This window comes from Arachis stenosperma, chromosome 4 (assembly GCF_014773155.1).
Source record: "Arachis stenosperma cultivar V10309 chromosome 4, arast.V10309.gnm1.PFL2, whole genome shotgun sequence".
Taxonomy (NCBI): Eukaryota; Viridiplantae; Streptophyta; class Magnoliopsida; order Fabales; family Fabaceae; genus Arachis; species Arachis stenosperma.
In genome coordinates, this window is record NC_080380.1 from 132,563,640 (window position 1) to 132,707,818 (window position 144,179).

The 144,179-nt window shown below is 32.2% G+C and overlaps 7 protein-coding genes across 13 annotated transcripts; 3 read left to right on the forward strand and 4 right to left on the reverse strand.

The window, feature by feature from the left end:
* The first annotated feature begins 2,857 nt into the window (after window positions 1-2,857).
* On the forward strand, window positions 2,858-9,892 carry LOC130973735 (calcium-dependent lipid-binding protein-like). Its single transcript, XM_057898381.1, has 12 exons — window positions 2,858-2,934; window positions 3,082-3,214; window positions 4,044-4,145; window positions 4,247-4,297; window positions 4,743-4,863; window positions 5,143-5,261; window positions 5,340-5,438; window positions 7,172-7,252; window positions 7,340-7,425; window positions 7,544-7,769; window positions 8,596-8,757; window positions 9,197-9,892. The coding sequence occupies exons 2-12, from the start codon at window positions 3,110-3,112 to the stop codon at window positions 9,653-9,655; spliced, it is 1,611 nt and encodes a 536-aa protein (XP_057754364.1). The 5' UTR covers window positions 2,858-2,934; window positions 3,082-3,109; the 3' UTR covers window positions 9,656-9,892.
* Window positions 9,893-10,684: 792 nt separating this feature from the next.
* On the forward strand, window positions 10,685-33,127 carry LOC130974044 (uncharacterized). 5 transcript variants are annotated; one of them, XR_009084387.1, is made up of 15 exons: window positions 10,685-10,879; window positions 12,357-12,672; window positions 12,910-15,889; window positions 16,142-16,408; window positions 16,578-17,252; window positions 17,444-18,265; window positions 19,671-20,405; window positions 21,538-22,416; window positions 23,885-24,691; window positions 25,886-26,845; window positions 28,556-29,533; window positions 30,551-31,287; window positions 31,453-31,513; window positions 32,225-32,270; window positions 32,682-33,127. XR_009084387.1 is itself a non-coding variant. In XM_057898776.1 (14 exons), exons 3-13 carry the CDS (start codon window positions 12,941-12,943, stop codon window positions 31,472-31,474), a joined length of 9,831 nt encoding a protein of 3,276 aa, XP_057754759.1. In that variant the 5' UTR covers window positions 10,685-10,879; window positions 12,357-12,672; window positions 12,910-12,940; the 3' UTR covers window positions 31,475-31,513; window positions 32,682-33,127. The 5 variants fall into 5 exon arrangements, 4 of the variants coding, with proteins under 4 accessions (XP_057754759.1, XP_057754761.1, XP_057754762.1 ...); XM_057898776.1 differs by lacking the exon at window positions 32,225-32,270; XM_057898778.1 differs by lacking the exon at window positions 32,225-32,270 and having other exon boundaries at window positions 32,686-33,127.
* Window positions 33,128-41,630: 8,503 nt separating this feature from the next.
* LOC130976369 (gibberellin 20 oxidase 1-D-like) lies at window positions 41,631-43,757 on the reverse strand. The gene is made up of 3 exons (XM_057901217.1): window positions 43,109-43,757; window positions 42,392-42,713; window positions 41,631-42,097 (listed from the first exon to the last, which is right to left on the reverse strand). The coding sequence occupies exons 1-3, from the start codon at window positions 43,660-43,662 to the stop codon at window positions 41,834-41,836; spliced, it is 1,140 nt and encodes a 379-aa protein (XP_057757200.1). The 5' UTR covers window positions 43,663-43,757; the 3' UTR covers window positions 41,631-41,833.
* A 14,052-nt stretch (window positions 43,758-57,809) lies between these two features.
* LOC130976224 (polygalacturonate 4-alpha-galacturonosyltransferase-like) lies at window positions 57,810-62,963 on the reverse strand. Of its 2 annotated transcripts, none has more exons than XM_057901024.1 (10): window positions 62,743-62,963; window positions 61,340-61,374; window positions 61,170-61,229; window positions 60,939-61,064; window positions 60,783-60,816; window positions 60,656-60,702; window positions 59,971-60,305; window positions 59,509-59,866; window positions 58,739-59,320; window positions 57,810-58,456 (listed from the first exon to the last, which is right to left on the reverse strand). In XM_057901024.1, the coding sequence occupies exons 1-10, from the start codon at window positions 62,864-62,866 to the stop codon at window positions 58,181-58,183; spliced, it is 1,977 nt and encodes a 658-aa protein (XP_057757007.1). In that variant the 5' UTR covers window positions 62,867-62,963; the 3' UTR covers window positions 57,810-58,180. The 2 variants fall into 2 exon arrangements, with proteins under 2 accessions (XP_057757007.1, XP_057757006.1); XM_057901023.1 differs by having other exon boundaries at window positions 60,783-60,846.
* Window positions 62,964-95,940: 32,977 nt separating this feature from the next.
* Window positions 95,941-101,665, forward strand: LOC130977063 (probable fructokinase-7). Its single transcript, XM_057902062.1, has 7 exons — window positions 95,941-96,063; window positions 96,471-96,736; window positions 96,902-97,114; window positions 97,321-97,518; window positions 99,333-99,473; window positions 100,594-100,710; window positions 101,444-101,665. The coding sequence occupies exons 1-7, from the start codon at window positions 95,961-95,963 to the stop codon at window positions 101,570-101,572; spliced, it is 1,167 nt and encodes a 388-aa protein (XP_057758045.1). The 5' UTR covers window positions 95,941-95,960; the 3' UTR covers window positions 101,573-101,665.
* A 1,164-nt stretch (window positions 101,666-102,829) lies between these two features.
* Window positions 102,830-111,163, reverse strand: LOC130976921 (MADS-box protein SOC1-like). Of its 2 annotated transcripts, none has more exons than XM_057901873.1 (9): window positions 110,786-111,163; window positions 110,303-110,399; window positions 109,822-110,020; window positions 105,506-105,587; window positions 104,635-104,696; window positions 104,415-104,514; window positions 104,118-104,159; window positions 103,416-103,457; window positions 102,830-103,216 (listed from the first exon to the last, which is right to left on the reverse strand). In XM_057901873.1, the coding sequence occupies exons 3-9, from the start codon at window positions 110,001-110,003 to the stop codon at window positions 103,088-103,090; spliced, it is 639 nt and encodes a 212-aa protein (XP_057757856.1). In that variant the 5' UTR covers window positions 110,004-110,020; window positions 110,303-110,399; window positions 110,786-111,163; the 3' UTR covers window positions 102,830-103,087. The 2 variants fall into 2 exon arrangements, with proteins under 2 accessions (XP_057757856.1, XP_057757857.1); XM_057901874.1 differs by having other exon boundaries at window positions 110,612-111,163.
* A 16,733-nt stretch (window positions 111,164-127,896) lies between these two features.
* LOC130975567 (26S proteasome non-ATPase regulatory subunit 11 homolog) lies at window positions 127,897-128,882 on the reverse strand. Its single transcript, XM_057900339.1, has 4 exons — window positions 128,866-128,882; window positions 128,659-128,734; window positions 128,390-128,412; window positions 127,897-128,293 (listed from the first exon to the last, which is right to left on the reverse strand). Exons 1-4 carry the CDS (start codon window positions 128,880-128,882, stop codon window positions 127,897-127,899), a joined length of 513 nt encoding a protein of 170 aa, XP_057756322.1.
* Window positions 128,883-144,179: the final 15,297 nt, after the last annotated feature.

The following is a 144,179-nucleotide window of genomic DNA, read 5'->3' on the forward strand; positions in this document are numbered from 1 at the left end:
AAATTGTGTTAAGATCGAATTCAAATATCATAGTAACAGAAAAGAGAATTACAATTGGTTGTAAATTTCTTTGACCCACCGCACCCGAAATTAGACTCATAGAGCTTCAATTACGAGACCAAGTAGGATGTCTACATTTGTCCACAAATGTAACACCCTCCAATCCAAAATTCATTTCTCTGCCTCTCCAAGAATTGATGCATCAAGCTTCTTGATTGTGCTTCCAATTGCTTTAGCCGCAATAGTAACTCCGTCTTCTCCAAGTAAATATCTTATTCTCAATGATGCCCTTTCACATCCAACACAATTGCCCAAATATGAATTGAGAACTTGAAAATCCAACCTTATTATGCCACCAGTGATGAACTCAAAATTGTGATTTTTTTTATTGAGCTCGGCACCCTTTGCAATTACTTCAACTACCTCCAATGTTAATGCGGTGAATTAGTGAATTAGTGGTTAAAAAAAAATTAAAATTAATGTCAATTAAAGCATATTATTATTATTAGTCTTTTTTGCAATAGTATTATGAAAATCAAATTATAAAAAATATCATTAGTATGTTATATAGTTGCATCCTAATAATTAATAATATTATTATGATTAATATATGAGAGTTGTATAATTTGTGATATGTTATGTGATATGTAAGTGAGATAAAAATTCAATAAAATAGATTATATAAATGAAGTCAAATATAGAAATTTTTTACTTATAATGGCTGAATTATTTTGATTCTCAAATACTTTTTGAAAGGAAGATGGTGGCAGCACAAGACCATGGTGAAGTGTGAGATTGATCAATCATAGCCATGGTCCCGTATGTGCTAGCCTACTTGGTTGAACTTTTTATTTTTTATATTGATTGATAATGGTATTTTTTTGAATTATAGATTATTGGGGTGTTATTTTTAAATGTAGTATTAATTAATTTGAGATGTTAAGATTTTTCTTACTCTTTTAACTAAAGGTTTTTTATCTCTCAAAATTATAAACTCTAAATAATTTATAAGTGTATATTTCTTAGTCTTTGAACTAAGGCTATTTTTTTAGGTGTGAAAGTAAAAGTAGTGATATATCTAAACATTGTAATTTGTAGTGTTTTTTTAAATTGTAAAAGATATACAAATCGGAGAGTCTGATTTCTTTACATCAAATTTTTAAATTTTTTTTAATACAAATTGAACGATCTGATTTCTGTACATCTAATAAATCAGATAGTCTGATTTCTACATCTCTAATTAAATGGGTCCACATTTGAGAATAACAACCCAACAGTCTACATTTTGAAAAAATACTATTGTAACTCCAATATAAAAAATAAAAAGTTCTTGAACTAACTCTTAAAATTGAGTTAGATTTATTTAATTTTAATAGTTTTTCGTTTAAATTTAATATTCTCTTTTTTTTTTGACAATTTAATATTCTCTTAACAGAAAAGAAAGAAAGGATGTTTTTACTAGTATTGGAAAAAGCATGAACTAATGTGAGTAGAATCAATTCTCTCAAAAAGTTAGAAATGATTTTTCCAAACAAAAGGTGTATACAGCCAAACATTTGCATATTTCGACAACCACCAGTCCACCACGCATGCGTTTTTCCTTCCAAAGACAATTCTTTTTGAGTTTTCTTCCAGGCAGCATATTTTTGCCAAATGTGCATTACTGCATTATATTGTGTGCCCTTTGAAAATTGTTAACTATTTTAAGGATCTAATTTTCATACACGATTAAAAAAAAACACTTTAGACAAACTTAATTATATATTGTTGTATTAATAAAAGTAATTATTTTTTAAATTTATAATTAAAAATATCATTTAAATATATGAATCTAATTAAAAATTATTATATCGAAATTAAACTCTTATTTTAATTCACAAAACTCAAAAATAGGAAATAGAACATATATGATTTTTTTTTGGTGATTTAGAACATATATGATTGTAAGTCAATGAATATATTGATGTATATTTTCTATTGGTAAAAGAATATTTGTAATTATATCGTGTTAGTATACTTGAATAGCTCTTTTTGGCAGAAGTAGAATCACCGAAAAAAAATAGAAATATAATTATGAAGTCATAATCATATTTTATCATATTTACAAAAATTTAAAATTTATTTAAACCTATTGAAAATACGAAAATATTTCCAGTAAAATATATCATCAAAACGTTCTGTTTATGAATTCATAGCTAATGTAATAAGAATAAAACATCGCGTTAAATTTACAACAATAATAAATATTATTATTTTTTATTGACTAATAATAATTTGTATCTATATTTATAAACGTTTTATACAAAAAATATATAATTTACACTTATATTTATTATTTTTATGTACATAAATTAATACAATTTATATTCATGTTTTTTAAAATTTATACACAAATTAATAAAATTTATTAGTTAAAAATAATTAAATATTTATGTTGGTTAAATAATGATTAAAAATACTAAAAATTGTTGACCCAAATAATTTCTCTTAAATTTATATTAATGTACATCAAAAATATAATTTTTAGGATAAATTACACTCATGTTTTTAAAATTGGATGAAACTGTATTTTAATAACCAATAAGAACATAGGAAAATAAGTAATTTTCCATAGAGGATAATTATTTAGCTTGATTTAATACGTTATTGTATTTTCTATGGTTATAACACATAGAAATTAAATTTTAGCAAGGAAGAAGAAAATAAAAAAGTACATATATAATAAGAAAATGGATTCCCACAAGAGGGAAGAGAGAGAAAGAGAGGGTCCCATAACTTGTAACAGAAAATCATAGCTTGTTTCGTTTCAGTTGCACTCTTGCACGGTTAGCTTCGTCCATTCATAAATCATAATAATATCATCACTCCAATTTGAAGGTTACATCTTCGCACGTTCAATTCAACCCTTTCTGATCCCTCTTCTCACATTTAACGGTAAGTTTCCAATTCCTTTGATCAATGTGTTTGTAGTGATTTGCGCGTTCATTTCGTTGAATATATGTTTTCTTTATTAATTATTATTTCTATTTTTGGTTTTTATATTTTTTGTTTATTTAATTTTATTCGTTTATGTTGAAGAAGGATTTGGTGTTATTTGGAATCTGGGAAAATGGGTTTGATTTCTGGGATGTTTCTTGGGATGGTATTCGGCATAGCATTGATGGCAGGGTGGCATCGCATGATGAGATACCGAAGCGCCAAAAGGACTGCAAAGGTGTCATCATTTCGTTATTTTAATCTTTTCTTCTTTCTTTTTGGATTTAATAATCTTTAGAACCCAATAATGTTCTTGTGCTGTTTATATTAAAAATTGTTGTTGATCAGTGTTTTAGAGATGGTGTTGAAGCTAGGAAAGTTGATGAATTTGAGATATGTTTAGCTTAGTGAGTTTCGAATATGTAAAAGAAAGAAAAGACTTGGAGATCATTCATAATAAAGGATGTTATATATAATAATGTAGACTATATGTTATGACTTTTGAATTATTGCTTCTGGAAAAATGGAAAATTATATGCAGAAATAATATATGTTATCATTTTTACAGCTCATAGGAAATTGGTTAATAATTTAAAGTTGTTCTTGTTATTAAGCAATCGGAATGATAATGAAGTGTAAGGAGATACTTCACTAATTTATAGATATGGATTCGATTAACCAACCTGGATTGTTCCAGTGGTTAGCTTGCTCGTCACTTAAACAAGTGTTGGGTGTACGAATATCACTTGTATATTCGGCAACTCATTTGGTCATTAACCTGCCTATTTGGGAGCTATTGTGAAACCAAAAAAACAAAGATATGGATTTGATTTCCTCTGATAAATTGAAGGCAGAAAGCTGACAGATTTCAAGCTTAGCAGTTCATTTATCTGATTGTCATAAGACTCTTAATTGTAATTTTACAGCTTTTTTAGGAACTTCAACTTTACTCGGGGTAATGGAGTATGTCTTGATTTAACTGCAGAATGAAAAAGGGGAGGCTTGGGGACTGAGAATGCTGTGTTTTAATCTGTTGATATCACTTGAAATCATTTATGTTACTGCAGGCAGTTGATGTTAAACTCCTTGGATCCCTAAACAGAGATGATGTGAAGAGACTTTGTGGTGATAACTTTCCTGAATGGATATCTTTTCCTGTATATGAGCAGGTTGGATTCTCATCACTTGTTGAAATTGTGATTACTACATTTATGTTTCTTGTTGCATATGCATTGCTCTGTATGATGCTTCCCTTCATTGATTCTTACAGGTGAAATGGCTAAACAAGCAGTTGTCTAAACTTTGGCCATTTGTCGCAGATGTGAGTATGCTTGCATGCACTTTATTTGTTTCCATCATGATCTGCAATAGTTTGTATATACTTTATTTGTTCATTTTACAGAATACATTTTAATTTTTTAGTTTATAATCAAATATTAAGTTTAATTTATGATATAACATTATATAGCTTCTCACTTGTTTCTTGAGTTTAAATGAGAAAAAGAGCATATTGAATGAATCTTGTCTATGGTGATAGACCAAGACATGGCTTTGGTTTGTCCGTAATCTTGATTTAACTCTTAAAATCTTTTGATATTACGATTTTGAATGAAGCAATCGATTGTACCAAATTTCTACCAGGTCGGACAATTTTATAATTTAGATTTTATTACGATTTCATAATTTATTCGTTCAATTTATATAAAATCTTGATTTTCTCCCCCTTGCTGATAGTTGTGCTTGATTTGAATTATATTTTCGTTTAGGCAGCATCAATGGTCATAAGAGAATCTGTTGAACCAATATTGGAACAGTATAGACCGCCGGGTATTAGTTCATTGAAGTTCAGTAAATTGTCCCTTGGAAGTGTCGCTCCAAAGATTGAAGGTATCTACTAACAAAATTTTGAAACCTTTTGAAGCAGGTTATGTAAGATTTTTTATGTCTCTCTTTGTTATTTAATGAGATTTCATTTCTTTTTTATCCGTTATCCAACCAATTTAATCTGCCATCACTTGGCAACATCCATTAAAATCTAAAACCGTGCAAAAATTAGGAGATTCAATTTATATGCAATCCTTGTGTTATCTACCTTTGTTAATTTCCCTGTTGGGTCAATTTTGTATATCAAGAATTAATGCATGAATAGTTTCTTGATCCATGCAGGTATTCGTGTTCAGCGTCTCAAGAAAGGCCAAATAACAATGGACATCGATTTCCGTTGGGGTGGTGATCCCAATATTGTTTTGGCTGTTGATGCAACAATTGCGTCCATCCCTATTCAGGTTAAACTTAGCAGTATTTTATATTGAATTTCTTCTTGATTTATGAAATATTCAGAATACTGAGTTTTATTGCTTCAGTTGAAGGATCTCCAAGTTTTCACCGTTATCCGGGTCATATTCCAACTTTGTGAAGACATGCCATGCATTTCTGCTGTTGTTGTTGCTCTACTTGCTGAGGTAAAAAGCCAAACAAATCTTGATAATTGATCACCTAGTGGGAAAAAAACCTAGATGTTTGTGGTTTAGTAGTTTGACTAATTTATCATAGTGCGATCAAGGTAATCAAACTTAAAAATCCAGTTAAATTTCATAAGTTACTTGGATTGTAAAACTTGACTCATGATGCCTTTTTCTTTTTCTAGTTACTGACTCACAATATATAACACAGACCCGATGAATTCTATATAACCACTTCTAAGTGGCTAAGATTCGAATCCATGCACTCTTCAGCAAGGCATACATAGATACCAGTAGAATAAGCTTAGCAGTGCACTACTGCTGCGTTTGGTTTGTGTATCTCGAGACATAGACACTAAAATATAGACAAAATAGGATAGAATTTTTAATTTGTATTTTTTTTTTTTTTTTATCGATTGCAACGGGTAAGACTCAGACTCAAATCGAAACCTTTAGGCGGAGAAGGAAAGACCATACCATTTGAACTATAGTTGGTTAGCTTTCTGACTAAGTTAACTTGGGATGCTGTAAAAAACAGAGGCCCTTTCTTTGTCTCTGAGCCTAATCCTCCGTTGACAATCTCCTGCTTCCACTGCTTCTTGGACCAATTGTTCCACTGCTGCCTCCCAGTCCACTGGTTTCCGAATTTGAGCCAGAATTTGAGCTTGTGATGGATCGGGTCCCTTGGGTGTTGGTTCCTCCTCCGGGTCGGGTTTCCCCTCCTTGGAATATCCCTGCCTGGCGCCAGGCGTCGTTGCGGTGCTCTATGGCCACCGCGCGATCCATCAGTTCTTGGAGGCTCTCAAAGTCAGAAACAGCCATCTCCGCCCGAATCTCCTTCTTCAGCCCACTCAAGAAGATACACATTAGCGTCTCATGCCCAAGATTCTTCTGCGTCCACACCTCTAGTTCGAACTCGCGCCGATACTCCGCCACCGTGTTTGTCTGTTTCAATTCCAGAAGCGGTCCCATTGGATTCGCTGCCGCGCCGGGATGAAACCTCTTCAGTAGGTCTTGCTTGAACCTATCCCAGGACAAGAGTGGAGTCTGCTGCTCCCACCACTCTAACCATGTGAGGGCCTCGCCACCGATACCCAGGGTTGCGTAGTTCAGTTTTTCTTCGGATGCGATCTGTTTCAATCGGAAGTAGCTTTCGATTCTCACCAACCATCCACGTACGTCTTCTCCATCAAAATGCGGAAGCTCCACTCTGCGGTTCACCTCTACCCGTGCCGCCCGTGTCTCCGCCGCTCCAGCGTTAGAGTGGTGCCTCTCTCTGCCACTTAGCTCCTCCAGCATCTTCATGATCAACTCCATGTTTCTAGTCTGTTCTTCCATCTGACGCTCCAATCTATCCATTCTAGCTTCCATGGTGGCAATAACAGAAACAGAAAAAGGATATAACAATGAATCCAGTCTAATTCCTCACTCAATTCCCACCTCTTATATTCTCTCTCCAAATCATGTGAGATCACACCTCTGCACCCCTAGGCTCACGCCCCTCATCCTCTGTGCCAGGTGGACAGTTAGTTTGTTACGTGAATATTCCTATTGTTGTTTTTTTCCCCTTTTTACCCTCATCTCTAATTCTTCTGCTATAGTGAAAGAGCAGTGGGGAAATTAGAATTAGAAGCTTCTATGATCTTAGGGTCAGGGTGTGTTATAGTCTTACAGATGCTAATATTGATCTTTTAGCCTTGCAATTTCTGACTGTTCCATTAATGTTTATTCAGCCGAAGCCTAGAATTGATTACATTCTGAAGGCTGTTGGTGGAAGTTTGACAGCACTGCCTGGAGTTTCAGATATGATTGATGTTAGTTCTATCCATTTCATGAAAGTTTCCCTTTTTCCCTTTTGAGTTATATATAATACATTAACCTTTTTACTGAACATTTCACAGGATACTGTGAACTCAATTGTTACTGATATGCTACAATGGCCTCATAGGATTGTTGTTCCACTTGGCGGTGTACCTGTTGATACAAGGTAATATGAACATCATAGAACTTTTTATTCTGTTTGTTGTATTTCTTATTCTTTTTGGGAAATGTGAATCCTCAAGTATGTTATTATCACACTATTGGAGCATCTTTGTTGTTTGCAGTGAACTGGAGCTTAAACCCTGTGGAAGGGTTACAGTAACGGTGGTTCAAGCAAATGATTTAAAGAACATGGAAATGATTGGGAAATCTGATCCTTATGTAGCTCTGCATATTCGACCAATATTTAAGGTTAAAACCAAGGTTGTTGATAACAACCTGAATCCTGTTTGGGATGAGAAATTTGACCTGATTGCAGAAGACCTGGAGACTCAGTCCATCATTTTTGAGGTTTTACGCCATTATACTTTGCCTTCATTTGTGTTAGATGTTTTCCTTCTTGGTCTGTTCAAGTGCTTTGATTTGACTAGCAGTCTACTTTTCAAACACACCATTCATAATATTATCACTTAATTGTGATGAATAGGATTTAGTTTATGCAATGCTTTTTGTTAAAGAGCAGACAATTTTTCCCACAAGTATTGGACAACTATGAATAACCATCAAATATTGAGGACCTAATTGTATATTTTTTGAAATTAGTCAGTGTGTAAAGTAAGCAAATTAGTGGTTAAAATCTCCCTTGGATCATTAAGTAGGGTCCACCAAAAAAAAAGGATCTTAATTCAAGTGTGGTTAAACTTGCTTTCTTACTCTCTCACTTTACACATTATCTAACATTAGAGTATCAAAATCCTCAACTATAATTGTGGTGTGTGGACAACCATAATTTGAATTGTGATTATTTCACAATAAATTATGCAAACTTTGTTCAACATTTAGTTTGTAATAATTATTTATTTTAAGAATTAGTTAAGTGCTCCCCCAAGATAAAAAATATTGAACAAATGCAAGCTGATCTAAATATCTATTGACGGTACTACTTCAAGATTATATGAATTCTATATTTCTCCTACTTATAAAATTTGTTGCTCCAACATTGACACTAGTGTTATTTCTACACACTGGTACATATGAGAATATTTTCTTGCTGAAATAGGCTTATAGCAGCTTTCTTATCCAATGAAGTCTTAAAATAACAGAGTATTCATTTGTATTTACTCGGCTAGACATTTTAATAATTCAATCTTCCATCTTTCTCCCTCTTTGCAAATAGGTTTTCGATGAAGACATTGGGCAAGATAAGCGATTAGGAGTAGCCAAATTTCCACTTAGTGAATTGGAGGAAGAAACTGAAAAGGAGCAGGAGTTGAGGTTGCTAGCGTCACTTGATACGAAGGTTAAAGACAAGAAGGATCGAGGAACCTTGACAGTAAAGGTATAAATTGATCGTATCTTGTTTCTTTTTTGGCATTGTAATCATTGCAAAATCACAAGTGCTATTTGGAAAACTATTAAAAGTTTCTTAAACTGAACAAATTTTAGTTGGTAACTGGTACAAATAATTTGTAATTTCTTCAAAGTAGGAAGAAAAATAAATTTGAGAGAGAGAATGAGTAGGAATAGAACTTTAATTCTTCTCAAAAACAACTTGTTGGACTACTTTTGTTGGTCTAATTGTACACAATTTTGGGGCTGGTCCCTTGCTTTTTGTTACATGTTGTTATTTGGTCATGTTCACTAATTCACTTCACCTAATGGAATAAAGCTTTGTTGCTGTTATTATTTGGTCATGCTATCTTTGACATATTTTAGCTCCTTTCTCTATTTTGTTCTCTTTACGTGTGGTTAAGTTACAATGACATTGAAATTTTCAGGTCTTTTATCATCATTTTAACAAGGAAGAGCAATTGGCTGCATTAGAAGAAGAGAAAAAGGCAATAGAAGAAATGCAGAAACGTAGAGATGAGGGAGTTGTAGGGACTACAAAGCAGACATTAGATAGAGCAGCATCAGTAGCTGGAACCGGTGTTGGAATGGTTGGTAGTGGCGTCGCCACTGGCGTTGGAGTTGTCGGCAGTGGCGTCAGTGCTGGAGCAGGGCTTGTCGGCATTGGAGGTGGCAGTGGATCCGGACAAGGCAGCGGTGCTAGTCCCGGCAGCAGCGGCTCTGGCATTGCTGGTGGTTTCATTGGCAATGTTGGTAGTGGACTAAGCAAGGCAGGAAAGTTTGTAGGCAGAACATTTGCAGGGCCAAGTGGAAGAAAAAGTGGTTCAACTACGCCTATCAGCAATTATGAGGAGAGTGGGGGTGGTGCAAAGCCTAGGCCTGTGTGATTCTTGCATGGACACTTCATGAGTAATGAAATTCATCTTGGAACTCTAGTAGAGCTTTGACAATAGATAGATTTACTTACATTGCTTGTTCTTTTTCATATATACATATAAAATCTGAATGGAAATATATATAGTTTGTTAACAGATAGCAAAAATGTTCATTTAGTCTGTATTTTTTGTATGATCTTTCTCTGTATTTTTTGTTTAGCATGAATTTGTAATAAAATTTAACAATTTGTAAAAAAAATTCCACTTATTTACCGAAATCAAAGTTATTCCAAACGAATCAATTATACAGATTTTTTGTTGTAGAATTTGACATTTTGTTGTCTGACAAAATATTATGGCTATTCAACGTTGTATTGTTGCATATGATCTTTTTAATAACATTCCTAATAATTTTGGAAAGAAAAATAATAGATAGTGTTATCTTTTTAACTATTTTCCGAAAAAAATTAATCTTTTATATAAATTTAATTTTAATACACTTTAAATGTAAAACAAATTTATATGTGCATCTAATCACGTAACACTATATCGTAAAAGGACAGATGTAATTACACGACTATATTATATTATTAATGCATCAAAATTAAACTCTACATGTATATTCAATTTTTTTATTTATTTAAAATTAGTAAAATAATTAAAAATAAATTAAGACACTGACAATTATTTTTTTAAAAAAAAGTTTAATTAATATGTGCCCTAAAATTACTATATTTAAAAAGTTTTAAATGTTTTTGTTAATGAATGCACAACAATTGCATTGAAAATCAAACTTTCCACAATTTCTATAATAAATTTCTTCATTAGTAACTTTAGCTAAACCCTTTGGAAAATTATGTTTCACACTCCAGACAATGAGTAAGTGATAACACGTCTGAAAGCAATTTATTAGAGACTCGTCTTTATATAATAAAGGCACGTTTTACATGAAAAGTTATAGTGGATATAAAGGTTCTTCCCACTAATTGTAATAATGAAACTCCTTTTCATATAAAGCAAAGACTGTGCTTAATAGTTAATAGTCAATAGTCAACACTTATTAATTGCAATTTGCAATAATGACACTCCCTTTTCATATCAATAGTCAATAATAATTGGAACACTATGCACAGCAATTCATCTCAAGTCTCATTATCGTCACAGTCACCGTACTTCGCTGTTGAGTCCTGACGCCGCCGCTTCTGCTTCCGGTGTCTTGCTTGATCTCTAATCTGAGTACGATTTCTCTCTGTTTTCTCAGCTCAGAAGAAAGTTTTTTTTTTCTTCTTTCGTTTTATTTTTACTTTATTCTTAATGATTTCTATATGTGGTTGCAACTTGCAAGAGGTTTTACTCTTTTACTGATTCTGTCCTTTCGTTTTGAATTTCAAAATGTGACGTTCTGTTTGTCCTGCAAAGAAACAAAGAAAGGATTTCAAAGGAAAAAAAGAGTACCTAGGGTATACTATGTAGTGTTTGAAAAAGTATAGTAACTAAAAAGCAGTGAACATTGGTCAATTTTGTTTTCTTTATTGTAAAGTTATTTTTATTAACTTTTATTTTTGGAGAATTTAAGATATAGAATCTAAGAATTGGGGTTTAGAGTTCAAAATTTAGGATTTAGAATTTAGAATAAAAAAAATTGGTTAATGTTCATAATGTTTATGGTATATGTTGAGTTACCAAGAAGCAAGAAAATTTAAGTTTAATGTTTGTTTGGATTAATTTATTTAAAAAATGTAAAAGTTATTTTCCATTTGAATGTAATTTTTTTAATTTAAATTTGGATGAATTAAAAGATTTTATTTTACTTTTGAATATCTTTTCTATTTTATAAAGTGATCCTTTCTAGAATGAAAATTCTAACTTTTTTAAAAGTGATTTTTTTTCTACTTTTACTACAAATATTTTCCCATACATATATATATATATATATGTATGCTATGTGTACACCAAAATTAGCCATCAGCCACCAGTATAAAATACATACTAGAATACAAATATACGTTAAAAATAAATTAAACCACACATGTATTTATACACAAATACACTGGTGGCTGATTTTAGTGTACAAATAGCATCTTTGATATATATATATATATATATATATTATATATATATATATATATATATATATATATATATATCAGAAATCTAAGGAGATTTTTAACAAAATAATTGCATCCACACAAATTCTAAGTAAATGTTTTATCAGACGGACTAACTAGATTAATAGATTTACAGTACAACTTTAAATACTAACTTGATTAGTTTTGAAACTTAGGGACCAGTTGATTATCAAGTGAAAACAAAACCATTTGTTGTACTTGTTTACATATTAAAAGTGTTGGAAACATAAAAGTTTAAAACTTACATAAATATTAGTTATTACATTATAGTTTTATTGATATTTATTTTTTTCCAATTTTTATATGTACCAAAATATACAATAAAGATTTTGAAATAAATAAAAATTATAAAAAAACACACAAATTTTAAAGAACAAAATCTTTGTTATGTTTACAAAATTTGATACAAATTATCTTCACAATAGGTGATTGTAATTCAATAGTTGGATTGATAAAATTAACTTTTATACGGCTTAACTTTGCCGAAGATGATATATGTGTGGTGTTATTTGATCCTAACTCAAGAATATATTGTGAAATGTTTATTTGCTTTTTGATTGGGTTAAAAATAATGTATGATTCAGTACTTAATCAGCCTGAAGCACTATGGGAGACTCCAAACAGACTATATATATGCTTATATGCTTCAAAGTCAAGTAAGGTTACTGTTTTTCTGAGATCTGAATATCGTATCATGGGCTGAAAAGGAAGTGAAGAAACACAGGATTGCCTTTGCACCGACGGTCGAGGTTGAATATCATGATACTACAACTTCTGTGGTTTTTGGAGTCTGCTCAGTCAATTAAAATATCTCAATGTTCTAGTATTACAATTCTCAAGGCACTGCATTTCTACCGGGCACCATGATATCTTCATAGAAAGGCTTAAGAATGATTGCAGGTACTTTTAGTAGTTGTGCCTGCATGGTTTGTTATGTCAGCTCCAAAAGGATAAGTTGCTTTGTTGGCATTGCATAATTCATAAATTGTGATCAACTAACTTTAGCATGTTCTTTTTAACTACCTTTTGAACATATCTGTTGGTTTGGTGCTTATTATTTTTCTATTCCTTGTCAAGTTATTCTGTTCATGCTTATATTCTACTTAATTTTCTTTGTTTTTTCCCCTTCAAACTTAGGGAAAGGTTATAATCAAAATTAAGAGGAAGTATGGAGTTTGTAGCTCTTGCTGTTGATAAAACTTTGGGTTTTGTGGCCCAACCAGTTTTTCGGCAGCTGGGTTACATTTTCTTTTACAACTCTAATGTCAAGAATCTAGTTCAAGGAGTTGAGGAACTTGAAGCTGAAAGGATAGCAGTGCAACATCAAGTTGATGAAGCTTTAAGGAAGGGGGATGAAATTGAACAGAGAGTTGAAAATTGGTTAAAACAAGCAAGTGATATCATCTCTAAAACAGAGGAGTTTCAACAAGATGGAGGACATAAAGGGACGCGCTCTTGGTTGTTTCCAAATAGCATGCGGTTAAGGTATCGGCTGGGCAAACAGGCAAAGAAGATGAAAACGGATGTTGATGGACTATTACCAAAAGCTGACTTCAATGGAGCTTCTTATAGGCTGGGACCAAGGTCCATGGATGCTGCTTTATCCAATATTGGTTATGAAAGTTTCAAATCAAGGGATGAAACCATGAAAAGTGTAAAGGCAGCACTTGAAGACCCAACTGTCAGAATGATTGGAATCTATGGACCAGGAGGTGTTGGTAAGACTACTTTAGTCAAAGAAGTTGCTAAGCAGGCTATGGATGAAAATTTGTTCTATCCGGTGATTCTCACAAGTGTAACAAGGAATCCAGACCCCAAGAAAATTCAGGGAGAAATTGCTGACATGTTGGGGTTGAGACTGGAAGAAGAGAGTGAGATTGGGAGAGCAGATCGTATACGGCAGAGGTTGAAGAGAGAGAAGAAGAACACCCTTGTAATACTAGATGATCTTTGGGAAGGAGTCGACTTGAATAGGTTAGGAATTCCATTTGATGATGATGGTTTCAGCCAGATGACTATCAAAGACATACCAGACTTTGACAATAGCATGATGAAGAACGAAAAGGCTACTGGTGAATACAAAGGGTGCAAAATTTTGCTAACTTCCAGAAGCAAAGAAGTATTGTCTACTCAAATGGATGTGAAGAAAAATACAATTTTCTCTGTGGGTATTTTGGACAAAAAGGAAGCCGAGAAGTTGTTTAAGAAGGTAGCTGGAGTACAAGGAAAGAATCCCAAATTTGAACGTTTAACTACTGAAATTGTAAGGAAGTGCGGAGGGTTACCCATGGCAATTGTTGCTGTTGCAAGAGCGCTGACAAGCATGGGCTACTTGGACTGGAACAATGCAATGGACCAACTGAAAAGGCAAGAATTTATGGGACTGCAGAATCCTATGGAATTTTCCGTGAAGTTAAGTTATGATCATTTGGGAAGTGAGAACCTTAAGTCTGTTTTCTTGCTTTGTGCTCAAATGGGTGATCGTGCATTAATTATGGACTTGATGAAGTACTGCATTGGCTTGGGTATATTTCAGGGGGTCCATACAATTAGAGAAGCTCGAAATAGAACAGATACATTACTCCAGAAGCTAAAAGACTCAAGTTTGTTGTTGGATACTGATTCCAATGATCATTTCAATATGCATGATATGATTCGCGATGTTGCCCTGTCAATAGCATCCAAGGAGCAAAATGTATTTTTTCTGAGAAATGGAAAAATAGATGAATGGCCTGACATGGATGAACTTCAAAGGTATACGGCTATTTCCATACACAATAGTGAAATCATTGATGAGCTTCCAGAAGATATAAATTGTCCTCTGCTTAAAGTCTTTCATATTGATAGTGATGATCCGTCATTGAGAATACCGGACAAGATTTTTGAGGGAATGAAAAATCTCAGAATATTGATTTTGACTGGCGTTCATCTACCACACTTACCAAATTCAATTAAATGCCTGAAGAATCTTAAAATGCTTTGTTTGGAGAGGTGCCAACTAGGTGAGAACTTATCCATCATTGGAGAGTTGAAAAAACTACGAATTCTAAGCTTTTCGGGGTCAGAAATTCAGAACTTACCAAATGAGTTAGGCAATTTGGGTAAGTTACAATTCTTTGACATCAGTAATTGCACCAAACTCAAGGGCATTCCTCCTAATATCATATCAAGGCAGAGTAGTTTGGAAGAGTTGTATATGAGAAATAGCTTGTCTCAGTGGGAAACTGAAGGACAAACAAGCCAAACTCAAAGTGCTATCCTTGGTGAATTAAGGCATATGCATCAATTAACAACTCTTGACATATGCATCTCTAATGCTGAACTTTTGCCAACGAATCTATTTTTTGACAAGTTGATAAATTACAAGATTGTGATTGGAGACTCCAATATGCTTTCTCTTGGAGATTTCAAGATGCCCCATAAGTATGAAGTGTCAAGAACTTTGGCATTACAGTTGAAAGAACCTACTGATATTCACTCTCAAAAAGGGATTAAAATGTTGTTCAAAAGAGTTGAAAATCTGCTGTTGTCAGATATTTATGGTGTTCAGAATATTTTTGATGAGTTGAATTTGGATGGATTTCCAGAGTTGAAACATTTGTCCATTGTAAGAAACTCTGAGATTGAGCACATCATCATTGAGTCAATAGACTTCTCACATCCACATAATGCATTTCCCAAGTTGGAGTCTTTGTGTCTCTACGAATTGAACAAGATGGAGAAATTATGCTCTGCTAAGCTTACAACTAACTGCTTTAGCAATTTGAAATCCATCAAAATTAGTTGTTGTGGACAACTGAAAAGTCTCTTTGCCTTCTGTATGGTTCAGTCTCTTACTAAACTTGAAGCAATTGACGTTGCTGAATGCTGTTCTTTGGAGGAGATAGTTGGTGGGGGAACAGATGAAAGTAATGACAACTCTGTGAAAGTTAATAGGCTGAAGTTACCTGCGCTGCGCTCTTTGACACTACGCTCATTGCCAAGGTTAACTGGTTTCTTGACCAATGATAACATCTATTCTGAACCACAGTTGGTAGAGGAGCAAGTGTCAGATGGTGGTTTCAATGAAATTACTGTGGTAGAGGAATCGGCTTCCCATTATCTCTTAAATGATCAGGTATGCTCACATCTTTTGGTTATACTTTTCATTTCAATTTATTTTGCCTTTGAAATAATCTTGATCGTGTCTATGTAGGGGAAAATAATATGCTTATCACAAGTTATTTGACATAAGGATTTAGGTTTTGAAAAGTTTGTCCCAAGATCCTGTTTCATGTATTGCTTTTTAGATTGTAGTTAACTTAATGATTGCTAAAAATAATATCATATGGTTGAGAGAGAGAAATTGATTGTTTGTAACTGTACACAGGTGGCAATTCCCAACTTAGAAAGTTTGGAATTATTGTCAATCAACATCCACAAGATATGGAGTGAGCAGTCTCCGTCCCTGCCTTTGACTCATTTCTGCTTTCAGAAATTGATAAAACTGAATGTGAAAGATTGTAATAGAATGGCATATTTATTTACATACTCCATGGCTACAAGCCTGCCAAACCTCAAAGCCCTTTCTGCAAGTGGATGCAAGAGGATGCAGGAAATATTTATCTATGACAATTCTAACAAGGATGAAACAAAGGTGTGAACCTAATGCTTTATGGCTGAAATTTATCCTTGATCTATGAAACAGAAGATAGTGATGTTTAGTTACTAACTCTGTTTTCTGTGCACTTTTGCTTCTATAACTAAATACCTTCCCCTTCTGTGGGTTTCAATTTTAGTACCTAATTGTTATTGTTTGACCACAGCAGATTAGCATCTTTCCTAAATTGGAGGAAATCCAATTTAGCAGCATGGAGAGGTTGACAAAGATATGGCCCTCCAGAGTCACTTCAAAATCCTTTGGTAGTCTAACTACTGTGGTTATTGAAAAGTGTAAAAATCTTGTCACAGTTTTTCCTGGTCACACTGTGGGAAGATTTCAGAAGCTAATCAGCTTGAAGGTTTTTGATTGTGAGTCTGTGAAAGAGATATTTGACATTCAAAATAGCACTCCACAAGGACTTTCTGGGTATGAAACTTATCTCCAGTTCTTTTATATCAAAGAGCTTCCCAGTCTGAAGATTTTGTGGAACAAAGATCCTGAAGGAATTCTTTCCATTAAAAATCTACAAATACTGGAGGTGTATGGATGCCGCAACTTAAAATATCTCTTCCCATTTTCTGTGGCCAAAGATCTTGATAAACTTCAATGCCTCACTGTATTAAATTGCAATGAAATGGAAGAAATTATTCCCATGGGAAAAAAATCTACTGCAAGTAGTACCCTTAAGCTTCCTCAATTATCCTTTTTGCAATTGCAACAACTACCAAAACTGAAGAATTTCTTTGGGGGCGGAGCTATTGGGTTACCAGAATTGAAACAGCTTGCAGTGTGCTATTGTGAAAATCTAGAAGCACAACCAATATTTGGAGATGAAAAGGTAATCTAGAAGCACACCCACTATTGGGTTATATTTAAATTTTGTTTTAAAAGAAAGTTACTGTTCAGGTAAATTGGAATGTATGTTATATTCTTCTTATATCCATGGCAATTGTTTGATTAACTTCACAAAAATTAATACAGTGCAAAATGTGACTTATTGTTCAATCCATTTTCTTTTTTCTTTTTCAGGTCATCTCCAAGCTAGAGATGTTAACAATGACAATGACCCAGAAGGGATCAGAGTGGCTAAACCAGTGGATAAGCAAATGTCGAATGAACAGTTTAAAGGATCTTCGCTTGGCACTATTGCAGAATATTAAGATTCTGTACGAATTTCTCCACAAAATTCCTAACCTTGAAGACTTGACTTTGTACAGTTGTCAGTTCAAGGAAGTGTTGCCTCATGGAAGCCTTGCAGCACCTAAAAAAATAGGGACTGTAGTACAGGTTAAGGGTTTGGTACTGTGGGATTTGCCTGATCTTCAGAAAATTGGCTTTGAAAGAGATCCAGTTTTTCAGATGATAGAGCGATTAAGGGTACATCGCTGTCCCCGTTTGATTGATATAGTGCCTGCATCAGTATCTTTCACATACTTAACGCTTCTGGAAGTGAGTGAGTGTAACAGCTTAATAAACTTAATGGCATTCTCTACAGCAAAAAGCTTGTTTCAACTCACAACAATGAAGATTATTAAATGCAACAAGATGGAGGAAATTGTAAGAAAAGACGGAACTGAAGAAGAAACAGAAGATGTTGTGTTCAGCAAATTGATGACTCTGGAAATTGCATCTCTTGAAAAACTCAAAAGTTTTTGCTGCTCTAGAAATTGTTCCTTTAAGTTTCCGTCACTGGAAAAATTAATACTAAGAGAGTGTCCATCAATGAAAGTCTTCTCTGCGGGAGCAACAAGCACACCAAAACTACTGAAAGTACAGGTTGCAGAAGAGAAAGAAAAATGGCGCTGGATTGGTGATTTAAATGGAACCATAGGAAATATTTTTACAGAGGCGGTAATTAATCTTTTTCATCACATTCTTATTATTTGTTGTTCTGGGCTTTCCAACTAAGAAAATTTATTTTAGGTAAATGAAAGATATCAAGATTTAAGACTTGACAGCGAAATTTTAGAAATGTTACAAGGGCTTTAATGCTGTTGATGAACATGACATACATTGGTTGCTTATCATATATTCTCTATCAAATTGCCGATTCTTTAGTTATAGAGTTAATTACATCAATCACTCCCTATGTCATATATAAGCATTCATGTATTTTTACCTAATAACTTAAGCTTTTATGAGAGGTGATTTCATTAGATGATATCAAAATTTCTATGACCAAAATGGTCGAGAGTTCAATCCTTGTTATCTCATTCTAAAAAAGCCTCTTGTGTCGGGGGTGTGTTATAGAATAATTTATGTGTCTTCACCTAACAATTTAAGTTTTTAGGAGAGATGGTTTAATGACACCCTAAAGGTTCACCACATTTCCCTAACAACCTAGCATCACTTAATTCCCTTCTCTTATATGTGTTTTTGAAAGTTTCAAATTTACGCATGACATAGTGTCCTTTACCCACTTAAGAACCCTAACATCCCAGCACCCAGAAAAATTAGCAAATCAAACCAATGTAACCTGAACGCAAACCACGTTTCCTTGGCATGTTGCCATTAGAAATTTAAAATCCACAATGCACCTTGTCCACCAAGAAATAAGAGGAAGGTCAAATGCAACATTGTGTATGGGATATGACATATGAGAACTTTCAAATTGGATCATAGGAAAGCTATCTAGGTCTCCAAAGTATTATCCTTTTGACTTTGTCTTTCAAATAGGATCAACTGACAATGAAGAACAACTTTATTTACATTCCTTCATAAAACATAGTGCAGGAGATGAATCAAACTATTCAAGTGTTTCCAGGGTAGCACGAACATGAAACCCTTTTATGTGCAAATAAGAAATCCATTTGATATATTCTCGTTTGCTCCACAACGATGTTTGAATATGCATGGTAGTTTTATGATATTTAGGCAGATTTATTGGATGTGGGAAGCCGAGCAACAAATAGTTAAGGTCGAAATATTTATTTTATGCATTTTTTAATTTTTCTAATGTTTAAAATTTAATGTTCAAGGAGGTTATTGTAATATAATTAAAAGAAAATTAAGGGAGTTAAGTGTTGATTTGAAATCTATGAGATTCCAAGGGAGTATCACTGCACTTTAGCGGAGGTGTTGATGTAATTTTCCCTTAAATAATATAAGAATAGAATTATCTGATCTTCCATGTTTTGTAGCTTTTAAATAATCATGTTAAGCAAGTAGTATTAAGTAATAGCTTTGGTTTCTGCCAAGCAAGCATTCGTACCATTTAATTTCATACAATAATTGTTTTGCATGTATTTTCACGCAGTTTGCCACTGGAGTAGAGCATTTGAAACTCAGTGATCAGTCTATGCTGGAAGAGATATGGAAGGGTCAAGTAACAGTTCCAAACAAGTGGTTCAACAATTTGAAGTCTTTGGTCATCAAGAAATGCAAATTTTTGTCGATCGTAATACCTTCTAATTTACTTCCCTTCCTAAGTAAACTGGAGGAGTTGGAAGTGCAAGACTGTAATTCTGTCAAAGTAATATATGACATGAAAGATGTAACTGAAGAAACAAGAAGCATGAAAAATATGGGACAAGTCTTGCCTTGTCCATTCCCTTTGAAGAAGTTTATTCTAAAGGAGCTTCCAAATTTGGAGCACGTGTGGAACAGGGATCCTCAAGGAATTGTTAGCCTTAAAAATTTGCAGGATGTGCATGTTGAAAGATGTAAAAGTCTTAGAAGTATATTTCCAGAATCTGTTGCCAAAGACCTGGCGCAACTTGAAAACATTGTTGTAAGATACTGTGAGGAGATGGTGGAAATGATTGCCAGAGATGGTGAATCGTCCTCAGAAGCAACTAAAGAGTTTGTGTTTCCTTCTTTGTCCTCATTGATTCTATGGCAATTGCCAAAGCTCAAGTGGTTTCCTAGGGAGCTTAAGATAAAGTTTCCTCAGTTGAAAAGTTTAGATGTTCATCACTGTTTATTGACATCTGCATTGGAAATCTATCAAACAGCATGCCTGGAGGATCATGCCTCTACATCAGTTGCAAAGGTTCCATCATTTAACAAGTTTGTTTTAAATAGCATCTGAACTATTCCCCTAAATGCAAAATGGAAAAATAAAAAAAGAAAAAAAATGGAGAGAGACTAACATCCCATTGTAGTATGTGCCATTGATTACTATACCTAAATTTCATTTTAATTATTCTTTGTATTTTGTTTAGATAAAGTCATTAATTTTATTAGTTATTCAAATAGGACATGGTAAATGTACTGATTAAATTTTGCAGTAGCTCTTTCAGATTGCCTGGTATTGATTGACCTGCATAGATAATGAATATACTATATGGTGAACTGTGGGTAAAAGTGTTTTAGTGTTATTATCTAAATATGTATTGCTATTGTCATTGTCATATCATTACCATTATCATAGTAAGACTATGTATTGCTATTGCCATTGTCATATCATTACCATTATCATAGTAAGACTTGTTAGATATATAATTATTCATGTACCTCTACCTACTAGCTTAAGTTTTTGGGATAAGAATTTCAGCCTAAGTACACCAAAATTATTCATGTACCTTTACCTACTAGCTTAAGTTTTTGGATTATAATTTCAGCATAAGTTACACCGCTTAACTTGCACAGCTCCACAGAAATTTGCCTCTTTTCTACTAGTCTGTTAGATATATAACTATTCATGTATCTCTACCTAATAGCTTAAGTTTTTGGGATACGTAGTTTTATGATAAGACTTAATAAAAATTCTCCTATTTCTAAATAAGAGGAATATATAAATGCCTTTATTATCATGAAAATTGAAAGTGCACTTAATGTTCTTTGTTATTTAGATATTAGGTAGACATTTTAGGAAGACATATGATTGCTTTTCTAAATATGCAGTGATATATGATTGAATGGTTATTTGGTGAAGGATCAAACGTTCTTCTCGGAATCATTACTTTAATTTTGGTTCAAATGTCATGGTGTGCTGTTGTGTTTTATTTTGTCATTGTAAGATGCTAGAATACAATCTTCCTTATAAAATGAATCTTAACTCACTGTGCTTATGAAAGAATATATTTTAAGGAGTACCACAATTCATTTACTAAAAACCTGAATTCTTTAATCATGTTCAGGTGTTCAATTTCATTGTCTTATATGTCTTTTTCCTCTCCTAGGTTTTTCCCAACTTCGAGAGACTTTCACTCAATAAAGAGGAAACCATGATGATCTGCCATGGACGACAGCTTGAGGTGAACCTCCTACAGAAATTGAAATGCCTTATTTTGCAGTGTTTTCATAGTCGGTGTAGCATGTTTCCTTATGGATTCCTTCAAAAATTTCCCCACATAGAAGAAGTTGAAGTGCGTTGTTGTTACTTCAAGAAGATATTCTCCATGGATAGACCAGACATGAATTACGGAGGAGTTCCCTCAAAGCTGAAGCAGTTAAAGCTGAACACTATGCCCGAGCTCAATTCCATTGGGTTCGAACACTCTTTGGCAGACTCAATTCTCAAAAATCTTGAGAAATTGGAAGTATCTGGTTGTCCTCGTTTAGTAAACTTGACTCCATCCACTGTGTTTTTCTCCAAACTGGCAGAATTGACTGTCTCTCAATGTCATGAACTGGACTACTTATTGACATATTCTACAGCCAAAAGTATGCATATGCTTGAGAAGATTTCTATAAGCCATTGTCAGTCCCTAAAAGTGGTTGTAGCTAGAGAGATTGATGAATTAGATGAGAATGAGCATCATGAGATAATTTTTGAGAAGCTCAAAGCATTGTACCTTGACTCATTGACAAACCTTGCATGTTTCTATGATGGCATTTCCTCTTTGAACTTCCCATTGTTGGAACAAGTGTCTGTATTTGAATGCCCTATGATGGAAAGTTTCTGTCAAGGTAATGCAGTATCACCAAACTTGTCAGGTGTCAAATTTCATGGGCATATGAGTAAGCTTAAGTTGTTTGGAGTTGAATATGAGGACCATGCAGATAGCCACTGGGGAACTGATCTCAAAACTATTATTTCAGAGGCATTTAAGGAAACGGTATGTATTTTATTATTTTTTGTTGCCTTGGGAATAAGGAAGTGGCCATAGCATTTTTTATCTTACAATTCTATATTCGGGATGATTGGAAAGTAGGATTCTGTTAGGACTTGTGTATTATGGGGTGTCCAAAGTCCTACATTAGGTAACATTACATTGTATTTAAGGAGAGTAGTTCTTTTCCCTTAATAGCTAACTTTTAAGGTGTAGTTCCTACTTTCCTTAAGTACTTAACAATGGTATCAAAGTTTGGTTGTCAGCGCCTTGGAAGGCCTACCTAATTATCTATAGCTTGGATTAAGGTGTATAGTGTATACTGATAGCCAAAGTGGCTACCGTTAGGTTAGTGTTTATATAGTGAAACCAGGGGCGGTGTATAAAACTTTATTAGCATGTGGACTTAATATAATAGTTGGTATACAACTTTATCATACTGCACCCTAATAATTACCTTCAAAAAAAGGTGACATAAAATGTTAGTGTAAAATGCGTTAGGGTAAAGTATTCACTGTTTCCAATTTATCTCCTTGTTAAGCTTTATGGTTACTCAATGGAAATAATAAAGTAACTAACTAGACAGAAGAGAGAAAGGTAATATAGTTGTCAATGAGTTATAGTTCAAATGGCATAGTCTCCCCATACTCACCTAAGAGGTTACGAGTTCGAATTTTCCTACCTTTGGTTAAAAAAAAAAGAGCACCTTCTCAATTATTCTTCATAAATGCACCACCTAAACTATTGAACACTATCTAATAACAATATATATCAAGATATTTCAGCTATCTCAATAACTTGATAGCATATATTTTGTCGTTGTACCTATGATTTTTAAAACAGCTCTAATTGTTAAAGTTCTTCGCTTAAGCCAATTATATGCAATAAAGCTTCTTCTTTGACTCAAATTAATTATATTATGTAATAAATTAAAAAAGTAATATTTATCTGAAATGTTCTGTAAAATATGTAAAATTGTGATAAATGTGAAATGGATGTAAATAAACCGACCAATAGTTGTGACGGTATTGATTTTGATTCGGAAGATTTTTTTTTTTTTTTATATTACTTTGCTTCTTTACCATCTTATTGTGTTGAAGGGGAGCCTTGGAGCAACGGTTGAGTTGTCTCCATGTGACCTTATGTGACCTTAAGGTCACAGGTAAAAAACCACTGATGTAATTATCTGGTTAGGCTGCGTACATTACAACACCCTTCGGGTGTGGTCCTTCCCCGGACCCTGTGTTCACGGTAGATGCTTGTGAACCGGGCTGCTATTTTATTTCTTTGTGTTGTTTTCTGGTTCTCTGTTTTTTGCTCTCCTCACTCCCCTTTTGGGTTATAGTAAGTGTTACCTATCAGAGAAATATATAAACAGAACAATCGTAAAATATGTTAATAAAAGATATTAATGCTAGGCATGCCTAGAAATCATGTCCTTCAATTTGATGTGTATCTTATTTTGCAAGTACAGGCTGCAGAGTTTCTATCTCATGTAAACCATTTGAAACTGGGAGATCATTCTGAGCTAAAACTAAAAGATATATGGTTTGGTGTAGTTCAAGTCCCGGATACATGCTTCAACAATTTGAAGTCTTTGATTTTGGAAAATTGTCGCTTTATATCAAATGTAATACCTTCCAATTTACTGTCTTTTCTAAGCTCCTTGGAGGAGCTGGAAGTAAGAAATTGCGAATTGGTGAATGTAATATTTGATGTGAAAGATATTACAGGAGATAAAAGTAATATGAATATTGGTCAAGCTGCTCCCCTCCAACTAGCCCTAAAGAAATTGAAATTAGAAAATTTACCAAATCTGATGCATGTATGGAGTAAAGATCCTCATGGGCTTTTCAGGCTTCCTGCACTACAAGTAATGCATGTCAATGGATGTAGTAGCATTAAAAGTTTGTTTCCAGTATCAGTTGCTCAAGATCTATTGAATCTTGAAATTATTGATGTAAGCTACTGCGGGTCCCTAGAGGAACTTTTTCAACCAGATATAGGAGCTGAAGAAGGCATAACTATAAAGTTTCTCTTCCCATGTCTGACCGTACTGATACTAGGTAACTTGCAAAATTTCAAGTACATCTACCCAGGAAAATATGAGGTGGAATTTCACATGCTGAAAAGTTTAAAAGTTTACCTTTGTAAAAAGTTCACTCCTATATTTCGAATTGACCATCAGAAGCATCCGGATTATGAACACCATCAAAATCATCCAGATGGTGAATTTCAAGAATTTCAAGATAATCAACAAGCCCTTCTCTCGATTGAACAGGTACTATGTTTTTCTATGACTTCATACTATGTTACTGGTCCTTTTAGGAATGCTATGTGGGTAATAGAAATAATTGGCATGCTTCAATATTGTAGATGCCAGTAAGACAATCCTTTTAGACAACTTAGCTTGGCATAGTACTATCTTTAACATGTTTTAGATCAAATTTTAATCCTCTAAATTTTGGATGATTCATGGACATTTAGTCATCAAGCAGTGATTTCGATTATCTCTGAACATCAATGCAGTTTTAATAGAACGTTGCTTTTATGCTGCTTCTATCCATCCATTTCTATGATGTAAAAGCTTACACCAATGCTGTCACACAATGAGTAGTTGACATTTTGCAATCTTATAGTTTTGCTATATCAGCATTGTTGTATACGTGTCAATCTTCTGTTCACATTACCATCCAAGCTTGCTTTCAATCATTCACTCTCTGAGTTCATTCTCTAACATCTCTTGCGTGTTTTCAGGTTGCCCCAATATTTGTATTTTATTTATTTCTAGGTCGCAACTATTGTTCATCTCTTTTCTATTTTATATACTTTTTTTTTCCTCTGCAACATTATGCATTTTGTAGATGTAAAAATAGAAGAAATCATGAGCATAATGACAGCAGAGAGCATATGATACATTCCTATTGTTATTATTGCAGGATTTTAAAATATTGTTATTAGGGACTATGGTATTATGGGGTATCCAAAGTCCCACATTGGATAGTATGGGAAAAGGGCTACCTATAGGCTGAATTAAGGTGAATACCAAATTTTGATAACCGATAGCTTGAATTCCATCAAATCTGTATAGTCTTTCTCTAAGAGTGCCTTGAAGCAGTGTCTTCTTGACACCTGACATTTCACATTTCAAATATAAGGCCAGAATTCAAAGAAATTATCTAATGCCAATTTGGCTACACTTACTAGAGTCTTAGAGATTGTGGGTACATTTAGTAGATTTTGCAGAGTTGCAGAGTTAGGGGGGAGGATCCTGCATACAGAACTTAGTAAATTATTAGATAAATTATTGCAGTTCTTTTTAAGTTAGCTACAACTGTATTTACAAGTGTTCTTGATCCCTGTCAATCTATGTTGCCATTGCCATTATTGCATACACTTTTGCTCTATTTTTATATTGTGGAAATGGGCTCAGGATATCTGTGTGAGATATCTCACTTTTTCTTTTGCATATTAGGTTGCTGCCAGCTTGGAGCAACTGTCGCTCAATACAGAAGATATTGTGATGATTGACCAGAGTATATCTCAGTTTGACCTCCTTAATAAATTGAAAGCTCTGGAACTGCAATGCTTTGAATATGAATCTACTTTTCCATTTGGGTTGCTTCAAAAGTTACCCAACACTGAAAAGCTACAAGTGAGTCATAGTTCCTTCAAGATGATATTCCCCCCTGAAGCAGGTCCTTGGCTGTCTTCTTGTATTGATGATACATCCTATAACCATGAGGATCACTCTAACTTCCTCTCATTCACTGATCAAATACGTTATGTGTTAGCGGCTCTACAACACACCGGGATCCGTCCTATTGATAATGAGCATGATGCAAAAGCATTAGTTCCAAAGCTGAAAGAGTTATATCTGAATGCTTTGCCTGAGCTCAGAGCGATAGGATTGGAGAACACCTGGGTGGACGTCCTTTCTAGAGGCCTTAAGACCTTGGAAATATGCAGATGTCCGTCTTTAGTAAACTTGGCTCCATCCACTGTGCTTTTCTCCAGCCTGACAAATTTGACTGTAAAAGAATGTGGTGGATTGCAATATTTATTCACATTGTCAACAGCAAAAAGCATGCATCTACTTGAGAATATGTGCATATGCCAATGTGAGTCAATGACAGAGATAGTGGACAAAGAGGAGGATGAATCAGATCTTCAAGTTGACATAACTCTCGGGCGGCTCAACACGTTGTACCTTGACTCGTTGGAAAACCTTGTAAGCTTTTATGCAGGCAATTCTATTTTGAAATTCCCATCCTTGGAACAAGTTTCTGTGTTCGAATGTCCCAAAATGAAAGTGTTCTGCCAAAGTGGCGTGGATACTCCAAAGTTGATGGGAGTTGAATTTAGCAACCACATGGATGAACCATGTTGGTTTGGTGATCTTAACATCACGACATGGAAGCAATCTGAACAAATGGTGGGTTTTCTCTATTCATTTTTCTCCTTCCATTTTATAAGTTAGACATAAATCCCTCCATCTGCTTCAAATTGTTAGGTTGAGAATGTATTTGAATACATTTTGTATGCAAGTACATTGTTAAAGATAGCTATAAGTGCATGAAAGGGGAAAAATTATAAAGGAATTTTTTCTATTGAAAATAGGCATGTGCCAATTGAATTTGTGGCACTTGAATAACATGGAAAAGTCTATTGTGAAGGCTAGGAAAAATTGTAAGTTGCATTGATGTAGATATAGTACATATAACAAAAAATTTTCATACTAATCCAGCATTAATTTTTACTACATGAAAATATTTTGATTTTAAATTTAAATATTTTTCAAAGAAACCAAAATCACAGCTATATAGACCGCATACTTATTATATATTATTCATTTTCCTAAAGTGAATAGTTTTCCTTATCTAATTACCACTTTTCAATTATGATTGAATTTTTCATACTCTTTCTAGCTATATATATACATTTCTAAGTGAATATTTCTTATGTACGCCTCATGACACAAGCTGGATCCATGTTGAGTTATGTTAGGCCTGCGACAACCTATATAAAACTTTGTTGCATCCTAATACGTGGCCATGACACAATGATGTCTTTGGATCCATGTAGGGCTGCGTTAGGTTTGCAACGGCTAACGTAAAACTTTGTCGCATCTCGATGCATGGACACAATGTAATGATGTCTTGATCCATGTAGCCGACTCCGCCTAGCTGGAAAAGGCTTTGTTAAGAAGATCATATTGTTTACAAGAGAAATTTTGCTTGTATTCTTTAAGGTTAACGGTCAAATTAGTCCTTGAAAGATGGGTCATTTTCCAAATTCGCCTTTGAAAAATTTTATCAATCAAATTAGTTCTTCAAATATTACAAATTAATCATTTTTGTCCTTCTACCGCTCAATTAATAGTTTTCGTCAACAATTGATGATATTGAACATTAATTGACAACTTACATAATACTTAGCATGTCCAATTGGACACTGAACAAATATTTTATGAAAATCTATCAATTCAGTCCATTTTTCCAATAATATAAACCCCAATCATAATATAACCTAATGACAATAAATTGATAGATTCTCATTAATATATTTGTTCAGCATCTAATTGGATATGTTAGGTGTCATGTATGATGTGAGTCAATGTCCCGTATCATCAACGATTGATGAAAACTATAAATGAGTAACTGAAGGACAAAAATAGTTAATTTATATTCTTTGAACTTAAATCCATCTAATTTTACCTATATCTATGACAAAAACTTATGTGGTTTAAGATATTGTTGCATTAAGAATAAATTGGAGTGTTTCATTGTCTCAATTTTCATACATCATGTAGTTACATTCTTGCAATCTCACAATTGGAATTTTATGAACCAAACACTAGCCTTGTTGAAGCAAGGAAAGACAAGAATATTTGATAAGTAATGCAATGTGTACACTTATTCAATTTGATATATGAATTTAATTTTCATCATGCATTGTTAGGGAAACGCAGAGGCCTTATTATATATTTTGACATCAATCAAAATGTTTGGCTTAATTATATTGTATATTACTTTAAAAATCGTACAGATAGAAGCATGTAACTGGATGACGGTGGAAAACTATTTTACATCGATTACTTATCAAACTTAACCTCTTGATATGTTTTATTGTCTTCCTTATACAGATTACAAAGTTTGCATGTGAAGTACAACATTTGGAGCTTAGTGAACACCCTGAACTACAAATGTTTTGGAACAATGTAGTTTCTGTTCCGGACACATGCTTTGAAAATTTGGAATCATTGGTTGTGGAGAGCTGTGAATGGTCTTCAACTGCAATACCTTCTAATATACATTCTTTGCTGAGCAGCTTGAAAGAATTACAAGTGGGAAACTGTAATTGTGTGAATGCAATATTTGATGGAAGAGATATAAGGGGTGACAGAAGGATGAAAGATTTGGAACCAGCCTTGTTCCTGTCAAGAATGATATTGAATCAGCTACCAAACCTGGAGCATATCTGGAATACAGGGCTTCAAGGAGTTGCTGGACAACAACAATCTGAAGAAGTATATATAGATGGATGTGACAAGCTTAGAAGTCTGTTTCCAGCATCAATTGAAAAATATCTAATGAAGCTTGAAAAACTTGATGTGAAACGCTGTCTGAGGTTAGAGGAAATTGTTGGGAGAGACAAAGTAAGCACAGGAGCAATAATGGAGTGTATATTACCGGCAGTATCTTTCTCAAGTCTAAAAGAACTGTGCTTATCTGATTGTCCTAGACTGATATATGTATTCTCATCCTCAACAGCTAAAAGTTTGGTGCAACTTGAGAAGATGCATATAAACAAGTGTAAATCAATAAAAGAAATTGTGGCCAAGGAAGTAAATGATGCAATTCAACGTCAGATAATCTTTGGGCAGCTCAAAGTGTTGTCTCTAAATTCTTTGCCAAGCCTAGCAAGCTTTTATGAAGGGAATTCCACATTGAAATTCCCTGAACTAGTTGAGGCAATCATTTACGAATGCCCCAAAATGAAGATTTTCTCTCCAGGGTTAGAGACACCAAAGTTGGAGGCCATCCAAATTTCTCCACAGGCATCAGACAAGAGGTGGGAGCATGATCTTAACCATACAATAAAGGCGTTCATTGCATGGAAGGTACTATCACTCTTCTTTCATAGATATTTTAGTGCTGGACGTGTGAAATTATTTGATTTCAAGATCTGTCATGCTGCCCCGGATACCTTCATTGAGATAGATAATTGAATATGAATCCCAGCCATCTGAAACAAAGTGAAGAAGACGCATGATTAAGCAGCTAGGAGATTAGTTTGTAATTCACTGATTAGTTTATAAACATTGTCTTTGGGATTCGAATTCTGACACATAGATGTTTGGAAAGGAGTGAAACACTATCATCAACAAAGAAACAAAATAATGAAAACCAAATTAGGCTCAATAGCACAAGGCCCTAAATAACTGAGTGAACAAGAGGGAAAGGGGATCCAATTCAGTTATTGACTCTATATGACAGTTTTCTCTAAAATGTTTAGTAGGCTAAGAAAACTCACAACCGAAAACAAAAAGAGAACCCTAAATTTGGATACAATTTCAAAAACCCTTGAGGATATCCATGCTGTCAATAATGTTAAACCAGAATGATAGAAGTAGAACAAGCAATCTATTCTGACTCTTAACCTGTTAACTCTAGGATATATAGTCCATTAGATTCTTGACCCCACTAATCGCATTTGTATTCCCAAGATCATGAAACAATCAACTAAGGGGAATCAATGTGAACTGCAATTCAAGGTGGTAAGGAGATCAAATGCAATTAGAATAGGAGCTAACATACAGAACAAACTGGTGTTAAAATTTAACTTTTCATTTTAAGAAACAGTGTGTTTTGTGTGTTGAGATTATTGTGAGATTTGATGAGATTCCCTCATACATTTGTTATAGATATGGAGATATCAATTAGGAAGATTCTTTCCTTTTATTAGAGAGTGAATTATGCAGAGTATTTGCTATTTCGTATATATATCTAAAGACCATAGGCTGAGGAGATTTTCCTCAAGCATTCACACAAAACCACACTTTTAATTGTTAGGGACTTGAATGATAGTCTCTATCATACTAAGGTCAATACTCATATTTACTCTTGTTTGCATCTAGGTTACGAAGTTTGCATGTGAAGTACAGTTTTTGAAACTCATTGATCACCCTGAACTTGAAGATATATTTTGTGGGGTAGCTCTAGCGCCATTCGAGTCATACTTCAGCAATTTGAAAATTTTGGTGGTGGAGGGGTGTGAATTTTTATCAAGTGTGATACACTTTAAGTTATTTCCTTTCCTAAATAACTTGGAAGAGTTGCAAGTACGACACTGTGATTCTGTCAAGGAAATTTTCGATGTGGAAGGTTTAATGAATAATGTGGTACCATCTGCATCCCAAAGCTTTCCACGGATCAAGAAATTGACTTTAGAAAATCTACCAGATCTGCAGCATATTTTGAGAATCACAGATCATCAAGGAATTTTCACATTTCCTGATTTGGAGAAAGTGGAAGTTAGGGAATGTAAAAGCCTTATCAGTTTGTTTCCAGCAAAAATAGCCAAAGGTCTTGTGAAACTTGAAATGCTTCATGTAATACACTGTGCAGGGCTAGTAGAAATTGCTGCCAAGGATGAGGCAGCCACAGAAGCGGAAAATGAGTTGTTTGAATTTCCCAATTTGAAATGGGTCATATTATTGGAACTACCTGAGCTCAGGCACTTTTACCCTGGGCCACACAATAAAGAATGCCCTAAGCTTAAAGAATTAGATGTGTCTTGTTGTCGTAATCCGAAGATCTTTTCCACAGCTCAAGACTTCGGTGAGAACTATCAGCTCTTTTCTTGGGCCAAAAGGTATGTATGATTCAAAAGCTTCATATAGTTTCTCGTTATTTGGATCACTAGACATATAAAAATGAAAAGACGTTAAAAAATTCATGTCCTTATTTTGTGAGAAGTTACTCATGTGACTTATATCTGATTGCCCTTCTTTTCTTTTGTCTTTGTTTTGCATATTAGGTTAATAGCCTGGGTTAAATGAGTTGTTAGACACATAATCATCAGATGTAGAGAATTTCAGGTGAGCATATCGCACTAGTCTCCGACTCCTTTTGCGTGTGTTTGTCCTTTTTCTGTTTAGTGTTAAATATTTCTCCATATGGGTTGCAATCTGTAAGTATTGTTTCACTAGGATCAGATAACTTTACAGTATCTTAACATAAACCATATTTATATTCAAACCATAAATTCAAATATACAAGATGCAATAAATTGTTGGCAAAATAGTAACAAGCTAATATATTTTTGGTTTGTTGAGCATATGAAATTTAAACCAATCACATTATTTGTACATCAAAAATTGATAACATTTGCAGCAATAACACAAGTGCTTAATTATATATCTGTAAATGGCTACTCATGCATAAAATACTGGGACTTGTGATTCAGCCAAGGCCATATCTAGCCGTTTATCCAAGATCATGTATAATAATATATCATCAGTAATCATTTGTTTCAACTCAAATTTTGAACTTGGTGTGAATCTATTTAGCCATTTTGTTTTCTATAGATTTTAGGTTTATTGCGTGTTAGAAATAGTGGATATTATTGTTCTGTAGGAAGTATTGGTAGTTGTAGTTCATTAAATGTAAGCGGTTATGCTGTAATTAATTCTAAACCCATCCTTCTTGTATGTATAACCTAGTAAGTGTAATGAACAAAAAATAAGCTATAGTAATATCTAGGTCTCTACTCAATTCTCTGTTTGTTACTTTAACTGCATGATTTTAAGGGACTTCTCCAATGCTGGTTTTGCAATTGTGAAGATTAGTATAAGGGTAAGACCTTCTGTGATTGGCTTTGCATCCTTCATGAATTATATGTTGCTGTAACATATTGACTTTCCTATCGGTGCTTGATTGGTTTGAGTGAATAGATACTTGTTTTCCTTATAAGCAAGATCTCAAATTCAAGCCAAGTGTTGTAGATTAAAATAAATAAAACAAAAAGAAAAAGAAAAATTATGTAAACCCTACAAGAAGTTAAATAATAAAAGCCAGTTTGGTTTGTATTTTTATCTTCAGTATTTTCTGTTTTCAGGATTTCCATGAAAAAAAAAAGAGTAAAATCAATAAAATCTTATTTATATTTTCACTTTTAGCTGAGATTGAAGCATACAAGAAATTAACTAATTGTAGAGTTTTCCATGGCATGAGAAATACCATTCTTGACCTTGTCTTTGTTTTCAGGCAGATCATCATCCTGTAGCAGTTATTGGGAGGTATCACAATGTGCTAGCTGTGCTTGAATATCAGTTGTGGCTATATCTGTACCCTCCTTGATAATAATTAGGCATTTCTACATTGTTGAGATAGAAATGTCACTTGTAATGTGTTACTTTATTGTATTTAATCCATGTGTGAGATATATAATATTGTATAATATTTTGTTAAGAGATTGTAAGTGGAAGTCTCAAGTAGTTTAACCTTCATGTGGGGTTGTCTACAATGCATGCATGGCTATGTTTGTAGGCAAAGTATTTGATGAGGTTCCCAAAGAGAATCTCATTGATGACATTGAGATATTATATTGCTTAGATGCCCTCACTCCATACTTTGCCAAATTACAAATAGGTTGCAGTCATGTATAATGTTGGTCATTAAACATTAATCTCAATAAATTTTCTTCTTTCTCATATCCTTCCTTTCTCCTCACTTTATCATCTTGATTAATGGTGGCAATTGAACCATATTATTAACCAAACAAATCATAGTTGAACTACATGTAGCTGGAGAAACTATTGTACACAGACTTTTCTGTATATTATAGGAACTAGGCATGTTTAAGATCTGATCCGACTCAGACCCACGGTATATTTTGCCAAGTTTAGAGTTGTCATTTCTATCCATTGTTATTTTCGAGTCAGGTTCGAGTTATACTTTGGGTCATCTGATCCGGTACGAAGTTTTTTACAATAAAAATATAAATTTTAGAATGAAATTAGTAATATTATATTATACTTTTATATTTTAATTAATATTTTTATATTATGTCATATTATTTTTGTTTTAAAATAACTTATTTTGAAATCAATATGATATAATATTTGTTAAATTTAATTTTTAAAAATAAAATTTTATTACTTTAATATATAAAATTTATAAATTTGTATATACTAATTTTACATCAGATCAATTCGGTTTAACTTAATTTATTTTGGGTCATTTTTTGAGTCGGATCAAAATAGACTTGGTGGCCTTTTAGGGTAGAGTCCAGGTCTACTTAAATCTGATCTGACTCGGTTCATAAACACCTCTAACAGGCGCTAAGAGGTTTTGTGTTCAAGTTTTAGAAATATATATATATATATATATATATATATATATATATATATATATATATATATATATATATATTGTGACTAGACAAGAAAGAAAAGAAAACAAAGGAACAAAAGGGAGAGGAAGGCCCCTAAAAACAGCAGCTAAGTCCTTTATAAGTAAGATGCGAAACTCATCCCAAGACTTCAACAACTCAGTTTGGGAGATATTATTCATTGCTGCAAATTTTGCCACATAGCATTCGCAACATGGTTGGCTGATCTCTGAATTACCTTGACATCAGCTCTCCAATTCTAAGTCAAAATATCATGAATTTTAGAAACCAAATCATGATCAGCACTTTGAATGTTAGTAAAACGGTCTTTGACTAGGAGAAAAGCTTTCAAACAGTCTGTCTCACAAGAAACCTGTTTGTACCCTACCTCCCAAGCCAAAAGTAATCCCCTCCAAATAGCAAAAAGCTCATAACGAAGAACCATTCTTAGCGGCAGAACCCCAATACAACCACCTTGCCAGGCACCATTCGAGTTTCTGATAATACAGCCAAAGCCAGCACAATCGCCATAAATACTAGCATCACTGTTAATCTTAAACATCCCCCCAGGAGGAGGAGACCAAGATGAGCTTGGGCAAGATAAACACCGTTAAGCTTAGTGAATAAAGATTTTAATTTCTTATCAAATGCTGATATTAATGATAGCACTTTATTGAAAGGCCAAGAATTCATAGGATTAAAAACATCATGATTCCTGTCTCTCCAAATCCACCAAAGACCAGAGAAAAAAAGAGTAGTATTGATATTTTTCCATTCAGATATCCATTGTTTAAAGGATGAACAGTGAACATCATTAAGCTGTAAAGTTTGCCAAATTGCACTAACTTTTGGATAATCACGCAAACAATGAAGGACAGTTTCTGGAGCTAGAGAGCAACGTGGGCATAAATCAGAAGAAGAAAGTCCACGATGATGTCTAAAAGCAGCAGTTGGAGGAGCATTATGGAGGCAAAGCCAACAAAAAATTTAAAAATTTAAATTTCTCAGGTATCTAGGTTCTCCAAAGCCAGAGCCACTCTTCAGTTTCTTCCCAATCATATTTGTGCTTGCAAAGCCATAAGTAATCACTACTAGAAGAGTAAATTTTTGAATTTGATGCATCCCATCTCTAACCTGTTATGTCCCCAGATTCCACATCAAGATTGTAAGAATTTATATTTAGAGACAAAACATCAAGTATAGTAGTGTAAATTCCATTGAAATTCCAACAATCATCTCTCCAAAGATCACCAATAGCAAGGTCAGTGTTCTGCAATGTGGACATATGGCAACTCATTTGCAACGGCACCTTCTCTTCTCCAAGAATCAAACCAAAAGGAACTATTTAAAGAACCAATACACTAAGAAAAACCCTCTTTCAGAACTTGATAAGCCTTCACCATACTTGTCCAAACATAGGAAGCATTCTTATAGAAGGACAAACCTCTGCTCTTATATTTCATAGCAAGCATTTGAACCGAAAGTTTCTCTGGACACTGAAAAAACTGCCAGACAAGTTTGCCTAACAGTGCTATAGTGGCGCAAGCAGGGTCTCTAATCCCAAGTCTACCAAACTTCTTCGGGGTGACCACTGTCCTCCAATTGACAAGACTCATATACCTTCCTTCAACCTGGCCCTTCCAAAGAAATCGGCGCATTAACAAAGATATCTTATTAGTTACATGGATAGGTAAGAACGAAACCTGCATTTGGTAAACTGGTAAAGAGGCCACAACTGAATTAATCAAACAGAGCCGCCTGGCCCTATTCAAGAGACGCCCTTTCCAATTAAGAAGCGACTCTTTATTTTATCCACGATACTATTAAAGAAAGCTTTGGACACCCTCGAGTAATTAATATTGACACTGAGATACTTTCTAAGATCCTGGGTGAATCTGATGGCAGAAACTCCGATAAACATCTCTTTCCTTTGATTAGAAACATTTTTGGAATAAAGAGCTTTGGATTTATATATATATATATATATATATATATATATATATATATATATATATATATGATGAAGGATTTTTTTAAAAAAAAAATGTACCCTAAATTCTTTTCAATGTCCACTATATACGGAAGATAATAGATAACCTTTACTGAATTTATCTATTTATCTATTCTTAATATATAAAATTAGATGGATAAGTTTAGCTATATTATTTTTAAGACATATTTTTCCTTCTACTAATGTCATGTCAGCCAAAATAATTAAAATCGCGACTCTACTCGTAGAATCGCACGATTCTGCGATTTTGTTTCTCCCTATCGTCTCGTCTATGCTTCTCGTCTTCCAGGAAGCAGCTCCGTGCTGAATCGCCGAGGAAACACGCTCAAACGCTGGAATCGCGAGTTTCCGGCGAGGTTGCGTTCTAGTTTCAAAAAGGCTCCAGAAGCGGTTTTCTTGGCCCAAATTGCAACCAATTCAAACCCTAGAGCCCAATCTAAAGTGAGGAAGGTAAATGTCCCTACAAATTCTTCTTGAACGGTTTACCCTAGAAATTTTCCTCAATCTATGACTATCTTTTCAGTTTTCACCTCATTCAATTTATCACTTTCTCTCCCTCTAAACTCTGAACTCCCTTTGAATTCTGAAATCAGCAAATCGGAGAAGAAAAGTTGTGCTACCGTGACCCCTAAGGCTTGTTGCGGTGCTCCTGTGAGTGTATCTCTGCCTTTCTGGCTCTTTCTGACTGCAACTGTGACTGCATTGGAAGGTTGCTGACTTAGTGTTGCTGATGCTCTGTGTCATTGACTGCCGGTTTTCATGGTTGGTTGTTGCTATCTACTGCGCTCTTCGCCTCCCCTGTTTAGTGATTTTAGGTAAGCCTTAAATCTAGTTCGCCTCCCCTGTTCAGTGATTGTTCATTTTAGTGGTTTGTGTTCACAAGTCACAACAAAGTTGTTCTTCACTTCTTTGCAGGTTGAATTTTTTTTGTTGAATTTTATTTAGCTGAAAACTTGAATTGTTAATTTATTATTGTGGCATTGGACATAGTTTGCTCACTATGACTACAACAGAAAGGAACAATTTCAGCCAAAAATTTTGCACTTTCCTTGGTTGTAGTTGCTGATATCAATTATATAAACAAACTGTTGAATAGGGTGGAGGAAATGAACGATGATTCGTATCTCAAAAACATAAAAATCACATTTCAAGAGTTTGAAGCCTTTGCAGAATTGCGCAAGCAGTTGGAATTCTTCTCCCTAGCCATATTCAGCTATGGGAAAATTAGTGGAGAGTTGACAAAATCTGATTTTCAGAGAGCAGCATCACAAGTATGTGGCATCACTATTACAGATGTAGTTGCTGACATAATTTTTCATGTCTTTTATGCTAACCGGGATGAAAACTTGAGTGCTGATGAGTTTATTAAAGTTATACAAAGAAGAGAAAGCAGTGCAGCACGTGAAGGCATGGGGAGTTTGTTATCTTGCTTTTGGAACTGTGCAATAAAGCATTCATCAACTAAGCTTCAAAGTTGATGATGAATTAATCTAATTAAGCATTGCAATGAACTCAACCATATGAAGCAACACAGGATGAAGATTCATCATTCATTACCTTAGCAAGGAAAACTTGCCATAAACACTATCATCATCACATGATTTTGCTGTGTACTCAGAGATGTATAGTGTTCAATTTTCATTTTTTATCCAAGATCTTTTCCTTTCTGAAAATTTGTATGATCATTTTTGTACATACTGATAAACCAGCTATTATTAAATATTATTGCTTCTAAAAAAAATCAAAAACTAAATACTTATGCTAGAAAGTGAAGGGATACTCTGTAAAGAATGATTGAAAATTTTATATTATGGTGTAATACACAAGGTAATTAGTTATTCATTGCAGTAGTTTAGTTGTGAATAAAATTTATAAATTTTATATTTTATGTCCTATAAATCTGTGAGTTGTGAATTTGTGTTTTAATTTGTGATTGAGCTTTGTTATGAATTGTGACTTTTGACTTGTAAATTTGTGTTATCAAATTTTTTATAATTTCTAATTTTATATTTTACGAGTCACGTTTACGTTCCGTCTTATGATTCAACGACTTACGATTTTGAACTAACTTTTCGAGTCGAGGTAAAAACTACGAGTTCACTACCTTATTGTCAGCAATATTGCTTACTTTGCAAAATTTTAGAATCAACATTTAATTTTTGTCAAATCAATTATTATTTCTAAATCAGCAATATATATATATATATATATATATATATATATATATATACAAAAAAAAACTAAAAAACACCAATAATTAGAAATTAATAGTGTCTAATCAAATTTGTAACCTACAAAGACATTGAATCCATATTCCAATATTTATTATATCTTACTGTTATAAACAATACAAGAAGTTTATAACCCAATAATTAATTTTTATAAATAACTCATTAAATGTAACAAACACCCATATTACAAATATCATAATAATATTATTAATCATAATAAATTTTACGTTACAAATATTTAAATTTCATACTATTTGACCTACTTATATAAGTCTCTTATATAACTTCCTTCAAATAACATAACATCAAATTTAGCACCAAAAAAAAATTATTTCCAAAATACATAACATCTCAAACTTACTCAAGCATCATTCTTTGAACAATATCACCAAACAAACAGACAATTTGTTTATCAAAGTTTGCATGGTTCGTCTATGGAAAACATTAACACCTACAAATGAAGAGGAGCCTCTTTACTTAGAAACGATTATATTAGATAAAAAGGAAACAACTACATTTGTAGCACATATAATCAAACACCACAATTTTCAATAATAAGGTAACTCTATATATTTTTTATAATCCCATCTATCAAATTCTTAGTTACTAATCCAATACTTATTTCATATCAAAGTGGAGTTAAACCCCAAAATGGTCCCTAAGATTGGCGTCGTGCACTAAAATCGTCCCTGAGATTTCAATTGCATCAATTACGTCCTTGAAATTGATAAAAGTGCACCATATTAGTCCCTGACCTATTTTCCATTAACGACGTGATGGCATGGCTTGATGGCGTGGACTGTGTTACGGACTCACACGGTCCAGCCCGATTATCCGGCGGGTCGGGAACACTGCCTCCGACCCAAGCCCGAACCATCTTCCATGATAGGAAAATCCAGCAGGTCGGTCGTTCGCGTCCGACCCGAAGTACGCGCGACTTGCCACTACGCGGGTCAAGTCACCACACCTAACAAACCGGTCGGGTTGGTATCCTCGGGGCAGCACCCGAAGCCCGGAACGACCTGCTCCTCCCACGTGGACTAGGACAGTTCACAGAAGCTTTTTGGACAGTGGGCTAGGTCATTTATGGGCCCACCCAACACGGTATATAAGGGGAGAGGTGACCTCTCCCCCCAAAGTACGTAACACATTACCTAATTTGGCTATCACCTCGTACGGACACTGACTTGATCGTCGGAGTGTCCTTGCAGGTGGCCACCTCCCTTCGTCCACACCACCTCCGGCGTCACCAACTTTCAACCCACATTTCGCCCCCCGCTCCGAGTCTATCCGAGGCCTCACCCTCTCATCCTCTTCTCGTGACCCGACATGCCGAGCACCCGTTATTCCCAGGTTATGAACAGACTGTATGTGACACGTGTCACTTCATGATTTGGCCACGTGTAATAATATGATGATATGGTGACCAGTGACACGTGGCATGATGATGTGGATGGTTGTGCCACGTGTCACAATGTTATTTGGTCACATCCATTTGTGCCACGTGTCGCAGTAGTATTCATCCACATGTCATTCATTATGTCATCATTGTAGATGCAGTAAATTAGTCCCTCACTTTATATTAAGTGACTCATTTTAGTCCCTAAAATTGAATGTCGTGCACCAAACTAGTCCCTTCACCATTTTTTCTCATTTTTTTAAATTTAAAATTTTCAATATCTTGGATGCACTAATTTCAATTCTATTTTTTCATATATCATTTAAATACAAGTGCTTTTATAAAAAATTTTAAAATTTTAGTTTTAATTATATAATTTTTTTAATAATTTAACATTGGTAAATTTGTAATATATAAGTATGTTATTATAAAAAAATTATATAATTGATTAGACACATTTTTTTTATAAAAAAATATGTGTTTTTAACAAAAACTTAATAATTAAAATAAACATTTTTTTCTTATTAAATACACGTTTTTGTTAGGTTTAAATGAGCTAGATTGAAAGCACTTCAAGCACTGTCACTACCATCTCCGACCTCTACAGTCTAGACGAAAGAGGTCAAAGATGGTAATGAGGGAAGCTTGAAATGCCTTCACATCAACTCCAAGACGGCGGTTAGGGGTATCCGCAAGAGAAAAAATATTTTATAAAAGCACTGAAAGAGGTCGGAGATAGTAGTGAAGGTGTCTGAAATGCCTTCACGTCAACTCCAAGTCGGCGGTTAGGGTATTCGCAAGAGAAAAAATATTTTATAAAAGCACTTTTATTTAATAATATATGAAAAAATAGAATTGAAATTAATGCATTCAAAAATATTGATAGTTTTGAATTTATAGAAAAAAATGAGAAAAAACTGGTGAAGTGACTAATTTAGTGCACGACATTCAATTTTAGGGACTAAAATGAGTCACTTAATGCAAAGTGAGGGACTAATTTGGTGAATCTACAATGATGATATATTGGACGACACGTGGACGAATATTATTGTGACACGTGGCACAAACAGACACGTGGCCAAATAACATTGTGACACGTGGCACAACCATCCACGTCAGTATGCCACGTGTCACTGGTCACTGCATCATCATACTATTACATGTGGCCAAATCATGAAGTGATATGTGTCACCTACAGTCCACGTCATCAAGCCATGTCATCACGTCATTAATGGAAAATGGGTCAGGGACTAATATGGTGCACTTTTTTCAATCTCAGGGATGTAATTGGTGCAATTGAAATCTCAGGGACGATTTTAGTGCACGACGCCAATCTTAGGGACAAAAACTGCTTCAAATCTAATGACACTCCAAAAAAATTTGTGCAACCTCACACTTATATTTGAAGTCAAAATAAATGATTTTAATCTCAAAGAAGATTTTTAATAAAACAATTTTACCAAGACATCATTTTTGTTTCTAATTTAAATTATTCATTGATTATAGAAACCAACTTTGCCAACACTAATATCATCAAGCGAAAATCACATACCCATTATGAGATTAAGGAGAAAGAAAATCATACAAATTCAAGATACGTCTTCGGAAGAAGAACATATATGTAAAGATGGAACAAATAACACAATAAAAAGTGCATACAACTCAACAATTCATAAAGAACATGTCTTCATAAGAACATACGACAAAAAGAAAAAAACAACTCTAACAACAACCAATAAAAAAAAGGAGGACGAATGCCACATAAAAAAGACTAAGTCCATCAACTAAAACAAATGCAAAAAATCAAACTACCAAATAAAAATATCACTTTCTACAACTCCAACATCCAAATCTTTTGTAATACAAATTATTTTAAATAAAACACCTTTTAAATTTAACTTTAATTTTTTCACATATTTAATTTAATTCTATAAAACATAGCAATTTTTAATATTTATTATATACTATTATTAATTTACGGCTCGCGTATCGCGTCCGTCTCATTCTGAGTCTCATTCTAGTTATAGTTTAATTATATCTCATTTTCATCCCCTCTCGCTCCCACATTGTCTTCAATTCACCTCTTATTTGATGCCTTTTCAAACTCAATAAGATTAACGTTTCAAAACCCCAAGTGAGGAATACTATATTTCTCAAGAGCCAAATGTAATTTAATTTTATAATAAAAATCATACTTACATACATGCATAACAAAAGACAAAAAGAACGGTGAGGACTATTAACAATGACTTAAGTAGTGACAATATGAATTCAAAGCATGCACAAAAGTATAATAAAACTATACGTCACTACACTAAAAACAGCTGAAGTAACATTTGGCCTCTATATTTTGGTGTTTCTGCTATCTTTTGGGGGATACCTTAGTTACTTCTTTGTTTCTTGTAGCCACATTGAGAAAGCATCAAGGGTTTTTGTGTCAGCCCTGTAATGTCTCTGTGTAAATTCAAGAAGACTTGCCCATGTAAAATCTGGATACAGCTTTGGATTTTCCTTGTTAACAAGATCTTTTGGTGAAGTTACCACTTTGTCCATTCTTGGACATAGAAAGAAAGCAAGTGATTTCCTCACAAGTTTTCTGTTTACAACTGCTCGGTGCATGCAACTCTTGTAAAGTCCATTTGTTAGAGCCTGAAACCAAAGATTGAGAAAACCACAAATATTATGTCAAGTTTATCAAACAATCTTACTAATATTCTATGTAAATAATTTCCAATTTTAGAACTTCTGGACTTATTGAACATACCTTACTTATTTTTCTCTTTTACAATTTAAAATCTTATTATCAGAAGTTCTACTAAAATTTGTCTGTTTTAACATAAGTGTTACTTCATTTTTGGACCCAAATTCAAGACTATATATCTAGAGACCTTTCTAATACATGCATCAATTCGCAACTAAAAAGTTACAAAATATGATACGTACCATAAATGTGTCACCAATGTTAACAACAAAGGTGTCTTGTTTAGGGTTAACTGAGTACCATTTTTCATCCACAAACACTTGTAGGCCTTCAACTTGATCTTGGTGGAGAATAGTTAGTGAGGTAGGGTCACAATGGGGTCCAGTTCCAAGAGCTAAATCAGGTCTTTGGCATGGTGGATAGTAATTTAATCTCATCACAGAGTCATTCCCTTCAAAGAAATCTCTGAAGTACTTGCTTCCAACACGTAAACTCATTCCAAGAATCTCCATGATCCATAAAGAAAGATTGTTCATGGCTTCACAATAATCTTGGTAAACAACCCTTAAAAAAGGTATGAAACACAAATGAGTAGTCATTTATTAGAACAAAAGAAAACCATGTTTTTTGATAATCAAGAACAGGTCACTAGCCGATTCAGTTTAAAAACCAATTGTTAGTAAATCGGTCAAAACTAGTAAACTAGTTGAATCAATCTCTTCCCCCTTTTTTTTTTCTCTACAGAGAATGTTGTTTAAAAGATTAATTTATAAAAATATATTTTTATATCTCGTTCAACAGATTAATATACCTTTGAACCTCTAACTTCTTCTGTTCAATAATCGATACGAGTTTTGAAAACTTAGGATAATATTAAACATAAAAAAAATTAATGAGCAAACTTTTGAGCTTTGATTCAAAGAATTCTTCGTTATGATTAAAAAAAGAAATTCGCTTACCCAAATTGTCTAAAATCTTCTCCCATAACACTAAGGAAATATTCCTCAACAGTTTTCTTGGATGGATCAGAGGCAGAGTAACGGAAAGAAAGTGTTTCCTTCCAAGGAAGCTTGGAAGGGAACCTTTCAGTGAAGCTACTAGCATAACCACAATATTCTCCAATTTTTCTCTGAGCTCTTTGCTTCTGAGGTAGCTTCAAGCCGAAGAAATCGTCCATGAGCTCATGTGCTCGAGCTATTAGCTTCGCATTGACTCCATGGTTGGCCACAAGAAAGAATCCATGCTTCTTGCATGCCTCATTCACTTGCAAACAAGCGTCCAACACGGCTTCCATGTCGCCGGAGAGAAATGCCTTCAGATCAATGGTTGGAACTTGGAATTCTGGTGGCCTTGTTAGACATGGCTTCTCATGTTCAGGCCAAATGAATTGAGATGGAATGTTGGGTTGGAATTGCATGAAAGATGCATCAAAAATCAAATTTTGCACTTTTTTTTCATTCTCTATTTGATTTTGAGGAGAAAAAAGAACTGCGGAAAGAGGATGAATTTGCATTCTTAGAAATGAAGAATTAAACAAAGTGTTTTCGTTCTCTAGAACCTTTTTTTGTTACAAGCGATTAAAAGTGGCAAATTTTGAAACTTTAGAAGAGTAGTTTTGGTTTGGTAGTTGAGGGAGTGAATTTGTGTTTCTTACTTATAGTAGTTTGGTTTCTGTTATTGAAAGAAAAAAAATTGAGCAAGGTACTTAAATAAAATGATTAGAAACCAAAATTATTAGATTACAATTTTTTGAAATTGCATACTTATTTACAATTTTTCTTTATCTAATGTAAGTCGTTATCGGGAGTAGCGGTTTTGAGTTGAATGTAATCTGTTGGAGTGGGAAGCGGATTATGTAGAAAAGCGTGCTGGCCAAAACTGTTAGAAGATGTAGCGATTTTTGAATGATCTGTGTCATGTATAAATCGCTACTGTCTATAGCAGTTTATGAACAAATATGCAATTGCTGTAAAGGTGCTGTGGTTTATGTGAAGGATGGCTATAAAACCGCGATAGCTAGTAGCAGATCCTTCATTTGATGTGAAAAGAAAATTTGGTTAGAGAGAGGAAATTCTTGAGAGAGGGAGGAGGAGACTGGATTTGAATTTGGCTTCTTTGGAGCATGCATATTCAAGTGAAACCAAAGCGGACGAAGACCACTTGTACCAACTCAACGGCGTTGTCCACGTTGTCGGAGACATCAATGAAGAGGTTAGTTTGTTTTCTTTTTAGTATTAGAGTTTAGAATATAAAATCTAATATTTAGAGTATAGGAATTAGAATATAGAATTTAAGATTTATAGTTTAGTATTTAAAACTTAAGATTTAAATTTAAAAGTTTAAAAAAATTCAAAATTTAGACTTAAAATTTAAAAAATGGCACATTTTGTTACTTGTTCTAAAGTACATTAGTTCTATTTTTGTATGTAAATAGTAGTACTTATTTTTCAACTTTATTAAAAATTAAACTCAAAAAAGATTTAACATACAAATTTAAGAGAACTAAACTAAATATTTAGTTAATGTATATATTAGAATTATCAGTAATTTATTAATTAGGTTTTAATATGTTAGAATTTTTATGTTTGTTATTCTCAATTCTAAAAGATTGGATAGATAATAGCTAGTAGTTATTTCACTAGATTAGGATATATTTAGTAATAATTTATGGTTTAGGCTTATAAGTATTAAAATTTAATTACAGTGTGGTTATTTTTATCACATGATGCAGTTAAATAAGTGTATTTACAGCATTCGAAGACAATAGAATATGCTTATGCATAAAAGGATCATATCTTATTTGGAAGCGGGCTAGCTTGTACCAGTTGGCTAGATTGAACAGTTGTTGGTTCTGGTTGAATGAGCCTATAATCAACGCATTCATTGATAGGTGGCGTCCTAATACGCATACCTTTCATATGCCATTCAAAGAGTGCATCATCACACTGCAAGATGTGGCATATCAGTTAGGATTTTCTGTCAATGGAAAGATTGTCAATAGATGCCTCACTGACTTCAAAAATTTTATAGAAGATGGCAGACTAGCTTGGGAGTAGTTTCAAGAGTTATTTGGCAAGCTGCTACCACCGAATAAGGTCAAGTAGATGACAGTCCACTTCACATGATTCCACGAGAGGTTTAGGGTGCTACTAGCCGATGTGAATGAGCATACTGTTCGCATATGCGCGCGTGCCTGTATCATGATGCTGCTATCCACTCAACTGTTAGGTGACAAGAGTACGAATCGGGTTCATATTCGATGGTTGCTATTTGTGGCAAATCTTGATGAAATGGGCAATGATAGCTGGGATTCAACCGCATTGGCATGCATGTGTCGGGTGGCCTTTTCAGTCCTCATAACATTAAACCAATAGTCAAATTTTGCCTCAATCTTCGTATAAGCAGCATTCACAACTAGCCGTTTTGCATCCTGACCTTTGAAATTGAGGGAGAAATTAGCGGCGACATGACGAATGCAAAATGCTTCATATGCCTGAGGAGGTAGTCAACTACTATCCAGTGCTTCTAGTGCAGCCTTGATACCATTGTGTCTGTCAGAGATCACCAAAATACCTTCTTGTAGAGTCACATATTGTCACAGGTTGGTCATGAAAAAAGACCAGGACTCTGCATTTTCTCCTTCCACAAGTGCAAACGCAATGGACAAGATATTCGAGTTTTCATCTTGCGCAATAGCAAGAAGTAAAGTAACTCCATACTTGCCATATAAGTGAGTACCGTCAATGCTGACCAGTGACTTGCAATGTCAAAATGTCTCAATACAACGAGAAAATGACCAAAATAGACGATTATAGTACACAGTAGATTCATCAACCTAATCACCAACTCTAACCAGAGAAGTCGTCAATAGCGCAAAATTTCCCCCATGGTAGACTGCACACCAAGGATCCAACGGGACAACTCGCTATAGGACTCTTCCCAATCTCCATAGATCTGTGTTATTGCATTCTATTTTGCCATCCATACATTCCTGTAACTATGCCTGAATCCATAGGTTGCTTTAGTAGCTTGCTACAACACCTTTATTGTAACCGTAGCATCGGTTCTAACCAACAAAAAAATCATTGCAAAAATAACATGATAATCAAGCTGTCAGTGATCGTTTGAAATCGATGTAGCTAAGCAAATGTGAGGTCCATTGTACCATCTAACCTCCCGGGTACTCTTTTGTTGCCGAAGTGTGATGTGAATCAACCATGTACAATATTTACCGAACTCCTTGCATCTCCCATGGCACTTAACTGACTCTATCACCTTGTACTCAATTCCACGATGGATGCTATAATTCTTTACACTCAACACAGCTTCCTCCTTACTTTGAAAAGATTGGCCAATTTGAAATTCTGTAGCAGCATTTTCCTCATGCAATCCTTCACCCCCAAAGGTAGGATCTACGTCTGGCTGTTGGCCGATGGCTTCTAAGTTCAAGGTTGAGAAATGTGGAGGATATTGCTGTGTATTGGAACTCGATGGGCCATGATGTGTAGATGGATTACTTCGAGTATCCTCATCAACAATCCCCAACAATGTCAACAGGCTCTTCGTTCGAATCATCCTCTCGCATTGAATTTTCAACTTGATTCAGTCCACCATCACCTGCAAAATCAGGAATCAGACGGGGTGAACTAGCCATCCCAACGGCAACAGATGGAGGATCAACCAACAAACAAGCAGGTACAACCACATGCATTGAGGTCGAAGCACCCCCCAACATAGTTGAATGAGGATTCGTCGGATCCTATCACAAATGTATCATACTTCACACCAATTGATGCAATAGTAATATGGATCTTGTAAAATAACTTCTTCACTCACTTTGTCCCACACACCCTAACTTTTGCAATACTGAAAATGACACTCTACTTTAATACAAATGCCATCCACGGGTATATATATATAGAGGTTCCAGGCATACATAATTCACTACAGGGTGCAAGGGTTTAGAGCATAACATATTTCTTCATAAATCGTTATAGACAGTAGCGGTTTATGCATAGTACGAATCACTCAAAAACTACTACACCCTCTAGCGATTTCTAGTCAGAACGCTTTCTTACGTAATCCATTACACATTCTAGGAGATTACATGCAACTTAAAATCGCTACATCTTATAGCGATATATATAAGAAAGTTGCAAACATGTATGTTATTTTAAAAAGTTGTAATCTGGTAATTTTAGTTTTTAATTATTTTATTTTTATAACTTGTCCAAAAAACTTATCATAATTTGAGCATTATCGTTTTTTTCCTTATATAAATTCTTCGCTAAATTTACTAATCTGTCACACATCTAAATTTTATTTAAAGATTTATCTTTAATCAATAAATTATTGTATATACAAAAAATATTTAAATTTATGATATTTATTTAAGTAAAAAATAAACCAATTATGGAGTCAATCTAAATTATTCTCAGTTTTTCAAATTTTATCAATAGAATTTGGATAATGATGATTGTAAATTAAAAAGAAAAGCAAGTGGTGTAATGGAGTTTAGAGAAAAGCCAAGATGATTCATTGGGGAAGTCGAGGAACAGATATGAGCATCTTAATCATTCGAATTATTGATGTATAGTTTGGTTCAATTTCTATCTCTATCAATCCTCGTGTGTTTATATTGTGTCTTCTATCTTTTTATAGATACGTATCATCATGGCACTATTCATATAAGCATATCATATGGGATAAAGATTCCCGAATAAAATAATAGTTTTATTTTTTTATTGAGGAGATCTAAAATAAGACTACGAATACAAATATGCAATGTGCAGCATAGGTGTATATATGTAACTATAATGTGCTGAAGTAATAACGCCTTTGATACATATTTAAATTATGTATTAAGCCATTTCATTATACATTGAATTTGAACCATTAATAAAATTTTAATATATGATGCACTAGTTTTTACACGTACATCACAGTATTGTCCTTAATAATAGTATGACATATTATTCGGATATTTTTAAATAAATAAAATAAATATTTTATTTACAGATATAAGCAAAGTTATTTAGAGTGTTTTTATTGATTTCTATAACATGTCTTATCTCATTTACAGTGTAAACGAAATAAGTATGTGCATATCTTGTTTACACTAAAAACAAGATAAGATACGTCAGTAAGTACACGTATCACGTTTGTATACGTGATCTGACGCGTGACTTATTTCGTTACGGTGTAAACGAGATATGTATGCACTTATCTCATTTACACACGTAGCGTCTATATAAGTAACTCGTTCACAGCACCTGTAGTGTCACTATTATACCATTAACCTTCATTTCTCTCTTTGTCGCACGTTTTGTTGATATTCTTGAGATACTTGGATGTTATGGCGTGCGCAAATGCACGGCACGATGATATCAACTACCTGAATTCTATTTGGCACATCGTGGGAGCAATTGACTTCCAAGTCAGTGTTATTGTTTTTATCTTTTAAATAAATAAGCATATGCGTTTATAGTGAAGGGTACTTTGATAGATTTGGTGTTGTTACACATGAATAGAATAGATTATGTTTTGGTAATATAAAATAAGTTAGTTGACAAGTTATTAATATTTGTTAGGTGTCGAATGTATTTTTAATAAATATTAATTTACTAATTAATTTAGTTTAATTTATTCATTAACTGCGCTTATTACGTTATCTTATTTCTTTAAGTCGAATTTTATACTTTTAATTTTAATTTTGAATATATTAGAGAACTTAGTTTAAAATCCAAAATTTTACAAGTGAAAAAGATTTGTTATTAAAAGGTTTTATTTTTTAACAAATGCCTCGCCTACCACTTAGACGGGCGAGCCACACTCTTGCACCATCGGATGCCATTGTCCTTTACTTGAATGAGGTTGGGTTTGGCGACACGGTGCAGCACAGAGACTTCGTATTTAACAACTCCTTGATCACTGCATTCGTGAAGTGATGGTGTTTGGAGACCCACACTTTTCACCTGTCATGGGATGAGTACACCATCATCCTACAGGACGTTACGTACCACCTAGGGTCATGCACACACGGAGAGGCAATAGGTGGGTGCTTGCATGACTTCTAAATTTGGTACTAACGCCCAACATGGGAGTACGTAAAGAAGCTCATAGGTGTCAGGCCTCCTCATGCTCAGCAACAGGGTGCCCAGAGGAAGAAGTCGTTTAGTATCAAGATGACATGAATTTGGGACCGAGTCAGGCACATGCCAGCAGTGCAGATGCAGCCACCCTCTGTCAGTACATGAGGTGTTACATCTTCTTGCTGATCAGGGGTTACCTAATGACGGACAAGTCAAACAATCAGGTGCATATCAAATGGTTGCCACTTTTGGATGACTTCGCTAAGTGTCGCGGTCTGTCTTGGAGATCCATAGTATTTGCATGGACGTACCACTCCTTATGCCATGCAGCACATTGAGATACGACTGACATAGCTGGATGCACTTTGTTTCTGGTCTTATAGATATACCATAGGTTTTCTCAGTGGTGTCCACTTGAGAGACAGATTATGAGATTTTCCCTAACAGTGAGGTAACTATTTTCATTTACGATTTTTATCTTTTGTATTTATGCAATTAAACTTTGTATTGCATGGAGTGAGACAATTTGATTGTTGCATATGTAAATAGCTTGATAGGCATGTCCCAGCAGAGTAGGGACCAATATGAATAGAAAATCCTCCGATGGTGTACGTCATTAGATCGATTGCAATTGCATGAGGTACGCGCATTTGTTTTATTTAGTTGTCGACAAACGTTTAGTTCTCCTACGTTATGAATTTGTGACCAACCCTAAACTCCACACCATTGTCTGTGTTATAATCGTCTGCACCCATATTGGGAATAGAGATACCTCATGCATCGTGTCCAAATCCAGTGTATGATAGTGGATGGGTACAGCTGATAACTCTAGAATTGATTGCGGAGCAGGCAAAAGGTATCGAACTGATCTACCAACCGGAGCCTCTGGTACAAACTCATCCTCGTCATCATTCTCAGATGAACCACTTTTGTTGTTATCGGCAACATACTCTTCATCAGACTTCTTACCATTCACGTCTATGTCTACCGCTAGTCTAGAATAGTGTAGGGATGGTGGTGCAAGAGGTGGATCATCTTGGACGTAGGGGTGGCAACGGGACGGGTAGGGGCGGGTTTTTGCTCTACCCGACCCGCCCCGTCGTACAACAACCCGCATAGAATCCGCCCCACTTCTACCTGCAAATAGTAAAACGTTGAACCCTAACCCGCCCCTGCGGGTACCCGCCCCGCCCCTATAATTATTAAAATCCAATAAATAAAACTAAATTTCAAAATTTATATAACCATCATTACATACATAACATAAATTAAAGTAAAAATTTAAATATGATACATTATTATTAATCATTTACTAATTATTTTACATATATATTATACATATTATATATTAAAATTATATATATTATATATATAGCGAGGCGGGTATTACCCAAACCCGACCCCGCCCCGCCCCTCCCAAGAACCCGTCCCGGTGCGGAGCGGGTAATTACCCGCCCCGAGCGGGTAGGGGGTGGGTATCCGCAGGTTTGGGTGGTATTGCCATCCTTATCTGGACGAAACTTGGGCTGCCGGAACTACCACCACCATCATAAACCTCCGCAAAAAGCTCATCACTTGTTCAGCCATGATTCTCACGTGAACATCAGACATGAGGAGCACATGCTCATCGCCATCGAATCAGAACAGACAAAACCGAAATACATCATTTTCTATCGGTGCTAGTATCTTGTACCTAACTCTTCCAACCTCTTTTCTCTCATTACCACCGAAGTGCATCAATATCAGACTCTTTAACTCAGACAAAGAATCTGCTCTCCAAGTGCGCATCAGACTAGAATTCTCATACTCAAATATAACTCCAATGTCATTGTTTCACATGTGACAGTTGAGATACAATGTTACCACAAAAAAACTACTACCACTCGATATTTCTATTAAATTTATTGAAAGAAATGGATGAAAAGAAGGATTGAGATGTTTGTGGAAAATATCAATAGTTTGTAGATCTTTTTATAGCGGATTTACAGTTAAAATGAAATAAGTATGTGCATATCTTGTTCACAAGGTAAATAAAATACGTAGAGGTCGCTCTTTCCTATGTCTCACATGTAAAAACGTAATATGTGTACTTGCTTACGTGTCCTATCTCTCGTTTATAGTGTAAACCAAATATGCACATACTTATTTCGGTTACACTATAAATGAGATAAGACATGTTGCACAAATCGATAAAAATATTTTAAACAATCTATATTTATAAATAAAATTTATAAAAAAATCCATATTATTCATGTGTGCATGTAATATTCTAATTGTTGCTAACTATAGGGATGCAAAAAGTACTTAGAATAAAACAAAATAATCCAGCAGAAAATAAAAATACAAAAGCAAGGATAACACGTAACCAAACAAAACACAATCCACAAGCCACAAGGTATGCAATTATCATCAATTATGCATGCACATTATGGAAAATGAATATTAAATTAAAAAGTTAGAGAAGGAAAGGCTCTTATTAACCCATGGATATTCCTCTTACTAGCCAATTAATTAATACAACTTTTATTCGGCAAGAATTCCGTGAGTACTAATATACTCAAGTGTGAACACAAAAATATCAAATAACATGTATTTCTATGCCAGGGTTGCCAAATATATAATTTAATATTTTTTTAATTATTTTAGTAATATAGATCATATATTATTTCATTCTAAAGATAATATAAGTATTTTTATTCTAATGAAAACAAGCAAATCAAGTAGAAGATTACAAATGAAGACAACAGCAAATATCATTGAAGAAAAGGAGAAAAAATAATCTCTTGGGTTCAAATCAAGTAATAAATCGTACAAAAACAATAAATAAATAAATTTCTTCTCTATTAACTTGTCAAAAGAAAGAATTTTGCTCTTATTAGAGCATAAAAGAATAATCTCTTACTTTTCATAATTTAATTATGTTTCATTCTCTATAACATCATCACATCAATATATACCATATGAATATTATTCATGAACTGATCCAATAATTCTTGTTAAAGTAACTAATGATGATGAGTTTAAGCCTAACATGCACATACATAATTCATGTGCTAGATAGATTTTCATGTCTAGTACCTGGACCAAATCCAATCAAAAAATAATAATGAAATAAAATAAAAACATGCCTTTCTTTCCCTATTTCTTTTAATTCCATAAATATTAAGAAACATATTCCGGCCATTTGGGGTTGTAGGATTAGGTTTTTTTTTTTTTTCCTCTTTACAGTGTGTATGCCATTATATTCAACCTTATGCTTGAGCTCCACTGCACCCATTGAATTCAGACTTTGTTTTGTTCGTAAGTGGCCACTGTTATTAGCTAAGATGTGATCCATGAAAAGACGGTCTATGCAAATATTGCGCTTTATGCCTTACAGCCTTTATAGATACTATACCGAAACAGATATATAGAGACAGAAAATCATATTTAGCATATAATGAGACGTCAAGAGTTATTAAACTAATATATTTTAGTTTTATATATTTTTCAACAGAAAAGAGACAAATAATAATAACAATACGTACAACTTGTCTTATCATTTTTTTATTGTTCTTATTAATTTTTAGAGAAAATTACACTTTTCTTCCCTACGAGATACTAAAATGACACTTCCCTTCCCTCTATTTTATAAATATACATTCTTCTCCTTTCTAACTTTTAAAAAACCTCCTCTTTAATCTATTTTAAATATTTTTGTGTTAACTAATGTTAATTTTATCCATTTTTAAAAAAAAAATATTTTTTTAAAAAATACCCATTAATAAAAATTTTATTTTTTATCATTAAATTTTGCTTACCAAAATATTTTTTAATAAATTATTTTTTTATTGATTAAATTGTATTTTTTTAAAATTTAATAATTATATAATTTTTTTCTAAAATACCTTTCAATAATTTTTTAATTATTAAATTATAATTTTACGAAAATTTTCGTTAACAATTTTTTTTATATTTTACTATTAATTTTTTGATATTTATATATATTATTTTAACATTAAATAAAAAATTTTAGTAAGATTATTTTTCAATATCAACATATATTAATTGTTATATATATTAACAGTGGTAAAATTTTTAAATTTAATATTAAAATAATATATATTGATATCAAAAATTAATAGTAAAATATAAAAATAATTGTTAACAAAAATTTTAGTAAATTTACAATTTAATAATTAAAATTTTATTGAAGGGTAGGTATCTTAGAAAAAAATAATTATTAATTTTTTTAAAAGTATTTTAATAAAGATACAATTTAATCAATAAAAAAATAATTTATTAAAAGAGTATTTTGGTAAGCAAAATTTAATGATAAAAAATAAAATATTTATTAATGGGTATTTTTTCAAAAAATAATTTATTTTTTCTTAAAAATGGATAAAGTTAATATTAGTTAACACAAAAAATTTAAAATGGATTAAAGAGAAGTTTTTTAAAAGTTAGAAGAGAGGAGAATGTACATTTATAAAATAGAGGAGAAGGGAGTGTCATTTTAGCATCTCGCAGAGGAGGAGAGTGAAATTTTCTCTAATTTTTATAATTATATTTTTATTATTATATTTTTTAAAATTTGTATGTGGAAAAGAATAAAAACAAATTAATTTTTTACAATTTATTCTTTCTTGTATTTAGTTTATAATTTATCATAAAACAAAATATTTAAAATACTCATTTTATATTTTTATTCTTTATCTTACTTTTAATGTCCTGTTTTATTATATTCTTAGAATTAAACAAACCCTAAGTCTTAATGCTAAGAGGTCAAACTTAAAATCAGCCATAAAAAAGATATAATAAGACTTATATTTCATGGTTATATATGATATTATTTTTTATGTTATTTTGTATACTCAAATTTTTTTAACGATTAGATAGAATATAAGATAAATTTATTTCATACTAAATTGAATAATAAATAAATATATATTAACTCGATATATAAAATAAAATGAGTATTAAATATCAAAAACAAAAAAGCAAAAAACAAAATTAAAAAATAGTTTATTAAAAGTAAGAAAATAAGATTATATAAAAGTTAGTTAAAAACTCCACTGATATTGGATTAGTGCATGCATCACACAATTTTAAATTAAAAAAATCATTAAAAAACTCAGAGAGAGAGAGAAATAGAGAACTAAAGCAAGTTTTTTTTTTTTTTTTCATACTCCGATGCATCACATAACTTTATATAGTTATATTAATGTTTGATGTCTATAAGATGTGTATATTAGATGAATCTAAAAAAATGAAAAGCATGGCCATTCGTCTAGTGGAAAAGCACAAAACTAAGCCATAGATTAAGCATTGGATCCAACATACACACCATGATGATCATTGGTGGAACAACTAGCACCAACTTTTCTTTCTGAGATATTGACAATAAGGACAAAAATATTTAGCTACACGTGTTTTAAAGATACATGCTAAAATTATTAATTAAAAAATTATATAAAAAATTATATAAAATTTAATTTTTTAAACAATTATGTATTCAAAAGACCTCTCAATCATTAACACAAACATAAAAAAAAGTAAATGAATAAATTTCAAATTATTATTTTAAAAGTTTAATTAATAATTCAGTAAAATTTTAATAAACTTTTACAATTTAAAATTTATAATTGTTAATTTTTTTTAAATGTTTTTATGGTTACGGATCTAAGTTTTATTTAATGAATTCGAATCTCGCTTAAGCAAACTAGTGAAAACTAATTTAAATTGGTTTATAATTTTTTTACTAGATAAAAATTTTCAATAGATTTTACTAACCGTTTTGTTGAAAGAAGAAACAATTTATTTAATGGATAAAATATATTTTTTGTTCATAAAGTCTAGTAAAAATTTTAAAAATACTTCTAAATTTTATTTTGTTTTAGTTTTGTCCAAAAAATTGTCAATTTGCATTAAATATTTTTTTTACAGCTAATTTTTCAAAAAATTTTGAACCAATTCAATAATAATTGCATAAGAATAACCTTCAAACAAATTAAACATAGTTGTCATGCATTATTGTTGAATTAGTCTTAAATTTTCTAAAAATTTAGCTATTGAAGATATACTTGATGCAAATCGAAAACTTTTAAAACAAAATTGAAACAAAATAAAACTTAAAGTATATTTTTAAAAATTTTGTCAAATTTCAGGAATAAAAAATATACTTTATCCTAATATTTCCTTTTGTATTTGATGTAAAATAAAATTTAAAATATTTTAGAGAGAATATTCTAAAATTTTTTATTCTTTTTCTTGAAGATAACTACTATAAAGTAGGGATAGCAAGCGGGAAAATCCGCCCCGCCTCGCCTAATGAGGCGGTCATAGAATTCCACCCCGCCTCGCCTAACTGCTGGTTGCCTGGCTAAGCCCGCCAAAATTTCTTTTTTTTTTACTGTTGCCTACTAAATAATATATATAATTTCACAACCATATTAATAAATTTATAATTTGTAAAAGTATAAAAAAAATTATATTTTTTATATTCACAAACATTAAAGTCTTTATAATTATAAATATTGTCTTCAAAACAAAATAAACATAATCCAAAACATAATAAATATTGTCTCCAAAGCAACATAAACATAATCCAAACCACTCAGTTTTCATTCTTATACTCTTGTAAGTTGGATTGGGAGTAGTTGTATTTTAGCAAAAAAATTAAAAAAATACCCTCTTGCCAAAAAAAAACTAAGCCCGACGGAAAGCCCGTCCCACCCCGCTGAAACCCGCCAAAACCCACAGTTTAAGTGATGCAGGTTAGGCGGGCTTTTATTCTTTGGCGGTCCCAATTTTCCAACTCGACCCATCTTTTGCGGGTTAGACGGACCGACCCGACAGATTTAGGCCCGTTTATTACTCCTACTATAAAAACCTAACTAAAAAAAATCCTACATGAGTGATTCAGTTTCAAATTTTTAAAGTTTAATAATCTAATTAATAATATAGTATTATAAAATATTAACATAATAATTAAACCTATTTTACATAAAATTATTCCGTTTTTTTTTCTCTCGTAGTGGAGTACAATTTTTCTCTTTATATATAATAATTAAGAAATTCTCCATTCCGTTTCTTTTTTTGCTCCCTCTAATTTCTCTTTATCTAAATAAAAGGATGATTGAATAATCAATTTGGTTAGACATAGATGCAGCTCATTGATCATTATAGCTTTCCGTTTATAACCATAGACAACGAAGGAAGCAACCATTGTTCCTCAAACTAGATTGTTCGAATCTATCAATCTATTTTTATTATATAAAAATTAATATTAATTTTTTTATATTGAATTTAAAACATGTTTTTTCTTTAATAATACTTGTCAACAATTTTAATTATTTAGTAAAATTTGAAAATTAATCAACCATCTTTGGTAAAAGATTAAAAAAAAAACTCTTATCTATTATTATTTAATTAAAATATAAAATATTAATAATAATAATAATAATAATAATAATAATAATAATAATAAAATTTTCAGTTATAAATATTAAAAATTTATAATTTATACATGTTAAGACTCTTACTACATTATTTCGTCTACTTATTCATGCTACATAAAACTCTTATAGTCTTACTATTCTTTATTTCTTAATCTCTCAAACCAATTGGCAAAAACTCCTCCAAATTTAAATTTGGCAGATTTTTTTATTAAATAGATTCAAATATATCATAATTATAAAATTAATCTATAATTTTATATTATATTTTTAGTATTTTTAGATATATTCAAATATATTATAATTATAAAATTAATTTATAATAATTTTATATATTTTGGTGTTTCTCATTCTTATTTCTTTTTATTTAATTATTTGCAAACCAAAAAAATTTATATAAAACACAAAGTATGACAACTAAAACAAATGTAAAAATAGAAACAACAAATGAAGATATCATTTTGTACAATTCTAATATAAAGACCTATGCCTTTTCTTAAAAAATGAATGAATTTAAATTCTTACAATAATAAAATATATTTCATTTTAAAGAATAAAGTGTAATCTCTCACCTTTGAATGGTTTTTCTCTCATATTTTCTCTTAGTCCTACTTATGGAATAAATAGTAAGAAATCACACTTTATTCTCTAAAGTAAAATTCAAAATTTAGAGAATTCAAATTCTTTAATTTGTATTATATTTTAGTTAAATAATTATATGGAATTATATATAAATCATCAAATAAATGTTCTACAATATATTTTTAATATAAAACCATTCAAATTTAACATTAGGTTATATATTACCTAATCAACCTCTACTATAATACTTATTAGGATACACTATATAATATTTGAGACATTAGTGACAACACTTAAGTAGATCACAAACAAATAGCTGGTTTTTGTAGATATTCATCAAAGGATTAACATTAACAGATACAACCTCTTACATAAAACTAATTCCAATTGTTAAATCAACATAATAATTACTACATCTATAATTATAAAATTTTCTTGCACACACAATTCATGTTTAGGCCAACATTTGAAAAATGTTACATCACATATCACTATATCAGCATATACGGAAACATGAGATAGGGTTTCTTAGAACAGAAACAAGAAAGCTATTATTGAAAGAATACATAAAAATTGTTATTCAATTTGTGGTCCAGTCTTTAGCATCAGAAGTATTGTACAATGAAGAGCTTTTTTTCTCTAATTTCTGGTAAACAAGGTATACTGTTTTATGTACCTTGCATTTGAAACTAGTGAGGGTAGTGTGAACAAATTAAATGAATGTTAAGGCCAAAAAAAGAACAAATATCAATGAAGTGGGAAAGAGATATAGGGGTAAATACAACACAAGCAATGACCATATCCCTTCCAAGACAAATTTTGATCATTCTAGTAAGGCACTTCAAATTGAAATTGCCAAAGCTAGAAAGTGTAAAGGGATGAGGGGGGAAAAAAGGGTACTCCCTATACTTAGTTATCAAGATCATTCAGTTAGCTTACAGTTTCTAAGATAGGGATGATCATACTTGACATATTTGGTCCAATACGACCGGTATTTTGTCATGGCTATCTCTAGCCATGGCTTCATATTACCATTGTAGTGAATAACTGCCGCATTGTCGATCTCAGATTTATCTACACTCGGATTGTAACCTAAACCAAGTACGTGCCATGATTTGTTTAGTGGATGCGTCAATCCATAGAATGTCATTAGACCTGGAGGTAATGTCCCCAGCTTCCATAGCACCCTATCTTCATTCTGGAATCAAACAGGAAAAGAAAAGGGTTAGTGAAAGATCATCTGTGCTAAATTGCTACTACCTAAGCGTCAATTAAGCCAAAAATAACTTGAAATAAGTTTTATACAATTTACTAAGTAGGTCAACTCTATCCAAACAATATAATTCTTTTTTATAGTTGTGTATTCTTAATAATTTCTTAGTATGTGATTACTAAAACTTTAAAGGACGCTTATTCAAGAACAAAAGGAGTCATCTATTTGAGACACGATATAAACCAATGTTTGTGTTACAGTTCTCACCATATTCTGCCACTTGTGATATATGCCGGTAATATCCTTCTTTTTCCACTCCTTTAAATCAAACATGTTCATTCCATAAGCCCAACCACAGGCATTGGGATCAAAATTTTTCGCAATATGAGGATTCGAAAAGTTAAGATACTTGTCGAAACGGTGAAAACTCTCCCCACATGTTTCAACGGCACCATTTACTTTTCCATGAAGATTCACGGCCCATAATCCTGTCAAATCCTTCTGGACAATAATGTCATCATCAAGAAAAAGAATCTTATCCAATTTTGGATAAACTTGCGGAAGATAGAACCTAAGATGGTTGAGCATTGAGAGATATTTCGGGTTTCTGTACTTCAGATTAGAGGAACCACCGGATGTTGGATGGCCTGCCTTGAAATAATACTCTTTCATTGTTGCAGATTCGAGCTGCCTCAAGACAGGGCAATAAGATGAATTCAACCACTTAAATTCATCAACATTTTCAACATGGATAGTAGCTTTTCCAGGAGGGTTCAACAAAAACCACATGTTCATGGCTCCGAAATTTAGCTTATCAGTAACAAGATGAAAAACATGCTTTGAAGGATCCTGCAACGTTAAAGAAAATAAAGTGAGACAACCCAAGGTTTAAGAATAAAATTTATCAAATCATAGATATAATACTTTTACTTATTACACACTAATATGCATAATATATACAAATTGTTCATCATCTATTAAAAGATAGGACATGGAAGATGCGCACATCAATGGAATGGCAAAAGACACTCAGTCACCTTTGCATTCATAATAGCTGAGTTGACAACCACTGATGCAGCCAAGACATTGTCTGAGAAAAGGGCATAATGATAAAGATTAGGATTCTCCAAATTCTCACTCTTAGGAAACTTTCTCTTTTCAGGAGAAAGGAGGTAATAATCAATGGTAAGGCGCATCGATAAGCAGTGGATTCCATCAGGTATGGTCTTGGCAGCCAACTGACTGAGGAATGTACTTTGCTTTTTCAGGCCCCTAACTTGCTCATCAGCTGTTTGTAGCATTGCCCTCAATTTCCCAGTGACCAACTTGCAGTCATACAATTGATCTTTTGCTTTAGACAGGACTTGACCCATAGCTTTGATTTTTTCATGTGCACTAGCAAAAATCAAGCATTGGATTAGTTAAGCTAACAAACGGGGATAAGGAATACATATACAGATAGGGATACTGCATGGAGAAAATTACATGTAGCTCCTTACCTTTTAGGTAGATCAGCATCAGCAGTTGCCTCACCTAAATCATGCTGACTCTCTCCAATCCGATTTTGCAGCTCTTGGTACAGGTCAAGCTTGTTCTTCATCTTTGCAAGGCTCAAATACACTCTAGCCATAACAATTTGGTCTCGAATCAACCGAATAGTAGAATCAGCATTTTCATTGTCATTTTCTTTCCTCCACATGTTGTATTTACCTAAAACTGCTGAATCTACTGTCTTTGAGCGTTCAATAGCTGAATCTTCAAGTTTTACAATTACTTCATCCTCCAGTTTCACCAACTCAGCAGCACGTTTTTCCTTCCTTTTCTCTATTAAGTGCTGCAGAAAACATATACAAAGAACATGAAACAAGCTTATTTCTGTCATTTTTTGTTGTTTCCAAAACAAGGTATCACTCCACAGGTTTATATATATATATATATATATATATATATATATATATATATATATATATATATATATATAAGCCAGACCTGTAGAAATATTTTGGAAATTGGTGTAAATTTTCCAGGTCAAATTTAATTTGGGAAGCACCACTTGAGAAAAATAAGTTTGATGTTATTATATTTAGCCATGAATAACTTTGTATGAAAGTGTTAATTATATAGTGAAATTGTTTGACTGTAAATTTAACAGAGTAAATAAAACAATTCAAGAATGACACTCACCCTTCTGGATAAGTGGACAGGACTAAGAGTCCATTGATCAAGACCAACTACACCAATGAAAAAAGTTGAATGAGAAAGTATATTAAAATACAATATAAGCATATTATCTAATATGATATGATACAACCTGAAGATCTGCGTTCCTTCGCCTCTTGTTTTTCCTGTACACCATGTGTTGTTGGTTGGTTTAGCTTTAATAGGAAAGAGAAAAGATTAATAAGAAAATAAGAACTGCGTTATTATCTTCAACACCGAAAATGAATGTTTCATCTAAGTTCCTAACCTCATAGGTAGCATTTGAAGTCTTTAACCCAGTGATTCTCCATGAAGGTAACAAATTATTTTTTTTGAAATTCTCAAGGCTCAAAGGACCCAAATCATCTGTGCTCGATACAATAACATCAAGAGCCTAAAATATAATATTTATTAGAAAGTCAAGAAGTAACCTCTTCCGAGGAAAAAGTGAAATGTGAGATATGGAAACAAAGTAAAATATCTAGCAGTTGGTGCTTGCCTCTTTTGAAAAATACAATTTAAGGTCCTGCAGTGTCTGCCATTCTGTCCATTTGGCAACCTGCAATGGCCAACATCTTTTACGTCAGATGAATTGAATTTGAAGCATCCAGAAGGCATGTGTTTTAGTTATGTGACCAATAAGCCTAAAAATACTTAAAAAGAGGTTACCTGTTTACTAGGAACGGTTGACATAACATCTTGATCTGCAAAATATGGATGAAATAATTATATATATATAGACTGTGAATTAGATCAATTAAGCTCATACTCATGTTGAAACTTAAGACAAGAGAAAGTCTTAGAGATTTTGTTAGGGGCTTGGGTATTATGGGGTGCCCAAAGTCTCACATCGAGTTGTATAGGATACTTGATGTTGTATTTAAGGAGAGTGATTCTTCCCCCTTAACAGCTAGCTTTTAAGGTGTCTTTTCCCACTTTCCTTAGATATTTAACAGATTTTAGCCGGGTTTCCATTCTCCTTCAATTGTTTTCTCCTCCCATCGAAAAAATTCTACTGCATTCAATTATCACAACATAAAAGATTCAACAAAGATGAGGACTTGCAGAGTCTACCATCTTCAAGTCCTACAACTTTATAGAGGGAAAAGATACTTAAACTCTTAATTAGATTTTACCCGTTATATATTATCATAAAAAAAAATCACAACAGTATTAAGAGTACCCAAGTCACACTAAAATACTGCTCTTCTTTCTCAACAAAATCATTTAAATCAATACAAATACAATACAAAATAGAAAAATACAGGGACAGACTCTTATCTGTTAAAACCCCCTATGACAAGCCCGGGCGAAAGGGGCATTTAATAAAAGTATTTTAAAAAATTTATTCAATAGAAAAAAAAATGTAATTAAGGTAAAGTAGAATGCACATAAGAGGATGAGACATCGTCACATAAATTCTATTTGTCTCCAGCATGATAGTGCATTTGATAAATACTATATTTGTCATATCTTTCCAAACTTCTAACTACTTTCTAATGACCACAAAATGACAGAGGGAATTGTTGTTCGCACTCATGCTAAAGCCTGAAGGACCTTAGAACCTACTAAGTACACTGAATAACCTTCATCATCAAATCTCAGTAGTAATAACCAGCATGTTGCCATGTTCTTTCCAGAAATCAATTTTATTTACCCTTGAACATGATACATAATAATAAGCTTATATCCATAGAACAGAAGACAAGTGCAACATCATCATTGTTCCAATCTCTTATGTAAACAATGCTAAAACAACCAAATCAGAGAAAAACAGATGAAATCTAAAAACTACAAAAAGGATATATATAAAATCCAAAATGATGCAGTAAACAACAGAACAAGTGATAGATCAGTGACACACATCATATTATCACAACTAATAAAGTGCACTATTTTCTCCCTTATGCCACTGCCATGGGGAAGCACAGATCTTGCAACCCTCAAAACACCAAATATAATAGCATCTAAATTTCAAAGGCCATAGAAAGCAGTAAATTCGAGAAACAACACACGCAATAACTTCAAAAGAATGAGAATTTAGGAATGCGGGGTTTGAGAGATTGACGAACCGGGAGCATTGTGAAGGCCTCTGGAGAAGAAGAAGAAGAAGAGGAGAGGAGCGAGGAGGCAGATGAGAAGGAACGCGAGAAGTGGGAAACGTGATCCCTTGTTCCCGCTGTTGGTGGACGCCATTGTTGCTTGCTTGTAAGGATCAGACGAAGAAGAAGAAGAAGAATGGGAGAAGCTGGGAAGAGAGAGAAAGTGGCATCTAGAGAGAGAAAGTGATAGAAAGTGTGAGTTAGATGAGATCTGAATCAAAATATGTGAGGGTTTATGGCATAATAATAATTCATTAATTATTCTATTCTTTAGAATTCAATTTACTACTCAAATGAGAATCTCTGTGAGTATTGCTTTACCCTTTTTTTATTTTACTAATTTTTATTTTATTTTATTTTATTATATATTTTTCTGTGGAATTTTCTATTAGCAAGTTGCATTATATTATCGTTTTCCATCGCTTTCTCTCTAGCTGTTTCTTTCTATCACATTCATTTCTCATTTGCATCTATAATCTTTTATTTACAAAAATTAAAGCTTGGATGGAGTTAAAATAATACCCACCTCATATTGCGAAGAGCGTTTTCTTTTTTAATTTTAAATGAAAATAATATACAGAATAAAATACTAAATTAGTTCTAATATTTGAACGTAATTTTGTTTTATTTTTTTAAATTTAAATTGTCTTATTTGAATAAAAAAATTATTTAACTTCTATTTAGTTTCACCATCAAATCAAATAATTAACAAAATATTCTTTACGATGACAGTACAAAAACAAAGTCGATAATTTGAAGAACAAGTAAAAGAATCAATCGTAGATGTATCAATACATTTATTTATCATTCTCCTTAATTAAATAGAAAATATTTTATTTAAATTGTAAAAAATTTATAAATAAATATATTAATTTTGTGTCTTTGAAACTTGTACTTGTTCTCCAGATTATCGATCATTCTGTTAATTATTTAACTTTGACCTCACTGCAACTACATTAAAACTAAATAAAAATTTTTTATATTCAAATAGAACACTTTAAATCTTTTAGACCAAAACAGAATTACATCCAAAAAATAATAAAACTTCACGTACAAATTCTAATCATGTTTATAAGTGACAATTCGCCTCCTAACAAAAGTAAAATATCATACTGATCCTTATTTATTCCTCTGTTAAATTTTCCATCAAATGATAATAGCACAATCCTAATTATAATGGGAGTTATATATGTTACTGAACAAATTGTATTTTTCTCTTTTCTTTTCACTCACATTTACATAGAATCTTAACTAAATTACACCTGGAGCAGAGAATCACCAACTAGAAAGAGACAGTTATATGCTGATAAGTGATAAATTTAAAGATTAGGAGAGTTTTAGTTTTGAATTTGAAGATTAGAAGATTAAGAAGTAAGATATTTAAAAAACAAAAAGAAAAAAATGAGAGAAATAAAAAATTATGTTTTTCATTATCAAAGTTCTAGAAATATGCATTTTCTTCTTCTATTCTATTTTTTTCTTGCCTTCACATTTCTAGACATTAATTCGAGTTTCTGGCCATACAAAATAGAGAAATTAAAAGCCTATGTGTTGTGTTTTCTCTCATTTCTTGCATTGAGAACTAAAACATACTCTTGTTTTTTTTCCTGCACTTCGGTTTGTCTTACGGTGTTTTTTCTCTGTTTTTGTAGTTCTTTTTACCATTGAAAAGTTAGCATGGTACATTTTGGTTTGTTAGAGAATGAGTTGTCACTTACAAAAATAATTAAGGATTAGAATAAAATTTTACTCAATCAAAATCAGTCACTAAATTAATTTTTATATATTTATATATAAATATATATAATTTAATTTATTTTTACTATATATTTTATATGTTAATATATATTATATATTAATGGTTAATTTTAATAATTAATTTTAATATGTATTTTTTTTCTTTAGTATAACAATTAAAAATATATTACTATATTGTAAGTTTATACTTTATAACCATAGAATGAAGATGTGTGTTCTATTTATCATCACTCTACTAGTTTTGTTTAATTCCTTAAGTTCTAGCATCAATTATATTTTGTGTCAGAAAAAATGTATTAGAATGTAAAAATTTGATAATTATAATTATATAAAAATATTATTTGTATATCAAAATCAACTACTAAAATTAGTTACTAATATATTTGTGTATAAATATATGTATAATTTAATTTATTTTAATGTATATTTATATTTTAATATATATTTTATACTAATAACTAATTTTAGTGGCTAATTTTGATATACAAGTCGTATAATCGATAATTATAATATACAATGACATATGATTATTGGTAGATGAGAAGGCAAGCAAAGAAAAGGAAAGTGAAAATGAAGTTATATAAAAAAAATATAACTTTCCTAATTTAAGCTTTCTAAAAAAAGGAAAATATCTTCTTTATTTATACACGTACTTCATAAATAGGTTACAATATAAAAATAAGAATAAAAAATATACACTTGTGCATGTTAATATCAAAGAGAGTAACACGCGTTTTCTTAACAATGAACTAAACCTCTCTCATATAATTATGATTATGATGAAGAATTGAAGAGTGATATAACATGACATAATTTTTCTTAACTGCTACACTTGCATTTAATAATGGATATCCAAAGATTCAATAGCAGTAGTTTAACAATGCATCACGCAATGACTCACTACACACTAATCATAACAACTTCGCTTTCCTAAATTCTTTACAACAATTTAATCCATTTTTCTGTGCTGTCTTTTTCCACTTTTTCTTGATTACATTATGTTGCTGCCTCAATGTTCCCGCACAAAATAACCTACCACTCCGTCGGTTGTCGCTAAATTTTATTTTTTGGCTTTTGTTGGGGGTTAAAGAGGTAAAAGCAAAAATTTTTTGCTAAGTTTTTTATTTAAAAAAAATAAATTGAAAACAGAACTTTTGAAAATTCTAATATACCAAGTAGTATTACAGACACTGAAGTCTTTAATGGTAACTTTTTCTACTTTATTTTTAACTAATATCATTAGATACCTAACTGAAAAAAAAATCAACACAAATAAAATTATACAAACTTGTTTCTTAAAAATACTTAAAAATATTTGTATCAAGTAATAACATTATATTTGTAAGGCGAAATAATATTTTAAAAAATTTTATCATTTCAATAAAAGTTTTAAAGTACTCATTACTCATTAGTCGATTTTAATAATTTTTTATTAGATTTGCTTGAAAATTTGGTTTATAGGTGCTTTTAAATTTTATTTATTGATAAGTGAATTAACAAATATAAAATAATAATTGACTTTATCAATAACATGTTTTTTGGGTTTAGTTTGGTCAATTTTTTTGTTTTTTTTTGAAGGTGATTTAGCTAAGAGTAGCTAGGCCTGTTACTTGACATTTGAAAAATAAATCAACTAAGATTGGACACAATTAAATGACATACATCAACAATATCAATCATAATAGTAGAAAATTCTTCCTAGAAAAAAACCTACACTGCACTTAACATGTTTCACTTTGCTCTTTTGTCCGAACAAAGATACAACTAATACAACTAATAGTCACTTTAATGGTAACTTTTTCTACTTTATTTTTAACAAATATCATTAGATACTTAATTGAAAAAAAAATCTACACAAATAAAATTATACGAACTTGTTTCTTAAAAATACTAGAATATTTGTAGCAAGTAGAAACATAATAACATTACATTTGTAAGACAACAAGACAAAATAGTATTTTAAAAAATTTCATCATTTCAATAAAAGTTTTAAAGTACTTATTACTCATTAGTCGATTTTAGTAATTTTTTATTAGATTTGCTTGAAGATTTGGTTTATAGGTGTTTTTAAATTATATTTATTGATAAGTCAATTAACAAATATAAAAATAATAATTGACTTCTATTTAAAATATAAAAGTTAAGTAGTTCAATACACGAGGCACAGAACAGTATTTCCCCTAATTTAGTATCATCGGTGGTGACGACACGTTGCAGCAAAGTACAGTGTTCCCTCCAGTGCGCCGAAGCGGGGATTTTCCCGCACAATTCCATTCTCAAAATCAAATTGCTCTCTTCCCTTTTATTTTTGGTGACTGAAAATTAAAAAGCAACAAAAGAAAAGAAACTTAATTTTTTTCTTCATCTCACCACCCCCGCCACCCCCACATCCTCTGATCCTCCTCTTCCTTCTCATTTTTCTCTTCATGTTACCAACTGGAAATTGTGTTTCAAGTCACCAAGATCGGCTGGGCAGTCCCGTTCATCAGAATAGAGCTGGAAGTTGCAAATGTGGCAGCAAGGAAAAGCCTTGTGTCGAAGGAGAAAGAACTGAGTGAACCCAGATAAAGAAGAAGTTTTAGCAGCAGAGACTATAGCACAAGCAACCAGTAGGGTCGAGATTGTAGCTGAAGATTTGAAGTTTATCTTAAAGGTCAGATTAAATGGGAAAGGAGATTTCGGAAGTCCAGAGAAGTAGGGCGACCCAGAGATGGAGGAAGCACGATGGGGAACAACGTGCCACCGCAGCAATAAACAGAGATTGGAGAAGTGTTGGAATCTGCTACACGTCATGCGCTTGAAAGCTGGAAAAGATCCTTGCATACTTCTTCTTCTTCCTCCAAATGCATACTGTTTCTACTGTTAGTTATTTATTCCAAAGTGGGATTAACACTATTTGGCTTCAGGTTTCAATATTTTGTGTTCTTTTCTTTTGCTGACTTTTTCAAGTATTCATTTTTTTTTTTTTGCAGTTTAGGGTTTCAGACATATTTCAAACGAGTTGCAACTTAAAGTGTTGTCGGTAATGGTTTTATAATTCACGGGTAAGCATAGGATTCTTGCATAACTCAAGCGCCTCGATCATGACATCAAAATTCCTTCGGGTTCTTTCTTTCTTTCTTATAATTTTGATTTGCTTACTAATAAAGTGGAATCTAATTTTGTTGCAAGCAAACTTCTTTGCAAATTCTGAATTGTCTGTTATCCGTCAAAATTTCTTGCCAAGCTTATTGCTATCCATTTTTCTTTTGAATTCGTTTCCTGTGTTTTCTTAAACTATGCAGGAAAAATTGAAAGAGCTTGAGAAAGCAGATAATGTGTATCATTTTATTAATATCTCTGCCTTTTTTTTTTGTTCTTGACCATTTTCCTTATCTTCCCTTAGGAGGAACAAGGTGTAGAACATCTCTTCAAACACTTGCAGGATTTTCCAGACAATACGTCACAGCAGTTTGATATTGTGTGCATTCTTTTTTTTTTTATTTCCTATCATACCTATTATTCATTTGTTTGTTTCAAGTCATTCATGTTTGATAAAGAAATGTTTCCAATGAAAATTGTGAATCAAATAGGTATCTATTTAGAATCACCCCTATAGTGTTTTGACAAGCCCCAATTCAATTTCTAATTAGTTTGGCTGAGCTAATTACTGCTTCACATACTTGAATTTCATATGCTTTTTATTGCTCTGTAATACATTCCATTATCAGATATAAAAAGTTCTCATCGTTTCATCAAGTTATCTATTTATTTAAATTCTATTATTTTGGTGACTTTGTTTTAACTGATATTGTGCATGCTCTGTTTTCAGGTCCTTTATTTATTTAATTAATTTTGTTCATTGCAAGAGATCGTTAACTCTTCAAACCTCTATATTTAGGAGGATAGGTGGGAACACGGTAACTAACTTCATCCATTCTAATAAATCTCTTTCATCAAATCTATAATTGTCCTTTATTTATATATTTGGTCATTTATTTGTGTTTTGGCTTCATAAATTTGGACACTATAACTATAGCCCTTCTTATGAGTCGCAAATTCATTATATATTCCTTTAATATCTTGATTGTAAATATCCTTCATTACACATTTCTATATTGACAAGGTAGAAGATACTAGCAGAGATAGAGACAATTGACAAAAAAAGGTCAATAAAGTTTGTTATCATGTCTGTGTATTACAATTTTCTTTAAGATAGGTATCTTTTTAAAATGGAATTTTATCCAAAATGATTGTATATTCAAAAATATTAGAAAATACTAATTTTTTTATCTTACAATAAAATACATAACAAAAAATGAGTGAAAATAGAGAATAAAAATGCCAGATAAAAAGAGATAATACTGATAATTTTTTATCAAGGATCTAATTCGTTTAAATTAAGAAAAAACAACAGTAAATATGGAAGAATAATTTGTAACTGATGATGTTATTGTAACAATTGATGAATTCAAAGAACTTGAAGTCCCACGATGGTCGTTACTATTTTGTTTCATTGTTTATTTTTCATTAGTTGAAGTTAAGATGATGGTATTGATTGTTTTTAACCTTTTCTTCCTACTAGGTGCATCTTTGATTGGTTCATTTGTCAAATAAAAAATTCTTGCTGCATTTTCTGTTCCTACTAGGAAGAATTCATGCAATATTTTGAAATACAAGAGTCTGATCTTGAAGTAATTTCAAGACCTTTGCTATTTTTTAGATTTCATTTGATATATATATTTTCTATTTAAGATGCATAATCTATTGAATTTGCATTTATGCATCATTAGGTAAGTATTTTAATTATTCTGTCTCTTTGATAGTGTGATTGCTTGAATTGGTGGCATGTTTTTTGACTATGATACCAAGATATTTATTTCATTTCATTTTGAATTTCATATACACGATTAAAAAAATCATTATTCCTTCTTTAAATTCGTGTTTATTATGCCACATCTGCCCCTAATGATTCTTTCTGTTTCTGATTGTGTGCATCAAAGTTACTGATTTCATTTGATTTCTTATTTATAGTAGTTCATTTGTGAAATTCTAAGGTGTGTTGATTGAAGATATGAGAGATATATCAAGGCATTTTTTCCCCTTCAATCATACTCCAAGTGTAATTAATAACCAAAATTTCTATTTACAATTCATTCTATTTTAAGCAAGAACTGAGTTGTCACAATATCAAAACAAGAAAATTTTGATGCAGCTTTGTCTTTGGTGCATCTATTCTTTTATAATATTTGTTTTATACATAAAAGAGAATTGTAATCTTACTTTAAATTACTTACATATATCATCTGTTTAGACTGATAATAAGGTAAGTGAGGTGATATAGAGTTTAAAATAGTTAAATTATGTTATTCACCTAAGGCCCCGTACCATCCCATCTAAATTGAACACTGCTAATTGCCATTGTAACTGATGCAATTTTCAATTCTCATGGCCGCATTCAAGTTTTTTTTTTTTTTACATTTTTGAACTTCTTAAAAATCAGTTTGTTTATTTATTTTTGTTTCGATTAGTGTCGAATGACTAATATGTGATTAATGACCCGGCTTTGTCAGATTGAGGCTTAATTGGTCACAAACCTCATCTCGCACAACACGTTTGATGAAAATGTTCCCCACACGTTCATTGTGTTATGATTTTGAGCTACGGGCTCTGAAAACATTGTTTAAGTGACTAAAGCAAATTATAAATTCTATAAAAAAATATTCTTTTGTTGGTTTCATGGTTTAGTTGCTACATGCAGAGGATGATCCTTAGTTGATAAATCCAATGGCTTCTTAAGGTATGCGCTTTTTTTATCTAGAGAACATTGGAGGCTAAAAAACAAGCAGATTAAAGTCCACATGATGCTTCCAATGAGCTTTAGGTAAATATTGCAAGTTTGTTCTTTCTTTTTGTTTCTTCTTCTTACATTTAGTTTTTGTATTTTTAGGAATACACGCTGAAGCTCTATTCTTGATTATAGAGAAGTTCTCCGCAGCAATTAGTGCGTCCATCATTAGTGTAATTAGAATGGAGACATCATTTGGAAGATATGGTATAAGGGATTTTTTTGTTTAGTTTGTGTATAATTTTATATTTCATGAATTATGTTCTTTTGTTTCTAACTTACCAAGTGACTACAAGAAAGAGTATGTTAAACAACAATGTTGAAAGAATGGAATTAATTTTGAGGGTGTTTGGAAGTTTTTAATAAGTTAGAGTTTAATAAAATGTTTGAGAGAATTAAATTAATTATGGAGAGAATTCTTTGATTAGGAATTAAAAGAATATAATTGAAATAGAACATGTAGAGTATGTTTGAAATAATTACTTTGTCCTTTAACTATTACCACTAACTCTTTAGTGAGGATAATTTTGGTAATATCATAGTTCATGAGAATATAATTGAAAATTAGACTACTTTTTGTGTGATTTGATTTAAATCGAATCATGAAAATTGAATTCTTAGTAGAAATCAAATTTGCGTTACTTTTTACTACTTAAGTATAAAAATAAATTCTAACACCAAATGAATTGAAATCACAATAGTATTATTCCTATTATCACTGCATCTACAAATAACACTAAATGAATTGAGTATTATCTCTATAATATTCTTCATGTCTTTCTTTTTTTTTAATTGAAATGATTACAAGTTATTTTAAATTTTACAAATACTTTAAAAATAATAAAGATGATCGTTTCTTTTTTACAGTAAATAAAATAACCAACAATTCTTTATATTTACGTCATTCTAATTATGTGTTGCCTGCACATCTAGTTATCAATAACATGTTTTTTGGGTTTAGTTTGGTCAATTTTTTGGTTTTTTTTTTTGGAAGGTGGTTTAACTAAGAGTAGCTAGGCCTGTTACTTGACATACATCAACAATATCAATCATAATAGTAAAAAATTCATCAAAAAAAAGCATGTACTGCACTTAACATTTTTCCACTTTGCTATTTTGTCCGAACAAAAATACAACTAATAATCACTTTCTTTCTTCAGTTTTTGCTTTTCCTTTGGCCAGAAGTTCAAACTATCACTTTTGACATATCCAATGATCCAAGTAATCACCAATCTGCCAATATCGACGGAGTCACCAGTAATGTTATTAAAGTGAATTCATCAATATCTTCAATAATTGCCACATCCAAGTAATCACCAATCTGCCAAAAATAATAACAACAGAGTCACCAATAATGTTAATAAATAAATAAATAAATTGAACATATATATAGTTAAATAAAGTAGAGTGAAATGGTGTCACTTGCTTGGAATCCACTTTGTTGTAACTGCTTACGGTCATCTAGTCTTATTTCTTCAAAACACATTGTCCTTCCCAGCTTCATCAACCAATCAAATATGCACACAATTTATTAGAAAGAATTGAAGCTACATTAAGAAATATACTGAGTGACGAAAATATTACATTATCAACATGCGAGTAAATTATGGGGAAGTCATATATAGCATGTATTATTTAAAAAAATGCCACCATAATAAAAATAATAATATATAGATAGATAAATAATTTGAAAAAATTGATAATTTGATAATAAATTTATACAATAATTGGCAAATTAGTATGAAAACCGGGCTTTGAATATATATATACCAAGCCCCTAAAGAAGTTAAAATAAAATAAAATAAAATAGAAATAAAAAAAAATTTGAATAGAGAAAATTTACCCCACAAATTCTGCGAATTCCACGTTCATCGGTGAACACTCGAGCAAAGGAGACCATTGTATTTTCTCTTAAAAACGGAAAAAATTCCTTTACCTTCAAAATATATGTAATTAAACAATAATAACAACAATTAATAATTAAAAAATCAATATATTTGGGAACTTATCATTTTTTGAAGATTAATTTGGGTGTTTACTCAAAAAATAAATCAGAATAATAATAAAAAAAACAAGAAAGTGTTTTGTGCATACTGCTTCAGTTAGGTCTCGAATATCAACATCCATAAGTGTCGAGAGACGAAAGCGTTGTAGATTGATTTCTGGTCCTGCAAAGTCTGCCTCGCTATGATGTCCTCCAAACTATCATACAAAGCAATTTATCATTACTATCTAAGAGAATTTGTATGTTCTGTCACACACAAATTAAAGAGCATCCAAGAAATGAAAAGAAATACCATAAAGAAAGTTAGAATCTCTTCGGGAATCTGCAAGCAATTTTTGGAAACAAAATTAAAAAAAAAATCAGAATAAGCATGAAACGAAACAGAAGTGGAAACATGCTAGTACTTAGTAATACTAATAACAACCTTTATTAGTTTTGAAAATTATCATTTTTATTTTATAAAAAATTTTCTCTATTTTTAATATTGGTCATCTCATTCAACACTCAATAGTCTCCACTGCCAAAGCAGCTACCAGAGCATTCGAAAATCCATCTTCAAAACCAAATGATCCTTTCTTTCTGGTCCATCTTTTTACACCTCCCTTGAAAGAATAGGTGATTATATAATGAGTCATTAAAGTCTGTGGTACATACAAAATTTAGATCTCTAATCTGATTAATTGTCGATCCCAACAAGTTAGATACATATCCTTTTTATTAAAGTCCATCTCCATCGAGGATAATTCTATTTACTGTAGCAGTAATGTGTACAAGGTGAACTCAAACACATTGATTCTCCCTAATCTATTATCCTAATTTCTAACTAATCTAACGGAACTAAACTAAGATTTTCACCACATTGCACTCTAATTTCTGGCCTACCATTGTTTTGATTAGCTTTTCAGTATTATAAATCCTTTTTACAAAATAATGCACACCACAAACCTTTTCTAGCAGTTGTGCTGCCACAAGAAATCCATCCAATATGAAACAGCAAACCATGTTCACAACAACACTACCTGAAATAACAATGCAATCACAAATTCAGCCATCATTCCATCTGCAGAAAATTAAAGCATTGCAGCGAAGGAGATATAAAGAGAATCAAAAGCACACACCTAGTCCATGAATTGAAGCTGCACACTCAAAAGAAGCCATGAAGCAAATCATTTTCTTCGGCAGAACACCACACATTGGCCATGCTTCAGAATCACTCCTTGAGCAACTTGCTGAATCTGAATCTGCAAAGATTAAAATAAGAGTAAATTTCAAGTTTCTCTGCTAACAAATTGTCTCAAGAACAAACCAAATAACAGCTAGAAGCAAATTTAGTACCACTAGAGAAGAATCACTACTTGAACTGCTGGAGTCAATTTCTGTCCATTTGATCACAGTAACAAATTAGTATATATGGTAAGAAAATAAGTACGATGCTATATAAAATAAGCCCAACCCATTCAACAGATAAATGCACAAAAAATGAGAGGGCTTTTACCCCATTGAATTTATTGGATGCTGCATTGTTGTTGTTCAAGTTGTCAAGTAGTGCCTGCCGCTTTATTTTGCTCATCATCTTCTTCCAATTGGTCAATAATCGATCAAGTTCTCAAAGGGTTTCAGTGTCAATAGCCTCAATATCAAGCTCAATCTCATCCTCGTCCTGCTTCAGATTCCCATTCCTCTTCCTTATGATCTGTATCACCTGCTCCATTTTCTCAAGAGGCAAACTCTGCAACCCAATACCCAACTTGTGTTTCTCTTCAAGGCTCATGTCCCTCTTATTGGGGTCCTTTGCCTTATTGGGGTCCTTCTCCCTACAAACAACTTTGAAATATCTCAGCATCTCATCGTGAAGCCTCTCTATATTTTTCCTAGGTACCGAAAATACAGTCTCACGTGATAGAAATTATGCAACAACAACAACAACAACATTAAAGAGGGATTGATGAAACTGAAGAAACTCACCAGTTTGAGATCACCTTTGCGGGCGCAAACATGAAGAGACGTCCAACCTCTATCTTCGGTACCAACGCTAGGCCTCAGCATGCGCCTCCTCAACGGGATTCTCCTAAACAACACTGGCTGCGCCTCCAGCATCTCTTCTCACTCCAACACCCAAAAACGACACCCCCAAAATAAAAACGACGATCCAATAAAAAAAACCCCAAAATACAAATTCCCAAAACAACTATTCTTTGTTTTCGCAGGAAACAGCAGGGAACAGACAAGAGTAATAGACGTATAAAGGAAAAAATTAGCGAGAGTGATGAGCGACGCAACAGGGATTAAAAGGATTCAAGCCAGGACCGAATACGCGAAGGTTCTGAAGGACAAGGATGGAGTTCATGAAGGGAGAAGAGTTGATGATCATAATTGATTATGCGAATATTAGGGTTTTTGATGAAGAAAGAGGAGTATTGAGAGTGGGATCAGGGGATTGAGGTGATTAATGGGAATCAGATGAATCCTTTTTTGATTAGGGTTAGGGTTGATGGGAACATGGAGATCAATCCTTTCTTCATGATCTTCTGTCGAACCTGCGAGCAGGACTTCATCAAGTTTCAATCTCTGAATTCGATCGTTTCAAATCTTTGGTGATGGAATTCACCGGAAACAGCCGTTTGTTGCCGGAGACTTTCTTGGTGGACGATTTTTGGGAGGGCCATTAAAGCTCTGCCTGGATTAAAATTTTCTATGCTTGACCCCAATTCAATTTAAACATACATTCAAATTTATCCCACGTATTAATGAATGTTTATTTGTGAACTTTTTATTATTTGTCAACCGATCCCAATATTTTTTATTAATTTATTTCATTACCTGATCCATCATTTGATCAGAAAATACTTTTTCCATAAAAAAAACTCCTTAAAAGATCCCAAAACTAATGTTTTGGCCAAACTGATTAATTATGTGATCCAAGAAGCGACAAAAGTTAGCACAGCTAAGTTTAAAAACATTTCTCCTTCAATAGTAAAAGTTTTTGTTCCTACCCTAATGATAAAGGCCAAGTCCAAATAAAAGGCCTAATCCGAAAAATTAAGCCTAGCTAAGCACCGACCTTCATATAAGAAGTCGGTGTTGACTACGACTTACTCTAAAGAAGTCGGACATGAGATTAGCTGGCAGATAACACTCATTCAAATGAGTAACCATCCCTAAAATCTCTCTAACCGCTTCATCAAGGCATATCTTAACCTCCCTAAGATAGAGGGACGGTTAACACCCAAAAGATACGGCACTACTCCAACGGTGGTTATTGGCTCACCACTATAAATACACTGACACCCCTCAGGTATCTCTAAGCTCAATACTCTCCAGACCTGCTAACACCTTGCTAACTTAGGCATCGGAGTGTCTTTGCAGGTACCACCCCCATTCACTCACACACACAAGTCGGAAGGAGGCTCCAGCGTGCGAACCAGCTCGGAGACTACCATCCGCGGGCGATTGGGTCAACCAACGTCATCTATTCTACTAATCTCCGGTTACCCACCGTAACAGTTTTATTTACCTTTTAAATAACAAAAGAGATAAATTAAATTTAAATATATATATATATATATATATATATATATATATATATATATATATATAAACAGAAGTTGCATTTTTTTATGATGAAAGTAAAATGAGTGATATATTTTAACATAGTAATTTTTTATTTTTTTTAAATTATGGGAGTACACAAATCGGATCCTCCAATTTGTATTTAAAAAGTTAAAAAAATTCAGAGTAAATAAATCAGAGGGTTCGATTTATGTTAAAAAAATTGTAAAAACTTAGAGTATAAAAATCGGACCATGCAAGTTGTTTGATTTTAAAATTTTGCTTAAGAAATCGCATGGTCCGACTTGTGGTTGGACAAATATGAATTTCGGAATCTAGAAAACGGACCCTCCAAGTTGTTTGTTGTTGTCAATTTTTTGTGAAATGGAATATCAAACGCAACTCGACCGTCCGTTCTGTCAATAAAAAACTCGCATGATCCGAGTTCTATTCCACTGACACTACATAGCTGTAAAGCACCTGTATTTCTCATATTCGAGTCTAACACTACTTTTGCTTTTATATTCAAATTAAAAAGTGACTCTATCTAGCTAAGTACTTCAATTCGCATTGTATATTTTATTTTATTTTAGGCGGGAAGGGGGACTTTAATTTTAGATAGAAAAAATAATAATGTGATGGAAAAAGTTAATTAAGAAAATAAGTAAGGAGGAAAGGGGCAGAGTTATAAAACCGGAATCGAACCGGTGAATTCGACAAAAAAAAATTGTGAAAAAATGAATTTGACTCTAATTGTGAGAAAATGAATTTGATTCTAATTTAGGTTTAACTGTTTAAGAACGTTACGGCTCGACACAAACAAAATCGAACTCAAACCAGTAAAAAAAATTATGCATCCACTGTAGATTGGCGATGAATGTGATCCACTCTACACTATTTTCAAGTTATCATTCTTTTTTCACATTGGCCTTATAAAGTTTTTTTTCCATCATCTAATGAGCTATATGTGAGTCTAAAGAAGTAAGGAGAGAATTTAAATCTGAGTGTATCTAGGTACGAGGAATGGCAATTAGACTAAGTTTTTTTTTGGTTATGCTAACTAATTAATAATTTTTTTGAATAATATCCAATTCAAGTAAAACATACTAAATTCTAAATTACTCACTTAAATCTTAATATTAGAATAGTCATCTGCACACTTAATAAATTAAACATTCGATATATTCATTGTTCACATTATTTAATATTTTTATTGTCTACCTATATTTTTTTAATCACTTTTTACATTAATTAATATACATATTCTATACTATCTTCAAATAAATTATTTTATATTTATTTAATTTTATTTATTTTAGTATTTATTTTTTTAAATTAATCATATTTTTAAAATTATATATAATTGTTAAAATGAATTTTAAATAATTTACATATTTACAAATTAAAAAAACAAAAATGTTCATTTTTAATCGTAATGTATTTTTTCTTTCTATGATTATATAATTTTTTAATAAAAATTTATAACCTCAATAAAAGTTTTAAAGTACTCATTACTCATTAGTCGATTTTAGTAATTTTTTATTAGATTTGCTTGAAAATTTGGTTTATAGGTGCTTTTAAATTTTATTTATTCATAAGTGAATTAACAACTATTAACAAATATAAAATAATAATTTGACTTTATCAAAAACATGTTTTTTGGGTTTAGCTTGGTCTTTTATTTTTTTTGGTGAAGGTGGTTTAGCTAAGAGTAGCTAAGCCTGTTGTTTGACATTTGAAAAATAAATACAGAAAAGTACTGTATACAAGCGATTAGGGCTTGTAAGTATTACAAGTCAATTAACTCATAACTTCTCAAAACTCGTTGCAATTGCTATGTTCTTTATACGCGCTATATAAAGGTCCGATTTTTGTACTTCCGATAGTTTTAAAAAACACCAAAAATTACCATGTTAAAATATAATACTCATCTTACTTTTATATCTAAATTTTTTAGCCTCACCAAACTGGAGTTAAACCCCAAAATGGTCCTTGAGATTGGCGTATTACACTGAAATCGTCTCTGAGATTCCAATTGCACCAATTACGTCTCTGAGATTGAAAAAAATGCACCATAGTAGTCCCTGACCCATTTTCCATTAACGACATGATGACATGGCATGATGACGTGGACTGTAAGTGACACGTGTCACTTTATGATTTGGCCACGTGTTATGGTAGGATGATGTGGTGACAAGTGACACGTGGCATGCTGACGTGGATAGTTGTGCCACATGTCACAATATTATTTGGCCACGTGTCCAATTGTGCCACGTGTCGCAACAGTATTCGTCCACGTGTCATGTATTATGCCATCGTTGTATATGCACCAAATTAGTCCCTCACTTTGCATTAAGTGACTCATTTTAGTCCCTGAAATTGAATGTCGTGCACCAAACTAGTCCATTCATCAATTTTTTCTCATTTTTTCTATAAATTCAAAATTCTCAATATTTTTGAATGCATTAATTTCAATTCTATTTTTTAATTTTTTAAGCACAAATCGGAGAGTCCAATTTGTGTACCCCAAATTTTAAAAATTTTTTAAATAGAAATCGGAAGGTCCGATCTTTGTACCTCCCATAGTTTTAGAAAGCACAAAAAATTATCATGTTAAAATATAATACTCATCCTACTTTTATATCTAAATTTTTTAGCCTCACCAATCTACCAAAAATAATGACAGAGTCACCAATAATGTTAATAGAGTGAATTTTCTTCTATCTTCAATGATTTACTGTGATATTTTTCTAAAATATGGGGTGATTTAATTTACAGAGTACAAATCGGATCGTCCTATTTTTTAGAGGTTCCGAATTTTAAGTACAAAAATTAGACCGTCCAACTTTTGTACTCAGACACTCCGATTCGTATTTAAAAAATTAAAAAAATTTGGAGTACACAAATCTGACCGTCCAATTTGTATACTCCAAAATTTTTTAATTTTTTTAACACAAATCGGAGGGTCCGATTTGTATACCCAAATTTTAAAATTTTTTTAAATACTTCTAATTTTTCTATCTAAATTACCATGTTAAAATATAATACTCATTCTATTTTCATATCTAAATTTTTTAGCCTCACCAATCTGCCAAAAATAATGAGAGAGTCACCAATAATGTTAATAAAGTGAATTCTCTCCTATGTTCAATGATTGAGTAGTGGAGATAGCGAATTCACACATTCAAGTAATCACCAATCTGCCAAAAATAATAACAACAGAGCCATCAATAATATTAATAAATATATAAATTGAACATATATCTATATATAGTTAAATAAAGTAGAGTGAAATGGTGTCACTTGCTTCGAATTCAGAATGTTGTAACTGCATGGTGAGTTATAACCTATACCTGTCAAGATGAGGAGAATGATCCACCCCGTACTTCTAATGACACAGGTAAGTGTCTTGCTGTCCGATTTTTTATGATTTTAAAAAAGACCATTTGATTAGTTATAAATTATTTAATGTCCTATAATAAAATAATATTTACATCATTACCCCGTTTTAGACAGATGCGCCTCCCTAACCAATAATTGAATATATTTGCTTCCAACAACGGAAAGTAAAAATAAAAAATATTTAAAACAAGATGAAAACTAAAAACTAAAATTACAAAAATTAAAAAAACTAAAAACTAAAAACTTTAAAACCAATCCACCACCAACATGGATTGGATCCAAAACCTGCAATTACAATGTATTGAAAGTGTCATGGTTCCAAAATGAGCCATGACCGACGCTCAGAAAAATAGTCCCTTAATAAACCAAAACTAACTCAAATATAAGTTGAATAAGAAGGTTATAAATATTTTACAAATTCTAAAATAAATAGTTATATATATTTTTAACAAAAATAAAATAATTATGAATAGTTGGATCCTGCCTGTGACATATGGAGCATATACATCTAGGAACTCGACAAAGAATACGTACTCGCTGCAGATTGTTACTCTTGAACAAAAAGCCTCACATAGTCAAGTATTTGTTCCTAAAAAATGTTTTTTAAAAAAAGGGTGAGTTTTACAACTCAGTGACTAGACAATACATCTATAATCAACATGAGACCATATAAACATTATTATCAAAGTAACTTTAATTAGAAAATAATAGTTAATAATAAGTGAATCAATAAGGGAGTTCTCATACAAAAATCAAATCAAAAGTTCACACATGGGCGGCTCCACCTCTATGGGTAGCCCTTTTCTCTTGTGTGACCTAACAGAATAACAGATCTAACGTGTGGCCTACAAGTTAGGCTAGCAACACCCCTTCTAGCTGGAGTCTGAGTCAGATGCATCTAAGTTAACGTCATAATCGCCATTAACTACGATTTTCTAATACGAGCCTCCCAAACCAATTTAAAACATAAAGTTTCAAATACAATAAATCTTTAAACTCTCAAATATATAAGGTATCGAATCAAATCAATTAGATAATACTTTCTTATCAAAAATATTTTCAAATCATACTTTTTCAATCATAGAAACATATTTCATAATTTCTAAGTGAGTGCCAACAAATACTTTAATACTTCAAAAGTATATATTCGAATACAATCAATATTCTAAAATAATATAAAGTTTTATCAAACATATATATAGTCTCATGTAAAAAATTTTAATATATGAATTTCATAAGAAGAATTATTCAGCTATAATAAATTAATTATTATAATCAAATCAAAGTTCTTCAATAATAGTTTTATAAATATAATTAAAAACTTATAATAGCATAAACCAAAAGCTTAACAGTTATAAATGTAAAGCCTACTCACAACGTGGTCCTAAGGGACCGAAGATACCAAACCCGGAGTGCCAAATTCAAAGTAAGGAGGATTGAAGTGAAATGGAACGAATGAGAGCAGAATTTGGACCGGAGTAGCGACAAGATGGAGCTGGCGATAATTCTGGGAATCCAAAACAAAGCAAAACTAAAATCGAATTAAAACAAAGACAAGGCAGATTAAATGGTGATAGAATAAGACATAAAAGCTAGAACAGAATCAGGGAAAAAGGCTGGACCAGGACAGTGACAGAAACGGTTCAACTCTAGCGGCACCAATAGCTCCGGCAACAAGGACGGGCTTGGTTCAGGTTCACCCGAACGGCAACAGCAAGCCCTAACGGTGGCGACGAGGATGGTAACAGTGGTGGCAGCAGATGGTTCCTCCTCCTTCGCGTTTCACTCTCTCTGCGAACTCCTTTTCTCTCTCTTCGAAGACCCTCTGTTTGCATCACTCTCTCTCAAGTTGTCTCGCTTCGAGCCTCCACGCCTGCAGCTGTGGTGACGACAACAAGGTCAGAGTGGCTCAACGGCGGCAGAAACATCCCCTAACTCCGACCTTGACAACGCCTTTCTCTCTGCTCGCGTTCTCATTTTCCTTCTCCTCAGCAGCAATGACAACAGGCAGCCCCTCGCCGGCGTCATCCTCCTCTCTTTCCTTTTCTTCATCCCATCTCTTTATTTCTCCTTTCGATCCTCTTTCTTTCTTCTGTTTTGTCTTCTCCATTCCCTGATTTTTCTGAAGCTGTAATTAATTTAGCATCCTTTGTATTTTCCTTACACCTTTCTGCTTATAAAAGCTTATCAGCTACAAACTAGGAGCTCCCGAAGTCTCCAAGATTTGCAAGACGAACTGGGTTCATGACAACCCCAATGTTGTTGCTCCCCATACTTGCATCTCAAAACAAAGCAGTTGCCCCAGCTTAGTCCAAGAAGAGGGTATAAGAAGAGCGAAACCTTCATTGGAATTAGTATATCTGTGAAGCTCCAAGTCCAACTCTTGAGCCATCAACAATGCACAAGTAGTGTTTGATAAATTACTCGAAAGAAAAGTTGTGAGAAGAAGAGTAAGATGGAGCTTCCTCTTAGTAAAAATGTTGATAAATGCAGAATGTGGTTGTTGTGAGGTTCATTGTGAAGAATGCAGGTAGCAGAATTAAAAGAGGGGATTGAGAAGAAGGTTCTGGAAGAAGAGTGTTAGTAGGTTTAATTCGGGAAAATGGGGTTAGGGTTTAGTTTGGAAAAAAGAGGAGTAAGGGTATTTGAGGGATTTTACATTCTACCCTCCTTAGAAAAATTTTCGCCCTCGAAAATTGATATAATCTGCAAGACTTTACTTGGTTTTAGCACTTTACCAAACATGAGAAAGAAGTATAAAGAGGTGCAAAAGTTATAAGATAGGTTTCCATTAAAAAGATGCGGTTGGTATTCACCGATTCACATTCCCTTGACAGCTCAGATGTACATAGCACTCTTCATTTCGTTTGTCAATCTCTTCAAAATACAATCTTAATTCATACTCTCCTTGGTTCTGTAGTATATATCCATGGAAGCAACCGGTCTTTTGTCATGTCTTAAAATTACAACTTTTCAAACTTCAGCATCGATAAACTGTGTCCTAATGAACTAACGTATCGTTTGCTATCTGGGAGTTGCACGTGACACCAAAACAAGCACAAGTTTACTCGAAAGGATTCAAAACTTGGGAAGAGAAGAACAAACCTCACATATAGTGTTCGCACGAACGTGAAAAGATGCTTAAGATTTCAATTAAGCAATGATGTACAGAAACAATGGAGTGTCCCAGAAAGAGAGTCAATTGAATCTTAACGAGAAAATCTGAATCAAGAAATTTTGATAGAAACAATAAAAGAAAAGATAGTGCATTAGGTCAAAACAAGTTTTAGTTGAATCAATGAAATACAAAGTTCACCAAAAGAAGGTAACCAAAGTCAATGGCAAATTTTTTTTTTTTACAAAGATTTATGTGAATGATTGGGGACACAATAAGACAAGAAAAGAATCAAATCAAAAACTTTTTTTAGAGAAGACCTGGAACAAGAATTCGAGAATACTAGAAGATATGATGTATCATAGTAAAGCAAGTTCAGATTACATCAAGGAGTTACATAATTCACGTAAAGGAATGCAACGTCAACACCTATGTTGTCGAGAATCTATGGGATAGCCAAAAGCACGATAAGATTGTGAGATGCATAAGATGTAGGACATGAAACAAAATAATCAAATTTCATTTCAACAAGAATTAAAACAAGGAACTCCCGATATGAAATATAACGGAATGAACGATACATCAAATCACGTAGTACGATTATAGCGCATATTTCAACATAAACCATCCCAAGAAGAACACCTAACATTCTCAAACTTAACGATTACTATTACTTAAATAAAAGAAACGAAAGAGTTTAGAAGAACTATTTCTCGCAGGTTATAATTTCTGGTCCTCCGTAGATGTGACATCGCTAGATAGAATATAGATTTTTTTTCCAACAAAACTAGAAAGCGAACAAAACAAAACAGAGTCCAACCAAACAATATCATCATAGTATAAGAGGCTTTAGGGCATAAGTAAATATTGAAATCACCGAAAAAGCTTCACCATATTCCTTATTCCATAACCATTCCTCATCAACATCATCATCAAGACTCTAAAAGGCCAAAAATGATAAGAGTATTGCAAATAACTGAGAGAACAAATTAGGAAAAGGACATAGATGTTGCATCCAAAATTAGAAGCTAGCATATATAAGAAAAAAAAAATATCACCTGGAGATTTCTACTCATAAACATCAACAACAATAACAAAACGGAATATTCAAGCACAATCAATTAAAGTATAATAATAAAGGAAATATTTAGAATGAGCAAATGTAACATATAAAAAAAATCCAAAATAAATGAACGAACTAAAAATAAGAAACTCATGGAAAGGAAATATTGATAAATTTGACATTTCCAAGATCAAACTATGATCAATTCATATTCATCATTTCTCACATTAACAAGTTATGATCAAACAACTTAAGATTAAATCCAGTGACTCAAAATGAACCTATCGGTTTAAAAGAATTTAAACATTTTCAATTTTCCTACATTGCAAACAAGTACCAAAGCTGTCATCAAATTAGAAAAGTAATCAATTTTTTTTTCATATATATATATATATATATATATATATATATATATATATATATATATATATATATATATATATTTACAATGCCTACTTTATGATAATCCGTGAGTTTAATAAAAGAAAAACTCATAAAGAATTTGTTCAACTTTAGGGAGTTAGATAGCCAATCTTTTTCATCCAAAATCGCCGTAAATTCTTTTCAATATCTAAAACCTATAATCTCAATCTCACAAACCCAGAAATCAATCTCTCCAAATCTCTGAGAATAAAACAATAGTTGAGAATAGAGGAATTTTCAAAAAAAAAAATTAAAGATTAAAAAGATTTCTAAATTTCAGATCTTAACCAAAAAGCAAAGTTCATCTTTTACTCATCAACAAAAGCAAGCATTCACAATTTATATTTTACCTTCATATGCATTATTCGTTTGAGAGTAGACCAAATTCCTTCACAATTAATAAACTGAGGTACCACTCAAGCAAATATCCAGTTTAAAATCAAATTCAAACAACAAAGTAGCATTATTACTATCACAGTTATAGTTATATATATGAAATTAGCTAATAAAAATAAAAGACAAACATCACCGAAACAAATAAAATTATCAGAGCTGATTCTAACACACCCTCATCTATACATAAAAAAATTTTTTGTCATGATAATTCACATAAAATAAGTTGTTTGAACAGCCATTTAGTAAGGCATTCGCATCTAAATGTAATCCACTATCGCAACAATGAAATCAAAGCATAGCACAAAATTATTAAAAGACACAGACACATCGGCTGTGGTGTGCACTATTAAAGTCAGGCCAATCAAATTATTTCAACTTCCAGTTTTAAAATAATGAACATGATTATAAAAATTCACTTGAAAGTACGAAGTCATTTTGACATAATCACGAAAAATGTTTCTTAATCTAACTAATGATAAACCTGAAAAAAGTATAAAGGTAGTATAATAGAAAGTCTTCTAAGCTTTACTTCCATCTAAACAGAATGGAAGGGATCCCAATTGAATAAATGGAAAGTTGTGTCAACCAATAAAACATTATATTGTAAGCATTCAAAAGTTAAACAATTTTTCTCTCTGTTCCTCAATTTAAGTCTGCGAAGTTAGCTCTCATCTCTTTCTTTAAGTATCATATATCTCTTAAAAATCTCTTGAAATATCTAATTTCTCTCACAAGCATCACATTCCATATAAATCATCAGAATTCAGCAACAATAGAAAAATCATAGAACAACATAATCACACCAATTCTATGATCGGAAAGCCATGTCTAGCATCACAATACCATAATAGAACCAGATTATCAAATTAGACAAATTCAAACAACATTCTAGATTAGAAAGACCTTCGATCCATCTAACTAATCACCCAATTAATTCACTACACTTAAGCACATAAAATCACAAATCAAATAAACAACAAAAATACTATATTCATATGTTTCATCATATAGTCCTTCTTGAGCAACTAAATAACAGCTTTCAAAATTGATTTGAAAGAAGAATCAAAAGCAATTCAAAATTATGTTATAACTCCAAAGATTATCAACATAAGAATAAAAACTCGTAGAACAAAGTATTTCGATCAGTAACTCAACAAATTCATGCAATCCACAAATCCAAATACAATTCTATAAGGGAATCAGATAATAACCCATGGAAAACACCGATCGAATCTTCTAAGTAATGCATGAGATATTGATATCAAGAATCATAGAGAACAACACGAAGATGAAGAAGATTAAAACATACATTCATAAAAGTGAGAAAGATTAGCATTAGCTACAAGGCAGATATCGCGAACCAAAACCGAAACTGAAGTCATTGCAAAAGCAACTTCGAGAGAAGCTACAAATGAAAAGTCAAGATTGGGTACAAAGGGACAGGAGTAGTAAGAAGTGGTAGAAGACGCATGATCATAATCAAAAGATAACAATGACACAAAAAACAAGAATGACATTCCTATAGGCCTCTGATAGTGCCACAATTTGTATAAATAGGTGCGCTTCTATTTATACAATTGTGATTCTACCATAGGACACTTGCTCCATATTACACAGATTAAACCTAAGCTCTGATACCACTTTGTCACGGCCCAAAATGAGCCATAACCGGCGCTCAGGAAAATAGTCCCTTAGCAAGCCTAAACTGACTCAAATATAAGTTGAATAAGAAGGTTATAAATATTTTACAAATTCTAAAATAAATAATTACATATATATTTTTAACAAAAATAAAATAATTACGAATAGTTGGATCCTGCCTGTGACATATGGAGCATATACATCTAGGAACTCGACAAAGAATACGTACTCGCTGCAGATTGTTACTCTTGAATAAAAAGTCTCACATAGTCAAGTATTTGTTCCTGAAAAATATTTTTTAAAAAAAGGGGTGAGTTTACAACTCAATGACTAGACAATACATCTATAATCGACATGAGACCATATAAACATTATTATCAAAGTAACTTTAATTAGAAAATAATAGTTGATAATAATAAGTGAATCAATAAGGGAGTTCTCATACAAAAATCAAATCAAAAGTCCACACATGGGCGGCTCCACCTCTATGGGTAGCCCTTTCCTCTTGTGTGACCTAATAGAATAACAGATCTAACATGTGGCCTACACGTTAGGCTAGCAACACCCCTGCTAGCTGGAGTCTGAGTCACATGCATTTAAGTTAACGTCATAACTGCCGTTAACTATAATTTTCTAATACGAGCCTCCCAAACCAATTCAAAACATATAGTTTCAAATACAATAAATCTTTAATCTCTCAAATATATAAGGTATCGAATCAAATCAATCAGATAATACTTTCTTATCAGAAATATTTTCAAATCATACTTTTTCAATCATAGAAACATATTTCATAATTTCTAAGTGAGTGCCAACAAATACTTTAATACTTCAAAAGTATATATTCGAATAAAATTAATATTCTAAAATAATATAAAGCTTTATCAAACATATATATAGTCTCATGTAAAAATTTTTAATATATGAATTTCATAAGAAGAATTATTCAGCTATAATAAATCAATTATTATAATCAAATCAAAGTTCTTCAATAATAGTTTTATAAATATCATTAAAAACTCATAATAGCATAAACCAAAAGCTTAACGGTTATAAATGTAAAGTCTACTCACAATGTGGTTCTAAGGGACCGAAGATACAAAACCCGGAGTGCCAAATTCAAAGTAAGGAGGATTGAAGTGAAATGGAACGAATGAGCACAGAATTTGGACCGGAGTAGCGACAAGATGGAGCTGGTGATAGTTTTGGGAATCCAAAACAAAGCAAAACTAAAATCGAATTAAAACAAAGACAAGGCAGATTAAATGGTGATAGAATAAGACATAAAAGCTATAACAGAATCAGGAAAAAAGGCTGGACCAGGACAATGACAGAAACGGTTCAACTCTAGCGGCACCAATAGCTCCGGCAACAAGGATGGGCTTGGTTCAGGTTCACCCGAACGACAACAGCAAGCCCCAACGGTGGCGACGAGGACAGTAACAGTGGTGGCAGCGGATGGTTCCTCCTCCTTCGCGTTTCACTCTCTCTGCGAACTCCTTTTCTCTCTCTTCGAAGACCCTCTGTTTGCATCACTCTCTCTCAAGCTGTCTCGCTTCGAGCTTCCACGCCTGCAGCTATGGTGACGGCAACAAAGTCAGAGTGGCTCAACGGTGGCAGAAGCATCCCCTAACTCCAACCGCGACAACGCCTTTCTCTCTGCTCGCGTTCTCATTTTCCTTCTCCTCAGCAGCAACGACAACGGGCAGCCCCTCGCCGGCGTCATCCTCCTCTCTTTCCTTTTCTTCATCCCATCTCTTTATTTCTCCTTTCGATCCTCTTTCTCTCTTCTGTTTTGTCTTCTCCATTCCCTGATCTTTCTGAAGCTGTAATTAATTTAGCATCCTTTGTACTTTCCTTACACCTTTCTACTTATAAAAGCTTATCAGCTACAAACACGGGGCTCCCGAAGTCTCCAAGATTTGCAAGACGAACTGGGTTCACGACAACCCCAATGTTGTTATTGCTCCCCATACTTGCATCTCGAAACAAAGCAGTTGCCCCAACTTAGTCCAAGAAGAGGGTATAAGAAGAGTGAAACCTTCTTTGGAGTTAGTGTATCTGTGAAGCTCCAAATCCAACTCTTGAGCCATCAACAATGCACAAGTAGTGTTTGATAAATTACTCGAAAGAAAAGTTGTGAGAAGAAGAGTAAGATGGAGCTTTCTCTTAGTAAAAATGTTGATAAATGTAGGATGTGGTTGTTGTGAGGTTCATTGTGAAGAATGCAGGTAGCAGAATTAAAAGAGTGGATTGAGAAGAAGGTTCTGGAAGAAGAGTGTTAGTGGGTTTAATTCGGGAAAATGGGGTTAGGGTTTAGTTTGGAAAAAAGAGGAGTAAGGGTATTTGAGGAATTTTACAAAAGGCAAGATGTAGGAATAAAAAATATGAATAATTACCCAAATCAATTTCCAAAGATTTTAAAAGTGGATATTTTAGTTCTAAAAAAATTGAATTCTATTTTAATGTTGTTGTAATGTGTTTGTTGTTTGTTTAAATTGTGATAGATTTTTATTTTCTGATATTTAGATAAGTGAAGACGTGGTACCTGTATTTTACCACGGTGAAAGTTTTGTTAGAGACAACAAGAGGGTATTTGTGTACATCAATGGAGAAGTCAAAAAAAATTTTCCAATGGACATTGACTTGATATGTTTCTTTGACTTGAAAAAACTTTTTTTTTTGGATTTAGGTTACCATGACTACAAGGCAATGTATTAGTATGATCCTACTTCAGTTAACCTGGAATTCGTTCTTCACCCAATTCACGGAGACAAAGAAATCAGAGATCTGCAAAAAAAATAAGATGCTAAATGTGGATATTGACGAATTGTACATCTATTTTGATCATCCAATCATGGAAGATACGGAGATCATTGATGGTGACGATGATGTTAATGTTGAGGAGGTGGATGTGCAAGGGGGAAGTGCTGAAGATGATGGTGTTGACAATGATGCAGATATTAAAAGTTCTGATAGTGATGAAGGGTATGAGTCTAGAGAAGATGCATTGTACAATTTTCCACCTTTCGGATATGTTTTTTTGAATTCAAGTGAAGATGAAAAGGAAGTCGGAGGTGGTAAAAAAGGAAAGAATAATGGGAAGAAGAAATCTCCAATCAAGACCATACATAAGAAATCAAAAGTTGGTAAGTTTATTAATGAGCCAATTGACAAGGGCAATGGCAAGTAAAAAAGAATAGGCATTGGAAGAGAAGAGGTAACTAGACCATCTATTCAGAAAAAGATTTATGATCGGCTTACAAGCCCAATAAGAGTGATTATGGACCTGTTGGAACAGAAAAGTTTGTTAATGGCCTTCTAATGACAATAAAATAATGCTACATCTGCTAGTGTCAATGAGACTGTATCAAAGTCTAGAAAACCTGCTACACTTGATGAAGAATTTGGTGTAGAATTGTTAGCTGAATCAAATATTAAGTTTGAGTTTGAGTCTGAACATTTTTCGACTCCAAAAGACTCAATGATAATGAAAGAAATGGATGTGATTGGCCTCAGTTTAATTTAAGTACAGAATTTAGAAAAGTCTAATTTTAGCTGAATATGGAATTTGAGTTACTTAAAAAGTTTAAGCAAACTCTAAAAGACTTCACCATATAAAGGGTAAGATAATATTTTACATCAAAAATAATAATAAAAAATGGTTAAAATTGTTTGTTTACATAGAGAATTCATATTTGAAAAGAAAGTACCAAAAACCAAGGTAAAGTTTTTAAAAAATATCATTAGATACTAACTGAAAAAAATTAACACAAATAAAATTATATAAACTTGTTTCTTAAAAATATTTAAGAATATTTGAAACAAGTAGCAACATTACATTTGTAGGATGAAATAGTTTTTAAAAAATTTTGTAATCTCAATAAAAGTTTTAAAGTATTCATTACTTGTTAATCGATTTTAGTAATTTTTTATTAGATTTGCTTCAAGATTTGATTTATAGGTGCTTTTAAATTTTATTTATTGATAAGTGAATTAACAAATATTAACAAATATAAAATAATAATTGACTTTATCAATAACATGTTTTTTGGGTTTAGCTTGGTCTTTTTTTGTTTTTGTTGTTTTTTTTAGAAGGTGGTTTAGCTAAGACTAGCTAGGCCTGCTACTTGACATTTGAAAAATAAATAAACCAAGATTGGACACAGAATTAAATGGCATACATCAACAATATCAATTATAATAGTATACTTGTCCGATAAGAAAATTCATCCAAAAAAAAGCATGCACTGCAGTTTTTGCTTTTCCTTTGGCCAGAAGATCAAACTATCACTTTTGAACTTTTATTTAAAAAAAATGGTTTTTTTTTTCACCTGATTGTAAGTGTAACACTAAACTAAACTAAAACCTTCTTAAGCATGTGCATGTGCAACGTAACTATGAAATCTTTTAGTGAGGAAATAGACTCGAAGTCAATGCTCTTCTTTCTTCAATCATTAAGCCACGAGAATAACGAATTAACACATCCATGTAATCACCAATCTGCCAAAAATAATATCAACAAATAATGTTAATAAATAAATAAATAGATTGAACATATATATAGTTGAATAAAGTAGAGTGAAATGGTGTCACTTGCTTGGAATTCACTTTGTTGTAACAGCTTAAAGTCATCTAGTCTTCCTTCTTCAGCAACACACATTGTCCTTCCCAGCTTCATCAACCAATCAAATATGCACACAATTTATTAGAAAGAATTGAAGCTACATTAAAAAATATACAAAGTGACGAAAATACTACATAATCTACATGCGAGTAAATTATGGGGAAGCCATAGCATGTATTATTTTTAAAAAAAAAATGAAAAAGGAAGAAAAAATGGCTGATTGACTTTGAAAGGCTTTTATATTAATATGTTTATTTTTACATATACTTATCTTTTATTGTTCTTCCTACGACAGCGTTTTAATTTTTTTTTTTTGCAAAATACAAAATTGCTAAACGATAAAAAACACATTCGACTTAGAAAATATTGAACCATTTAGCGCATCTTGTTTTAGGGTCTTCTGAGTCAAATATGTTTTTTAGTTTAGCAAATTTTGTGCAGAGCAAAAAAAAAAATGCCACAATAGTAAAATTAATAATATATAGATAAATAATTTAAAAAAAATTGATAATTTAAAAATAAATTTATAAAAATAATTGGCAAATTAGTATGAAAACCGCGCTTTGAATATATAGCAATATACCAAGTCCCTAAAAAGATTAGAATAAAATAAAATAAAAAGAAAAAACATTTGAATAGAAAAAATTTACCCTACGAATTCCGCGAATTCCACGTTCATCGGTGAACACTCGAGCAAAGGAGAACTTTGTATTTTCTCTTAAATTCAGAAAAGCTTCTTTTGTCTTTAAAATATATGTAATTAAACAATAATAACAATAATTAATAGTTAGCTCCACCAGATAGAAGCGTCTACAAAACAGGGCAATTAATGAAAAGAAAGGGGAAAAAATCATATATGCTCCTCAAGGAAATTACAGATAACAGAGAACACAAACAGATAATGGTAAATAATGAAATCTTTTGTTTTATGAGAAGTTGCCATTTTTATAACCTGAAACACTACATAATGGACAATTAAGTTCATCACATTTTGACATCATCCGACTATATATCTTGAAACAAAATTAAAACAACTTTTCCATAACTATCCATGATTTCACAATTTATGGTTAACGCTGTGGCCGCAATATTGTTATTGTGGTGTGCACATATTTTTTTCTCTATATTAGCAATTTAAAACCATGGACAACATTTAAAAAAATATCCAAATTGATTTTCAACCAATTTTAAATTGTATATTTTGATTCTAATATATTTTTATTATCTAAAAATTCTTAATAATTATTTCTGTTGCACAGAATAATGATCTATTTGTCAATTTAAAATGACTAATTTATTTATACGGATGATATTTTTTTATGTTTAATTGTCTTATAATAAAATTTTATTGGGAACTTATAATTTTTTAGAGATCAATTTGGGTGTTTAATCAAAAAATAAATCAGAATAATAAAAAAATAATAAGGAAAAGAGTTTTGTGCATACTATTTCAGTTAGGTCTCGAAGAGTGGCATCCATCCATATATGCGTAAAATACCATGGGAGATAGATCACTCTTCCTGCAAACTCTGCAGGGCTATGATGTCTTTCCAAACTATGCCACAATATAAAGCAATAATTCATTATTACGATATCTCCGTATATTAATTATCTTTAATTAAATGAAGTATATTCAAAGAGAATTTATATGTTCTGTCACACACAAATTAAAGAGCATCCAAGAAATGAAAAGAAATACCTTAAAGAAAGTTCTAATCGCTAATGCTGGTGGGGGCATAAACTGCAAGCAACTTTTGGAAACAAAATTATAAAGAAATCAGAACAAGCATGAAATGAAACAGAAAAAAAAACAGAGTTTTTAATTTGAATATGGAACCAAAGGAAGTGTTAGACTTGAGTATGGGGAGAAGGGGTGCTTCACCTCGTTGTGGGATTAGAGGAAGCAGAATTCGGACCCTGCGAGTTGTGTCTCTCCGGATGTAAAAAAAAATTACCCAGAACAAACAAAACGGAGGGTCCGAATTTCATGTTTCAAATTTCAAATTCTATCTGCTGCAAATCGGACTATGCGATTTGTGAAGCAAAATTTCATGACCAAAGAACTCGCATGGTCCGAGTTGTGTACTCCGAGTTTTCTCAATTTTTTAACACAAATCGGACCCTCCGATTTGTGTACTCTGAATTTTTTTCAACTTTTTCAACACAAATCGGAGGGTCCGATTTGTGTACTCCCACAATTTAAAAAAAAAAACCATGTTAAAGTATATCACTTGTTTTACTTCCATATGAAAATTTTTTTGCCAAAGAAACATGCTGTAAAAAAAAATAAAATTAAAAATAAAAAGTTACAGAAACAATCATTTTACTTTGAATTTTTGTTTCAATTTATATATCTAACTATCTATCAGAAATGTGATATATATGATCTTCATTATTTCAGTATACCAGAGATGATTTCAATTTATGATCTTCTATGATTAAAACAAAGTAAGAGAGAGAGACAGACAGACATAGAAAAGTAGAGGAGGAGGTTCATCGTTAGAGTCGTCAAAAGAAGGTGGTGTCGGTGGTGGCGACGGGAGTGCCGGTGGTTGCCACGGAGACCTTGCTTCTTCCCCCATTTCTTTTCTTTTTCTTGATCACTAACTCTTTGGTACACAGTTTCTTGCACTTCACGCAAATCAATCAAGTACGATTCTTGAAGAAACCATGCAACTAACACTGCTCTGCTACATAACAATATGAGAAGCTGGTTTTTCTTTTAAAGAGAAATTTGGAAAAGCAAAATCTTAGACAATAAAACTTTGCACCTTGTCAAAACTTATATCAGTTAGTTGACGAACTAACTAATAACTAACTAACTCTCTTCTTAACCGTCAGCTTGCATTCTTTTGTTATAAAAAAATATTCACGCTGCACACTATACTCTATCTAGCTAATTACTTCAATTCTCATCGTATTTTTATTTTATTTTATTGGGGGAGAGAGGAACTTTAATTTTAGATAGAAAAAATAATAATTTGATGGAAAAAGTTAATTAAGAAAATAAGTAAGGAAAGGGGAGGAGAGGGGCAAGGTTATAAAACCGGAATCGAACCGGTCAATTCAACAAAAAAAATTGTGAGAGAAAGAATTTGACTCTAAACCAGTCTAATTTAGGTTTAAGAACATTACGGCTCGACACAAACAAAACCGAACCCAAACCGGTACAAAAAAATATATGCATCCACGGTAGATTGACGATGAATGTGATCCACTCTACATTATTTTCGCAAGTTATCATTCTTTTTCCACATTGGCCTTATAAAGGCTTTTTCTCCATCATCTAATTCTAATGAGCTACATGTGAGTCTAAAGAAACAAGGAGATTTTGGAATTATTATAAGGAGATAATTTAATCTGAGTGTATCTAAGCACGAGGAATGGTAATTAGACTAAGTGTGTGTTTGGATTGTGGTTGGTCAAACTGGAGTTCGAATAAAATTGATTTTATAGAATTGATTTTGGATAGAAGTAAGTTTGTGTCAACATGATTTATGTTTGGTAACTCTTTATCAAAATTAATTTTGATAAAATAAATATTGTTTGGATAATACTAGTTAAAATCACTTTTAGATAGATAATTACTTAAAAGGACATGAAATTAAATTATAATATTATTTTTTTATACATGTTTAATTTTTTTATAATTTTTTTTATATGTTTTTTATATAGTATATTTTTAATACTCTTAGTACTCTTTTTTAGTACATTATAATTTTTAATTATTATTATTTATGATTAATTTTTTATTTAATTTATTTTACCTAATGGGATCAATAAATTCTATTATAAAAAAATAATAATAAATACAATACACAAAAATTATAACTATAAAAATATATAATGTCAAATAAAAAATTAATAAAAAATATAAATAATAATAATAAAAAAAGAATTCATATAGAGATGAATGATAAGAATTCTATAAATAATGCAATAATATGTATAAAGGATAAAGTTGGTAAAAGAAAAATAAATATTGAAAGTATTGGCTAAAAACACGTTAGTACAACAGAGAAGCTAGAAATTATTGCTTCTTGTAAACGTGATTTTATGAACAAATGCACCTCATATATAACACATATTTTATAAAAATTTCTCTATATAGTGAAGGAAGTGAGACTTAAACCCATAATCTTTCTTATGTAATGACTTATAATAAGTGAACAACCACTAAACTAGTTAGTTAATTTAGTAATTTAGAGCATTAGTTTTTTATTTTTTATGTTATTAATACGTATAAAATTCGAAATAATTGAATTTTATATTTACTTTTAAAAAATTTGATATTTCTGCGGGTAGGGTAGGGTAGGGTAGGGTTTAGAATTTTAGGGTGCGGGTAGGGTTAGGGTTGAGAGATTCTCAACCCGCGGTAGGATAGGGTAGAGTTTTAATGAAATTTTCAACCCGCGGATAGGGTTAGGGTAGGGTCCAAATCCTACCCTACCCTACCCATTGCCAGCCCTACTTCTGCGTTTATAGAGAAAAAAATTAGCCAAACAAAAAAGTGAAGCTTTCAAGAAGCTCTAATGTGCTTTTTTTCTTCAAACGTAGTTACCAAACATACCCTAAGTTACTTTTTTTTAAATCACTTTTTACGTTAATTAATATACATATTCTATTTTTTTAACTAAAGACAGGGAGACTCGAGTTCACAACTTCTTAAATAAGTAAGAAAAAATTATACTTTTGAGTTATAACCTTTTAGCTAATATACATATTCTATAGTTTATACTATCTTCAATTAAATTATTTTATATTTATTTAATTTAATCTTACTTTGATATTTATTTTTTTTAAATTAATCATATTTTTAAAAGTATATATAATTGTTAAAATGAATTTTAAATAATTTAAATATTTACAAATTAAAAAAATAAAATATTTTCTATAAAATTAAGTCAATTACTGTCAAGAGAAACTTAATTGAAAAAAAATTAGTGCATAAACCTAATTAAAAAGAAAAAAATATAGAGATATAATAAAAAATTTTGCAAAACTATAAAGACCAACAGATAATTAAACCTTAAAATAATTGAAAAAGAAATGTTTGAAAGAAATAAAATAAAATAAATAAAGTAGTGCACGTTGGCCAAAACATTCGGAATGATTAGTTAGGACTTAGGATTGCATGTATAATGTGTTGGATTCTGGGAAAAAAAGGAACAACATTGGGGTATTAATAGGAAAAGTAAGTGATAAAATTCCATTGAAATCGGAGGAAAGGTTAAAAAAATAGTAAAAGGAAACAAAAACAATGCTATGCGTGATGCACACCCTCCCTTATTTGCCAATGATGGATCCTTCAGAAAAGTTTGATGTCGATGGTGAATTGGTAGTAACTCTCCAAAGAGGAGGGTTGCTGATTTCAAGAAGAAGATGAAGCCTCCTGCTCCAGGGACAGGCTGTTGCTTCCCTCCTATCTTTGGCAAGTCGCGCAGTCGCTCCGGAAGCTTCCGTCTTGTTTCTAATTCCTCTCTTGGTATGAAAATATTTTTATGCGAAAATAATAGTTCAGATATTAATTTGGTTTTAATTTAATTATGCCTCAAGAAATGTTAAGATATGCAACTTGAATGTTGATTATGAGCAATTTCTTTTTTGGGCATTAAAAGAATCTTGTTTTGATTATTAAATTAAGAAATACATGAAATTAGTGGTGGGGTTTATGTTATTCATCTATTATTGGTTCCGATCAGCTTTTGTGTTATTTAAGTTGTTAGCATTAGAAATTATTTTAATTAAATTCTGCTAACCGATACCATGAATTTGAGTTTGTCAAGTGGTTAGCTCACTTGTGGAGCTTTTAGTTTTGGTTAGAAATTAACAATGAAAAAAGGTTATCTGTGAAGAGGAGTAATAAAAAATGTTAAGATTATTATTGAGCAGAGTCGTCATCAAGTAGAAGTAGTAGTGGAAGAGAGAGGTCATCATCATGGTCACGTGGGAGAAGAGATAGTAGCCGCCATCAGCAGCAGCATCAAAAAGCACCAATGGTTGTGTGCTTTGGAGAAATGATGGTAAATTTGGTGCCAACAGAGAGTGGAGTGTCCCTTGCTGATGCTGTTGAATATAAGAAATCCCCTGCTGGTTCTACTGCTAATGTCGCTATTGCAATTTCCAGACTTGGTGCTTCTTCTGCTTTCATTGGCAAGGTGACTTCACAAATTCATTACTCACTCAAATTTACATAATGACATTACTTTCTTGTTGCTAGCTTTCTTTCTAATTTTGATAATTGGTTGCAACCAACAAAACTTGAGAATTTCTATCTGAGTCCATCTCATCTGTCTAATAAATAATAATATTTGCAATGTCAGGTCGGAAATGACGAATTTGGGTATATGCTAAGTGATATTTTGATGCAAAATGGTGTTGACAATTCTGGGCTTCTGTTTGATGAATATGCAAGGACAATGCTGGCATTTTATGCACTCAAGAGTGATGGTGAGCCTCAGTTCTTGTTTTATAGACACCCAAGTGCTGATATGCTTATTCCACCTGAAGAACTTGATGTCAGGCTTATTAAGAAGGTAATTAATTAATAAACTAGTTAATAATCATGCCAATTCTTAATGAACTCACTTTGTTTATTTTGATCAACATACATGTACAATGCTATTTGATGAACTTTATTATGATGAGTGTTTACATCAAATAGTATAGACAGCAAATTTCATCATATATGAGATGAACCAAACTTATGAATTTATGAAATATTTATTGCATAATGATGCAGGCAACAATATTTCATTACAGTTCATTTAGCTTAGTGATGGAGCCTTCAAAGTCATCACACCTTGCAGCAATGAATTTGGCCAAAATGTGTGGCTGTCTCCTTTCTTATGCCCCAAATTTGACATTGCCAATATGGCCATCTTCACAGGCAGCTAGAGAAGGCATCTTGAATATTTGGAACTTCGCTGACATTATTAAGGTAAATAATATGTTTATGTGCTTGATTATAACTAACAAGTAAATTAATTAAGATAAACTTATATCTTCCAACATAATTTTTATATAGACATCGATCACACCACTAGAAATAGATTTGTTACTGTTGGATTTTGCAACCAAATCCGAAGGTAAAATTCGATAATAATTATTGTATTTCTAATATTATTTTTTCAGGTATTAGTGTGGTAAATGTTATGTTATTTCTTGATATTTTTAACTACCTTGATAATTTTTTAACTATAATTCTATACTTATAGTCAAAGAAAAATGACATAGCAATATTACTAATTGGAAATGTTAGTTTGATAACTTATTATTTCTCTATTTAAATCTAAAATTTAATTTTATGTTAATTTTACTTTTGTCTTGTAATCTTCTTAAAATGTAACACATATATATACACAGATAATTACACATCTGGCTCTGTGGGAAAAATATTAAAATATTCTTTCAATGTTAATTTTTGACGTACCTCACATTGTTTTTTTCTTCTGGATGAGAAATTTAATGTCAAAAATGATATTCAAGTATAATTTTACTTTATTTAATTTATTTGGGATTTAACTTTCCACTGTTCTAACCTGTGTAACTCTCATAAAAAGAGAATAATTTCAGCACAATAAAACACACAAAGTCATCCCACTCGGAAACAAAGACAAAAGCACAAAAAGAATATAATTCTTTTAATTCTTTTAGTTTGGATAAATTAAAGTTGGCGGGGTGTTAAGGTGGGAGCCACAGAATTTTCCCTATGTGGGGCTGGGTAGCACAAATGTGGATTTTTTATTTAAATTAAATAAATATATAAATTACATAAATACATAAAATATGAAGTAATTATGTAAATAATCATACACATTTTGAATGTTGAAGTCCAAATTAAACATATTGTACGTATTTTGAATAAGATTTAAACGTATTTGGAATATTAAGAATTTCTTCTAAATTAAATAAATATATAATTTAAAAGAGAATCTTAGTATATCTATTTAATTTTAAAAAAAGTTTTAGTATTCTAAATACGTTTAAATTAAAAAAAAAATTATTCGAAATACGTGCAATATACTTAACTTGGACTTCAGCATCCGAAATATATATGGCTATATATTTACATAATTATTTCATATTTTATGTATTTTTGTAATTTATATATTTATTTAATTTAAATAAAAAATTTCCAATTTTCTCTACATCATTTTCTTTGGAATGCTTATAATTGATGGATTATTACAAGGGTTTTTTCATATGTATTTTAAAGGATATTTTAAGAATATTCTAAAAGATATTTGATTAAACATTATTTTAATGTATTTTGTCAAAAATTAAAAAATTTATTATTAAACTTTAAACATTTAAATATTGTGAGCATAGTTCCTCCAATAAGTTTTTCTGTTAAATTTTACCTTTATATTAAATATTGATACATTTTATTGTGCCATTCAGCTAGCTACATCACCAGCACCAGGACAATAATCAAAATAAAATACTTTACATTTTATACGAATTAAAAAAATGATGAAATAAAAAAAATAGCATGTTTTTCTAGACAATAACAACGAAAGAGCATATCTTTCTAATAAGATTACAATCTTGCAACTATAATAAATATTATTTTAGTATTAGTATTTTTTAATAATTAAACATGCATTATTTTTATTTCGTTATTTAAAAAATAATTTAAATATATAATTAATTGATAACAATGATATTTTTATATAAATATTAAAAATATTTAGTATATAAATAATATTTTTCATAAGATTAACGTGGTTTTTTTATTTTTGGCGAGGACAGCTAAATTTGGAAGAAGTTCGGTTCTTGAGTGAAGGTGATGACCCTTATGATGACCAAGTTATTATGAACAAACTCTTCCACCCTCATCTCAAGCTTCTGCTTGTCACTGAAGGACCACGTGGCTGTAGATACTACACTCGGGTAATTAATCACACCAATAAATAGATAATCAAAATTTATGTGGCTAACAAAATTATTATTTGTAATAGAGCATGTTAGGCCAGCAACATTTGTGATTGGTAGCTATTAATTAATCATTAATAATGATTTGATGACGTGAGATTGGTGTAAAATTTCATCCAATGACTCACATTTTTCTACTGATTACATGCTGGCCAAAACACAATAAAATTATTGGCTTCCTAAATTTTTTCTTTGTGAAAAATCAAAAGTCCATATTTTTTTTTTCAAAAAAATATTATCAACCAGAAATTCATTTTTACCGAAAGAAATAACCAAATAACTAGTTAAATTTTTGTCTAATTACGTCTTCTAGATGAATCCAATCAATTTAGGTTTTTAAAGATACGACAATGTTACATAATTAATAAAATTTATTATTTTTAATTAGTATTTTAAATTTTCAATACCAAATTTTAATATTTTAAAATTTAAATCCCCGTCTTAATAGTATATAAATAAGATATTAACTAATACTAATAAAAATTATTAGCCTCTAATATTTTTCTAAAAATATTATATATATAAAATTAGTTATCAATTCAATTATTATATACATAAGTGTGTGTGCAGGTAAATGTGTGGGTTATTTTATACACAATTATGTTGTATATTAAAAGTTAATCACAAACATTAGTTATTATTAAAAAAATATATTAAAATATAAATATATATTTAAAGTATATAAAATAATATATATATTTATCCATAAATACAATAATAACTCATTTGATAATTAATTTTTAATATATATATATATATATATATTAATATTTTTACATATTTTTAATATGTATTTTATATCTTAACATATATTCTACATCAATCATATTATGCATCCACACAAAATTTGCTACTAATTTGACATCTTTTGATTTTTATTATACTAATGTAGATAAATTTCATTATTCTACTTTTGATGCTTCAATTCATTACATATATTTATGCAAATGAACATTGCCATTCTTGATTCTTGAAAAATAGTCGAAAATACTTTTGAATTAGTCGTTCAAAGGCATTTCAAAATTAAGGGTCAAATTGTTGATGTTCAAATTAAATGTAAGTGTGCATGAACATGCAGGACTATAAAGGTTGGGTTCGTGGATTTGAAGTGGAAGTAGTTGACACAGATGGTGCAGATGATGCTTTTCTAGCTGGATTATTGAGCATTCTTTCTGCACGCAAATATATTTATAAGGTCAACATTTACTTTTCCACATCTATTTAACCTTAAATTTCAAATAATGTTATGTCTATTTTAACATGTGAATTATTCGCCAACGAACTATAACTCAAATGATATAATCTCTCCATATTCAATTAAAAAATTGTGAGTTTGAGCCTTCCTATCTTTAATAAAAACAAAAAACATGTGAATTATTCCTTCTTTAATTAAACATAATATTTTTGTAAATTCCTTATCTGTACAACTTATAAGCTTTTTAAAATTTGTATGTTTGAAATATTTTTAATATAAAAAACGTTAAAATTAACAGAATATTTTTTTCAAAATATATATCATCAAAATTCTAGTTAGTTTTTTAATTATGAATACTTTCAATTTGCAAATAAATATTCAGTTAATTCTAAGATTTTTTTACACTATAAAAAACTTAATTATAAAATTAAAATCAGTATAGAGACCCAATTGAAAATATATATATATAAAGATTTAATTAAAAATTTGATAAAACTACATTGACTAACAGAATTATTAAACCTTTAAATTATAGTTGAGAAATATTTTTTAAATATAATTAATAATGTATTTTGAGTTGATAGATTACCTATTTATTAGAGTTTATACCATATTGACATAACAATACTCATTCCAATTATATAACTTATTCATTATCAAATTGAAGGCATATAATGTGAGTTGAATAATAATGTTGAATTAATCCTCTGCTATACAAAATTATTTGTTACAGGATGAGAGAAAGTTGAGGGAAGCTCTTGCATTTGCAAATGCAAGTGCTGCTGTCACAATGACAAGGAGAGAGGCCATACCTTCACTCCCAACAAAAGATGCTGTCATTAGACTTCTGCTCCCATTTTAATTTATGAGCATAGAAATTAAAGAAGAACTTGTATTAATTATTATCATTTTTATCAAACTATACTATGTGCAGCCCAAAATCATCAAAGATTCAATTCTTGCCACCAAACTAAGACTTGTTCTAAAAAAATTATGGATATAACATGCATGTTCTTCTAAACTTTTTCCGGCAAAGTAAGAACATGAGTATTAAATTTTTAGTAGTTTAGAGGGAAGCAATAAAATTTTCTCTTCCTTTCTCACTAGTCAGCCACATCTTGATTTGAACTTGCGGCTTTGCCTATTTATTTTTTTATAGATATTCAAGAAAACATTTTTTTCTTCTAGTATTATTATTTTTCAAGAGGCTGGCTACTGGCTATCCCCCATTTAAGAATAGATACATGTCACAATATAAATGGAATTGTTAATCTAAGTTTAGTATTAATTATTAAAATAAAAATATTTTACTCAGTACATAGATATTTTACTTTTTATCACTAGATCTATTATCATTAATTAGAATATATACAGTTATATACTCTCACATTTTTATTTTTTTCTATTTTTTTAACATATCATAAAGTTACCTATTTCAAAAATTTAAATTAATAGGTAAAAACATAATAATTATATATTTAATACTCTTGTATAACTATAGTTATCCAATATAAAATAATAACCTACCATAACAAGGGAGAGTTAAATACTTGAATGTAATGTAGATTTAGGTTTAATTTGATAAAATTTTTACTTTAAAAGTAATTTATGAAAGTTAGTTTTTAAAAGTTAGTTTTTTAAAAATGTAACATTTATGTTTGGTAAATTAAATTAAAAATAACTTTTAATAAACACTAGCAACAACAACTACGTTTGGTAAAATAACTTTTAAATTTTAAAAATACTATAAAAGACATAAATTTAAAAGCTAAATTTAAAAATTACTTAATATATGAAGTTATATTAGACTTTTAAAATTTGAAAAGCGCAAGCCCACTTTAAAAAGCTCCACCTTAATTGTTTTCAAAAGTACTGCGATCTTTTAAAAGTGTAAGCACAGATGCATGATCTTTTTTATTTACCCAAACACAAAATGAGGAACTTCTGCTTTTAAAAAACACAAACACCTCTTTAAAAAATTTTACCAAACCAAACTTGAATTTAAATAAATTAAGTGCCTAAAAAAATTAAACAAAGTTTAGCTTATTAATAAAATTAATTACAAGTGGGCAAACACATCATATGAAATTTCTGGTAATAATAAAATAAAAGGTTAAAGAATCAGGAAAATAAAGCCTTTATTAAACTCTAAGCATAAAACTACTGTTAGTACTGCTGAGTACCTAAACATATTTTTAAGTTGCTGACTGAATTAACCTATTTGAATGCCAGTATTATTATTGATCTCTATAGGAATACTGATAACATATCTGATATGAGATTACTCGTGCATAAAACAAGATAATAGGGCTTCCTCTTGTTTATACATTTGCATAGGCCATATTGATGATGGATGGAAGGTTAATTTTTTTTTATCTCAACTAGACCTATGTAGTCCAATGAATAATTCAGTCTCCACATCTGAACTTGGACTACTACTTTCTGGGTAGGGTTGTTCATTTTCTTTTTGATCCTTTAGAATTGCCTGTGGTGCTTGGATGCCATACTGCACATGCATATCAATTTTAGATAGAAAAAGTTCAATTTTTCTTGGAATATTAAAACTTATACACAATAGAAGTTATAAATTCAATTATAATTATTTTTTTCATTTTACTAATTTTTTAATTTAAAATAAAATTCTATAGCAAATATATGCAAAATAAACAATGACTTGATATAGAAGTAACTATAGGTAATTTTACCTGTTCTGAAAGCTTGATATTTTCAGCAATTAGAGCTTTTTCCTGAGTTATGTAAGACAAACATACGCAATCCAATAAAGATCCGGCTAATATCCATAAAGATTAAAAAGGGACAAAGAAAACTGTGACAAAATTCAAATATTTTCTTTTGTATATCTAAGTTTAGAAATCATAACTAAAACCTTTTAGCATTTTTTGTTCTAACATATATCATGTACTCATAATAATGGGTAGAAGTAAATACCAAATACAATCTTAACGAATAAAATAATTCTTATTACACACTATACAATTATGTGAACTTGATGAATAAATGGACTTTGTTTTGAGATTAAGTGATATTAAATAATTATTTTTTTCATACCTATATTATACCTAAGTTAAATTTTCAAAAATTTTGTATGTAACAACTATAATGGAAGACAATGTAATTTTTTAAAATAATTATAAAAAATAAAATAAAATTAAAGAAAGGAATGAGAATAAAGTAAACCATCTTTGATGATAAAATACATGTATACCATTTTAATTTGGGTCTTAAGTCTCTTGAACAAAAGTATGTGAAATTTGGAAAATAGAAATTAAGTGCTACCAATTTCGTTTGGAAGTTCAGTTTATTATCACATTAATGTATTACAAAATCCGACTATATATGAATGGATTTAAGTTCAATAACCTAGCAAATACATATAAATTTATTACCTTTTCCTTTAGTTGCTCAATTTGTTCCTTGTAAACCTGAGTCTGAAAAATTTTGAAAAATTTTGGTTAGTATTTGAGTTATCTAAAAAGGACTTTCAATTTCTAATGCAAAAGTCTTATGTATAGATAGATGAACCAATCAGTATTATCATGTAATACAAATAATGTTATTTATCTACATTACAATATCTAATTGGATATATCAAGGTAACAAGAATTTTAAGCTAACTGTATATAGAAATTAAATTAAATTAAAATACTTAATCATCAATAATATTTTTTATGTATTTTGAGCACCTTTCTAGCTCTAACACTGGTTACACTCTTTTCCAATTGTTGTTCTATTTGTTGTAACTCTTCTAAGGTACATGATCCCAAACCTTCTCCCACCAATTTTCTGAAAGAAAAAGAAAAATATAAAAACATCGTATTCTTTAGCTATGATGAATATAAATTAGCATGAAATGCAAAGGTCCAAAGTTAAAAGATTGAATAGAGATAATTTAAGATCTTAAACCGTTTTGAAGCTTCAAGAATCTCAATCTTCTTCATCAAACTTGCCGTTTCTTGCTTCAAATGCTGTTGTACACACATAAAGTAAACAGTAATTCCATTTAATAATATGGAACTCAATTAACCAATTATCACTAATATTTATATCATGAGATAGTTAGTTATTCATTATAATTATAAACAGAAACAAAAAATATCATCCATAGACTATGTGACACTAATTAATTTCCATACATTATAAATAAAGATGATTTTTTTGGAGAATAGTCTGTGATAGAATGAGATGAAATAATAATATAAAAGATTAGATTAATAATATGAATTAATAAACACAACTTAATTATAGATTAAATAATTTCTAAGAAGATTTAATAAGTATTTATCTCTACTAAGTAAAATATTGATTACAAGGTAAGACATATAATTAGTAGAGTAATAAATAATGTGTATTTAAGTAAATATCTATAGCATTGTATTTATTATCAAATTGTATATTATTTACGACTGTCTCACTATGGTAAGTGCTCAACTACTCATATTTGCAGCTAGTTTGTAGTTCTGATTTCTGTCTCAAAAATATATTATCAACAATTTAAGGTTGTTTACCTGTATTAAGAAATAAAATAAAGATAAAAATAAGATAAATACAAATTATACAAACCAAAAATTTTTTTGATAATTAATGAAAAAGAAAAGGTAAATACAAAATTAGGGTTCTACATATAACCGTGATTTATATAATAGGATGCAAGGAAATAATGAAGAGTACTTTTGACCAGTATCATAATTGTCTTCCTTATTTAATTAATAAAAAAAATAATTGTCTTCCCTGTATAATAATAATAATAATAATAATAATAATAATAATAATAAACCTGCGTATTTTGTTCATCTGATCTAGGTGTTGTTTGAGCATTCCGTGTATGTCTGCGATAGCGTTCAATTGTCTCTTGCATGCTGTATTGTTAAACAATAACAACTAAATAAACAATCATAAAGAAAGATATTTGGAAGTATTACTTTCAAAAAGTACTCAATGTTATTCTAGAGATTAACTCTGTTTAAATGCACAAATGATAAGATTTTCAAAAAGTACTCAATGTTACTCTAGAGATTAACTCCGTTTAAATGCACAAATGATAAGATTTTCAAAAAGTACTCAATGTTACTCTAGAGATTAGCTCCGTTTAAATGCATAAATGATAAGATTAACAGATCCACCGATAAGATTGTAGGAAGCTATTATTATTAATCTATTGTTTAAAATCTTTTTGTATTTTTTCCAATATAATATAATTACTCTTATACTGATGAGTATAATTTTTCCAGTCTCTTTAATATTCTATTCAGCCTTAAAAGATAGCTTACATACCCTTGCTTCTAAGATGAGACTAAAGCAATTGTATATATACAAATGAGGTTGAATCATATCTATTTTGTCACTGTATTTTTCTTTTGAATATTATTTATTTATTTATTTATTTATTTATATAAGGTTTACTATATGACATTTCTTATTTTTCAACAAAAACCAATTCGCTTCTAATAATTTTAGTTTCGTTTTCTCTTAATCATGTTAGAAAGGTGAGATTTTATTAACTAAATTCTTTCGACTAAACTATTATTTTTATTCACATAAGTTTAAAATCCTGATAAATATATTTATAAATGAGCAAAATTAGTTTTATATTTATGAAAATGAGTAAATTACTATTTATATTTATGAATTTTTAAAATATTGATAAATTTATCCATGAATAAAATTAACGTTTATGTAAATTTGTCATATAGAGTCTATTTTCTGTGAATATAAAACTAATTTCATTCATTTATGGTTAGATACATCAGTATTTTAACTTTCATAGAAGAAATAATAGTTTATTCTTCTTTCTTTGTTTACCATGCTTCCTTGTATGTAAAAGAGTCGGATTGTGACTGCATGAGTTTTATGATCTCAACTACTAAACACATTTAAGTGTAAAATTTGCAAGAATCGACATCTACGGATGCATGACTCAAAATCTCAAATAACAAACCCAAGATACTTGTCAAAGTATTTCACTTCTTGAATAACATAATTTAAGTTAACTACCAAGTTCTTGTCACTTGAGTAAACTTATTTGATTCCATATGAACTAATTAACTAAGTTTGAACAAAAGTTGTGAATCATTTACTCTATATTCTAGAATTAAACTCAAGCCTAATTGTCACCAAATCTGCATAGCAATGTAGACATAATAAACTTTTTATTTATATCAACAAAAAAATCTCATTTTCTTAATAGTAATAATCATAATAATAAAAACATATCTCCTAAAAGTAATGTGTATATATATTGCAAAATTTGAAAACGTTTATTAATCTCTGATACATGACAAAATTTTGAAGAAAGTTTTATCATTATATCACTTCTCTCAAACATTTAGCTGATAGAAAAAGGATAATATGAATAGTTATATCTTTAAGAAATGAAAAAAATAATATAAGACAAATAAAAAAAGAAAAAGAAAGCCTATGCAAAAATAAGCAAATCTTAAAAAGGCTTTTATTAGAGATATATAACCATTCGCGTTGTCTTGTCAGCTTAAGCTTTCGAGAGAAATGATATCATGTAATGGTATTAGAATTTTATGTTAAAAAATCCAAAGTTTGATCATCTTTGGTAAATTTTAAAAGAAAAAAAAAGCAAAGAAAAATAAAAAAATTTATGTAGAATTCAAGTAAATTCAAAAAAAAGTTCTTATTTAAAAAAGTATAGAGATATAAACATTTATATTATTTTCTTCTATTAACTGACTTTTGAAAGAAGTGATTTAATAGTAACACTCAACAATAAGCACATATATTTGATTCATAAAAGGTAGCAAACTTTAAGGAAAAAAAAACAAGTCATGGTCTTCACTGTATACATCGTACTTTACCATTTTTTTTCCTCCAAATACTGTCATATGCATCAATTCTAGAGAACATAACCTTTAATCTGTACCAACTTGATCCACAACATTTCTCAAAAAAGAAAGGAATAAAAAGAAAGCACATGCATCTCTAGACAGATAAGGTTTTCAAATTATGTTCTTGGTTATATTAATCACACCCATGTACTGATTGGAAAATTTTTTAATGTAAGGACATCCATTATATATGATACAAAAGTACTAATAATAGTATTAATAATAATAAATATTAATTGCATTGTACTAACATCTTGGGACAAGGTTTATGTGCATCTTAGTTGTATTGAAAACCGTGGCACATCACTGAAAAATTGCACACTATTTCATGGAACATCACAAGCTCCCTACAGAAAGAACATGATATCCATATTTTTAATTTTCTTTTGGCAAATTGTATCACTTGAACAAGTTTACTCACTTTGTTTAGACATAAATAGAATCTTGTACATATTTCTTGAACCGAGAAATAATAATATATTTATTGGTCAAAACATATGGTAGGTAGGAACAAGGCATTTTGATAACAAGAAAATGCCTCATTTAATAGATATTTAAGCACAAAAATAAAATAAAATAAAATAAAAACTCTTTTCTTATATATATGCACTTTAAACTCATTACTCAATGAAGCGCGTTAGGATCAGCAAGTTTTGTGATTTGTAGTCATCATTAGTATTTTTAATGGTGTAAAATTTTATTTAATGGTGTGAGAATATTTACTTTTCTTTTGGTGATTAAGTGCTGGCCAAAATTTTAATAAAAGTACTGACTCCCTAAATTTTCTCTTAATTACTACTATAACATAAACATAATAACCTTTGATAATAAGATAACTAGTACATTCAAAATAAATACACAAAAAATAAATCATCCAATTAAGAATCTTTAATTTCCTGTTTTAAATATGTCTAATATGTTTGTGATGAGATGTTTATTATTATTAATAATAATAATTTAGAAATAACATGGTTATTAATTATGTCATGGATGGGTTTATGATATATTGTGTCTCTCTCATGAACTATAGATGTCAGTATGATTAGTACATATGATATGATATGATACAACAACATTGACCAATACCTCATTGCTTTCTCTTAGCTTTGCCATTTACTTATGGAAACAAGTACAATTCCTTTCAGAGAATTTTTCCCCTTTTCTAATGTTAGGTAGAGAAAGTAGGGGTATTATACTGTTATGTTTATGGTTTGGTTATTAGTACAACACAAATTATTAATTAATTACTTAGCTTATTACACACCCTCTTAATAAAGAGTTTAATAACTTAGGTTATTATTATATTGTCTATACTCTATATTATGATTTAAAGAGCTGCCACTAAAATCTAAAAAGAAAGTATAAGTAACAAACTTTAGTTAGTCAAATTTTAGGGTTTAGATTTATAATTTAGAATTTAAGATTAAAATTTAAAATAATTTTTAAAAAATTAGATGATGCTAACTGAAAAACATTGATTTTCTAACATTACTCAAATCTAAAACACTCACTTTACAGGCACTTGCATAGTTAACCAATAAAATGCAACAGTTCATAATAAATTTTAAACAAAATGACACTACTCAAATCCAAATTAAAAGCCAAGGACATATATATGCATGTGCCTAATAAATATGACATATAATCATGTACAGAATTTAAGTAATTTTCCTTATTTCACAGTGACATAGTCATTTCATTTCATTACTGCACATGTTCTCAAACATAATGTAACACTAGTCAACAATCATTCAAAGGTTTCCTTGAGTCAATTGTTAAACTGATAATAGAACCATAAATGTAAACAAACAGTAGAGCAATTTTCAATCTAAATTCAACAACTCCGCTGTTGTAGCCTCCAAAAATAATGAAAGAAAAAGCAAAACATCAAATAGAACTCGTAACTTGTTCAATACTTCAATATGCGTAGTACTATTGATAGGATAACATATACACTATTCTTTGTCTACTCATTTAAAATTTTACACCTTACTAACTAAGATAGAATGTATATAAGTACAACCTACACTTAGTGAAAAGATATATGTCAATTTCTATATATATAATTATATATTGAACATGTTATACATAGTGATGAAAACCTACTATATACACAACACACAACAAGCACATATACTTAATTACATAAATATATACATACTATGAAGAAGAGTAACATATGCAACAACAAAACACACATACAAAATGAAATAAAATTAAGGCAAGAATAAGTATATACCTGGAGCTAGAAAATTCATAAAGCTTGCCTCTTGGAGAGAAGATGATGAGAGCAACTTCAGCATCACAAAGAACAGAAAGCTCAAAGGCTTTCTTAAGCAGACCGTTACGCCTCTTTGAGAATGTTACTTGCCTGCTTGTTGCGTTCTCTATGCGCCTCATCTGAGTCTTTCCTCTTACCATCTTCCTTCTTCTTATCACTTCAATTCAATTCAATCCTTCTCTCAGTATATTTCAATACAAAAATATTATTTGTACCCAAAATCAACCACAAGTATATTTATATATAAATATATGTATTGGTTTTGCATTTTAAGTTTTTAACATATATTTTATTCTAGTGATTAATTTTGGTAACTGATTTTAGTGTGTATCAAATATAATTGATTTTAATAATATATAAAATTCACAAATGCTAATTAAGTTCTGTTGAATTAGAACATGCATCATCAGAGAAAGAGTAGTAGGAGTTAATTACTCACCAAGTAGAAAATAGAAATCAGCCCTCTTTTTTTCTTTCGCAGCAAATATTAAAACTTGAAACTTGTAAAGTAAAGTAGCTTGAAGAAGATCTAAAGCCTGTTTCACATGAAAAATTATCACTAACAGATTCATTAAAATCAATATAATCACTCAACAGTTTTATCAAGGGTATATATTACTATCATTAACTAACAGCCAAAAAAAAAAACAAAATGTTAGAAATGAAAGAATATCTAAACTCTAAAGAAGAAGAAGAAGAAAAGAAAATTATTTAAAAATAAAAAATAAAAACTTGAAAGAGTTCAGACCTCAGATATGTAGATTTGTACGGAGAGGAACACAATTCTTAGCACAGTAGTAAAAATCGTGTTCCACAAAGAAGGATCTAAACACCAAGAAACACAAACACCCAAAAGATAAGTATTTTTTTTTCTTTTTTCTTTTTCTTCCCTTTCTTATCCTAATGAAAGGTTGATTCTTACCAGCTAGAAAAAACAACCTCAGGAAATAATCCAAGAAGCAGAGTAGTAGCTCAAATAAGCCAAGAAGTGATGAAGTTTTTTTTTTCTTTTTTTCTTCTGTGTTTGTGTAAAAGAAAAGGGGAGGGTGGGAGTGATATTTTGTTACACCAAATTGGCAAAATCCCAGAAATCCTTTTGACCACTACTAATGAAGATAAAAAGAATAAAGCCTTGTTATGATGAAAAAAAAGAGATTGGAGAATAAATAAAAGAAAGGAAAAAAGAGAAGAAAGGGAAGCACCCAAAAGAGAGCAACAAAAACTGAAGAGAGAAGAGAGAGAGAGTATGTAGGGAGAGAGGGACCAAAGTTTCCTTATTGATCCAACTGTTCCCATGTAAGGTTCCAACAGCCCCACCATTTTAAGAAACAAATGATTTTCTTTTGGGATAATAGAGAAATTGAAACCTCATCTTTTTCTTGTTTTGGTAAAAACCAAGTCTATTGCTTACCCGAATAAAGAAATCTTTCTTTGTTAAATTGGGTATATATACAATGTATTGAATTCAATGAATGAGAAATATGTAGAAAATATTATTTTAAATTACAGATAAAACAAAATGATACTAGTAAAATCATCATTTTCACAAAAGTATTTCATCTTTTATCTTTTAGAGGATTTTATTTTTCTTTGTGACAATTAATCTTCTAAAGAAATATAGTGTGCTAATTTATATTTTATTATTAGTTTGAAGAAAATTTTGATTATATATTTTATTTTTTATTATAATAATAAGTATATAATGCATATTAAAATTATATTATTAAAAAAATTAGTCACAATTGAATTTAAGATTAAAAAGTGTTACAAAATCACTCCTCTTAAAAATTTAAATCGATAGAAAGATGTAATATAAATAATTATATTTTTAATATTTTTTCAAATAATTTTTTTTGAAATTGTTTATTTTTTGTATAATATTTTTATTTGTCTTATGTTATTTTTTTATTTTAAAATTTTAAAGATTGAACTCTAAATTTTTAAATATAAAATTTTGAAATTATATTATAAAATTATTTATTTAAAATTTAAATTAATAAAAAATAATATAAATAATTATATATATCTCTAGTAATTTTTTTTAAATATTAACTATAAATTATAAAGTTGACAAAATGAATATATGTACACACTCAAGTCTCAAATTAGACATAACAAAGATATCTCTTTTATTTATTTAGGCTAATTTTTTTTATATTGGTTAAATATATGTGTAATACATTGTTATTAGAAGATTAGGTGTTTTTTTTATATGGTGTTTTATTCAAATTGGACGGTCCGATTTATTCAAAGAAAGAAATAAACTACAAATCGAAAGGTTCGATTTGTTTGAAAAAAACTACAAATCGCAAGGTCTGTTTTGTATTTTGTATTTTTTTATTTTTTAAAATAAAAATCAGACAGTCCGATTTTAATATTAAAATTTTTTTATTTTTGAAATAACAAATCGGACCGTTTGATTTGTGACCGTTTGAAAAAAAAATAAAAGAAATAGAAAGCACCAATTTATAATTCCCATGATAAAATTAAACACTTCTCTTCTCACATCATTGAAAAATACACTCTTCTCTTTTCCACACGAAAAAGAAAAAGTGATTTATTTATCTAGCCTTTGAAAAGACTGGTGTGGAAAAAATGAATGGACACAGAAACTTGAATAAAATATTATTATTATTATTATTATATGACATTATATGCATACGATTATCGTGGACACTACTTTAGGAAAAGAAAGAAAATTGAATTGAAAGCATTGGATGAGAGAGAAAGTGGGATTGCAGTTGAAGTGTGGGACAGAGCAACTTAAGTTAAAAATTGAGGGAATAGTACAATGTTAGAAACACATCAACCTCGTCCGTACAATCACGTACCTCACTAGCCAATAAGAACTCGAAAACGCAGCTACATGTCATAATAACCTTTTATATTTCAAAAAATTTTGTATAAATTCTTTTTTCAATGGTGCCCTACTCCTCTCCTTGTTATTATTATTAATTATCACTATTGAGTATTGAGTATTAATTATAGTTATTGCTTATTATTTATAAGCTTACCTATAAAAGTGTACTTGTTGATTCCTAAATGGCTAAAAATATGAAAACATCTTAACCATCGAAAATGGAAACAAGAGAATACGACACTATCTGGTTGAAATTTGAAAATATAAATGAGTCATTAGAATTTATTATTATTTAATTATTAATTTAATTTTTTAATTTAATTTTTTTAATTTAATATTTTTAGTTTAATAATTTAATTATATATTTTATTTTATATTTTTAAATATTAATGTTAATAATTAACTAATAATAAAAAATAATAAATTTTAATAATTTTTAATATTTTTCATTTAAAAATGTCCAAGTATTGCTGTGATAACTAATAACAACATTCTTTCGGTTAAGTACATCTACTTCGGTTGTTAATAAATATCGATTTTCTTAAGAAAACAATAAAATTCAATGAATAATCGATTAACAAAAATTTTTACATGTTTAAAAGTTTAAAAATTATACATTCGAAATTTGAGTTAGCTCCTAATTTTATAATTCTTCTAGAATTATCAAATAATAACAACAAGAAAAACATCTAATCAAACAGAAAATTAAACATCTAGTAAATCCAGGTCAGATGTACGCAAGCGCGTCTCTTTTTCAATTTTAATGAAATTATTTTACATAATAAATTTTTAGATCATAAAAATTTTGATATACTATATTATGTAATCACTTTTCAAAAAAAATTATATAAAAAAAATATATAAATAGTTATATTTCTAACCATAAATAAATATGAAATTTTGAAAGATTGATTATTTTGTCATTTTTTAATTTTTTAGTATTTTTTTTATTTGCAATTTTAGTAATTTAATCAAATAAAAATAATGATTACAAAATACTTTTTATGTCTAAAAATAAACTTTTAACCCCACATTTCTTTAGTTAAAACAGATTTGTCAGCATGTGCTTCAAGTTCTCATTAATTATATATATTTCTTGTTTATTATGTATGTATTTTCAATTTTTCGTACTCACAACACTATAGTAGTATTGTCGTTTGTGTTTTACTAGAGCAACCTTCAACCACAATAATAATGCTGACCTATAATAAATGTATTTTATTGTCGTATGCTCAATTCAATCTTATATATGTTGTGATAAAAGTGGATGACCATGGATAATCACGCAAGGCTTAGGTGGATTTTATTCTCAAGACTAAATGAATTCATTTACAAGACAAATGGAAATAAATGAAAGTTGAAAGTGGTATCATTCTTCATGTATAAATAGCAAGTATCCTCGTATGCTTTTACATACACAGTAATAAAAAAAGCTAATATATTCCCTCTCTCTCTTTCTTAGCATTTAGTTTCTTTTCTCTTTCTACACACAACCAAATAATAAGAGATCGATTCTCTTTTATGTTGCAATCAAATACCCTTCTCTTTATATTACTATTACAATTCTTTCTCTTCTTTTATTTTATAAGTATTTTAAATTCTATTTTCTATTACTCTTTACATATAATATTAATAGCAATATTAACCATCTATATTATATTGAGATAATATCAAATGCAAATCTCTCTCTCTTTATTTTTAATACTTTTCCTTATCTTTGTATATATATACACAATACAACATATAATATTATTATATATATATAATAATTATTGAGCTAATTATATTAATAATAGAGTCTTCTATTTATACATCTTTATTTTATATATCTTTTATTTATTTCACAACACGTTATCAGCACGAGACTCTGATCAAATCTTTAGGAAGACTCAGGTAATATTTTCATTATGTCGAAACTCTCTCATCTTGAATTCAATGCTCTTGATATATCTGGAAACAATTATTTATCATGGATACTAGATGCTGAAATCCATCTTGATTCAATGGATCTTGGAGATACCATTAAGGCTGAAAATAATGCATCCCAGAAGGATAAAGCCAAAGCCATGATTTTTCTTCGTCGTCATCTTGACGAGGGATTGAAAAATGAATATCTCACATTAAAAGATCCTGCAGATCTTTGGAAAGACCTTGAAGAAAGGTACAATCATCAGAAAACGGTGATACTTCCTCAAGCCCGGTATGAATGGACGCATTTGCGTTTACAAGATTTTAAATCTATAAATGAATATAATTCTGCAATGTTTCGAATCACCTCACGAATGAAATTGTGTGGGGAAAAAATAACTGATCATGATATGTTGGAGAAAACTTTCTCAACCTTCCATGCCTCGAATGTGCTCCTGCAGCAGCAGTATCGAGAAAAAGGGTTTAAAAAATATTCTGAGTTAATTTCTTGCCTTCTTGTTGCTGAACGCAACAATGAGTTGTTATTGAAAAATCATGAGGCGCCGCCCCATTTCCTGAAGTAAATGCGGCAAATCATTACCCCAGAAGAGGTAAATGGCAAGCTTTTAATAACAAGAAAAATTATGGAAGGAAAAAGAATTATGTTCAAAAGAGAGGATCTCACCAGAAGTGGGATAAAGAAAAGAATATCGGGCAGAATAAATCAACAGAGGAGAAGTGTTTCCGTTGTGGTGGAAAGGGCCATTGGTCTCGTACCTGTCGTACCCCAAGGCACCTAATCGATCTTTATCAGGCATCTTTGAAAAAGAACGACAAAGGAAAGGAAACAAATTTTGTTTCAAATGATGCTGAGAACTCCACCACTCATTATGATGTATCTGATTTCTTTGAGGACCCTGAAGGAAATATTGGTCATTTGATCAATGATGGAATAGTTTAATATGTGGGATTGTGAAGTATATATGTAAATAAATAATGTAAAGAACTTATTGTTAAGTTTTATTTTCTATGTATTTAAGTTTCAAATGTGATGTACATAAATAATGAAATATTAATATGAATTTTGAAATTATTAAATGTGTCAAATTTTAAAATAAAATTTTAGTATATGACATTATTTTATGGACAGTGTTTCTTAGAAAAATAATTCTGATCAAGTACTCAATTTAACTGTGCATACTACTCATTTTATTATTATTTGTTTTTGAAGAGAATGGCAAGGATATGTAATGAAGATGTATGCCTTGCGGATAGTGCAAGTTCGCACACTATTCTCAAAAGTGATATATATTTTACCCATCTTGTGCCAAAAGAGGAATATGTTAATACTATTATTGGCTCAGGCAATGTGATAGAAGGCTCCGGAAGAGCTGTAATTTTGTTTCCTGGAGGAACAAAATTTATAATAAATAATGCACTATTATCTACCAAGTCTCTGAGGAACTTGTTAAGTTTCAAAGATATTCGCCGAAATGGATATCATGTTGAGACGATGAATGAGGGAAATCATGAGTATTTATGTATCACAACTCATGATTCAAATAAGAAAGTTATATTAGAAAAATTACCCTCACTTTCATCTGGGCTGTATTATACCAAGATTAGTGCAATTGAATCACATGCCACTGTAAACCAGAAGTTTACTAGCCCAAATGAATTCATAACTTGGCACGACCGTTTGGGTCATCTGGGAACAACCATGATGAGAAGAATTATTGAAAACTCTCATGGACATTCACTAAAGAACCAGAAGATTCTTAAAACTAGTGAATTTTGTTGTGCTGCATGTTCTCAGGGAAAGTTAATTTTAAGGCCATCACCAGTAAAGATTGGATTTGAGTCTCCTGAATTCCTAGAAAGGATTCAAGGTGATATATGTGGACCTATTCATCCACCATGTGGATCTTTTAGATATTTTATGGTCCTAATAGACGCATCTTCGAGATGGTCACATGTGTGCTTATTATCTTCTCGCAACCTGGCGTTTGCGAGATTATTGGCTCAAATTATTCGATTAAAAGCACAATTTCCAGAAAATCCAATTAAAGCAATTCGTCTTGATAATGCTGGTGAATTTACTTCCCAAGCTTTTGATGCTTATTGTATGGCTAATGGAATAAGTGTTGAACATCCAGTAGCTTATGTTCACACACAAAATGGGTTAGCAGAATCACTTATTAAGCGCCTCCAATTAATTGCTAGACCCTTGCTTATGAGAACAAATCTCCCAACCTCGGTTTGGGGGCATGCTATTTTACATGCCGCAGCACTTATTCGTTTGAGGCCAACGAGTTATCATCAATTCTCTCCTATGCAATTAGCTTTTGGCCAGCAGCCAAATGTTTCCCATTTAAGAATATTTGGGTGTGCAATATATGTTCCCATTGCACCACCTAATCGCACCAAAATGGGACCCCAAAGAAAATTGGGGATATATGTTGGATATGATTCTCCCTCTATAGTGAGGTATCTTGAGATACAAACTGGTGATGTGTTTAAAGCCCGGTTTGCGGATTGTCATTTTGATGAATCAAAATTTCCAACATTAGGGGGAGAGAATAAGCTTCCTGAAAAGGAACTTAATTGGAATGCATCATCGTTGATGCATTTAGATCCTCGATCAGGGCAATGTGAACTAGAAGTTCAAAAGATTATACATTTGCAAAGAGTACCAAATGAATTGCCTGATGCATTTTCCGATACAAAGAGGATAACCAAATCTTATATACCAGCGGAAAATGCCTCAATTCGAATTGATGTCCCAGTAGGACAAATAGCCACGGAAGCAAATACACGCCAGAAGCGTGGCAGGCCTGTCGGTTCCAAAGATAAAAATCCTCGAAAGAGAAAAGAGGTAAATACGATTTCTGTTGAAAAAGACATAGTAAAGACACCAGCAGTTGTCCAAAATTCTGATATAACGCCAGAAGACGTTCAGGTACCTGAAAATTGTGAAAATGATGAGATCTCAATAAATTATGTCTTTACAGGAGAGAAATGGGACCGAAATAAGACAATTGTCAATGAAATATTTGCATATAATGTGGCATTAGATATCATGCATGAAAGTAAGGATCTTGAGCCAAGATCAGTTGAAGAATGTCGACAAAAAAATGATTGGCCAAAATGGGAAGCAGCTATGAAGGCTGAATTAGACTCACTTGCAAAACGTGAAGTCTTTGGACCTGTAGTCCGTACACCTGAAGATGTAAAACCTGTTGGATATAAGTGGGTATTTGTGAGAAAACGAAATGAGAAAAATGAAGTTGTGCGCTATAAAGCCCGACTTGTGGCACAAGGTTTTTCACAAAGGCCCGGTATAGATTATGAAGAAACGTATTCCCCTGTAGTGGATGCGATAACATTGCGTTATTTGGTCAGTTTATCTGCATATCATAAACTGCATATGCATTTAATGGATGTGGTAACAGCCTATTTATACGGCTCATTAGATCGGGATATCTATATGAAAGTCCCTGAAGGACTAAAGATATCTAAACCATCCAATGAATATTCGCAAGGGTTATACTCAGTCAAATTGTAAAGATCTTTATATGGTCTAAAGCAATCTGGACGAATGTGGTATAATCGTCTTACTGAGTATCTGGCCAAAAATGGTTTCAGGAATGATGATATATGCCCGTGTGTTTTCATAAAGAAAACTGCTTCTGGATTCATTATAATTGCTGTGTACGTTGATGATTTAAATATCATTGGGACTCCTGAAGAGATTCCAACAATTATAAAAACTCTAAAAGAAGAGTTTGAGATGAAAGATCTTGGAAGAACTAAATTTTGTCTCGGTTTGCAGATCGAGCATATAAAAAGTGGGATTTTTATTCATCAAACAACATACACAGAAAAGATCTTGAAGAGATTTTATATGGATAAGTCATATCCATTAAGTACTCCAATGATTGTAAGATCTTTAGATGTGAAAAAGGATCAATTCCGTCCTAAAGAAGAGAATGAAGATATCCTTGGTCCTGAAGTACCATATCTTAGTGCCATTGGAGCGCTAATGTATCTTGCTAATAATACGCGACCTGACATATCATTTACGATGAATTTACTAGCAAGATATAGTTCCTCTCCAACCAGAAGACATTGGAGTGGAATCAAACAAATTTTTCGATATCTTCATGGAACGGTTGATATGGAATTGCTTTATCCCTATGGATCCAAGTCACAACTAGTTGGCTATGCAGATGCTGGATACTTGTCTGATCCACATAAAGGGAGATCTCAAACAGGATACCTGTTCACATATGGCGGTACAGCTATATCTTGGAGGTCCACGAAACAGACGATTGCTGCAACATCCTCTAATCATGCTGAAATACTGGCGATTCATGAAGCTAGTCGCGAGTGTTTTTGGCTGAGGAGTCTGATTCAATATATTCTATCATCATGTGGATTGATTGATCATAAGATAGCTCCAACCGTCCTGTTTGAAGATAATACAGCATACATTGCTCAACTTAAAGGTGGATACATCAAAGGTGATAGAACAAAGCATATTTCTCCTAAATTCTTCTTCACTCATGATCTTCAAAATCAAGGGACGATTGATATCCAACAGATCCGCTCAAGCGACAATCTGGCAGATTTATTTACAAAGTCACTCCCAAAATCCTCCTTTGAAAGATTGGTACATGAGATTGGGATGCGTCGATTTCGAGACATTAAATGATGTCGACAAGAGGGGGAGACTGTACTCTTTTTTCCTTGGTCAGGTTTTTTTCCCATTGGGTTTTTCTTGACAAGGTTTTTAATGAGGCAGTCCATATCACTAAAGGATATTGTACTCTTTTTCCTTCACTAAGGTTTTTTTCCCACTGGGTTTTTCTTTAGTAAGGTTTTAACGAGGCAATAATCCTAAATGGTCATCCAAGGGGGAGTGTTGTGATAAAAGTGGATGACCATGGATAACCACGCAAGGCTTAGGTGGATTTCATTCTCAAGACTAAATGAATCCATTTACAAGACAAATGGAAATAAATGAAAGTTGAAAGTGGTATCATTCTTCATGTATAAATAGCAAGCATCCTCGTATGCTTTTACATACACAGTAATAAAAAAAGCTAATATATTCCCTCTCTCTCTTTCTTAGCATTTAGTTTCTTTTCTCTTTCTACACACAACCAAATAATAAGAGATCGATTCTCTTTTATGTTGCAATCAAATACCCTTCTCCTTATATTACTATTACAATTCTTTCTCTTCTTTTATTTTATAAGTATTTTAAATTCTATTTTCTATTACTCTTTACATATAATATTAATAGCAATATTAACCATCTATATTATATTGAGATAATATCAAATGCAAATCTCTCTCTCTCTTTATTTTTAATACTTTTCCTTATCTTTGTATATATATACACAATACAACATATAATATTATTATATATATATAATAATTATTGAGCTAATTATATTAATAATAGAGTCTTCTATTTATACATCTTTATTTTATATATCTTTTATTTATTTCACAACAATATATATGTTGCTGCTTTATTTTTCATTTATTGTGTGTTTGATACTGTTAAAAACCAATGCAAAAATACACCACATGCATTTGCAAGAAGCACGTGCATGGCTATCTTTTTTTATATTATATTATTAAGTGTGTATTATGCGTATATTATGTAATGTTAAAGTAATATCTAGATATGATGAAAATTACTGTTATAAAAAATCGTCACTAACGATTTTAAGTATGAACAAAATATCTAAACTAGAACTAACTAATAAAACCGAAAGAATACGCAAAAATAATAGAATTGTGAAAGAATAATGAAAAAAAAAAAGAAAAGATGAAGAAATTTTATTGATTGTTGATTGATTGAATTGAATTGTAAACTAAGTATATATAGACATTGACATATGAAAGATAAAAGTAAATAAAAATAAGATAGAGATAAAGATAAAGATAACTATAAGATAAGATAAAGACAAAAATTATAATTGAATTTGTATATTATGTTGGGCTAAATTTGTGGGCCGTGAGATATTTTTATTGTTGTCATGGGCTAAGGTGGAAGAGTGGTTTAATACGCTCCGGCAAGGTGGAGGATGAAAGAGGTCAAGAACACTAAGCTTATTCAGATTAAGATGGAAGGGTTGAGGAGACAAAGGCTTGGTGAAGATGTCAGCTAGTTGTCCAGAAGAGGGAATTGGGAGAAGTTTCATCACTCCAGCTTGAACTTTTTGTCGAACCAAGTGACAATCAACCTCTAAATATTTGGTCCGTTCATGAAAAATCGGGTTAGCAGCAATATGAAGAGCACTCTGATTATCACAATATAAAACTGGTGGACGGATAGGAGAGATGCGTAAAAATTTTAACACATTTAGTATCCATTGAAGTTCACAAGTTGTGTTGGCAAGTGCACGATATTCTGCTTCCGTGGATGAGCGGACAACGGTGGTTTGTTTCTTGGTCTTCCAAGAGACTAAAGAATTGCCTAAGAAGAAACAATAACCTGATAAAGATCGCCGAGTGCAGGACATCCGGCCCAATCAGAGTCATTGAAGCCGAGAAGCTGAATTTTTGATTCCCTTGGAAAGAAAAGTCCTTTCCCGGGACTAGTTTTCAGATATCGTAACACGTGCTTGGCAGCTTGAAGATGAGATTCAGTAGGAGATGCCATGAATTGACTTAATTGTTGAGTGGCATACATGATGTCTGGTTGAGTAGTGGTAAGATAGATAAGACGGGGGCCAACCAAACGGCGATATACAAAAGGGTCGGATAGCAGGGGACTTTTGTCTTGATATAGTCTTGTGGTACTATCCATTGGAACAGAGGCAAGTTTAGCACCTAATAAATCAGAATCCTCCAAAAGATCAAGACAATATTTTCTCTGAGATAAGCAAATTCCCTTCTCTGATTGAGCAACCTCAATACCCAAAAAATATTTTAATGTGCCCAAGTCTTTAATTCAGAAGTGTTGGTGTAAAATAGACTTAATGGCAGCAAGTTCAGAAATGGAATTACCAGTGAGAACAATGTCGTCAACATAGACTAAAAAGGATAGAAATTTGATCACTAATGAATTTAACAAATAGACTATAATCAGGTGAGGTCTGCTGATATCCATGAGATAGCAAAAGATGAGAAAATTTGTCATACCACATACGACTAGATTGTCGTAAACCATACAGTGACTTTAGTAGCTTACAGCATTGATTCGGTTAAGGAGATGTAAATCCGGGTGACAGAGTCATATAAACATCCTCAAAAAGATCCCTATGTAAGAAAGCATTATTGACATCCAACTGATGTATGGGCCAATGCTTCATAGAGGCCAATGCCAAAACTAATCTGATGGTGGCAGGCTTGACAACAGGAGAGAAAGTTTTCAAGAAATCAACACCTTCAGTTTGAGTGAACCCTTTAGCCACAAGGCGTGCTTTATATCGATCAACTGAACCATCAGGCTTGCGTTTGATGCGATAGATCCATTTACAGCCAACCGGCTTAACCCCTGCAGGGAAATCAACAAGACGCCAAGTTTTGTTCAGCTCAAAAGCATCCAACTCATCTTTCATAGCACTACGCCAATTAGAGTGTTGATTGGCGTCCTTAAAAGACTTTAGCTCAACGTCAAAATGTAGAGATAAAAGAAATTTTGTATGTGAAGATGAAAGAGAAGAAAAAGACATGACTGAAGATAAAGGATACTTGCACTTTGAGGGAGATTGATTTGTAGAGATGAGAGAGGAATTACACAAGTAATCAGAGAGATATGCTGGAGGTCGGTGAGGCCAGTCAGAATGACAGGATGGGGTTGCTCAGGTGGTGAAGAAGGTGGCGGGGGATGAAAAGGTGATGGTGGACTGGTGTCTAGTATTGAAAGTGATTCGGTGGTCATGGGTTCAACTTGGTTAGGAAACGATAGTAAGGAAGAAGGAGAGGTTGTTGGAGAAAATAAAGAACTAGGTGGAGTTGGGTCAATGGGTATAGGAGAGAGTTCAACTGGAAGACTAACTGAATCTTGTTTTTGAGAAGGTGTGTTTGGCAATGTTGGGCTGAGTGTATGGAATTGGACATTTTTTATGACTAAGGGCAAGATCATTTCATAAAAAATCACGTTTCTAGAAATCTCAATTCTTTTATCTTCTAAAACATAAATAATATATCCTTTAAAATCATTTTAAAAGTCAATAAATACAGCCTTTTTGCCTCTTGGATCAAATTTTGATCTATTTGCCTTTAGGGTAGAAACAAAACATAAGTTTCCAAAAACTTTAAGGTCATGATAATTTGGTGGATGATTGAATAAAATCTCAAATGATGTTTTAAAATTAATTGCGGATGATGGAACTCTGTTAAGTAAATAAACAGCATGTCTAACACATAAGACCAAAAAGATGATGGTAAATTAGATTGAAACATAAAAGCACGAGCTATATTCAAAATATGTTTATGCTTGCGTTCTACCCTTCCATTTTGTTGAGGAGTTTCAACACAACTACGTTGATGAATAATGCCCTTTGAAGCATAAAAAACAGGTAAAATAAATTCTAGTCCATTATCGGAACGAATAGTTTTGACTTTGGAGTTGAATTGTGTTTCAATTAAAGTAATAAAATTTTTTATTTGATTTTGCACTTCTTCTTTTGATTTTAATAAAGTAACCTATGTAAAACCGCTAAAATCATCAACAATAGTAAAAAAATATTTATGATTATGAATAGAATTTTGTCAAAATGGACCCCAAATATCAAAATGTAATAAATCAAAACTTGCATTGGCTTTGTTAAAACTTTGAGAAAATGAAAGTCTCTTTTGCTTAGAAAGATGACAAATGTCACAAGCCTCGTCATGATGCATAGAGATAAAAGGAAATTGTTTATGTAAATGATTAAGTCTTTGCCCAGAAAGGTGTCCTAAACGAAAAAGCCATATATTGAAAGGTGTAATGGGTGGAGATTGGATGGAATTTATGGAGTGTGTAGTGGATGAATTTTTACCGAAATTGGGTTCAAAGACATATAATCCCTCTCTTATTCTGGCCAAATCAATCGTCCCCAAATTGTTGCTCTGTAGAGTGCAAGAAGAAGATGAAAAAGTGAGTTCACATATGAGTGTTGAAGTAATTTTTGAAACAAAGATAATATTAAAGTTGAAATGAGGTAAATAAAGAATATCATGAAGAACTAAGGATGGTGAAAATTGAACGATGCCTTTATAAGAAATAGTAGTTCGAGAACCATTTGGTAAATGAACAATAATAGGAGAAATTTGTGTGTAAGAAATAAACTAAGACAAATTTGATGCAATGTGATCTGTGCACCAGAATCAATGATCCAAGTATTCAAGAATGAATCTCAATTTAAAGAATTGTTAACAGTAGAAAAAGTAGTGAAAGAATAAAGATAACGAGTAGTTGGACTTGACAGAAGCTCAAGTTGGTTTGAAGGATGAACTTCTTCATTGGAAGGAAGTGCCATGAAAGAAAAGTGTTAGGCTGACGAAAGGTCCGAAAGAGACTCCGGATGAAGTTGCTGGTATGCCCTTTTTCCTTGATCTAGGACAGAGTAAGGAGGTTGATTATTCATAGTGGGAGGAGAGGTTGAAGAAGTTTTAAGATCTGAATTGGTTGATTTATCCATGGATGTCAGCAGAGTTCAAGAGGAGTTCTGATACCATAATAAAACGGAAAGAGTACGCAAAGATAATAGAATTGTGAAAGAATAATGAAAGAAAAGAAAAGATGAAGAAATTTTATTGATTGTTGATTGATTGAATTGAATTGTAAACTAAGTATATATAAAGCATTGACATATGAAAGATAAAAGTAAATAAAGATAAGATATAGATAAAGATAAAGACTAAAATTATAATTGAATTTGTGTATTTGTTGAGTTGAATTTGTGGACCGTGAAACGTCTTTATTGTTGTCATGGACTAAAATAAAAAAGTGGTTTAATAGTGACAATTCAAACAAAGACAAATTTTTTAGTTAGAGATTCAAACTGTCGATTTTATGAGAGAATTTCTGCCAAAAATAAATCAATACTATGGATTTTATTGTTACAGTATTTTAAAAAAATGAAACAACTAATCCATATGTTAGTAACATATAATAAAACAACTAATATAAAGATTATCCGATCCTAAAAAGTTTAATAATTAGTTCTAACTCATTCTATAATAAGGGTCTGTCTTTAATGAGCTCAAGTGTTTTGAGCTGTTGTGATAAGCACAACCAATAATTTACAAACATAACCCAAATGGGGTTAAATAATAATTATTAAATTTTTAATTCTACCACAAATATTTTTAAAATTTATTTTGCTAACCCTAAATTTACTACCTTCACCCACTAACACACTTTCTACTCTCGTTCTCTTCCCTACCATCAGCCATCAGCCACAACAATAATCCCTATCCACTGCCATCCGCTTCTCTTTCTCTTCCCTTTTCACAGAACCCACTGCCATCAACAATAATCCCTACCCACTGCCCCTCTCTTTCTCTTCCCTTTTCACATAACCCACGTCTACTGCCAATTTATTTGAGAATTCCCTTTTCAGCTTCAGAGTGCTGTCGTTCTTTCTGCCTTCATCGTGCACTACGTCTTCCCGTCGTCCTCAGTGCCGTCTCTCCTTTCATCGCTAAACTTCAAGAGTTTTAATGGAGCCTCAGTCTCAAGTATGAACTTGGTTCATTTAGCTCATTTTTTGTTATCCCTTTATGTTCTGCTGCATAAATCTGTTTTGTTGAAGTCATTTAATTGAGTTTTGTTCTTCTTATTTCATTCAATTAGTGATTTTGTTCGATTTACTTGGTTGTTTAAAATTTCTGAGTTAGGGTTAAAAATTTTTGAGAACAATGACTTTGACTGTTGTGAATAATGGCATTAATGGAATTACTCAATTATCACCGTACACTATTTCCGTCCCAAAAAATGGAAAACTTCAAGATCTGACTAGAGCTTTAGGCATTGCATGTTCTTTGGGGCTTGATGAAACCTTATTGGTGGCTGAGGTATATCTGTTCAGTTTAAAAATCTAATTTGAGGCCAGTTCTTTTCTTCTTTGAGTTTCATTATGTTATTTGATCAAAACAGTTTTGCTAAAAAATTCTTGGTATCCATGATATATTGTTTCCAATATATATTTTTTATGTCTTCTTTCTATAGAAATTAAATTCCTATAGAAAGGGGTTTATTGTGGCAGGAAAAAGAATGTGGAGGCTGCAATAGAAGTTGGAATCAAAGGTGTACATTTTAAGAGTGTTGATTTGCTTTGTGAAGAACTGTCTTTGATGGGGATTGAAATTACAGTTGATGCAGATCATCAATAGATTCTTTTTTTTTATTTTCTCTGTATACAAAAATCCTTTGCATGTTGGAATTTGGAAAGGAGATATGATTGCATATTCAATCAACAACTGTTTTTCTTGTTGGTAAATAGATAAAATGAAAAAAACTAATAATCATTAAAATAAGTCTTTATTTTAGTATGTCTGAGCTTATTAAACTAATAATCATAGTAGAGTAAATGCCCAAACTAGTGTTTTCAAATCTAAGATTATCAAATTAGCATTTTCAAAATGTGATACTGATTACCTAAATATACATCAGTGTGATACTTCTATTTTAAACATTGATGACCAAATTGATGTTAAAGCTATTTAGAGGACTAATTTGAGGCTTGAAAAAAATATGATTAAGTTGAGGGTTTTTACTTGATAATTACTGGTACGCCTAATTATATGTTGGGATTTTGGTTTTATTTGCAGGATTGACTCCTCAATTGAAGTCTACATTGGATAAAGTTGTTACTTCAAATAAGGTAGTTCTGTTTATGAAGGGAACTAAGGATTTTTCGCAGTGCGAATTCTCAAACACAGTGGTGCAGATATTAATGAATGAGGGATTGTCGAGGATTCCAAGATATCAATGAATGAGCCACTGGAAATAAAGATGCTTAGCTAAAATAATATACATGATAGTAGTTCATGAAGTTCTATCTTTGCAGGGGAAAGAAAATCAAAGCAATTACTAGCAACCATAGTTTCTTTTTCTTTTCTATTTTTAATGTGTATTTTGCTGAGAAAAAAACAAATACGGCATAGTTTGCCATTCTTTTGGAAGAAGTGAATCTGAGTAGTACTGTAATGTATGGCATTTGTCAGTTCTCAGAAGTATGGACCATGTTTTCAATTTGGGGTTAAGGTGTGCCAGAACTCCTCTTTGATTGTTGTACTAATAGTAGTTCATGCAGCCTTAATCTAACACAGGACTACTTTTCAAATTCTGCTCAACACTGGTTCTCAGTTGTAACCTTTCTTATTTTAAAAGCTAATATCAAATAACCTGAACTGCAACTAAATATTTTGAAAACTAGTTTCAAATAACATAAATTGCAACAAGTAATTAATTGTCTTAAATAGTATCAAATAACATAAATTGCAAAACTAGATAATAGTATCAAATAACATAAATTGCAAAACTAGATACTGGTTCTCAGTTGCAACCTTTCTTGTTTTAAAAGCTAATATCAAATAACCTGAACTGCAACTATATATTTTGAAAACTAGTTTCAAATAACATAAATTGCAACAAGCAATTAATTGTCTTAAATAATATCAAGTAACATAAATTGCAAAACTAGATACCACAAACTAGTGTATACAAATAACAAATCATCTATGGTTAGTTAAGTGTAACATAAATAAAATATTTGATATTTGTTATTTATACATGTTTAATAATATTTATACTTGCCTTCATCTTCATGTTTTTTCAATTCCATCCTCACAACCATAATAATTATATAAAAAATCTACAAAAAACAAACACAACATAACCATCAATATCACCATGCCTAGAAACAGAACACCATGCATCGTGTTCTGATTGAAGTTTTTAGATGAGGATCAATCAATCATTCTGGTAATAGCATCACATCCTTATTTCCTGATGTCATTTGAAGATTAGAATACGAAAAAAATAATAATAATAATACCACGAAATTGTGCAGGGAAAGACTATACTAGCTAAGAGAAAACAATATATGATAGGGAGATAATAAAAAATCAACCCAAACACCTCAAAAAGAATTGATCTCCCATATCTTGTATGTACAATACAATCTATCATTTATAGTAGCCATCATAGAGGATGATATGATCCCTGATATTGATAATTTAGACTGGTAATAATAATACACACGACAAGTAATACATTTTATTGCACCAAAAGTAGGTTATTTTGGGCATCCCTAATCCTTCTCCTCAGCATGCAGTAGTCCACTCTGCAGATCTATGGTACCTTGCTGTGCCGGCGGCACATAAATAGCATTTGCAGCTGTTCTTGCTGCTGTGAGTGCAGCTTTTGCCTTTGGAAGGTTCCTTAATGAGAAGTGTAGCTTGCTTTCCAGTAATTCTATGTCTACAAGTAGAAGCTTGTCATCTAATCTTCTAACCTCTTTGACCGAGCTGGAGAGTAAAGTCAAAACTTTTGAAAACTCTTTATTTTCCATTAGAAGTGCTGCAAGCCTTACCTCAACTCTCTGCCTCAAGAACATACACTTCTCAGCACGAGTCCATTGCACCATTTCTTTGCAGAGTGCAATTTGAAGAGCAGATGTCCTTGAAATTTTAGCAACTGGACAAGAGCTGCAAAACACACGTACACAGTGTCTTCCACATTAAAAACCACCAAAATGGTGAGATTGGAAATCCAATATCAGTAATGTCACTATCTCAAATTACAAGCTCAGATCCATTTTCAAAAGCTAAAGGAAACAATAACATACACAATTAGTATTATTGCAACTACTGAAAATCTAACATGTTCCACAACCTATGGTGCCGAAACACTTCATTTTTGTTCAACTATGCATATCAAATGTGCATATGCATCAAATACTAATATTTTAAACTTCTTACATTGTCAATAACTTTTTCAATAATCAATTAGATAGCTCATGGGTATTCAATAATCAATTAGATATAAATCCAATCACCAATTTTCACATCACCATAACAGAGTCAATAAAAGATTGATCTTCTGTACCAATTTTCACAACTGGATACTGGAATGACGAACTCAAGAAGCTGCAACAAGTAATTTAAAGTTATAGAGATAATATTGAAAAATCTCAACTTTAATTCAGTTCCTATTCCTTTCAACTCAACAATTATAGCCCCCAATAGTGAGATTCCCAGCAATAGTGAATATCACTTACCACAAAAGAATCTCCATTTTTCAAACATTAAATCAAAATATATAACAAAAGAAACTTTGTTAAAAAAAAATTGGAAAAAGGGGGTAAGTACCTGTGGAGTCATGACTTGAAGAAGTAGGTCATGGAGTCGTTGTGGAAGAAGGCAGAGGACAGTGGGTAGAGGAAGAAGTATAGGGACATCGCGAAGAGGAAGAAGGCAGACGCAAAGGGGGTAGAAGAAGAAAAGGAGGTTCATCGTGATGTGGAAGAAGGCAGAGGATAGTGGGTGGAGGAAGAGGAGAGGGATGTCGCAAAGAGGAAGAAGACAGACGAAAAAGGGATAGGAGAGAAAACAGAAGTTCATCGTTTGACCAAGAAGATAGAGGAGATGGGCAGAGGAAGGGCTCGTCATTGTAGGGTTTGATTCTAAAATTTTATAGTGGACAATTGTAAAATATCAAAACAGTTATTGTGTTTAAGTGTAATTTTTAATAAATTAATAATAATTTAAATATAAACCATTAGATTGTTTATCAATCTAATTTAACGCTTCAAATTAAATAGTGTATCAGATAAGCTCATAAGGGGTAGGCTGATTTTAGACAGACCCCTATAATAATAATAATATCACTACAGTATATGGTTGTTTCCATCATAACATCATTAATATTAATAATGATAATAATATTTTAATGTTATCATTTTATTTTTTCATTGTAAGCATTTTTGTTTTCAATGTACGTTAACAATAACAATAATTTTATAAGCATTTTTTTTATACCAAAGATATAAAAATTCGAATCTCTAACCTGGAAATGAATACAAAAAGACCATATAAGCCATTTAAATTATAATTTGTTAATATAAATATTTTTTTTAAATAATAATAATAATAATAATAATAATAATAATAATAATGGATGAAGGAGCATAAAATTATGAATCATAAAGTGAGATGAGAAAGTACAAAGAGAGAGAATGTTTCATGAAAAGTGTCTTCTTTTTATAAATCACAATTAACGACTTGTGCTATCTCCTAACCGTTTATCTTGAATTCAGCAGTAATATGGGATAAATAATTCTTCGCAACAATATATAAAATCATTACTAGTGATTTAATTTCAAATGTTACTTACAATTTCATTAAATCTAAAATAATATCCCATATCTCGGTAATATATACTCAAATTATAATTTATTTGGATTACACCACTTTACTTATTATATAAAAAAATTCGTATATGCATAACACGCATAACACCTATGGATGTCTCTTAAATAAATCATTAGTACGAAATTTATTTTTCATCTAAAAAGGATAATGATATATTTGTCCAATATTAATAATGAGAGTGTTTTACATATTTGTGAGTGAACTTAACACGCAGCACAGAGGGTGTTAGTACAATGTCGTATATAATTAATAAGAATAAGTATTATTTTATTTTTAATGTTTAAGGTCAGAATTAAAATTATCTCTAACGTAATTTTTTATTTAAAATTATTTTTTTTTATATTAAAATTGTCCTCTTAAATAAAATTTTTTATTTTATTATTAAATTACCCGTATTTTATAAAAAATTATAAAATTAACAAAAAAACGAAAAGGACGCGAGGAGAGAGGAGAGAAAGGAGAAGGGGAAAGGACGTCGGGAGGGAGGGAAGGGGGGATTGGAGGAAAAGGGGAAAGGGAGAGGGGGAAGGGGGGAGCCCCGGCATCCCAGCGCCGTCGTTGTGAATCCCAGTGCCGTCATCGTGAATCCCAGTGCCGTCGCTGCTACCTTTGGGTCATTCGTCATCGAACACGAGCCAGCGAGAGAGGAGATCCGAGAAAGAGAGAGAGAGCACCGGTGGAGGGAAGGAGACCGCTGCCATAGCCGCCACTAGAAAAAACCGCGAACAGAGGAAAACGTCGCCGCCGTGCATGCATGCTTCTGCCGTCGTGGAGTGCGTCGCTGGGAAGGAGAGCCCGACGCGAAGAGGGTGGCACGCGAAGGAGAGAAAGAGATAGGGATCCGAGGCTGAGCTGGGTTCCTACTACCGCCGATCTGCCCAGTTGCCGCTGCCGCTGCCGGATGCATCTGCTTCTTCTTCTACTTCTGCGTCTATGTTTGTTTTTGCTTCTACTTTGTTTCTGCTTCCGATTCTGCTTCTGCATCTACATCTGCTTCTGCTTCTTCTTCTGCTTTGGCTTCTTCTTCTGCATCTACATTTTCTTTTGCTTCTGCATTTATTTTTGCTTTGTTTTTGCTTCTGATTCTACTTCTGATTCTGATTTTGTGTGTTGATTTTATTGTTGAATTTGATGTTGTTTCTGCTTCTAAATTTGATTCTGATTATGAGTATTAGTATTTGATGGGAGTAAGGGAGGTGGTGGTGGTGGAGGTAGAGTAAGGGAGGTGCTGGTGGTGGTAAAGGGTATTTTTGTCTGTAAAAAATTAAAAGGATAATTTTAATACGAAATAAAACGTTAAGGATGGTTCTAAATAAAAAATTACGTTGGGGACAGTTTCGATTCTGACCCTAAACATCAAGGACTAAAACAATACCTATCCCTAGTTAATACCAACCAATCCAACAAGTAAAAAAGATAAAATTAAAGTAAAAAATATATATAATAACTAACTGCATTATAGGATAATAACTCCCATATTCTGCAAATTTAAAGAAAAATTAGTATATATGCATATTATGACTAAAAATTTGTCTTAAAATATTGTTTGCACACTTATAAAAAAAATTAAAGCCAATTAAAAATCTTTTATGTACAAAAAAAAATAATCCATATTTCATATCTTATTACTCTTAATTGTCTATACAGTTGACTTAGTAAGCTTAATCCAAATTAAAATTTCACTCACTACCAGCCAAATCAACATATAAATTTGTTCACTTTTTTCAAGCATTAAGATTTTGAAAGAACTGAAAATAGACTATAAAAATTATAGAGAGTATTCGCCCTATCCATGTTTGGTATCATTGTACTCTCTGAATTTTTGTTTTGTATGTGACTTTAATTTTTTCTGAAAATAGGATATGAACAATTGAACATTAGCTTTACAGGCACAACCAACCAAGAAAATGAACAAAGAATAAGCACAAGTTTAGAGAAAAAGTAAAAGGGGAGATAACAAATGTGTGATTGAATTTTAAGTTTCAATAGACCAATAAGAGAACAATTATGAAAATAAAGGCAAAAACCAAGTAATTGATTTTTACTTGTCCCCACCAATCTTGCTAACCTAATTGTTTTGTGTAAAATTCGAGAGATTAGTAAATAATTAGTTAATAACTATTTATTAATAAAAAAGTAAAAAATTAAATTTTATAGTTTAATGTGATAGAGAAAATTAAAACAAGAATTTTGACACTAATTTTAAAGAATTTGGCACAAGATTGGACCGAACAGACCGAACAAACCGAACCGAACGAACCGAATCCATTATGGGTCCAAGGAACCAACAAACCCATCTAAATTCATTTATCTTCTTCATCATCATTTTCACGCTGGGAAACTCAAGGAAAGGGAAAAGGATACTTTTCCAAAACACAAACCCTTGATTAGATTCAAATTCTTATAACTTTTGATCCAAAGCTCTAATCGCTGCATTGTTTGTGGCCACGCGACCAGCGCATCGAGCTCTACAAAGCCTAGTCATCAATTAGGTATGAAATTCACTTTCTAGTTTCAGATTCTCTTATTCCTAATTTCGAAATTCAATGTGTATCCGTGTGGAATCTTGTTTAATTTTGGTGTTTAGGTTCGAGTTTGCTTGTGAGTTTTGTTAGGTTTAGCTCACTTGAGCTGTGGGCGAGGTAAGAACCCTAACCCTCTTGTGAAATTATTGAGATTTTGAGTTTAGACATTAATTATAGTGATATATGTGGTTTAAATTGAATGTGGTTGGTAAGAAAATCAATTGGAGGTCAAAAGTTGTGATACTGGAGCTTAATTGAGGAAGTTGAAGCTTGGGATCAATTTTGAGCGCTATGGTTGATAGCTTGTGTTGCGGGGAACACTTGAGGTGTTTCATATTTATCGGAGAATCGGGCAAGGTATGGTTTCGATTTTTCGCATCTAAAATGTAATGTATTGTGAAAACTTAGGCTAGAGACCCTAGAATAGGAATTGAATTTGTGATGTTGTTGATGGGTCCTGGTGGATTGTATTATTATGTATGTGGTTTGTGATTATTGGAGAATATGATGGAAACTTGTATGTATGATATGTGCGCCTTGGGTATATGCATGATGGTTAGTAAGATTGACTTGTTGTTGGTACCATGTTGATGGCGAAGTTGATATTAAATTGTCATAAGGAATTGATGATGTATTTGGTATGTTGTTTAACTTGAAATATTGGGTTTGAGATTGATTAAAGTGAGAAACTTAGGTGTGAGTTTGGCTAATAATGAGGTATGATTGATTGTAGTATTATTTGGTTTGTGGCTGTGCTGAAAATATGTACAGAATGTTGAATTTGAGTTTGGTTTTTAACGAGAACTTGAGGTTTGAGGAACTTTGTGAAAAACTTTATTTTTGGCCAAACTTCGACGAGTCATAACTTGTCCTCCGGACCTCCGATTTGTGTCAAACTTGTTTAGAAATAAAATTTGATCCAAGATGTTTTTGTCGTTCGAAGAACGGAGGAAAAATGTTTTAAAATGAGGAAGTTATGCTCAATCAAAATTTGGTGTGTAAACTGAAAAATCTGGACTTAGCAGCTTTTTGGTACTACTGGATTGTATGCGTACGCAACTACGCATACATTCCATACGCGGGTAAAAATGTATGCCCACGCGTACGCGTGACCTGGGATTTTGTGTACGCAAAATCCCTCGTACGCGAACATTTGTTTTTGCTCAATGTATATGCGTATGCGTGAAAGGTAATGCGTACGCGTCTTGGTCCAAATGCGCACTCACGCATATGCGTGGCTTAGGCGTACGCGTTACCCTGTTTTTAGCACACATGAGTTTTGTGTTTTTAAAACCAAAGTTTAAATCTCTAAACCTCTATTTTCACTCTTTTAACCCTAGATCTTAGTTGTGGACCTAGTAGTGAGATGAAGTTAGGAAATTAAAGTAACTTGTTGGTAAAGAAAGAGATGAATGAATGTAAATAAACATGAATGAAGTATTATTACTGAAATGAGATTGGTAAATAAATGATTATGATTAAGAAAGAGATAAATGAATAAAGTGTGATATGTGGCGAGTATGCCAAAGATGCATATATGAGTAATGAATAAATGTAGTAAATGAATAAATGAATTATGAATGGAAAATGTTGGATGTCAGCATGTCTGTGTTTTCTCTCTGATTGTAAAGGTGACAAGGCATAGATACTCTCTAATGGTGACAGACTGACAGGCCACAGATACCCTCTAATGGTGACAGGGCACATATACCCTCTAATGGTGACCGGGCGCTGATTTCCTCTAATGATATTAAGGCGCAACAGAGAGACTGTGCCCGGGTTAACTACCGGACACATCGGGTTGGCTTAATAACCGACGGATGAGACTCATCAGCCACTAAGATAGGCATGCATCATATGCATTTATATGTTTGTTTAGTGTGATTTGTTTGGAATGCCTAATTGACTGCATAAATACTTGCTACTTGTTTAACTGTTGTATCTACTTCCTATTTGTGATTTCCTTACTTGATATAATGGTGTTTGTAATATCAAATTACCGGTGGCGGTTGGAAAGTTCAGAGGAGTTGGAAATGGGAGTTTTAGTTAGACTGAAGATCCTTAGTTAGTTGACTATTTTCATTTCTCACGGTTTAGTTATGTTTATAAGCTTTAATTATATATATATATATATATATATATATATATATATCAGAAGTTCTAGGATTTGCCTTCAGCTTTCCCAAAACATTATATGTTAGATATGTGGGCACTGTTATCATGCTGAGAACCTCCGGTTCTCACCACATGCGGATTTTGTGGTTTTCAGATATAGGACGTGAGGCTCCTCGCTGAGGCATGCTGGAAGCTTCTGATTAGCGAAGATCCTTAGCTCTCGGAATTTTATTTTGGTTATATGTAATTGCATAGATACTTATATTCTCTATTATATATATAGACACACACACAATAGAGTGCCAAAATACAGATAACGAAGCTCAAGACTCAGTTCGCGAAGATAACCGGCCCAAGCATATATATATATATATAGACACACACACACACACAATAGAGTGCCAAAATACAGATAACGAAGCTCAAGACTCAGTTCGCGAAGATAACCGGCTTGCTTACTCTATCTTCTCCGCTTGCTTTATCGCTTTGTAAGTGTTGCGCTTTTCAATTTAACGATTTGCTTAACCCCTTTTCTTTTCAAAGGCTCCTAGTTACAAATATTCTTCATACTACTATATATACTAAATCTTACTTTTAGAGGTCGTAATACCTCACCACCTCTGTCTTATCATTTGAGTAGAAGACTCTGTGTGGTAGGGTGTTACATTTTGAAGCTGCAACGACAAAAGAAGTTAAAATTCAAATAAGTTAAAAGTAATTTGAAAACTAATTCAAAATTTTTTAAAACAAGTACTGAACAAGATTCCACATAAATAAACACCTACAACTACAACAGATTTGTTATTTGGATGTTCTTTCTTGTACTATTTTCTAAACGCAAACTTAAAAAACGAAAACAAAGCAAAAAATTTCAATCAAAAATCAAGAACAAACAAAAATCAGGAAAAAAAAGTAAGAACAAATCAGAAGAAAAATCATAAAGAAAATAATAAATTCAGAAATCAGTAATTTAAAATTAAGATAAAATAATGAACCAAAAATAAATCATAAAATCAAAATCAGAATAAACCAAAAAAAGAATAAAATTAGAATAAATCCTAAAATCCAATAAAAATAAAACAAAATCAAAATAAAACAGGAACATAAGCATATATCATAAATTAGGGTTTAAGGCTTAACTTCTGTAAACTAACTAGTGAGTGAGTTACTCGGAGATAGTAATGGTGCAGAAGACTTTTATGGCGTAGTGGCAGCACAGACAGCACAGTGATGGCGGCAGTGACCAACCGGCAGGCTGCATTAGGATTTTTTAAAATAAATTTCAAAAAAAAAAGGGAGAGAGAAGAGGACAATCTACCTAGAAGGAGAAAAAAGAGAGCTTCGGTAAGACAGTGAGTAGCGGTTGGTGGCACTGACGCTAACAAAGGGAGCTACCGGAGGTGGTTTGAGGGAAAGAAGCAGACAGTGGAGGAGAGAGAGAGAGAGAGAGAGAGAGAGAGAGAGAGAGAGAGAGAGAGAGAGAGAGAGAGAGAGAGAGAGTTTCAAAATGAGGGAGGAGGACGCACGATTCTAATTTAAGGCAAATTTACCGGTGGATAAATTTGACGATAATGCATTGAATGTGTCTAAAATGCAACGTTCTATTAATTGAGCTTTACCGTCGAACTTATCGTCGGATATTGCGCGTGACAAAAACGGAGTGTTCTATTAATTGAGTTTTACCGACGGATATAATAATGGCACCAATTTTTTTTCCTCCAAATATTACCGTCGGATTTACCGTAAAAAAACTAAATCCATCAATAAATCTGCCACTAACATCCGACACTAAATTAAACGATATTTCGTATTTTTCTTATAGTGTATTGTATTCCATGCATTGACAATATAAAAAAAATGAATAATTTTCCGTCAAACATTTTTCTTTTATGGAGCTTTTATAATATACCCTTAGGGCATAAGTTAGTAAAATCATTTTTTTTAAGGATTGATTACTTTATATATAGAACTTGAATTCAAGATTATTAATTAAAATATGAATAATGCTAGGTAACAAACTTCTTTTTAGTTAACATCAACCAACTTTTTTAAAATTATTTTGTTTATTTTCAATTCTAAAACCTAAATCATAACCTAAACATTAAAGTTGGCTAACATTTGCTAACTAAAAATCGATTTTCTATACTTTTTCTTGAAATATGTATTCCGCACAAAGCGCGAAAATAATGTTGATAAAAGAGAAAATACATGGAATAAATTTTTAGTTAGTCAACATGAGCTAATATTTTTTATTGAAAATTTTTTAATTTTTTTTGAAAAATTTAAAATTTTAGCGTTTATAATTTAAAATTTTTAATTAAAGATATATAATTTAGGATTTAGAATTTAAAATAAACAAAATAATTTTAAAAATGTTGACTGGGCTTAGTTAAAAAAATTTGACCCTGAACATTACTCATGATAAAAACTAAATTTACAAATCACTTATATTGTGATATTGTGGGGAAAATTTTTATCAGAACCTTAATTTAAATTCACCCTCACTTCTCAATTTGATTAATTTATCATCAAGTACTTTTAATTGAATTTCCCATTTTCATTTTTTTTTCAGGTTGTAACACCCATTTTCTTAATTGTTGTTATCCATATTATTACATGCTTAGCCTTGGTTTAATAAAGTTTTACGAAGAAGAATTTCTTCTTTTTAAAAAAGTACAAGTATTTCATTTTATATTTGATAAATTAATGTGTTTGGGCTTGTAATTTTTAAAGTTGAATTTTCTTTAAAGAACCTAAATAGGTTATTTTTAAAAATAAAGTATGCTTATTAAAATTATTATTATTATATTTATATCTATTATGATCTATTTAAATTTTTAAAATTATTTTATCAAATATAATTATTGTTATTTGTATTTATTAAAAACTATTTTTAATTTAATTTAGGTGCCATAACCTCTAAAAATCTGTCTTTCAAAATCTAGTTTTAATAAACCGTTTTTGAAAGGTAAAAACTTTACCGATTCATCCTTTAAAGTTAAAATTACTCTTTTGGATAGATGATTTTAGGACTATAAATATATAAAATCTTACCCCAAAAGATCTCCGTTAAAGTTTATAAACCGTGAGTATAAAATATTAAACATGATAACTTTTGCTAGTTACTCTTATATTATTTGAAAAATTTCAAATATTCTTGTTACGATGGGTAACCGGAGATTAGTCCAATGGATGGCGTTCGGCGGCCCAAGTGTATGATGGAGGAGGACTCCGTGTGGGTCCGCAACTCGGGAGGCTCCGTCCGACTTGTGCTCGCGTGTGAATGGGGGGTGGTACCTGCAAAGACACTCTGATGCCTAAGTTAGCAAGGGTGTGAGCAGGTCTTAGAGAGTATTGGACTTAGGAATACCTGAGGTGTGTCAGTGTACTTATAGTGGTGAGCCAATAACCACCGTTGGAGTAGTGCCGTATCTTTAGGATAATAACCGTCCCACTATCTTAGGGAGGTTAAGATATGGCTTTAGGAAGTGGTTAGAGAGATCTTAGGGGCGGTTACTCATTTGAATGGGTGTTTACCTGCCAGCTAATCTCACAACCGACTTCTTCGTACCAAGTCGGGGTGGACACCGACCTCTTGAGTGGAGGTGGGTGCTTTGCTAGGCTTAATCTAATGGATCAGGCCTTTCGATTGGACCTGGGCCCTTAACATTGGGCCAGGGTATGAACAGTGCCCCTACTTGAGCCCAAATCTTTTTAAAGTTTGGGTTCAAGTATTCAACTCGGGTTCGTAGTCGACTTGTTTGAAAGAATACGGATGGTGAGAACCGACGTGATTTTCGCGACTTTTGGTTTCTGACAGTTACGTCAATTCAAGCGTCGTGTCCGTTGAGGGATCATTCAGGGATTGAGGACTTTGGTAACGGTGCAGTCTCATTAATGACTGCCTCGTTTTTACCATTATGCCCCTTAGCCTTTTTTATAAATACTTTCCCTCTCTTTCCATTTTCCGTTTCTGCAATCTTTCAAACTTTCTCCTTATCTTGTTCGTACTGTATCCTTGTGTTCGAAGACTTCCGTTCTTCTCCAACCTCCATTTTCGGATAAAGGTTAGTTTTGTTTTATTCATGCCATGCTTTATGTTTGCATGTTTCGCGAGTAGATAGGTTGACCTGTAGATTCTAGTTTCGAATCTCTCTTCTTTAGTGGCCTTGTTTTTTGATTTTCTTTTTTCCTTTTTCCCTTTTGTAGGTTTTCTGCCACTTTTCTTTACATAAAAATGGCTTCTGTAGACATTCTTTCTCAGTGGGTTGACGATACGGTCCTTGGGGAGGAACCGTTGGTCGACGCTGAGTTCGTCACCCACCTTCGTACTCACCATAGGCTCTGTACTTCGGACGAGGACGAGCCCAAATATGAATTGATAATCCCGGGTCCTGAAGACCGGGTCTGTTTTGGGAGAGTTGATGAGGCGACCCCTCACTTTTTCTTTATGTATGAATGCATGATCACCCGTTTGGGTGTTTTTCTTCCTTTCTCGGATTTTGAGATATCCGTTCTGCACCACTGTAAGGTTGCCCCTACTCAACTCCACCCCAATTCCTGGGGTTTTTTGAAGATTTATCAGTTTATAAGCCACGCTCTGGACTTCCCGACTTCCTTGAGAATCTTCTTTTATCTTTTCCATATGACTAAGCCCTTTAGTGGGCTAAACAATAAACAACAATGGGTATCCTTCCGAGCCATTCAAGGTCGGAGGATTTTCACCCTTTTTGACGAATCTTTCCACGACTTCAAAAATTTCTTCTTCAAGGTTCAAGCCGTAGAGGGTCACCACCCCTTTTTTCTGGATGAGCATTCCTCCCCTCGCTTTCCCCTTTACTGGCTGCCAGCCACCCCTTGCGAAAAGATTGGTCTAGATGACCTAGACGAGGTGGAGGCGGCCATTGTAGGGTTTTTCCGAGAAGCGTGGGGGAAGTCCCCATACTTGGATACCAGGAAAATTCTCCAGGGTACACCGACCTTCGTTCAATCTCAAATAGGTAGTGCATGCATTCTTTATTTCCGAGTTGTTTCCGCCGACTTACATTTTGCCGACGAGTTGTTGACTTACATTTTACCAACTTGTAACTCGGTTGTTATTTGTTTTCTTTTGTAGATATGGCAAAAAAGAATGCTCAGGAGGCCTACCAAAGGGTCCGGGAGGCTAAGGCGAAGTCCCGGGCTAGGTCCGGGGTAGTCATCTCTCCTCCCCCTCCACCTCCTCCTCCTAAGAACACTGGCACTCCTACTCAACCTATTGTTCTCTCTTCCTCGAGCTTGCCCCGACCACCCCCCTCTGCCCAAATTCTCTCCGAACCCGAGAAGAAGAAGCGCAAGACTTCAGAGTCTGGCTCTTCTTCCTTCGATGGTGGGGTTAAGGCGGATGCTATGGCATTCGTCCGAAAGAACATCTATCCTTTTATACATATGGATGATGTTTCTGTTCGGAACCACCTTACCACCATGGCCGAGGAGAGTTTTAGGACGGCGGGTGTTTGTGGCAAGCTTTTGGACATTTTTGAGAAGCTCCCCTTAGCTCCTTGGGTGCAACCTCGAGGGTTGAGGAGTTGGAGGGGAGACTTCGTATTTTTGAAAAACATGAAAAGGAGCTGAAAGAGGAGAGAGATAGGTTGAGGAAGGAGAGGGATCACCTGAAGGAGGAGGAGGGTAAGCTACGGGCCCAATGTACCTTGGAGGCTAATCTGAGGAAAACGGCGCAAGAAAGCTACCACAGCTTATTTCAAGATATTGTGGCCGTGAGGAAGGATTTGCTGAATTCTCGGAACGCCTACGCCGAGTTGGAGGACTCTATCGCCGATGGTGCCGAGGAGTCTTGGAGAATTTTCTTGGAACAAGTCAGAGTTATTGCTCCCGACTTGGACCTTTCTCCACTACATCCTGACAAAGTAGTTATTGATGGCGCCATTGTTGATCCTCCTGTTCCCGAGGTCGTTTCCGAATCAGACCTGAAGACTCGGGGACAGAGGATTATTGAGTCTCCTCCTCGTCCCCAAGATGCTCCGAGTTCTTCAATCCTCACTCCGACTTCCTCTTTAGCTCCTCCTCCCGGTCCTGGTGGTGTTCTTCCTGGTGATTCCTCTATTCCGTCCAAGAAATGACTTTTTTATTTTTGTGGCTATATGGGGGCCCGGCCTGTGGGTCCCCCCTTTTTTAAACTTCTATTTATTTTCTGGTGGTGTTGAACAATTTGCTTCTTGGCCTTTTGAGGCCGTAAACAAAATATTCTGTTTGTTGCCCTTTTTTGGATAAGGGTTTTAAACAAAATAAATGCCCTTTTTGGATAAGGGTTTTCTAATCGAGGTAGGTGCCCTTTTTGGATAAGGGTTTACGTTACTTTACGCGTGCACATGCTTTTCTTTTTTGAAATATGTTTGATCTTTTCGAAAAACCTTCTGTTAGCTTGCATTATTTTTTCGAGCCTCTTTCGTGGAAAGGCTTGTATGCAAGCTTTAAACTTTTCAGGTTCTCATATCTCTTTTGTTATCCTTTATACTCAACTTTTGCTTTAGTGAGTTTTTATGACTTAGGTTATTTTTGTGATGCGCTTTTCATCTACTCGGAACTCGGTTTCCTTTTACTCAGAGTTCTGTCGAGTTTGCGTTACTCGGGCTCCTTTCGACTTAAGAGTCGGATAATTCCCGAGTTTAATGCGATCAACTCGTATAACCTCTTTACACCGACTTGTACCTCGTCGTTTCATCCTGACGACCATGTTAGGTCGATTCATGGGATTTTCACGCTTTGTCGAGCTTAAGTCGGTGCGTTTCGTAGAAAAACTTATAAATATAGAGAAGGATATTTAAGAGAAATATAGTAATGAAAAAGATCTTTATTAATCGGGAAGGTACCTTTGTGCTACTAAGGGTCTTGACAGTATATTTTCCCTTAGCCTCTACTATGATGCCTCGTTAAAAACCCCTCTCCAGAAAAAACCCTTTTTTGGGAAAAAATCATGAAGCTGGGAAAAGAGTACATCAGGGAATAGAGTTCGCTTCTAGCTGTAGTACCTTTTCATATTACAAGCATGCCACGACCTTGGTAACTCAGTGCCATCCAGGTCGGTTATTTTATAATAACCTTTCCCTAACACTTCTTTGATTTTGTATGGCCCTTTCCAATTAGCGGCGAGCTTTCCTTCCCCCGACTTGTTAATTCCAATGTCGTTTCTGATTAGGACCAAGTCGTCTACAGCAAATGTTCTTCGAATGACTTTTTTGTTGTATCTGGTAGCCATTCTTTGCTTTAATGCTGCTTCTCTTATCTGGGCGTTCTCTCGGACTTCGGGGAGCAAGTCGAGCTCCTCTTTGTGCCCCTGTACATTTCCGACCTCATCATGGAGAATTACCCTTGGGCTTTGCTCACTGATTTCTATAGGAATCATGGCTTCTACGCCGTACACTAGTCGAAAAGGTGTTTCTCCTGTGGCGGATTGGGGAGTTGTCCTATAGGCCCACAGTACTTGAGGGAGCTCTTCGGCCCAAGCTCCCTTTGCTTCCTGTAATCTTTTCTTCAGTCCTGCCAGTATGACTTTGTTAGCTGCCTCGGCTTGCCCATTAGCTTGTGGGTGTTCTACCGAGGTGAACTGGTGTTTGATTTTCATACTGGCTACCAAACTTCTGAAGGAGGCGTCGGTGAACTGAGTCCCATTATCTGTGGTGATGGAATAAGGTATTCCATACCTTGTGATAATGTTTTTGTAGAGGAACCTGCGACTTCTTTGAGCAGTGATAGTGGCTAATGGTTCTGCTTCTATCCACTTTGTGAAGTAATCTATTCCCACGATTAAGTATTTAACTTGCCCTGGTGCTTGGGGAAAAGGACCTAACAGGTCCATCCCCCATTTTGCAAAGGGCCAGGGGGAAGTTATACTAATGAGCTCTTCTGGTGGAGCTACGTGGAAATTTGCATGCATCTGGCATGGCTGGCATTTTTTCACAAAGTCGGTAGCATCTTTCTGCAAGGTCGGCCAAAAGAATCCTGCTCGGATTACTTTTCTGGCTAGCGACCTTGCTCCGAGATGGTTTCCGCAAATCCCATGGTGTACTTCTTCCAACACCTCGGTGGTTCTTGAGGTCGGTATGCACTTCAGCAATGGTGTTGATATCCCTCTTCTGTAAAGGACATTTCTCACCAAAGTATAATGTTGTGCTTCCCTTCGGATCTTTTTAGCCTCTTTCTCCTCTTTGGGGAGGATGTCGAATTTTAGGTATTCGACTAAGGGATTCATCCATCCGAGGTTTAGGCCGACTACCTCAAGAACCTCTCGTTCATCTTCTGCTTTTGATACCGAGGGCTCTTGTAGGGTCTCTTGAATCAGGTTTCTGTTGTTCCCTCCGGGTTTGGTACTTGCTAACTTAGAGAGGGCGTCAGCTCTGCTATTTAGATCCCGAGTTATGTGTTTGATCTCGGTTTCCGCAAAGTGCCCAAGGTGTTCCAAGGTTTTTTCCAAGTATTTCTTCATATTGGGGTCCTTTGCCTGATATTCCCCACTTATTTGGGAAGTCACCACTTGTGAGTCGCTATAGATTGTCACCTTTGTGGCGCCAACTTCTTCTGCTAGCTTTAATCCTGCAATCAAGGCTTCATATTCTGCCTGATTGTTTGAAGCTGGAAATTCAAATTTTAAGGAAACCTCTAACTGGGTTCCTTTTCCATCTACCAATATTATGCCTGCGCCGCTCCCTGTTTTGTTGGAGGACCCGTCTACATAGAGTTCCCATGTAGTTGGTTTTTCCTCTTATTCACCTGCGTATTCTGCGATGAAGTCGGCGAGGCACTGGGCTTTAATTGCAGTCCGAGCTTCGTATCTCAAATCGAACTCGGAGAGCTCTATCGCCCATTGAACCATTCTCCCTGCAACATCCGTCTTTTGAAGGATTTGCTTCATGGGCTGGTTCGTACGGACTCTTATCGTGTGAGCCTGAAAGTAAGGTCACAGCCTTCGTGAGGCTATCACTAAGGAGTAGGCAAACTTCTCTAGTTTGTGGTACCTTAGCTCAGGGCCTTGTAGAACCTTATTGGTAAAGTAGACCGGGTGTTGACCGACCTCGTCTTCTGTGATCAGGGCTGATGAGACAGCCCTGTTTGCGACGGATAGGTATAGGACGAGGTTTTTTCCCGGTACTGGTCGGGTTAAGATAGGAGGTTGGCTTAAGAATTTTTTGAACTCTTGGAACGCCTCCTCACATTCCGGAGTCCATTCAAACTGGCATCCCTTTCTTAACAGAGAGAATAATGGAAGGGATTTTAGTGCCGATCCTGCCATAAATCTGGAGAGGGCTGCAAGTCGGCCATTGAGCTGTTGAACCTCTCTTAAACAAGTCGGGCTCTTCATTTCTAGGATGGCTCTGCACTTGTCGGGATTGGCCTCGATCCCTCTTTGTGTTAGCATGAAGCCTAGAAATTTCCCTGCTTCTACTGCGAAGGCGCATTTTGCGGGATTTAGTCTCATCCCATGCAACCTTATAGTGTTGAAGACTTGTGAGAGGTCGGTTAAGAGG

Excerpts from the sequence above, each read along its gene's own strand:
- LOC130973735 (XM_057898381.1), top strand. The coding sequence starts at position 3,110 with ATGGGTTTGATTTCTGGGATGTTTCTTGGGATGGTATTCGGCATAGCA. Across the intron at positions 4,298-4,742 it reads TTTGGCCATTTGTCGCAGAT|GCAGCATCAATGGTCATAAG; the intron begins GTGAGTATGCTT and ends ATTTTCGTTTAG. Across the intron at positions 4,864-5,142 it reads TGTCGCTCCAAAGATTGAAG|GTATTCGTGTTCAGCGTCTC; the intron begins GTATCTACTAAC and ends TGATCCATGCAG.
- LOC130974044 (XM_057898776.1), top strand. The coding sequence starts at position 12,941 with ATGGAGTTTGTAGCTCTTGCTGTTGATAAAACTTTGGGTTTTGTGGCC. Across the intron at positions 29,534-30,550 it reads AGGCGTTCATTGCATGGAAG|GTTACGAAGTTTGCATGTGA; the intron begins GTACTATCACTC and ends GTTTGCATCTAG. Across the intron at positions 31,288-31,452 it reads CTCTTTTCTTGGGCCAAAAG|GTTAATAGCCTGGGTTAAAT; the intron begins GTATGTATGATT and ends TTTGCATATTAG.
- LOC130976369 (XM_057901217.1), bottom strand. The coding sequence starts at position 43,662 with ATGCAAATTCATCCTCTTTCCGCAGTTCTTTTTTCTCCTCAAAATCAA. Across the intron at positions 42,714-43,108 it reads GAAGATTTTAGACAATTTGG|GGTTGTTTACCAAGATTATT; the intron begins GTAAGCGAATTT and ends ACCTTTTTTAAG. Across the intron at positions 42,098-42,391 it reads ACATTGGTGACACATTTATG|GCTCTAACAAATGGACTTTA; the intron begins GTACGTATCATA and ends CTTTGGTTTCAG.
- LOC130976224 (XM_057901023.1), bottom strand. The coding sequence starts at position 62,866 with ATGGCGTCCACCAACAGCGGGAACAAGGGATCACGTTTCCCACTTCTC. Across the intron at positions 61,375-62,742 it reads AGGCCTTCACAATGCTCCCG|ATCAAGATGTTATGTCAACC; the intron begins GTTCGTCAATCT and ends CATATTTTGCAG. Across the intron at positions 61,230-61,339 it reads CAACCGTTCCTAGTAAACAG|GTTGCCAAATGGACAGAATG; the intron begins GTAACCTCTTTT and ends TGGCCATTGCAG.
- LOC130977063 (XM_057902062.1), top strand. The coding sequence starts at position 95,961 with ATGAAGCCTCCTGCTCCAGGGACAGGCTGTTGCTTCCCTCCTATCTTT. Across the intron at positions 97,115-97,320 it reads ATGTCAGGCTTATTAAGAAG|GCAACAATATTTCATTACAG; the intron begins GTAATTAATTAA and ends ATAATGATGCAG. Across the intron at positions 97,519-99,332 it reads ACTTCGCTGACATTATTAAG|CTAAATTTGGAAGAAGTTCG; the intron begins GTAAATAATATG and ends TGGCGAGGACAG.
- LOC130976921 (XM_057901873.1), bottom strand. The coding sequence starts at position 110,003 with ATGGTAAGAGGAAAGACTCAGATGAGGCGCATAGAGAACGCAACAAGC. Across the intron at positions 105,588-109,821 it reads TATGAATTTTCTAGCTCCAG|CATGCAAGAGACAATTGAAC; the intron begins GTATATACTTAT and ends TTAACAATACAG. Across the intron at positions 104,160-104,414 it reads CCAGTGTTAGAGCTAGAAAG|ACTCAGGTTTACAAGGAACA; the intron begins GTGCTCAAAATA and ends AAAATTTTTCAG.
- LOC130975567 (XM_057900339.1), bottom strand. Across the intron at positions 128,413-128,658 it reads CTTTTATTGACTCTGTTATG|CTTTTGAAAATGGATCTGAG; the intron begins GTGATGTGAAAA and ends TGTTTCCTTTAG. Across the intron at positions 128,294-128,389 it reads TTGAAAATGGATCTGAGCTT|CTCTTGTCCAGTTGCTAAAA; the intron begins GTAATTTGAGAT and ends TGTGTTTTGCAG.